This window comes from Haematobia irritans, chromosome 2 (genome assembly GCF_050003625.1).
Source record: "Haematobia irritans isolate KBUSLIRL chromosome 2, ASM5000362v1, whole genome shotgun sequence".
Lineage (NCBI taxonomy): Eukaryota > Metazoa > Arthropoda > Insecta > Diptera > Muscidae > Haematobia > Haematobia irritans.
This window is the reverse complement of record NC_134398.1, coordinates 176120197-176242092: the sequence shown is the minus strand read 5'-3', so window position 1 is coordinate 176242092 and position 121896 is coordinate 176120197. Positions and strand designations below refer to the sequence as shown.

Genomic DNA, 121896 nt, shown 5'->3' with positions numbered 1-121896 from the left:
GATGATAATGATGATATTTGGAAATTCGCAACATTTCTACTGATTAGATGAGGACTGACCAAAAAGTGATCGAGATAAGAGGGGCCATTCGGATAAGATGGAGCAGAATCACATAATCTGGTAATATCCAAAGTATGATTTTCCAGCCAATTGGATAGTATCTTACCATTCGAATTTTCGATGACATCTCCCCATGCGGAATTTTTGGAATTGAGATCTCCACCCAGCACAAAAGCATCAAAACTTTGACAAAGACGGAGTAGTTTATCCAGATCATTTCCAAGTTGCTGAGCAGGATGATTACATGGAATGTAAATAGACCCAAACAAATATCGTTTTATGTTATTATTAAATGAGGATTCGACTTTTATCAGGCATGTTTTGATGCCGACATCATTTAATAAAACTTTGTCGTAAAGGAATGTGTTTTTTAGAACTACAGCAACCCCCAATGGTGAGTTGTCATACACAAAGTTGTATCCATCTAGTTTAACTTTCCTTTTTCCTTTCAGGTGGCATTCCTGAATGAAACCAATGTCTATTTTATTGAGAAATAGAGTGTTTTTGAGGTCAATTTGTCTGCTGGAGTCCACCAGAGATCTTATATTGAAAGTTAAAAAATTTATGACTCTATGGTCCATATTTAGTTTTAATCTTGTTTAAAATACGAATAAATTCTGTTTTGGCCTCAGATTTTTTCATCTTTGAATATTCAGACAGGAATATGTTTATTTCCTGCTCAATTGACAGCTCTTCTGGCTCAAGGAAAAGGGAGCTTAACTTCATAAATTGTTCAATAATGGATGGTTTTTGTCCTGTATGACTTGATACAGGACGCGCATTAAAGAGACTGGCAAAACTTTGCTCAGGGACAATACGAGAAACACCAATAGCATTTTGGACATTATTCCTTGCAATGGAACGTTCTTCTGCCGCTTTGGCAATTCTTTGTTTTCTGGCTGCTGCATATTTTTTGTAAGTGGGACAGCCTCGCCAGTTTGCAGGATGTCCAGGTTCTTTAATATTTATTCAAACGGCTATAGGAATGGAACACCCTATGAAGTTATCCAAAGAATATTACAATAGCTTACGTTAGTGGAAACATTAATATATTAATATTAATTTCATAGCATAGCAAAAATAGGTAAAATAAGTCCCAAGGAGCAAAACTACTAAAAAATACATTTAAATTTAATACTTATTAATTACATTAGTTATTTTATTTATTTATTCATTCAAATCTGTCTTGACTGCTTGCAAAGCGTAACACATACAAGTAGAGTTGATCCATCGCCATCTATTGCTCCAGAAATCATATGTACTTCCGTTCACCAAAACAGTATGACAGCCCACTATAAAGATAAATAATCTAAAATAATTTCAGTCGTATTATATAAACGTAGTATATATTACTTGTATCCAATATCCGTTGAACATCTAAAGGCGATATCATTTTCTTAAAGTGATGTGTACCCTTAGGGGCTATATTGAATACATACTCCCCAATTAAAACGCCACCAACCCACATTGGTATGGTTTGATTTATAGTAGTAATGAAAATCGATCCTCCAGGCTGAAAAATAAGTCTTGGTAAAATGTTGAACATCTTAAAAGTATGTGATTTTTTACCTTTAAACATTGTGTACTTGCTGTAAGGAAACTAACTTTATCCTCAACATGTTCCAAAACTTCGGATATTACAATAGCATCATAATAATTTAAATTACGACTATCTTTAGCATGTAGTTCCATAGATTCTAATTTGTATTTGATGAGATCGCATAGCTGGGGATTTGCCTCTTGCGACAAATGGTTTCTTGCTGCTTCAATAAGATCTTCTCCCAAATCAAGAGCTGTTATTGAGGCCCCCAATCGGGCTAACTGTTCTGTAAGTATGCCTCCACCACAACCAACTTCTAATATCTTTTGGTTTTGCAAAACATTTGTTGTGCCAATCAAATCTTTGGAGACATTTCCTCGTGAAATTAAGCCATCTCGAATGAATGGAACTCTATGTGAGAAATTGGAAACAAAATATGAAGGCATACAAATTCACCATAGAATTTGTTTATACCTGAGAGAATTTAAAGCATGTAAAGCTTTCATAGGTCCATTTCGATCCCACCAGTCAAAAGCTAATTTCGAGTGATGTTGAACTTCGCGTTGTGTATCCTCGCTGTAGTTTGTCGCTCCTGACTTACTTTCCGTTTGCAAGTACCGTAACGAATTTCGAAAATGATTTGTGGCACAGAAAGACGTAGGCTTCCTGGTGGGAATAGTTTTTTAGATAATAGATTATATAAATATATATTTATTTAACATACCTGGTATGTCTAAAAGCCAATGGAAGTACCCTTAATAACCTCGACATAATTATCTGTTCAACTAAAACTATACAGATGTTTTTTATTTACATTCTGTGAAAGTCGTTATTACACCGTATTTATATATGTCAATGGAGGTATGTCGAACAAATTGATTTGGCAACTCTGTTATCTTGTTGCACGTGTGATTGAAGGCAGGAGAGTAAGCAAAACTGTTTTGTTTAGTTTTTTTTTAATAAAGTATAAAAATAATATAAAATGAAGGTTTTAGCTAAAAAGCCGGGCAAACCTAAGTCTCTGGCTAAAATTCAGAAAAATAAAAAAGTAGAAAAGTCCAAGAAAGTTAAAGTAGAAAAAGCTAAGAGCATTATTGACGATCAAGTTGTGGAGAAAAAGAAATCTGGGAAGGCAATAACTGACAAGAAAATAAAACCCCTGGATAAAGTTGTAAAGAAAAAATCCAAGGATTCACTTAAAAACAATAAGAATACAAAACAGAATGAGAAAAAGAAATCTAAGACCCACAAAGAAGATCTAGAGGGATTAAAAGATATTGATCCAGAGTTCTATGAATTCTTGAAGGAAAATGACAAACAGTTACTGGAGTTTAACATGTTTGATAGTGATGACGACGATGATGATGATGGTAATGAAAAAGAAAAATCTAATTCGAAGGACAAAAAATCAAAAAAATCACAAGGGTCGGACGATGATGATAATGATGATGAAGACATGTCCGATGATGATGCTGATATGGATGACGAAGATGATGAAGAAAAGTTTCATAAACCTGATGCTGAATTGGAAGTTGCAAGTGATGAAAGTGATTTTGAAGGCGATGAAGAACCAGAATTGGCTCCTGATGGTACTCAGAAAATAACTTTAAACCTTCTACGCCAATGGCAAATACAATTAGAAAAACCCCACGTGCCCATTGATACTATTAGGAAAGTGACACAGGCTTTTAGTTCTGCTTTAGCTAGTATCACTCCTGATGCAGAGCAAGCCATATATAAAGTTGTTGGTTCAGCTTCATTTAATGGCGTCATTCAGCTGTGCGTTTTACATCTACAACCAGCCATTTTGAGTTTCTTGGGTATTAAGGAGAAGTCTTCAATGCCTTTACATAAAGCCAAAAAATGGAACAAAGTTCGTGGTTGCTTGAGATACTACTTGACAGATTTGATACGTTTGATCGAACAGGTGTCGAGTACGAACATCCTTTCAGTTTTACTCAAACATTTGCATCAAATGGCCAATATGGTAGCTCCATTCACTGCTCTTGGTAAGACTATACTAAAGCGTCTAATTGTATTATGGTCTACAGGAGACGAAACCATAAGAGTTGTAGCATTCTTGTGTATTTTAAAGATTACACGTAACCAACAGGTGAGATGCTTTTAACATTTCTCGCAGAACTTTATAATCTTTATTTTTTTTGTATTTTTCAGTTTACTATGTTGAATCATGTCCTGAAAGCCATGTATCTTTCATATGTACGCAATTCCAAATTCGTTTCTCCAAATACTTTGCCCTCGATTAATTTTATGCGCCGTTCCCTGATCGAGATGTTCGCTTTGGATTTAAATGCCACATACCAACATGCCTTCCTGTATATACGCCAACTGGCCATCCATCTTCGCAATGCTGTCATATTGAAGAAAAAAGATAGTTTCCAAGCGGTTTATAACTGGCAATACATCAATTCCTTACGTTTGTGGTGTGATCTTTTAGGTCTTACATCGGATAAGCCTCAATTACAACCTCTCGTGTATCCTTTGGTTACCATTGCTATGGGAGTCATCCGTTTAATACCAACAGCCCAATACTTCCCCTTAAGATTCCATTGCTTGCAATCTCTTATAGAGTTGGCCAAAGCTTCACATACCTTTATACCCGTATTGCCTCTAATTCTTGAGGTCTTGCGCAGTAATACCTTCAACAAGAAACACACAACGGTGTCTATGAAGCCCATGCAATTTACTTGCATATTGCGTTTGAATAAAGCACAGTTGGGAGAAAATGGTTTTAGGGATGAAGTTGTTGAGCAATTGTGTGGTCTAGCACTGGAATATTTAGCTCATGAATCGAACAGTTTGGCTTTTAGCGATTTGTCCGTTCACACTGTGACTGCCTTAAAGTCATATCTTAAAGAATGTCGCAATGCTAACTACTCACGAAAAATTAAGCAGTTGTTGGACAAAATTGCCGAAAATGCTAAATTCATTGAACAGGAAAGGCGAAAAATAACATTTGGACTTAAAGATATTGATCAAATAAGGGCTTGGGAGACAAAGGTTCGTAACAAGGGTACTCCCTTGGATATCTACTATAAGGCTTGGGTTAAAACACATGAAACTAAAAAGAGGCGCCAAGCTGCCCAGGCCGATAGAGTTAATGATGACTATGACCTACCTACCATTAAGAAACAGTCCAAGAAGGTTGTTTCCGTTAAGAATGAAAATGGGGAAGTTGAACTTTTCCCCTCTGATTCAGAAGACGACGAAGAGGATGGTGCCAAATTGCCTGGACTTGAAAATAGTGACGAGGAGGATATGGAGGAAGAAGAGAAACCTAAGAAGAAATCAAAGAAAGACAAGAAAAAGAAGGAAAAGAAACCAAAGGAAGATATGGAATACGATATACCAATTGAAGATCCAGAAGAAGAGTGTGTTGATATCGTTAAAGACTTGGATATGGATGATTGGTAACATTATATTTTTTTCTTTTGATTTTTGTTCTGTACAGTTTCTAAAATATTCCCATAAAATAAAGAAAGTGGATTGTAGAGTGTTGAATATGTGAATAAGAAAAGGGTGTGATCGAAATATGTCTAAGCCATATTTTTGATGTTTTCAGAGATTATCACATAGTTAATTTCGATTTGCTTATCTTCCAAAATCAACTGTGATCTAATTTGCTTAAGATTAATTTTTCTCCATAACATTTACGTTGACCGACTCCGAAGTCTTCATATTTCAATTTAATACAAAGTAAGAAAGAACTATCCATATTTTCATCAAGCAACAAACAATTCTTTATTAATAATACATTTACTCATATTAAAACTACTCGCATTGCAAATTCTGATATCACAGAAAAAATCCACTACTTCTTTTCGGGATCCTTACTAGGTATGATTTCATATTCTTTATATTTTGGAAATGTGCCAATTGTTTCCTGTTGTGGTATAAGTTTCCCCGCAGCATCTTTTTTACCATACTTCTCGTCCAACTCTGCTGCATTCCGTTTCTTCATATCCATAATTTGTAAGTTTCTAACAAGTTCCTCTTTGGTTGGTGGATCTTCTCGACGCCCTCTTAGCCATGCTTCCCATTCAGCGGTTAGTTCTTGATCAAAAGCCTCTTTATCGGCTGGCTCAAACCATCTCGAGGCCTTTCTTTTGCCAATGGAAGGATTTGGTGGTATCTCATAATATTTATTGCCAAAGTAGTCTTCTCCAACATAATTTCCACGTATTTGTCGCGGTCGAAATGATTTGAAGAAATTTTGGAAAATTATTTTAAATATATCCCTCGTTGGAGGCTTGGCCATCCTTAAAATTCTGGTCACTATGTCGTATGTGGAACTATGGTTATGTTTATGTTATGACACCTTAACCAGATGATTGCTGTCATTCAAAGTGTTGCCAACACTTTTCATCCGATAAAAGGCCTGTTCACGAATTGTAATAAAACCAGTGTAATATGTCCTTATCTCACGCTGAAAAATATTGTGTTGATTTGTTTTATTTTAAAAGTTTGTTTTCTTTCTTTCTTTATTGACAGTAATATATAAAGCAGTCAAGGCCGTTAACAATATTACAAACTTCAATATCAATAACAAATTCAAAATAATTTATTTAAATTTGTACTGGAATAATAACGATATTGGCTCTCCACCCATATATTATTTAAATTTTTAACATTAACACATAATGCTTAGTACTAAGTTCGTTTCTGCGAAAAACGAATATCTTCATATATCTTCGTAAATAGGGTCTCAATCCCAGGAATGTTAACTTATTTATGCGAAATAATATGCCTGCCTATTTTTTCGTGCTAAAAATCCAGGGTTGTATAAATATGTGTCTGAAAATGCTCAAAACAATGATTTCGCATTTATTCCTCGCTAACGTTTTTTATATGGAGTATAACAGTTTTTCGTGCGAAAACGTGATCTTACGTATACGTGTACGTTTAGTTAGAGTATATTTCAAATTAGGGGGGTAAACACTCAAAACGGACGTGTTTTTGAGGAAAACTTGTGTTTTGAACTTCATATCTTGTATGGGAAGAACGACTCGTTTTGACCTTGATTTCTTGTGTGGGAAAAAAGACTCGTTTTGAAACGTTTATAAAAGGGAAAACATTTCAAAGGCCGTATTAAGCGAATTCAATTATTTACAATAGCTCCGTTCGAGAACCCGATAATTTTTGATAATTGTTACAAATTATTACTGGAAGTCGTTCGTTTACACCAAAACGCCACCAAAAGAGAGCCGGAGAGAGACTACATTTGACAGTTATGAGATAGAGAAATTGCAAGTTTTTGCTAGAGATTTTTTTCCCAGTAAAATCTTGCAAACCATAGCATACGTTGCCAGCTGGTTATTGATAACAAACAAAGTACCAATACAATGTACATGTTCGGCAACTACGATTGGAAGTTAAATATACATGATTCGTTTTTTGTTTTCAATGTTTTAGCAGCTGAAATTTTCAATGTACAAATAGTTACTGGATACCGTTCGTCTACTTTTCAGCAATTTTAAGCAAAGAGTGTAAACTACACTCTTACTCTCTTGCTAGTTTTTACTGGATATTTTTTACTGGAAAAGTACGCGAACAAACCTAATTTTGCAACACTTCATTCCAAAAAGTTCGCAAATAAATACGTGTTGCCAAACTTTATTTGGGAATACGTCATATCCCGCGTGTTAATTTAGGCTATCCGATAAGTTTTCGTATTTGTCAGCTATGCCACAACTGAGTATCTTGAAAATATATGAGTATTCGTCAAATAGCATCACCAATTTTTTTTATTAAGATCGCGGGGCAGGCAGAAAAAAGAAAATAAATTGGGTTTTAATTAAAATGCTGGATCTTTATAAGATCTTTTAATAATTTTCGATGAAAATATAAGTAAACTGTTTATAATAATAAGTTACGATGAAATTCGCAGTGTAATTAAATTAGACGCGGAGAAGAAAATGGTGAACACGCGTTAAACAGCAGTGATAGTGTAGTGGTATAGAAGAGCAACCAAATTCGTAAGAAGCTGGTGGTAGATGGGAAGAAAAGTACATCACCGCAAATGAACAAAATCAACATGCTGCATAAATACACACGAAAAAGACAACCCTATCCCAATATAATAAAATCGGCTAATATCAATTTAATTATCTTATAATAATAAAAAGAAAAAAATCAGTGATTTCTGTGAGAGAGTGTGAGAAAAAAGTAACGACGAAGTTAGAAGGAAGGGTGGGAGAAAGGAGAGAAGAGTAGGTGGAAAAGGAGACCGCTGATAAAAAAGAAAAAGCACACAGTGGAAGAGGAAGATAGAAGAAGAATATAGGTTGCAAAATAAAGTGGAAAAGTGAAAACTGGAAATTAATAAAGAAATTAATAAAACAAACAGCAACGCAACATATTTGTCATTTTGCTTGTAAATACTTTTGTATACACTTCTATCCAAATCCTTCTTTCCAAGTGTTGTGAGCCAATAGTAACAGCAGTAAGTGTCCGTTTTGTTTATAGTGAAAATCCATATTTGTTGCAATAACCAAATCACTGCGGTGCCTTTTTTGTTTACTTTCAGTGTACACTTCACCATTTCATTATTCCACAATGAGACCCCAGCCTCCTGGGGCTGGACAAACATTAGACGCAAATGCCGAAGAACTACGACAAGTTGAGTGGTATTGGGGCAAAATGACACGCGAGGAAGTGAAAAATATTCTGGCTGGTAAACCGGATGGTAGTTTTCTAGTTCGTGATGCCCTCTCCAAAGAGGGAGAATACACCTTGACCCTCATCAAAGATGGCACAGAGAAATTGATAAAAATCTGCCATCTAAATGGCAAATATGGATTTGTTGATTGTAAATTTAATTCAGTCGTAGAGTTAATCAACTATTACAAAGTCAATTCTCTAAAATTGTACAATAAAACATTGGACATTACTCTAAGTAATCCGATTATACGACCCATCGAAGATGAAGAACTCCAGCCCAATGGTGATTTACGGATATTGGCTGAACAATTTTTGGCCCTGCATCAGCGGCTAAATAAACAACAGCTAAGTTTGGAGCAAAAATTGAAAAACTTCAAATCTATTGAAACGGAATTGAACGATAAGAAATTGCATCAAGGCGTTTTCGAAAGGGCTGAGAAAATGTTTCAAAGTCAAATAAAAATATTGGAAAATTTCATTAATTCCCAACCGCCGGTCGGCTTGGGCTCGAATGTGAATTGCTCCAATACCTCATCCACAATACCAACGAACAATACCACCCGCCAACAAGAACAAGAGCAGTTACAACAAAATGCTGCCCTTATGAAGGCCCGCCTCAGTGATCTCTGCAGTGAAATGACTAAACTGAATCGTTATGTTGAATCCAAAAAGGAGGAATACAAAGGATTGGAGAGACAAATTAATGCGGCCAAACCCGAATTGCAAGCCATCAATTTAAGAAAAGAGAAATTTTTAGAGTAAGTACGAAATTTTTTTGGATTACTTTACATGGAATGGAATAACCAGAATATTATCATGTCAAGAATTCCATGGTGAAATAAGAACATATAACATGAATTTTAGAAATCAAAAGACTTGTGCAGAAATTTCATACAATAAAAAAAAACGATGGGTTTGAAATAATTTTGAAATAATTTTGAACTATAACTTAAGAAAGCACTTGTGAACTGGCAGACAGACACATTTCGTTTAGAGTTGACCCAAGAAAATCATAGCTTTAGAATTCAATGCCACCTACAACGTATATTGCCAGAATAAAAAATCTTTATTTTTGCAAAAGGTGAAATTTTACATTTTTATTCTAATAAGGCGGTTAAGAATAATTTCGGAAGCTATTTTTAAAATTAAGCAAAATAATTTGGAGTTAATACATTTCAAAGAAAAGCTACACACAAAAAAAATTCACGAAAATTTTTCCAATTAAAATTTTAATTCAGTTTTAAAAAATATTCAATTAAAAATTTAATTGATTCAATACATTTTTTAATTGAAACAAAAATCAATCACAAAAATAATAGTATCAATTAATTTTTTAATTGGATCAATTTTTTTTTTTAATTGGTACTATCATTTCTGTGATTGAAGACATTTCAATTAAAAATTAATTGGATCAATTAATTTCGTGATTGAATCAGAAACATTTTTTTGTGTACCAGAAAATTAAGCCAAGTCGACTTTGTAGATTTCAACCAAATGTCTTGACGGCATTATTAACACTCTAATATTAGGAATATCGTTATATTAGGAAGATTTTGGTAAAACACACATTAAGACAACAAAAATGGGTAAAATAAAAAGAAAAATTATTCAAAACTGTTTAAGAGGCTTTACAGCATATATTGAATTTTACCGCATAAATTTTTCTTGTCTCGTTTTCTTGCTTTCATGTCGTTAACATTGGATATTTAATCAGCTGGCAAACATATTGGGGCATTAGAGGGTTAATTCTTTAAGCCATTTTTAATTTGTTCATTACGTTATCTCAATTCGTTTAAGAAAATTTGGACATTACAAGAAATTTGACATCAATATCAAAAGTCATTTGGCCGAATTTAAAAAATTAAGAAAATTCGTTTGGCAATTTTTGAAATCCTGGAATGTTCAATAATCCCATTTGAAGGTAATGACAATTGGCAAAACCGAAGTGTCGTTTCCTCTGGATCCTTATGACAAGGATTGCACCATTATCTGTTAGAAAAATTAATATTAAAAGATTGCCCCATAATTTCCATATATTTTTATAACAAGTCTTCACATAATCTTCATAAAATCCTATTTGTGTCCTCTTTAGTGACCATAGACATTTTTTGTTTTTATTTTCGATACATGTTTATTTAATGACTAATGGAACGAAATGCAATGTTGTTATGCATATATTTCATTCATTGCATTTTCTAAAATTGTTATGGCTACTACATTACATAGTGTCAGCGATTTTTGTTTCCATTATACACAAAGAACGTACAATACTTATACATTATTGTGCTAGTTGTAGTTGCAGACGGTTCCAAATGAAATGCATAATATTCCATGCCAAATTATGCGTCGTAACTTGATAAAATGTTGCAAAAGCGATAAAAGAGAATAATCTAGATGTGGAAATAAATGAGAGGTAGGACCGTGGTTTACTAACTGATTGGTCATTGTAAAAAGTTCATTGAATGGGCTGACTTGTTATTATATTTAAAAAAAATGTATAACTATAAAGCGAAAACTATATAGGGCAAAAATCCATAGCATCAGTGTTACCGTTGGAAATTTTGAAAAAAGTAGCATATTCAAAAAAAGGTCGCACAAAAAGTCGCCTACATATTTGAGTTCTTTTTATTACAAAAAATGTTCTATAAAGCAACACAAAAACAATAAAGGAACAATCTTTTTATCATAAAAAGATATTTTACCAACTTATTGTAACATAAAATCTAGTAAAACGTAAACTTTCAAGAGAGTAAACATACTGCACTTCTAATTGACTCTGTGAAATATATTGCACATATGATTTCTTTATGACAAACTCTTGCAAGTTTTTACTGGCAAAAACTGCTCTATTTCTCATTTGATCTATCTCTGGCTCTCTTTTGCTGGCTTTTTGGAGTAATTTGGTACTAGTTGTGTAGTTGTTGAAATGGTATGCAATAAAACAACGGCTGAACCAACCAGAAACACCGTATAGGTTAGGTATCGTAGGTTAGTTGTCCATTGTGATACTATACGTGATTATTAATGAGTGCTTCTATGGGTAGCTCAATGATAAGCAAATTCCTTTTTATAGCCGAGTTCAAACGGCGTTTCATACTTAGAGAAGCTTTGAAACACTCAGCATCCACCGCTGAAATACATTTAGCTGTTTGGTCGAAACTTTGGTCCATGACCAAGGTGGCTCCCACGTAAGTCGATGAATTGCTATTTATACAATTTTGCTTCAAATTGAAGCACTTCCCTTTTGTGCGCACTTTTTGTACATGACGTCAGAAAGGTTGCAAAATGCGACTAAAGTCGCACAACGGTAACACTGCATAGCATGTTGGCTTTCTAAATTACCATATATTTTATAGGGGATCAGGGTTAACAAGGGCCATAAGATAGTTTCTTGCCTTTCAATAAGTCTTTAGTTCAAACGAAATATCACAGTATTTCGGGCAGATTGCAAAATAATTTCAGTCTAATTTTTGTTGCCGTTTTCAATGTGCCAATAATTGAGTACACAACTATGAGTGCAAATATTTACATTCTTAACGTATAGTTGTTATATCCGTTATAAGAATGTCAAAAAAAAAAAAATAAATAAATAAATAAACAAGTATATACGGCCGTAAGTTCTATCAGGGTGAAGCTTATGTACCCTCCACCATGGATTGCTTAGAAACTTCTACTGAAGACTGTCATCCAACATCGAATTACTTGGGTTGCGGTGACACTTGCCGATGACAAGGTATCTTAAAACTTCCTAACACCATCTTCTACATTGCAAGGTAGTCCATACGGAAAATATATAAAATTTTGACAAAATAAAATCTTATTTTCTATAGAAGTAAAATTTGGACAAAATTTTCTATAGAAATAAAATTTTGACAAAATTTTCTATAGAAATCAAATTTTAACCAAATTTTCTATAGAAATTAAATTTTTACAAATTTTTTTTATAGAAATAAAACTTTTACAAATTTTTTTTTATAGAAATAAAATTTTGACAAAATTTTCTATAGAAATAAAATTTTGACAAAATTTTCTATAAAAATAAAATTTTGATAAAATTTTCTATAGAAATAAAATTGTGACAAAATTTTCAATAGAATTAATATGTTGACAACATTCTCTATAGAATTAAAATTTTGACATCATTTCCTACAGAAATAAAATTTTGGCAAAATTTTCTATAGAAATAAAATTTGACAAAATTGTCTGTAGGAATAAAATTTTGATAGATTATTTTTGGCTCGAGTGGCAACCATAATTATGAATCGATATGGACCAATTTTTGTGTGATTGGGGATCGGCTATATATAACTATAGACCGATATGGACCAATTTTGGCATGGTTATTAGCGGCCATATACTAACACCACGTTCCAACTTCCAACCGGATTGGATGAATTTTGCTCCTCTAAGAGGCTCCGGAGATCAAATCTGGGAAACGGTTTATATGGAGGCTATATATAATTATGGACCGATATGGACCAATTTTTGCATGGTTGTTAGAGATCATTCTAACACCACGTACCAAATTTCAACCGAATTGGACGAATTTTGATTCTCCAAGAGGTTCCGCAGGTCAAATCTGGGGATCGATTTATATGGGGTCTATATATAATTGTGGACCGATATGGACCAATTTGTGCATGATTGTTAGAGACCATTTACTAATACCACGTACCAAATTTCAACCGGATCGGATGAATTTTGCTCTTCTAAGAGGCTCCGGAGGACAAATCTGGGGATCGGTTTAAAAAATGTTTCTTTTAAACGTATATAGGGATATAAGAACATTTTTGTCACAGTAACATATGACCCATGGAGGCTCAGAGTAATTAATAAATAAAAAATAAAATAAAAAAATAAACCAAATATATTTTATAAAAATATTGGAAAGAAAATTACAAAAAAATAGCTTTATAAATAATTGAAATGTTGCAGATTTTATTATCAGATTTTATTTTTTAAAAACTGCCTTTAGCTTGTTTTCTGTTTGAGTTATTTTTAGTCTCATATGATAAACAAAATTTCTTAAAGGGGTTATGTTTTTAATAGGATTTCCATCTTGCTGATTTTCATTTGAAGTTTGCTATGTATATGACATTTTCATAGAATCGCATTTACTTCCTTCAATAAAGGTGAATATCCACTTTTTTAAGTAGAAACTCAAGGTCAAGGTAACTCCTTTAACACAACGTTGGAAATCAGCAAAGGTAACAAAAATAGAATATAGTTCGAGAGCTTAATTAATTTCAGTAACATACGAGTATGAATTAAATCTTAATTTTTTTTCGTGAGCGTGATTTTGCAGAAATTTTATTCACGCACATTCACGAACCGATTTTATTTCTCACGCACGACATATTTATTTATTATAGTCCCATTCACGCACATTCACGAGAGTTGCCTTGGATTTTGTTCACGACTCACGTGATTCACGCGTCTCACGAGAATATCGTGTCACTCGCACACCTCTAGTTACAAGTCAAAATTCTTTCAGAAAAATGGAGTTATAAGTAATGAGTATATGGATTTCATTGTAAGTCATATTGAGTTAAAGGTGTTGAGTTTCAAAAGTAGTTGAAACTATAACCTAGGCAACAAGAAATACAAATATGGGGCAAATTTAGGGGTTTTTGTTTAAAAATAAACATTCTAGTTTTAGTTATGGACCGATAAATACCAATTTCTGCTTATGTATTTCAAGCAAACAGGATGAAAAGTAAGGTCTCAAGTTCGATCATGAAGCAACATATTATAGCAGATTTATATAGGGGACCTCTATCAAATTAGGGGTCGAAACGAACCAATTGTCGTTGTTGAAGGGTAGTTACTAACATCACGTAATGAATTACACAGTCTTACAAAATTTTATAAATTTTAAAGAATTTGTATTTTTATACTCTACACCACTACTGTTGTACAGGGTATAATAACGCCAAGAAGGAAAAGTCTGAGACCCATCGTTTAGTTTGCCGATCGTTTTAGAATTAAATTCAGAGTCGATTTAGCGATGTCCGTCTGTCTGTCTCTCTGTCTGTATATGTAATTTTGTGTGCAAATAACAGGTCGCAGTTTAAGTCCGATCGTCCTAAAATTTGGCACAGAGTTTTAATTTGGCTCAAAGACAATCGCTATTGATTTTAAAAAAATCGGTTCAGATTTAGATATAAACTGCCATATAATTATTACCAATCTGATCGTAATTGACGTATTTATCAACTTATTTTCTTAAAATTTCGTACAGCCAAATGGTTTGCGGCTCTCGTAAAATATGCAAGATATCAGCCAATTCGGTTCAGATTTAGATATAGCTATATCTTTCGTCCGATTTGCACTTACATGGCCGCACAAACCAGAGTTTTGTCCTGATTTGCTTCAAATTTTGCAAAAGGAGTGCCTTTAATAGTATAGTTAAGTGTGCCAAATTTGATATATGGCCCCAGAAGCCATAGTTTTACCCTTATTTACTTGAAATGTTGCATTAGGAATATAATTAGTAGTGTGGTCAAATGTGGTAAATTTTATTGAAACCGGTTCAGATTTAGATATAACTCCCATATAGAACAGGTTGGCTGTAAGTCCCTGGTCTAACAAAGAAAAACACATTTTTTTGTCAAAATTCGTTTTTATTATTCATCATAGTTCCCTTCAAGAGCGATACAACGATTATAACGACCTTCCAATTTTTTGATACCATTTTGGTAGTACTCCTTCGATTTTGCCTCAAAATATGCCTCAGTTTCGGCGATTACCTCTTCATTGCAGCCAAATTTTTTCCCTGCGAGCATCCTTTTGAGGTCTGAGAACAAGAAAAAGTCGCTGGGGGCCTGATCTGGAGAATACGGTGGGTGGGGAAGCAATTCGAAGCCCAATTCATGAATTTTTGCCATCGTTCTCAATGACTTGTGGCACGGTGCGTTGCCTTGTTGGACCAACACTTTTTTCTTCATATGGGGCCGTTTTGCCGCGATTTCAACCTTCAAACGCTCCAATAACGCCACGCTTCGGAGACGGTTCACCGGTCGCTGTCCACTCAACCGACTGTCGATTGGACTCAGGAGTGTAGTGATGGAGCCATGTTTCATCCATTGTCACATATCGACGGAAAAACTCAGGTGTATTACGAGTTAACAGCTGCAAACACCGCTCAGAATTATCAACACGTTGTTGTTTTGGTCAAATGTGAGCTCGCGCGGCACCCATTTTGCACAGAGCTTCCGCATATCCAAATATTGATGAATGATATGACCAAACACGTTCCTTTGATATCAATCACTAAAATCAATTAAAAGAATAATTGATCCAATTAAAAAATAATTGATACAACTATTTTTTGCGATTGATTTTTGTTTCAAATGATTTTTGTTTAAAACTCAAGTAAAATTTTAATTGGAAAAATGTTCGCGATATTGTTTCTGTGTGCAACATATACGAAAAAGAATGAAATGTACCAGCTATGGCCAAATTAAAATAATGGGCATTCATATTTATATATGAAAGATAGATCTTTTCGTCCTCTATCCGGATAATGCACAATGTGTTTGGGATTCTCTATATATGTCACACTTCTCGCCTGATTGTATTAAAAAATTTCCACTTTTATCATAATATATTTTTCATATTTTCGAGTTTTAAGTTGGTAGTTATACAAAGAATTTATGTAAAACATTAAAAAAAAAAATTAAGTCAGCCAGATTATATTTTTATGGTCTGAGTTTGAAGCTAATTAAAAAAACACAAATTTTGTGTTGCAATATGCAATTTAATAGAAAGTTATATGGGGCGAAGAATATGGTAGATGAGACTTCACTTCGTAGCCCAACATAGCCAATTCGACCCTTGTATATCGTGGGGGACAACTTCTCTGAAACCGTTTCATGGTTGAATTTTATGTACGGACGGAGTTAGCGGACCATCTCGATGTTAATATCTGTATCAAAAACAAAATTCAGTGTACGATGTGACGCACGCGATGATGTGTAATACCCACTCTGCTATCTCGTGCAAAATCTGCTAATTTGTTGAAACTCATTAAACCAGTGTTTGACGCTAGACAAGCGAAGATTTACAGTACATATACAGCTTCAAAAGGCAATATAGAATACAATGTTTTAGAGCAGCCTATAAGTAATATTTTATCACAGAAATTGAATCAATTCGTTACAAGCTTATTTAACTTCCAACCAATTTTATCAAATGAATAATCACTTTGCCAACAACCAATAAATTTCGCTTACGTACTAGACCAGAGCTGATAACAAAATTTTTTGTGTATTTTTTTAAATTAAAATTAAACAAAATGTGTTTCCGAGGCGTTGAGTTTCCTTTTAAACCTACATATTGTACATAAACTTCCTATATATTTGGAAATTGTATGGTTAATATTAACAAAATATAGGCAAGTCGGTTGATGGAGTAATAAAAATGTGCCCAATTTCCTTATAGAAATAAAATTTTGCAAAAAAAATTCTAAGAAAAAAATGTTGCAAAAATGTTCTATATAGAAAAAAATTTTTGGAAAAATTTTCTATATAGAAATAAAATTCTGCACAAATTTCTAAGAAAAATAATTTTTAAAAAATTTTCTATTTTTCTGAGGCCATCAGATTGAGTATCAAAAAAAATAAAAAAAAATTAAATTATGAAATTCAATTCGGAGATAAATATGTTCATATTTTTGATATTTTTGATATTTAAGATGTGAGCAGGAATTTAATATGTGTTCCACAGTTTTGCAATTGCCGCAATACTGACATTTGTTGTCGAAGGAATCATCAAGTAAGTGTTGATGGATTGAGGTAGTGTGGCCCATTCGAAGCCGTGAAAATACACGAATTTTGTATTTGTCAGTGACAGTGGGATATATCGGGGCTATGCAGTTTGGCTTTACTTTGTTGTAATGTCTGCGTACAAAGCATAATTGATTATTTAGATGGGAACGATTTCGAAGTTCTGAGATAATACTTTCTGACTGGCAGAAAATTAGAGGAGATGAGTTAGCGTTTTTTGCTTCTAAATCCGCATGTATATTACCAGCGATATTGGCATGCCCTGGTACCAATAAAATTTAGTAAAAAAAATCTATACAAATAAAATTTTGAAAAATTTTTTTAAAGAAATAAAAAAAAAATTACAAAAATATTTTTGGCAAAATTTTCCATAGAAATTAAATTTTGCAAAAATTTTCTATAAAATAAAATGTTGATGAAAATTTTACCAAAAATTCAAAATAATATTTTTAAATTTTGTATTTTTTTTGGTAAATTTGCCATCAAATTTTGGTAAATTTTTTTTTGGCCCAATAGGGAACCCAATGATCCAAACTCATATCAGAACCGAAGATTTTTAAAAATGTTTGTTTAATGTTTTTTTTTTTTGCAATTTTGTTATTTTCTATTGACTTATACCATTCATATAAACAGCAACCCATTAAGTATACATAGTAGTATATTGGTCCCATTAATACCACTTTTTTTCAAATACTGATTAATGCCATTGGCAATTAAATGATGCTACTCTACTGATAATTAAAGAGACATGTATTATTTTATAATGGAATGAATCATTGCTAGACATTAACTACCTTATTCAATTCCCATAAATGATATCAGATGAATAATCAGTTTGCCAATTATCAATGTATATTTCACTGGTGTAGTCGACTATCAGTGATAACAAAAAAAAAATGGTGTGTAATTTTATTGATTGAAATTTCAATATTTGAAATATATGCTTTCATGTTTTGCATTCCTTTTTCGAATCAAAATTTAGGCAATAGGTCGAGAAGAAATACAGATCGACATCTGTGATTATCTGAAGTCGCCCTTTTCGTCACTTTTAGTTTGTAGCCAAGATAATTCGAATTTGAAATTTGCAGCAAAAAAACTTAGTCGACACACAAACCAAAAGTCTTAAATAAGAATTTCGTTTTTCAAATTCGAATTTGAATTTTTACTATTTTTTCCTTGATTCCTTCTATTATAAAATAATGTTAGTAAATATGGGCATTGTGGCCAAATTTGAAAAAATCGGGCGATACATATATATGAGAGCTATATCTAAATTTGAACCGATTTAGATATTTTACATGTTTGGTTAATATTACAAAAGATTACCTTGTATATATATGGAAGCTATATCTAAATTTAAACCTATTTGAATGATATTTTGCTGGTTTGGTTTATACCACAGAAGGTTACCTTGTGCGAAATTTGGAAAAATCGGGTGATACAAATATATGGGAGCTATACCTAAATCTGAACCGATTTAGATGATTCTTTGCACATATAGTAAGTACTATAGAAAATTGAATTCAGATCGGTTTATAAATAAGGATTTTATGGTCACATTTGGGTAAATCGGTCGATACATATAGAGTGGGGAGCAAAACCGAGTGAATGTTTTCACTGTTTGCAATGTTAAGCCGCCAAAGATTGGAAATAAGTTATATTGTCAGATGTAACAAAAAAAACCGCTTTCCATCCGATACAAAAGAGCATTACTGGTAACAACCTCAGTGATCTGATAACGACTCCAAAGTCTCCAAACCTTTAAACATATACTGGGAAGACGCATGGTAAGGGGATGGTGGCACACTTGGCCGCTGATTAATAATGAGGAATCATGAAAAAAGGAGACGATTACCTCGATATTTTGCAATCAAATTCACTTAACTTTTTTGAGGTTTGTACCTACCTACCTTGAAGAGCAAGTTATTTTCCAATAAAACAGCAAACTTAAGTACACTTACCAATCCCACGGCGACGGCGGGTTCTTCGTACCGGATTGACCGGATGGATCCCACTCATTGACCAGAGGCTGACACATCAGCGTACGTGTTGCCCAAATAGTAAAGAAATGGTTGTCGCAGCAAAGTTTTTAAATTTTCAAATGGCCACCACAAAGCCCCCGAATTCAATTATATAATTTTTGATCTGTGGTTAAAAGCGCTTGAGATTACACCATAAAATAGCAATTGAAGAAAATTTATTAAAAATAATATTTTTTTCTGTTGTTTAAGAAAATTTCATATGTTGAAGGAAAAAATTGGATTTAAAAATTGTTAAATGTCTTAAGCGCTGTACGAAGTTGATGACTGGTACAATTTTAGTAAAATTTACTCATTTGAGAGACTTATGAACTCGATTTAAGCAAACGTCTCCCATTTTAGGAAAATATGAACTATTTTATTATACCCTGCGCCCCACTGTGGAACAGGGTATTATAAGTTAGTGCATATGTTTGCAACACCCAGAAGGAGACGAGATAGGCACATGGTGTCTTTGGCAAAAATGCTCAGGGTGGGCTCCTGAGTCGATATAGCCATGTCCGTCTGTCCGTGAACACATTTTTGTAATCAAAGTCTAGGTCGCAGTTTTAGTCCAATCGACTTCAAATTTGGCACAAGTATGTGTTTTGGCTCAGAATAGAACTCTATTGATTTTGGAAGAAATCGGTTCAGATTTAGATCTAGCTCCCATATATATATTTCGCGCGATATGGACTTATATGGCCCCAGAAGCCAGAGTTTTACCCTAATTTGCTTAAAAATTTGCACAAGAAGAACAATTAGTACTATAGTCAAGTGTGCCAAATTTTATTGAAATCGGTTCAGATTTAGATATAGCTCCCATATATATCTTTCGCCCGATATGGACTAATACGGTTCCAGTAGCCAGAGTTTTACCCCAATTTGGTTGAAATTTTGCACTAGGAGTACAATTAGTAGTGTAGTCAAGTGTGCCAAATTTTATATAAATCGGTTCAGATTTATATATAGCTCCCATATATAGCTTTCGTCCGATGTACACTCATATGACCACAGAGGCCAATTTTTTGCTCCGATTTAGTTGAAATTTTGCACAGGGAGTAGAATTATCATTGTAGCTATGTGTGCCAAATTTGGTTGAAATCGGTTCAGATTTAGATATATCTCCCATATATAGCTTTCGCCCGATTTACACTCATATGACCACAGAGACCAATTTTTAACTCCGATTTAGTTGAAATTTTGCACAGGGAGTAGAATTAGCATTGTTACTATGCGTGCCAAATTTGGTTGAAATCGGTTCAGATTTAGATATAGCTCCCATATATATGTTTTTCCGATTTCGACAAAAATGGTCAAAATACCAACATTTTCCTTTTAAAATCGCCACAGCTTAGTCGAAAAGTTATAAAAATGACTCTAATTTTCCTAAACTTCTAATACATATATATCGAGCGATAAATCATAAACTTTTGCGAAGTTTCCTTAAAATTGCTTCAGATTTAAATGTTTCCCATATTTTTTTACTAACATTGTGTTCCACCCTAGTGCATTAGCCGACTTAAATTTTGAGTCTATAGATTTTGTAGAAGTGTATCAAATTCTGTCCAGATCGAGTGATATTTAAATGTATGTATTTGGGACAAACCTTTATATATAGCCCCAACACATTTAACGGATGTGAAATGGTATCGAAAATTTAGATCTACAAAGTGGTGCAGGGTATAATATAGTCGGCCCCGCCCAACTTTAGACTTTCCTCACTTGTTTTTATACCCTTCACCACTACTGTGGTACAGGGTATAATAAGTTTGTGCATTTGTATGTAACGCCAAGAAGGAGTAATCATAGACCAACCTTTTAGTATACGGATCGGCTTAGAATTAAATTCTGAGTCGATTTAGCGATGTCCGTCTGTCTGTCTGCCTGTCTGTTGATGTATTTTTGTGTGCAAAGTACAGCTCGCATTTTTAGTCCGATTGTCCTAAAATTTGGTATAGGGTCCTGTTTCGGCTCAAAGACGATCCCTATTGATTTTGGAAAAAATCGGTTCAGATTTAGATATAGCTGCCATATATATTTTTCACCGATCTGGTCATAATTGGCGTGTATATCAACCGATCTTCCTCAAATTCCGTACATCCGAATATTTTATGAGTCTCGAAAAACTTGCAAAATATCAGCAAAATCGGTTCAGATTTAGATATAGCTCCCATATATAGCTTTCGCCCGATTTACACTCAATTGCCCACAGAGGCCAAGTTTTTGCTCCGATTTAGTTGAAATTTTGCATAGGGAGTAGAATTAGTGTTGTAGCTATGCGTGCCAAATTTGGTTGAAATCGGTTCAGATTTGGATATCTTCCATATAAAGCTTTCGCCCGATTTACACTCATATGACCACAGAGGCCAATTTTTAACTCCGATTTAGTTGAAATTTTGCACAGGGAGTAGAATTAGCATTGTAGCTATGCGTGCCAAATTTGGTTGAAATCGGTTCAGATTTAGATATAGCTCCCATATATATGTTTTTCTGATTTCGACAAAAATGGTCAAAATACCAACATTTTCCTTGTAAAATCGCCACTGCTTAGTCGAAAAGTTGTAAAAATGACTCTAATTTTCCTAAACTTCTAATACATATATATCGAGCGATAAATCATAAATAAACTTTTTCGAAGTTTCCTTAAAATTGCTTCAGATTTAAACGTTTCCCATATTTTTTTACTAACATTGTGTTCCACCCTAGTGCATTAGCTGACTTAAATTTTGAGTCTATAGATTTTGTAGAAGTCTATCAAATTCTTCCAGATCGAGTGATATTTAAATGTATGTATTTGGGACAAAACTTTATATATAGCACCCAACACATTTGACGGATGTGATATGGTATCGAAAATTTAGATCTACAAAGTTGTGCAGGGTATAATATAGTCGGCCCCGCCCGACTTTAGACTTTCCTTACTGGTTTTTAGTAAAATTGTGCACTATATTTATATACAACTTTTTATACCCACCAACATAGAATGGTGACGGGGGTATAATAAGTTTGTCATTCCGTTTGTAACACATCGAAATATCGATTTCCGACTATATAAAGTATATATATGATCAGGGAGAAATTCTAAGACGATATAACCATGTCCGTTTGGCTGTCTGTCTGTTGTAATCACGCTGCAGTCTTCAATAATGAAGCAATCGTGCTGAAACTTTGCACAAACTCGTCTTTTGTCTGCAGGAAGGTCAAGTTCGAAGATGGGCAATATCGGTCCAGGTTTTGATATAGTCCCCATATAAACCGATTTCCCGATTTGGGGTCTTGGGCTTATAGAAACCGTAGTTTTTATCCAATTCTCCTGAAATTGGTAATCTAAGGGTATTTTAGGACCATAGAAAAGCGTGCCAAAAATCGTGAGTATCGGTCCATGTTTTCGTATGGCCCCCATATAGACCGATCTCCCGATTTCACTACTTGGCCTTATAGAAACCGTAGTTTTATCCAATTTACCTGAAATTGGAAATCTATAGGTACTTTAGGACCATAAAGAGGTATGCCAAAAATGGTGAGTATCGGTCCATGTTTTGCTATAACCCTCATATAGACCGATCTCCAGATTTTACTTCTTGGGCTTCTAGAATACGAAGTTGTTATCCAATTTGCCTGAAATTGGAAATCTGGAGGTATTTTGGAACCATAAGGAGGTGTGTCAAAAATGGTGAGTATCGGTCCATGGTTTGGTATAGGCCCCATATAGACCGATTTCCCGATTTTACTTCATGGGCTTATAAAATTCGTAATTTTTATCAAATTTTCCTGAAATTGGAACTATAGAGGTATTTTAGAACCATAAAGAGGTGTGTCAAAAATAGTGAGTATCGGTCCATGGTTTGGTATAGGCCCCATATAGACCGATTTACCGATTTTACTTTTTGATAATAATATTTGATTCATTGTAGTGGGTATTTAAGATTCGGACCGGCCGAACTTACTGCTGTATAAACTTGTTTTGCTTATTTGTAGTCCTCATCGTTAAAGTTAACAAAAAAATTATTAAAACAAAGGAACATTTGCTCACATTGGGCAAAATTTAACTTGAATCAACTAATCTTCATGAACTAAAATAAAGTTCATTTGGCATTTTTGAGTGTTTTCTTCATGACTTTGAATGTTCTTAGGGTCGAAGATTCTGGGATTTGTTGCACTCCTTGTATATGCACATACGTCTATGTCTACGTTAAATTAAATTATTTTTTATATATCGATTGTGAATTGCATCAGAAACAAAAAAATAAAAAAATACTCGTAAATGAATATTCTGATTGTGTTCTAGTGATGTAGGCTATTAATTACCGAATATTGATTGTATTTGGTATACAAAGTAGTCGACTTTGCCACCGTCGCCTCTGTTCAGGAATATCAAATTTAATGTCGATGCAATGGACCAACGACAAAAAGCGACAGACGTTAAAAAGCTATGAAGAAAGCGACAATGACAACAGGAACAAAAGTGATCGGCAATAATAGTAGATACAATGAGTATTGCTTGTGATAACTCTATATAAAAAAATTTAACATATGGAATGAAATAAAAGAATAATTATTGTCTGTTATTTTCATAAAGCCTGGTTTATTTGTGGAAGTTAATAAAATGTATATATATATCTAAATTTAATGCCATTTTTCAGAATCTATTGATTTCAAAAACACGCACACACACACACACTCAAACAGAGTGTGATTAAAAATACTTTAATTATTTTCAAGTGAAAGTAACGAAATTATATTACCACTTGGAAACAAGCGATGATTGTAGCAAAATATTTTAAAATCTTAAACAGGTTTAATTTTTGATAAATTGCTTGTATTGATGAAAAATATTGATATAGCTTGCATTGCATCGTTTTTTAATGAATCTTTAAAAGAGATATACGATTGTGTATATTTTTGTATTTTTCACACCCCAATTTGTTGTGATTGATAGGAGTTTATTTTTTGTTTCTTGTTGCATTAATTTGTTATAGGTGAGATTTTAATTATTTATGCAGTGTTTGCACCACTTCAGAGTAGCGTATTATAAGTAAGTTCATGGATTTGTAATACTCTGAAGGAATGGAGTTGCAACTAGAACTGTGGAGTAGAGTGATAAAAAAACGGGTTTTTTTGAAAGTCGGGTTTTCTCGGTTCTAAAAAACCGTATCATTTTTTAAACCCTGTGGGCGGTGTTTTAAAAATAACCGGCATAACCGGTCCAATCGGTTTTTCTCAAAAGGAGCAAAAACAGTTCTACCGGTCCACCGAAAATGGGATTTTATACAAAACCGACAATCGGTGCAAAACGCAAAAACCACTCCACCGGTTTTCACCGACCAGTTTTGATCACTCTACTGTGAAGTCGAGCCAATTTTGCTCGACTACTACTTCAGCATTTTTCATCAGCCTCGACTCTGACTCCGACTCCGGGTAATATCCCATTTTAATACAACTAATTTGTAATTCTATGGTGGAAGGATATACATTATCTTATTTATTTATGTGTGCAAAATAGCTATGAATTTCACATTTAACGGCAATGGCCAAATTTTGACCAAATTTGGCAATTGCCAAATGTCGATTCTTCTATCTTTGAAAATCTACACAGGGGCCGGTTTGGAGGCTATTGTCAAAGACACCATGCATTTATCTCGTCTCATTCTGTGTGTTGCAAACATATGCACCAAGGATATGTCGCACTAGGCAAATATGAATGAAAAATTTTGCAAAATTTCTATAGGAAATTTGGTCAAAATTTTATTTCTATAGAAAATTTTGTCAAAATTTGATTTCTATAAAAAAATTTTGTCAAAATTTGATTTCTATAGAAAATTTTGTAAAAATTTTATTTCTATAGTCAATTTTATTTCTATAGAAAATTTTGTAAAAATTTTATTTCTATAGAAAATTTTGTAAAAATTTTATTTCTATAGAAAATTTTGTCAAAATTTTATTTCTATAGAAAATTTTGTCAAAATTTTATTTCTATAGAAATTTTTGTCAAAATTTTATTTCTATAGAAAATTTTTTAAAAATTTTATTTCTATAGAAAATTTTTTAAAAATTTTATTTCTATATAAAATGTTATCAATTTTTTTTATAGAGAATTTTGCCAACATTTTATTTCAATAGAAAATTTTTTCAAAATTTTATTTCTATAGAAAATTTTGTAAAATTTTTATTTCTATAGACAATTTTGTCAAAATTTTATTTCTATAGAAAATTTTGTAAAAATATTATTTCTATAGACAATTTTGTCAAAATTTTATTTCTATAGAAAATTTTGTCAAAATTTTATTTCTACACACAAAAAAATTTTTTTCTGATTCAATCACGAAATTAATTGATCCAATTAATTTTTAATTGAAATGTCTTCAATCACAGGAATGATAGTATCAATTAAAAAATTAATTGAAGGTCAATTAAAAAGTTAATTGTTCCAATTAAAAAATTAATTGATACTATTATTTTTGTGATTGATTTTTGTTTCAATTAAAAAATTTGTTGAATCAATTAAATTTTTAATTGAATATTTTTTAAAACTCAATTAAAATTTTAATTGGAAAAATTTTCGTGAAATTTTTTTGTGTGTATAGAAAATTTTGTCAAAATGTTATTTCTAAAGAAAATTTTGTCAAAATGTTATTTCTATAGAAAATTTTGTCAAAATTTTATTTCTATAGAAAATTTTGTCAAAATATTATTTCTATATAAAATGTTGTCAATTTTTTTTTCTATAGAGAATTTTGCCAACATTTTATTTCAATAGAAAATTTTGTCAACATTTTATTTCTACAGAACATATTTGTCAATATTTTATTTCTATAGAACATATTTGTCAAAATGGTATTTCTATAGAAAATTTTGTCAAAATTGTATTTTTGTCATTTTTTTTTTCTATAGAGAATTTTGCCAACATTTTATTTCAATAGAAAATGTTGTCAAAATTTTATTTCTACAGAACATATTTGTCAAAATTGTATTTCTATAGAACATATTTGTCAAAATTTTATTTCTATAGAAAATTTTGTCAAAATTTTAGTACTATAGAAAATTTTGTCAAAATTTTAGTACTATAGGAAAGTTTGTCAAAATTTTATCTCTATAGAAAATTTTGTCAAAATTTTATTTCTATAGACAATTTTGTTAAAATTTTACGTCTATAGAAAATTTTGTCAACAATTTTATTTCTATAGAAATTTTTGTCAAAATTTTATTTCTATAGAAAATTTTGTCAAAATGTTATTTCTATAGAAAATTTTGTCAAAATGTTATTTATATAGAAAATTTTGTCAAAATTTTATTTCTATAGAAATTTTTGTCAAAATTTTATTTATATAGAACATTTTTATCAAAATTTTATTTCTATAGAAAATTTTGTCAAAATTTTATTTCTATATAAAATGTTGTCAATTTTTTTTTCTATAGAGAATTTGCCAACATTTTATTTCAATAGAAAATTTTGTCAATATTTTATTTCTACAGAACATATTTGTCAAAATGTTATTTCTATAGAAAATTTTGTCAAAATTGTATTTCTTTTTGTCAATTGTTGTTTCTATAGAGAATTTTTCCAATATTTTATTTCAATAGAAAATTTTGTCAAAATTTTATTCTTATAGAAAATTTTGTTAAAATTTTATTTCTATAGAAAATTTTGTCAAAATTTTATTTCTATAGAAAATTTTGTCAAAATTTTATTTCTATAGAAAATTTTGTCAAAATTTTATTTCTATAGAAAATTTTGTCAAAATTTTATTTCTATAGAAAATTTTGTCAAAATTTTATTTCTATAGAAAATTTTGTCAAATTTTATTTCTATAGATAATTTTGTCAAAATTTTATTTCTATAGAAAATTTTGTCAAAATTGTATTTCTATAGAAAATTTTGTCAAAATTTTATTTCTATAGAAAATTTTGTCAAAATTTTATTTCTATAGAAAATTTTTTCAAAATTTTATTTATATAGAAATTTTTTTTTCAAAATTTATTTTATTTTTTTTATTTTGAGCGAGCTTCCTCTTCTTTCTTTCATTCGTTTTGTTTTGTTATTGGTGGTTTTTGTACATTAATATAGGGGGGCTTTGCCCAAATAAATTTGACAAACATTATTTTCCTCTGTTGGTTAAGCTACACTTGTAGTTTAGTCAATGTATGGTTTTAAGCTGAAATCAAAAAACAACAACAATGATTAAAGAACAAAAACCAACAATAACAAAATAAAACGAATGAAAAAAAATTTATTTCTACACTCAAAAAAAAGTGAACTCTCTATTTCACTAAAGCCAATTTAACTTTATTTTAGTTCATAGAAGTATTATGTTTGGAGAAAGTTTTCTTTACTCTAGTACTTTTTTGTGTACGTTGGTGAAATTAACTAAACCCGAGGAAAAAATATACTCAAATGAAGCATAAAGATTCACTAAATTCGTGTCTTCCACAAAATAGTTCAGAATTTCTTTAAATTCGTAAATTTTACCAAAAATGCGTCCATCGTGAACTTCGTATGTCACTAAAGACATTCTTGCAATTTTTAACTCCAAGTTTTTTCTTCAAACTACAAAATTTTCTTTAACAAGTGAAAAAACTTAGTTATGTCTAATAAATTTTCTTGTATTTGTCGAAAAATATTTACTTATTGTTATGACATCGGCGTGATGCCAACGTTTGTAATACTGTTTAGTTAAAATTTTCTACAAATATTTAAAATTTTCTAAAATTAACCGAAAGTTTTCTTCCTGGTTGGTTCACTGTTTTTTCAGTGTATAGAAAATTTTGTCGAAATTTTATTTCTATAAAGAATTTTGTCAAGATATTATTTCTATAGAAAATTTTGTCAAAATTGTATTCCTATAGAAAATTTTGTCAAAATTTTATTCCTATAGAAAATTTTGTCAAAATTTTATTTCTATAGAAAATTTTTTCAAAATTTTATTTCTATAGAAAATTTCGTCAAAATTTTATTTCTATAGAAAATTTTGTCAAAATTTTATTTCTATAAAAATGTTGTCAAAATGTTATTTCTTTAAAGTAATACCATACGAACTAGTAAAATATTTTTTATTATAATTAAAAACTAGTTGTAATATAGTGTAGTTAAGAAGAAATTAACATGAAACCTTATTTGTTTATGTGTGCTACAAACTGACAACAACAAAGGGTTTTTGACCCACACTTCAACTGATAATTGCATATCTCTACAGAATTTCAAATATCGGTCAAATTCCGACTAAGACATTATTGCTCTATTCAGTCAGAGTGTATTATGTGGTTATTCTTTTCATGAGACGACAATGGATACAGGGAAAATTCATGAGAAGTTCATTTTAAATTGTGCCAAGAATTATTCAATGGATTTTAATAGGATATTCCAAAACATAATCTCATAAGGGTAAACAATACGGCTAGCTTCGTATTTCACATTTACCCAAAATAATAATAATAATTGTTGGCTGTTGTCATCTTTTGCTTAAAATTCATTTTTCTCCTCCTTCATTCTACATAGCCTTTGAATGTTTATATTAATGTCGCAAGTTTTATATGGAGTAGTAGGACTGAATGGCTGGATGGTCGATCATTGGATGGGGCTAATGAATTTTGTAGTAAAAATTACAAACGTAGTATTTTATATTTCATTTGGGCGTTATTCGAGGTGATTTTTGTTTTTTATTGTGGCTATCGTCCGTCGTCACATATTTTGTACGTGCTTTTTTTGAATTTCAGCACAAACGATGAGTTCAAAAGATTTTTTTTTGTTAATTTTCGTTGCATTGTCGTCTTTATTTTGCTATATCCCTATATCAGATATGTGTATACATAGTATTTACTTTATTATTTAATATAGTATTTTTTTCAATATGATTCATTCGTTGGTAATTTTTTTACTTCTTTTTGTTGGATGTTATCTGAAATACATAGAAATGAGAGTTTATTATAGTTGTGATTTTTTCCCTCGGTTTTATCGTATTGAAGTTGGATTTGAGTATTTAGAAACAAAAATTCCAAATTTTGAAACTAATACATAAAGAAACTTATCGAAAATATATCAGCAATATCTAGATCAAATAAATTGTTTGCAAATAGCAAACATTACTCTACGATTATTTATAGCACAATGTAGGCTATTGTTTTGTAAACCACAAAAAAATGGTTTTGAGGGTTCTTCCATATAACGATCACGGTTACCACTCGAGCCAAAAGAAATCTACCAAAATTTCAAGAAAATTGTACCAAAAACCTACCAAACAAAAATTTTATTTCTATAGAACATATTTGTCAAAATTGTATTTCTGTAGAACATTTTTGTCAAAATTTTATTTCTATAGGAAATTTTGTCAAAATTTTATTTCTATAGAAAATGTTGTCAAAATCTTATTTCTATAGAACATATTTGTCAAAATTTTATTTCTTTAGAACATATTTTTCAAAATTTTATTTCTATAGAACATATTTGTCAAAATTTTATTTCTATAGAAAATGTTGTCAAAATTTTATTTCTATAGAAAATTTTGTCAAAAATTTATTTCTATAGAAAATTTTGTCAAAATTTTATTTCTATAGAAAATTTTGTCAAAATTTTATTTCTATAGAAAATGTTGTCAAAATTTTAATTCTAGTGAAAATTTTGTCAAAATTTTATTTAAATAGAGCATATTTGTCAAAATTTTATTTGTATATAATATATTTGTCAAAATTTTATTTCTATAGAAAATTTTTGTCAACATTTTATTGCTATAGAAAATTTTTGTCAACATTTTATTTCTATAGAAAATTTTGTCAACATTTTATTTCCATAGAAAATTTTGTCAATATTTTAATTCTAGAGAAAATAGAAAACTTTATCAAAATATTATTTCTACAGAAAATTTTATTTCTATATAAAATTTTGTCAATTTTTTTTTTCTATAGAGAATTTTGCCAAAATTGTATTTCTATAGAAAATGTTGTCAAAATTTTATTTCTATGGAACATACATATTTGTCAAAAATTTATTTCTATAGAACATATTTGTCAATATTTTAATTCTAGGGCTGTTTTCTTTTAGCACTGGATACACTAAGCCGCGAAGGACTAAAAGAAAACAGAGTACTCGTTCATCCAGGACATCCCCAAAAAAATGCAATGCTGTTTAAAAACATTCGCATAAAAGAAGAGAAATTTTGCATTTTTATACCCTGCGCCACACTGTGGAACAGGGTATTATAAGTTAGTGCATATGTTTGTAACACCCAGAAGGAGACGAGATAGACATATGGTGTCTTTTGCAATAATGCTCAGGGTGGGTCCCTGAGTCGATATAACCATGTCCGTCTGTCCGTCCGTCCGTCCGTCCGTCTGTCTGTGAACACATTTTTGTGATCAAAGTCTAGGTCGCAATTTAAGTCCAATCGCCTTCAAATTTGGCACATGTTCCTAATTTGGGTCAGAATAGAACCCTATTGATTTTGGAAGAAATCGGTTCAGATTTAGATATAGCTCCCATATATATCTTTCGCCCGATGTGCACTAATATGGACCCAGCTGCCAGAGTTTTATACCGATTTGCTTGAAATTTTGTACAAACATAACACTTAGTCGTATGGTCAAGTGTGCAAAATATATGGCCCCAGATATGGACTTATATGGCCCCAGTAGCCAGATTTTTGGCCGAATTGGGTTGGAATTTTGCACAAGGAGTACAATTAGTAGTATACTCAAGTGTGCAAAATTTGATTGAAATCGGTTCAGATTTAGATATAGCTCCCATATATATCTTTCGCCCGATATGCACTTATATGGATCCAGAAGCCAGAGTTTTATCCCGATTAGCTTGAAATTTTGCACAAGGAGTACAATTGGTAGTATAGTAATGTGTGCCAAATTTGATTGAAATCGGTTCAAATTTAGATATAGCTTCCATATATATTTTTCGCCCGATATGGACTTATATGGCCCCAGAAGCCAAAGTTTTGGCCCAATTTGGTTGAAATTTTGCACTAGGAGTACAATTAGTAATATAGTCATGTGTACCAAACTTGATTGAAATCGATTCAGATTTAGATATAGCTCCCATATATATGTTTTTCTGATTTCGACAAAAATGGTCAAAATACCAACATTTTCCTTGTTAAATCGCCACTGCTTAGTCGAACAGTTATAAAAATGACTCTAATTTTCCTAAAGTTCTATTGTGAATCGAAGAAGAGTCACTTTATCAAAATACAATCTGGCAACATCGGCTCGACTTGCACTGATGGGATGTTCTGGATAGAACACCAGTGCAACGATGTTCTGGATAGTCCATACAAATGTTGCATCCAGTGCTAATAGAAAACAGCCCTTCTATAGAAAAATTTGTCAAAATTTTATTTCTATAGAAAATTTTGTAAAAATTTTATTTCTATAGAAAATTTTGTCAAAATTCTATTTCTATAGAAAAATTTGTTAAAATTTTATTTCTATAGGAAATTTTGTCAAAATGTTATCTCTATAGAAAATTTTGTCAACATTTTATTTCTATAGAAAATTTTGTCAAAATTTTATTTCTATAGAAAATTTTGTCAAAATTTTATTTCTATAGAAAATTTTGTCAACATTTTATTTTTATACAAAATTTTGTCAATATTTTAATTCTATAGAAAATTTTGTAAAAATTTTATTTCTATAGAAAATTTTGTCAAAATATTATTTCTATAGAAATAAAATTTTGTCCAAATTTTATTTCTATAGAAAATTTTGTCAAAATGTTATTTCTATAGAAAATTTTGTCAAAATTTTATTTCTATAGAACATATTTGTCAATATTTTAATTCTATAGAAAATTTTGTAAAAAAAAAAATTAATTTAGAACATTTTGTCAAAATTTTATTTCTATAGAAACTTTTGTCAAAATTTTATTTCTATAGAAAATTTTGTCAAAATTTTATTTCTATAGAAAATTGTGTCAAAATTTTATTTCTATAAAAAATTTTTTCAAAATTTTATTACTATAGAACATATTTGTCAATATATTAATTCTATAGAAAATTTTGTCAAAATTTTATTTTTATAGAAAACTTTTTTCAAAATATTATTTCTATAGAAAATTTTGTGAACATTTTATTTCTATAGAAAATTTTGTCAAAATTTTATTACTATAGAAAATTCTACCAATCTACCAAACAGTAAACAATCTAGATTTTTGGCAGAATTCTACCAAGTGTGGCAACCGTGGTTGTGATTACTAATGTGAACATAGTTTAGTGGCTTTTTAAATTTCGGTAATTATTAATAATTATTGTTTTCTATTTGTGCATCTTCTAACTGGATAAAAGTTGATAGGAACCTTATCACCCACTGGAGTGTTGTTAAAATATCCGATATTTTATTCCAAATTTATTAATGATTTACTCCAAAAGAGCCTGATAATTTATATCCATAAACGCTGATCTAAGTTCCTCTTATTTTTTTTTCTTCTAGCCAACAATTGTTATTTACCCTTCATAATATTTTTTTCTCCAATTTGTTATAGTAGCTTAAATATTTGCAATAAATTTTCAATTGAGACATAACTTGATAAAGGGACACGTTTCATGACACTGCAGTGTAATAGTCTTTGTTCTGTAGCTAAGTGAAATCTTGAAAATATTTTAACACAAAACTTGTGTCCATTAATTTTCACATTTTTTTTCTTATTTCAGTTCAATAGTAATTAATTTATAACTCATTGCTTTACCATTAATGGGCGAAAAGATAAGGACCTGCAATTGCATTATATACCTATTTCGAAAACAAAGGAGTTCTTTATACAAAAAACCGTAATTATTGTTGACACATTACTTTAGTTTATGATAGCAACAGTAACTCAAAAACGATATAACCCTGGATATAAATATATTAGGGTTGGGTTCAAATATATTGAATTATTCAAGGTATTCTCTGAGAAGATTGGTATAGCATGTGTATGTACATAAATCATTGTTTGAAGTAATTCTTTCATACTAATTGAGTTATCTTAAAAACAAGTAAAGAAAGTCTAAAGTCGGGCGGGGCCGACTATATTATACCCTGCACCACTTTGTAGATCTAAATTTTCGATACCATATCACATCCGTCAAATGTATTGGGGGCTATATATAAAGGTTTGCCCTAAATACATACATTTAAATATCACTCGATCTGGACAGAATTTGATAGACTTCTACAAAATCTATAGACTCAAAATTTAAGTCGGCTAACGCTCTAGGGTGGAACACAATGTTAGTAAACAAAAATATGGGAAATATTTAAATCTGAAGCAATTTTAAGGAAACTTCGCAAATGTTTATTTATGATTTATCGCTCGATATATATGTATTAGAAGTTTAGGAAAATTAGAGTCATTTTTACAACTTTTCGACACAGCAGTGGCGATTTTACAAGGAAAATGTTGGTCTTTTGACCATTTTTGTCGAAATCAGAAAAACATATATAAGGGAGTTATATCTAACTCTGAACCGATTTCAACCAAATTTGGCACGGATAGCTACAATGCTAATTATACTCCCTATGCAAAATTTCAACTAAATCGGAGTTAAAAATTGGCCTCGGTGGTCATATGAGTGTAAATCGGACGAAAGCTATATATGGGAGCTATATATAAATCTGAACCGATTTCAATCAAATTTGGCACGCATAGCTACAATGCTAAATCTACTCCTGTGCAAATTTTCAACCAAATTGGGCCAAAACTCTGGCTTTTAGGACCATATTAGTCCATATCGGGCGAAAGATTTATATGGGAGCTATATCTAAATCTGAATCGATTTCAACCAGATTTGGCACGCATAGCTACAATGCTAAATCTACTCCCTGTGCAAATTTTCAACAAAATTGGGCCAAAACTCTGGCTTTTAGGACCATATTAGTCCATATCGTGCGAAAGATATATATGGGAGCTATATCTAAATCTGAACCGATTTCAATCAAATTTTGCGCACTTGACTATACGACTAAGTGTTAAGTTTGTACAAAATTTCAAGCAGACTTGATCACAAAAATGTGTTCACAGACGGACGGACGGACAGACGGACATTGTTATATCGACTCAGGGAACCATCCTGAGCATTATTGCCAAAGACACCATGTGTCTATCTCGTCTCCTTCTGGGTGTTACAAACATATGCACTAACTTATAATACCCTGTTCCACAGTATGGCGCAGGGTATAAACATTGATTTCAAGCTTAACAAAACTATTGTGTTTTATTTGAAAGAGAAAAGATAAAAAAATCAAAAAAATAAAAATTAACTAGAAATAAAAAATATAATAAAATAACTTTACATTTAATCAGATAAAAATTGAGGTCTCTGTACACTCAAGAAGTCAAATCGGGTTTATAAGGATGTTATACCAAAAATGGGCGGATACATATCATGTTCAGTACACCTCTTTGTGGATCTAACCTAGGTCTATGTTTAGAATTTCTGGCAAATCGGATAAAAATTGCGGTGTTCTGAAGCCCAAGAAGTCAAATCTGGAGATCGATCTATATGGGTGCTATACTAAAACGTGAACCGCTACACATCATATTCGCCACAGCTCTAAAAATACCTTTACATTTTGAATTTCAGCCAAATCGGAAAAAATCGGGGTCTCTAGACGTTCAAGAAATCAAATCGGGAGATCGGTCTATAACGGGGTTATTCCAAAAAATAGACCAATGTACACCATATTCGGCACACCACTTTGTGATGTAACCTAGGTCTATGTTTAGAATTTCTGGCAAATCGGATAAAAATTGCGGTGTTCAGAAGCCCAAGAAGTCAAATCTGGAGATCGGTCTATATGGGGGCTATACTAAAACGTGGACCGTTACACATCATATTCGCCACAGCTCTTTGTGGACCTAAAATACCTTTACATTTTGAATTTCAGATGAAAATGGGGGTCAAAATTGGGGTCTCTAGACGCTCAAGAAATCAAATCGGGAGATCGGTTTATAACTCCTCCTTGGGGAGTGCCTCTGTTCACATACCTTTGGATGTTTGCTTGTCCTAGTGTGACCGAAATACGTCCCCTCATTAGCAGTTCGTCTAGCAGCCTAAGTATACCTGGATCAACATTCAGAGTTGTCAGTCCATTTAATATCGAGCTCGGATGGACGTTATTGAATGCCCCCTCGATGTATAGAAGCGCCGCGATTGTGCATTCTTTGACAGATAGTGAACTTCCAATAAAGCTGACTAGTTCATGCAAAGCGGTCTCAGCAGACCTGCCCTTCGAGTATGCATGCTGTCGTTTCGAGAGCAAACTTGAATCAACGCTCGTTTTAAGATAAATACCTCTCCAGAGTCTTAAGTAGGAATGAGGATAAACTGATTGGTCGGAAATCCTTCGCACTGGAGTGAGCTTTTCCCGCTTTAGGTATGAAAACGACTTTTGTTTCCCTCCACTTTCCTGTGATATATAGGCGAAGTTGATACATCCTATATATATCGCCGACAACCAGGGGATGATTCTTTCAGTCACTGCTTGTAACTCCGCCTAAGTAATTCCATCAGGTCCGGGGGATTTGAATGGTCCAAAACTATTTTACGCCCATCTTGTTCTAGATTCCAATACAATTTCCTCGATAGGAAACGATCGCTGAGCCCCTGTGGCACCGCCAGAACATGGTTCCACCGTCTGATATCCTGGAAAATGTGTGTCCAATAGGCTTCAAAACTAAATCTGCGGATCGGCTTATATGGGGGCTATATATGATTATGGACCAATTTTGGCATGGTTGTTAAAGACCATATACTAACATCACGTACAAAATTTCAACCAGATCGGATGAATTTTGCTTCTCCAAAAGGCTCCGTAGGGCAAATCAGGAGATCAGCTTATATGGGGGCTATATATAATTATGGAGCGATATGAACCAATTTTTGCATAGTTGTTAGAGACCATATACTAACACCCTGTACCAAATTTCAGCCAGATCGGATGAAATATGCTTCTCTTAGAGGCTCCGCAAGCCAAATCTGGGGGTCCGTTTATATGGGGGCTATACGTAAAAGTGGGCCGATATGGCCCATTTGCAATACCATCCGACCTACATCGATGGCAACTACTTGTGCCAAGTTTCAAGTCGATAGCTTGTTTCGTTCGTGATTTCAACAGACTGACATGCTTAGATCGACTCGGAATTTCACCACGACCCAGAATATAAAGGTTGGTTAAAATTTCAAGGGCCGATGTTGATTTTGAATAAAACACAAACTATTTTGGAAATGATTGTAATTTTATTTTATTATGATATATTTGTATTACTCAATTATGTATGGAACAAAATATCGGCCAAATGGGCGCCGCGATCTCGGTGGCACACCTTCATCCGATGGTCCAAATTTTCGATGACGCTGAGGCATAATGGTGGTTCTATGCCGTTAACGTGCCGAATTATCTCATCCTTTCGCTCTTGAATTGTTGCTGGCTTATCGACGTACACCTTTTCTTTCAAATAACCCCAAATAAAAAAGTCCAACGGTGTCAAATCACATGATCTTGGCGGCCAATTGACATCGCCATTACGTGAGATAACACGGCCATTGAATTTGTTGCGCAAAAGAGCCATTGTTTCGTTAGCTGTGTGGCAGGTGGCACCGTCCTGCTAAAACCACATATCTTCCACATCCATATCTTCCAATTCGGGCCATAAAAAGTTCGTTATCATCTCACGATAGCGAACACCATTCACAGTAACTGCCTGACCGGTCTCATTTTGGAAAAAATACGGACCGATGATGCCGCCAGCCCATAAACCGCACCAAACAGTCACTCTTTGTGGGTGCATTGGTTATTCGACAATCACTCTTGGATTCTCATTCGCCCAAATGCGGCAATTCTGTTTATTGACGAATCCACTGAGGTGAAAATGTGCCTCATCACTGAAGATGAATTTCTTCGAAAATTGATCATCCACTGTTGCCATTTCAAATAAAATTCGGAAAAAACTTGGCGTTAGGTGTGGTTCACATTCAACATCGGCCCTTACAATTTAACCACCCTTTATATGGCCGTTAACAACCATGCCTAACTAGGTCCATATCGGTCAATAGTTATATATAGCCCTCAGATAAATCGATCCCCAATCACACAAAAATTGGGCCATATCAAGTTCATAATTGTATATAGCCCACATACACAGAAAAAAATTTCAAGAAAATTTTTCCAATTAAAATCTTAATTGAGTTTTAAAAAATATTCAATTAAAAATTTAATTGAATCAACAAAATTTTTAATTGAAATAAAAATCAATCACACAAATTAATAGTATCAATTAATTTTTTAATTGGATCAATTAATTTTTTAATTGACTGTCAATTAATTTTTTAATTGATACTATCATTTCTGTGATTGAAGACATTTCAATTAAAAAATTAATTGGATCAATTAATTTCGTGATTGATTCAGAAAAAAATTTTTTTGTGTGTATAAGCGACTCCCATATTTCAATTCTGGCTCTCTACGTACCGTACAAAAGTCCATATCGATTCGTAAATATTTGTAAACTTACCTATACATACCTTGTTTGTGTAATATATACCACGTATGGACTAACTAACAATTTAGAAAACGATGTTAAGAAGTTTTAAGATACGACAACCCAATTAATTCGATTGTGGATGACAGTTTTTCGTAGAAGTTTCTACGCAATCCATGGTGGAGGGTACATAAGATTCGGCCTGGCCGAACTTACTGCCGTATATACTTGTTTTAATTTAAAATTATTGCCATTACGTTTAACTAAGCTTAACTCTTTTTTCTAAATTCTTTCCTTCTCTAATAATTCCTTCCAAAAGAACCAATTTTTATGTAAAATGTTTAATAAATATAGAAAGAACTTTTATAATGAAAATGTTCAACTACATTTTTTTTCGATCATCTTGGGAATCCCCATTCCATTGGAAAATATATAGCGTTCTTTATAAATTTTCAAACTGAGATTGACAGTCTCTAAACAATGTTCTATTGGCGGTTGTTTTATAAAGCATAGAGTATATATCAATGTCATTACCTAAAATACAGCTAACATGATAACGTACATTAGGTGGGAAGTTATCTATATTGAAAATTATTCACAGATATGTCCTACTTTTTACCAATAATCCATAATATTATAAAAAAAGTATCTGACGTATGACCGATAAGACTGATGATAAGATTCGTAATAGTATTTCTTAATAGCATTAAACTTTTTTTTGCATTAATTTTTTGTTTTGTTTTTGATTTTGCATAAACATTGTCCATTGTACTTGTTTGTTGGTTAAATAATGCATTTTAATTTTATTTATAAAATATATTTTTACAATTAATTATTGTCTCTACATGTGCTTTTCGCATATGGTGATAGAAGCTTTTTTCGTTTAATTTAATGTTAATTATGCCGGTGGCTAAATATAAATTGTTAAAAATGTGTTTGTGCAATTGTTATACAAAATCATCTACATATTGTTCACTGAGACATATATAAAACTCTATCTAGGGGGCTTGGTATTAATTCCCCGTTGTTTGTCAAACAACGATATGTGTGTGTGTGTATGTGAGTTTATAGATACACTGCTGATCATGTAAATACAACTAGCTGTTTGTTACTGCATGCACTCACTGAGTGCTGCCCGATTCCATGTTAAGCTCAATGACAAGGGATGTTCTTTTTATAGCCGAGTCCGAACGGCTTTCCACATTGCAGTGAAACCACTTAGAGAAGCTTTGAAACCCTCAGAAATGTCACCAGCATTACTGAGGTGGGATAATCCACCGCTGAAAAAACTTTTTGGTTTTCGGTCGAAGCAGCAATCGAATCCACGACCTTGTGTATGCAAGGCGGGCATGCTAATCATTGCACCACGGTGGTTCCCTCGCGGTATATTAATAAAGATATTCACGTACAAACAAATACCAGTCCAAATTATAGCGGATACCTCAAAGTAAAAAATGTTTTCTTAATTCAAAAAAAAACTTTAAACCAAAGATGCTAAATCCTCAAAATAAGTCTTAGCCAATATTTGTAGCTTTTTATCTTAAATCTAAAGATTCAATATTTCAGTTAAGGGCGATTTCTTTAAATCAAAAATGTGTTTCTTTATTTTAAGAAGAATTTTCCTTAGTTCAAAGACATGCGACTTTAACGGAGGGACGCAAATTTACAATATTTGTGTCCTAAATTTAATGAAAAAAAATTTTGAAGTAATGAATAAATTTAGTTTTAATTAAAATTTCATTAGTTTAAAAAAATTTATCCTTAATATTTTGTAAATTGCGCATCCTAAAATTTAGGTTGCATAATCTTTAATATCACGTAAATATTTTTTTCAGTGTGGTTGAATAATAGTACATAATTTAAAATAAATGGTGAGTAGATCTCTGTTTCTATCTACTTCCATTCCACGTTTGATGATGACACGGACAGCCTATATATTTATTTCTATTTAGAAGTAATTTGGAGTTTTCTCTCCAGAATGTGTGGTCAGTAACACCAAATGAACAATATATCGACTTCTCAACGGATCAGAAATTGATTGTGGTTTTAATTAGATTTAGGTAGCTAAACAGATTTCTACTTTATTTTTATACCCCAAACCAAAAAATTTGCCAACCAGAAATATTGATTTTAGACCCCATATAATATATACCGATCGACTTAGAATCACCTCCTGAGTCGATCTAGCGCTTGGTGTCCGTCCGTCCGTCCGTCTGTCCATGTATTTGTTGTTCGCAGGATTCCGGTCGCAATTATTAACAGATTTTGATGAAATTTGGTTCAGAGTGTTGTTTGGCCACAAGGACGAACGCTATTGAATTTGGAAGAAATCGGATCAAATTTAGATATAGCTTCTATATATATTTATTGCCCGATTTCGACAAATGGGGTCAGATTTTGTTCATTTACTAACCGATCGGCGTCAAAATTGCCACAAAGTAATCCGATGGACCACTCTTTAAGTGTATTAAATTTCATCGAAATCGGTTCAGATTTAGATATAGCTCCCATATATATGTATCGCCCGATTTTCCCAAATTTGGCCAAAGGTCCCTTATTTATAAACTGATCTGACTCAAAGTTTACCGAATTTAATTTTCTATAGCACTCACTATATGTGCACAAAATCATCGAAATCGGTTCAGATTTGGCTATAGCTCCCATATAAAGGGTGATTCTTTTGAGGTTAGGATTTTCATGCATTAGTATTTGACAGATCACGTGGGATTTCAGACATGGTGTCAAAGAGAAAGATGCTCAGTATGCTTTGACATTTCATCATGAATAGACTTACTAACGAGCCACAACGTCGAATTTTCAGTGAATGGGCCCTAGAAAAGTTGGCAGAAAATCCGCTTTTTTATCGACAAATTTTGTTCAGCGATGAGGCTCATTTCTGGTTGAATGGCTACGTAAATAAGCAAAATTGTCGCATTTGGAGTGAAGAGCAACCAGAAGCCGTTCAAGAACTGCCCATGCATCCCGAAAAATGCACTGTTTGGTGTGGTTTGTACGCTGGTGGAATCATTGGACCGTATTTTTTCAAAGATGCTGTTGGACGCAACGTTACGGTGAATGGCGATCGCTATCGTTCGATGCTAACAAACTTTTTGTTGCCAAAAATGGAAGAACTGAACTTGGTTGACATGTGGTTTCAACAAGATGGCGCTACATGCCACACAGCTCGCGATTCTATGGCCATTTTGAGGGAAAACTTCGGAGAACAATTTATCTCAAGAAATGGACCGGTAAGTTGGCCACCAAGATCATGCGATTTGACGCCTTTAGACTATTTTTTGTGGGGCTACGTCAAGTCTAAAGTCTACAGAAATAAGCCAGCAACTATTCCAGCTTTGGAAGACAACATTTCCGAAGAAATTCGGGCTATTCCGGCCGAAATGCTCGAAAAAGTTGCCCAAAATTGGACTTTCCGAATGGACCACCTAAGACGCAGCCGCGGTCAACATTTAAATGAAATTATCTTCAAAAAGTAAATGTCATGGACCAATCTAACGTTTAAAATAAAGAACCGATGAGATTTTGCAAATTTTATGCGTTTTTTAAAAAAAAAAAGTTATCAAGCTCTTAACAAATCACCCGTTATATGTATCGCCCGATTTTCACAAATTTTGCCATAAAATCCTTATTTATAAACCGATCTTACTCAAATTTGGCTTACTCTAATGTTCTACAGAACTGACTATATGTGCAAAATATCATCAATATCGCTTCAGATTTGGCTATAGCTCCCATATATATGTGCCACCCGATTTTCCCAAATTTGGCCAAAGGTCCCTTATTTATAAACCTATCTTACTCAAAGTTGGCCGAATTTAATTTTCTATAGCACTCACTATATGTGAACAAAATCATCGAAATCGGTTCAGATTTGGCTATAGCTCCCATATATATGTATCGCCCGATTTTCACAAATTTTGCTATAGAACCCTTATTTATAAACCGATCTTACTCAAATTTGGCTTACTCTAATGTTCTACAGTACCGACTATATGTGCAAAATAACATCAATATCGCTTCAGATTTGGCTATAGCTCCCATATATATGTGTCGCCCGATTTTCCCAAATTTGGCCAAAGATCCCTTATTTATAAACCTATCTTACTCAAAGTTGGCCGAATATAATTTTCTTTAGCACTCACTATATGTGCACAAAATCATCGAAATCGGTTCAGATTTGGCTATAGCTCCCATATATATGTATCGCCCGATTTTCACAAATTTTGCTATAAAACCCTTATTTATAAACCGATCTTACTCAAATTTGGCTTACTCTAATGTTCTACAGTACCGACTATATGTGCAAAATATCATCCATATCGGTTCAGATTTAGATATAGCTCCCATATATATGTAGCGCCTGATTTTCACAAATTTGGCCAATTTTCCCAAATTTGGCTCAAACATCAAATTTTGATGTACTAGCCGATCGTATATAGACTTGCATGTAGCTCTTACAAAATAATATTGCCCGATTTTTACAAATTTGAATTTGTTACCCACAACTAATTGAGCGATTCCCTCTTTTTTAATAATGGACTCAATATTAGTAGCAAACTTACTCTGTAGGTGCAAAATCAACTACAGCTCCTAATATCGGACATTTCTACTCAGCTTGTGACAAGAGATCCATAAACATGCATTCCTTTATGTTCTTAAATATGAAAATGCAGTTTATCAACCAAACCTATACCATTGATACCCCACAACAATGTCTACTAATTCAGTAGGGATGGTTTAGGGTATGATATAGTCGGCCCCGCCCGACTTTCTACAATAATTTCTGGCTAATTGCATTTTCCCTCACATATTTCTCACTTTCACGAGGTTTTTTTTTAGCTCTTAGCACCTTTTTCTGTAATACAAACAAGAAAGAATAAATTATTTTATTTTATAATTTTTTTAAATTTTACCTTTCGCCTGCACGAAGAATCGAACCGCGGACCATACAATTTGTAAGGCAACACACTTTCGACTGGACTACGTAGCTGTTATTGTCATCAACAGACAGTTATATTTATATATTCATGATCGGGGAAAAATTCTAAGACGATATAATCATGTCCATCTGTCTGTCTGTCGTAATCACGCTACAGTCTTCAATAACGAAGCTATCGTGCTGAAATTTTGCATAAACTCGTCTTTTGTCTGCAGGCTGGTCAAATTCGAAGATGGGCTATATCGGTCCAGAGTTTGATATAGGTCCCAGGTCTAGATATCATAACATAGGCTATATCGGTTCAGATTTTGATATAGCCCCTATACTAACCGACCCCCGATTTGCGGTCTTGAGCATCTAGACATCCCAATTTTTATTCGATTTGCCTGAATTTGAAAATCTAGAAGTATTTTAGGTGCATAAATAAGTGTGCCGAATATGCTGTGGTATTGCCCCCATATAGCCCAATCTCCCGACATCCGATTTTTTATCCGATTTGCGTGAAATTCAAAATCTAACGGTATTTTGTATGTGTGTGAAGATGAATTCGTATTTAAAATAGCGGCAGAGGCCTTAGCCGAGACACAAACCAGCACCTTCAATGTAATTTTAAATTCGAATTTAATTTTACAAATTTATATTTTTTTTCTTGAAAACGGTAAGAATTTTTAATTTTAAACCTGCAAAATTAAAATTTAGTTTAACAAAAAAGGGAGCACTGTGCGAAACCGTTCGGGGGTTCCAAAACGAATCTACCACCATTGGATAGGTTTTAATGCGTACTATTCAAATTCGAAATAACTTCATTAGAAAAGTATTTCAGAAAGAGGAAATTGAAAATATTTTCCGATTGAATTTACATCAACGGGGCCACTGAGCAAAAACCCTTCGGGGTTCCAAAACGAAACTACCACCATTGGATGGGGGTTAGTGCGTACTATTCAAATTCGAACGGTTTTGTCATAGTGGTCACAGTTGTGCAAAATCACCGGGAAAATAATTTTCAAATTGACGCTTCCTGAAATACTTTTCTAATGAAATTATTATATTATGAATTTGAATAGTACGCATTAAAACCTATCCAATGGTGGTAAACAGAAAACAATTTCACGAAAATTTTTCCAATTAAAATCTTAATTGAGCTTTAAAAAATATTCTATTAAAAATTTAATTGATTCAACAAAATTTGTAATTGAAAAAAAAATCAACCACACAAATTAATAGTATCAATTAATTTTTTAATTGACTGCCAATTAATTTTTTAATTGATACTATCATTTCTGTGATTGAAGACATTTCAATTAAAAAATTAATTGGATCAATTAATTTCGTGATTTTTTGTGTGTAGTTTCGTTTTGGAACCCTGAAAGGTTTAGAAATGAGGCCTGCTGGACCCCACGTCAGTTATATTGTTACAATGAGAGGGTTAATTTTTGAATTGAAATGTCTTCAATCACAGAAATGATAGTATCAATTAAAAAATTAATTGAAAGTTAATTGATCCAATTAAAAAATTAATTGATACTATTAATTTTTGTTTCAATTAAAAAATTTTTTGAATCAATTAAATTTTTAATTGAATATTTTTAAGACTCAATTAAGACTTTAATTGGAAAAATTTTTGTGAATTTTTTTTTCAGAGTATTACCGAGATTTTTTTTTTGGTTTTATGGACATTCTTATTACTGTTTTAAATTGATAATTTATTTTAATTATTATTTTATGGTTAGATATTTATCATATTTACGTGCGTATTCAAAAGTACCACAGTGTATATCTTTAGACAACAAGACGCGAATTCAACATTAATTCTTGGCGCATGTTATAGAAACAAATATTGATATAGTGCTAAATTAAATAAATAACCTTGATTATTTTCCCTTATTATATTCGGAATAACTATATTTATTATAAATGTTTTTGCATAAATTTAAGCTATGAAATAGAACTCTTGTTTTTTGCAAAAAATGACTTGCAGATAAAACATAATACGTTTTATTTATGTATATTGTTAGTTTAAAATTCTCGGAAGACTAAATGCTGGGAAATCCCAATTTGCAAACAATTATTAAAGTAGAATAGAAAATAAAAATAATTTAAGTAAATAATTAAAAAAAAAAAATTGAGTCAAATTCTAGCCAAATATTTATGGATGTTTCTTAGTTTAACAGTAAATTTTTAGTTTAACAAATAAAATTTTCACTGAATTTTCTATAGAAATACAATTTTGATAGAATTTTCTATAGAGACAAAATTTTGAGAAAATTTTCTATAAAAATAAAATTTTGACAAAATGTTCTATAAAAACGAAATTTTGACAAAATGTTCTATAGAAATAACATTTTGACAAAATTTTCTGTAGAAATAAATTTATGACAAAATTTTTTATAGAAATACAATTTTGACAAAATTTTCTATAGAAATAAAATTTGGACACAATTTTCTTTAGAAATAAAATTTTGACAAAATTTTCTATAAAAACAAAATTTTGACAAAATTTTCTATAGAAATAAAATGTTGACAAAACTTTCTATAGAGACAAATTTTTGACAAAATTTTCTATAGAAATAAAATGTTAACAATAAAATCATTTTGCTCGCTTGGAGTATTCAAGTTTATATAAAACTACATTTTTATTACAGTTATTCAACTCTGGTAAAATTATAATATTCCAAAATATCTTGATTCTTTTGCTTTTAAACATGAACATTCTAAAACACTATATGTTTACTTTTTTAATTTAATTTGCCTATTTAAATATTTTTTTAAGTGTAGATAAATAAGCAATATTTCTATTTACTTAATATTATTTATAATGTGTATAAGCATTTACATCATATTTTGCTATTGTCAGTGCCAGACCATTTTCATTTCTTCACATGTTCACATGTTTGCTAACAATAAATATATGATAGACAGTCAAGCGATATATAGTTAGTACTTATCTACTTGTATGTATATGGTAAACGAAATCTAGGACCCCGATAAAGAAATAGCATTATTGCAAATTTTAAACCTAGCTATTCTTGTCAACCCACACCCATATAGTGTGTCGCCATGCTGTCTAGTAGAACGTTTGTAAAAAATGAACAAAATCGAAAATTTCTTGTGAAATAAGACATAAGAAACAAATTTTATTTATAATCTTTTTTTAAATACGATAGATAATGTTGTGTGTAAACTATAAATGAATATACACTGAAAAAGTACACATTCAGGTTAAGATCTATACTTTTGCAAGCATTTGAACGAAGTTTCGTAGCATTTTATATAAAAATAAAATTTTGACAAAATTTTCTATAGAAATAAAATGTTGACAAAATTTTCTATAGAAATAAAATTTTGACAAAATTTTCTATAGAAATAAAATTTTGACAAAATTTTCTATACAAATAATAAAATTTTGACAAAATTTTCTATAGAAATAAAATTTTGGGAAAATTTTCTATAGAAATAAAAGGTTGGCAAAATTTTCTATAGAAATAAAATTTTGAAAAATTTTTAATAGAAATAAAATTTTAATAAAATTTTCTATTGAAATAAAATTTTGACAAAATTTTCTATAAAAATAAAATGTTGACAGAATTTTCTATAGAAATAAAATTTTGACAAAATTTTCTATAGAAATAAAATTTTGACAAAGATTTCTATTGAAATAAAATTTTGACAAAAGTTTCTATAGAAATAAAATTTTGACAAAATTTTCTATAGAAATAAAATGTTGACAAAATTTTTTATAGAAATAAAATTTTAACAAAATTTTCTATAGAAATAAAATTTTAACAAAATTTTCTATAGAAATACAATTTTAACAAAATTTTCTATAGAAATAACATTTTGATAAAATTTTCTATGGAAATAACATTTTGACAAAATTTTCTATAGAAATAAAACTGTGATAAAATTTTCTATAAAAATAAAATGTTGAAAAATTTTCTATAGAAACAAAATTTTTTATAAAAATTTTCTATAATTTTCTATAGAAATAAAATGTTGACAAAATTTTCTATAGAAATAAAATTTTGACTAAATTTTCTATAGAAATAAAATTTTGACAAAATTTTCTATAGAAATAAATTTTTGACAAAATTTTCTATAGAAATAAAATTTTGACAAAATTTTCTATAGAAATAAAATTTTGATAAAATTTTCTGTAGAAATAAAATTTGGACAAAATTTTCTATAGAAATAAAAGTTTGACAAAATCTTCTATAGAAATAAAATTTTGACAAAATTATCTATAGAAATAAAATGTTGACAAAAATTTCTATAGAAATAAAATTTTGACAAAATTTTCTATAGAAATAAAATTTGATAAAATTTTCTATAGAAATAAAATTTTGACAAAATTTTTTATAGAAATAAAATTTTGACAAAATTTTCTATAGAAATAAAATTTTGACAAAATTTTCTATAGAAATAAAATTTTAACAAAATTTTCTATAGAAATAAATTTTTGACAAAATTTTCTATAGAAATAAAATTTTGACAAAATTTTCTATAAAAATAAAATTTTGACAAAATTTTCTATAGAAATAAAATTTTGACAAAATTTTCTTTAGAAATAAAATTTTGACAACATTTTCTATAGAAATACAATTTTAACAAAATTTTCTATAGAAATAAAATGTTCACAAAATTTTCTATAGAAAAAATATTTTGACAAAATTTTCTATAGAAATAAAAAGTTGGCAAAATTTTCTATAGAAATAAAATTTTAACAAAATTTTCTATAGAAATAAAAATTTGACAAAATTTTCTATAGAAATAAAATGTTGACAAGATTTTCTGTAGAAATAAAATTTTGACAAAATTTTGAAAAAATTTTCTATAGAAATAAAATTTTGATAAAATTTTCTATAGAAATAAAATTTTGACAAAATTTTCTAAAAATAAAATTAAAAAAAAAAATTCTATAGAAATATAATTTTGACAAAATTTTCTATAGAAATATAATTTTGACAAAATTTTCTATAGAAATAAAATTTTAACTAAATTTTCTATAGAAATACAATTTTGACAAAATGTTCTATAGAAATAAAATTTTGACAAAATTTTCTATAGAAATAAAATTTTGACAAAATTTTCTATAGAAATAAAAGTTTGACAAAATTTTCTATAGAAACAAGTATATACGGCCGCAAGTTCGGCCAGGCCGAATCTTATGTACCCACCACCATGGATTGCGTAGAAACTTCTACGAAAGACTGTCATCCACAATCGAATTACTTGGGTTGTGGTATCTTAAAACTTCTTATTCCTGCATGGTTGTTGGATACCATATACTAACATCACGTACCAAATTTCAACCGAATGGGAAGTATTTTGCTCTTCCAAGGGGCTCTGGAGGTCAAATCTGGGGATCGGTTTATATGGGGCCTATATATAATTATGGACCGATATCGACCAATTTTTGCATGGGAGTTTGAGGCCATATATTAACACCACGTACCAAATTTCAACTGAATAAGATGAATTTTGGTATTCCAAGAGGTTCCGGAGGTCAAATCTGGTGATCGGTTTATATGGGGGCTATATATAATTATGAGCCGATGTGGACCAATTTTTGCATGGTTGTTAGAGACCATATACTAACATCACGTACCAAATTTCAGCCATATCGGATGAAATTTGCTTCTCTTAGAGGCCTCGCAAGCCAAATCGGGGGATCGGTTTATATGGGGGCTATATATAATTATGGACCGATGTGGACCAATTTTTGCATGGTTGTTCGAGACTATATACTAACACCATGTACCAAATTTCAGCCGGATCGGATGAAATTTGCTTCTCTTAGAGGCCTCGCAAGCCAAATCGGGGGATCGGTTTATATGGGGGCTATATATAATTATGGACCGATGTGGACCAATTTTTGCATGGTTGTTAGAGACCATATACTGACACCATGTACCAAATTTCAGCCGGATCGGATGAAATTTGCTTCTCTTAGGGGCCTCGCAAGCCAAATCGGGGGATCGGTTTATATGGGGGCTATATATAATTATGGACCGATGTGGACCAATTTTTGCATGGTTGTTAGAGACCATATACTAACACCATGTACCAAATTTCAGCCGGATCGGATGAAATTTGCTTCTCTTAGGGGCCTCGTAAGCCAAATCGGGGGATCGGTTTATATGGGGGCTATATATAATTATGGACCGATGTGGACCAATTTTTGCATGGTTGTTAGAGACCATACACTAACACCATGTACCAAATTTCAGCCGGATCGGATGAAATTTGCTTCTCTTAGAGGCCTCGCAAGCCAAATTTTGGGGTCCGTTTATATGGGGGCTATACGTAAAAATGGACCGATATGGCCCATTTGCAATACCATCCGACCTACATCAATAACAACTACTTGTGCCAAGTTTCAAGTCGATAGCTTGTTTCGTTCGGAAGTTAGCGTGATTTCAACAGACGGACGGACGGACGGACGGACGGACGGACGGACGGACGGACGGACGGACGGACGGACGGACGGACGGACGGACATGCTCAGATCGACTCAGAATTTCACCACGACCCAGAATATATATACTTTATGGGGTCTTAGAGCAATATTTCGATGTGTTACAAACGGAATGACAAAGTTAATATACCCCCCATCCTATGGTGGTGGGTATAATAAAATTTTGACAAAATTATCTATAGAAATAAAATGTTGACAAAAATTTCTATAGAAATAAAATTTTGACAAAATTTTCTATAGAAATAAAATTTTTACAAAATTTTCTATAGAAATAAAATTTTGACAAAATTTTTTATAGAAATAAAATTTTGACAAAATTTTCTATAGAAATAAAATTTTGACAAAATTTTCTATAGAAATAAAATTTTGATAAAATACGATTTTAAACGCTGTGCCAAACAATTGTTCACAGTAAATACCATAACGTTTTTATGCAAAAAACGGAATGATTGAATCGATATTTCGTTGCAATACGACGAACCTGTTGCGAACTGTGTTTGATAAGGTAAATAGGGGGAGATGTTTAATTTATTCCTTTTTTCGTTTATTGTTGCTGTTGTGGTATTTGCTTTGTTCCCGTTTTGTTTGTTTTTTTTTTTCTTTGCGGAATAAATCAACTATATGTCCATTGCGATCGATGAGTCACATATAATATCCTAAAGTAGCAAAAGAATACAAAAATAAGGGGCAAAGGGAGATTGAAAAACGTGCTGAAAAAAATCATGTCTAAAATATAGTATAAAATCAATTGAATTTGTAATCAGTCTGGTTCGGTTAAATCAAATTATATATTGCCTTAACTGCAGAACCTAAAATAAAAACTGAAATATGGCCAAACAATGTAATGCTAATAAGGCTTTGCCCACCCCCAGGAAATATGAGAAAAAGTTGGTGTCATTAATAAAATTAGAGGTAATTAATTGTTGGAAATAATGTGTGAATAATTTAAAGAAAAACTATTCAAAAATTGTACTTAGATGAGATAAGGCAAGAATCTTTTTGGAAGTTGAACCCCGCGACCGAGACACAGTAGTTTTTCCTAAAGGAAGGTACCAAGTTCGAGTTTAGCCCCTAAAATCAAAAATGAACCAATGAAAGCAGACATAATTATATATTTTGGCATGTATCATTGAAAGGGGAATGATCCACAGTACCACTTCAAAATGTTTATTTTCTTTAAAATTATTTATTAAGGCAAATTAATCACAAAAAAAAGTTTGTCATTCCGTTCGTAACACATCAAAATATCGATTTTTCGACTATATAAATAAAATTTTGACAAAATTTTCTATAAAAATGAAATTTTGACAAAATTTTCTATAGAAATAAAATATTGACAAAATTTTCTATAAAAATAAAATTTTGACAAAATTTTCTATAGAAATAAATTTTTGATAAAATTTTCTATAGAAATAAAATTTTGACAAAATTTTCTATAGAAATAAAATTTTGACAAAATTTTCTATAGAAATAAAATTTTGACAAAATTTTCTATAGAAATAAAATTTTGACAAAATTTTCTATAGAAATAAAATGTTGACAAAATTTTCTATAGAAATAAAATTTTGATAAAATTTTCTATAGAAATAAAATTTTGACAAAATTTTCTATAGAAATAACATTTTGACAAAATTTTCTATAGAAATGAAATTTTGACAAAATTTTCTATAGAAATAAAATTTTGACAAAATTTTCTATAGAAATAAAATTTTGAAAAAATTTTCTATTGAAAAAAAATGTTGACAAAATTTTCTACAGAAATAAAATTTTGACAAAATTTTCTATAGAAATAAAATTTTGACAAAATTTTCTATAGAAATAAAATTTTGACACAATTTTCTATAGAAATAAAATTTTGACAAAATTTTCTATAGAAATAAAATTTTGACAAAATTTTCTATAGAAATAAAATGTTGATAAAATTTTCTATAGAAATAAAATGTTGATAAAATTTTCTATAGAAATAAAATTTTGACAAAATTTTCTATAGAAATGAAATTTTGACAAAATTTTCTATAGAAATAAAATTTTGACGAAATTTTCTATAAAAATAAAATTTTGACGAAATTTTCTATAAAAATAAAATTTTGACGAAATTTTCTATAGAAATAAAATTTTGACGAAATTTTCTATAAAAATAAAATTTTGACAAAATTTTCTATAAAAATAAAATTTTGACAAAATTTTCTATAGAAATAAAATTTTGTCAAAATTTTCTATAGAAATAAAATTTTGACAAAATTTTCTATAGAAATAAAATTTTGACACAATTTTCTATAGAAATAAAATTTTGACAAAATTTTTTATAGAAATAAAATGTTGATAAAATTTTCTATAGAAATAAAATTTTGATAAAATTTTCTATAGAAATAAAATGTTGATAAAATTTTCTATAGAAATAAAATTTTGACAAAATTTTCTATAGAAATGAAATTTTGACAAAATTTTCTATAGAAATAAAATTTTGACGAAATTTTCTATAGAAATAAAATTTTGACAAAATTTTCTATAGAAATAAAATTTTGACGAAATTTTCTATAGAAATAAAATTTTGACAAAATTTTCTATAAAAATAAAATTTTGACAAAATTTTCTATAAAAATAAAATTTTGACAAAATTTTCTATAGAAATGAAATTTTGACAAAATTTTCTATAGAAATGAAATTTTGACAAAATTTTCTATTGAAATAAAATTTTGGCAAAATTTTCTACTGAAATAAAATGTTGACAACATTTTCTATAGAAATAAAATTTTGACAAAATTTTCTATAGAAATAAAATTTTGACAAAATTTTCTATAGAAATAAAATTTTGACAAAATTTTCTATAGAAATAAAATTTTGACAAAATTTTCTATAGAAATAAAATTTTGACAAAATTTTCTATAGAAATAAAATTTTGACAAAATTTTCTATAGAAAAAAAATGTTGACAAAATTTTCTATAGAAATAAAATTTTGATAAAATTTTCTATAGAAATAAAATTTTGACAAAATTTTCTATAGAAATGAAATTTTGACAAAATTTTCTAAAGAAATAAAATTTTGACAAAATTTTCTATAAAAATAAAATTTTGACAATTTTCTATAGAAATAAAATTTTGACAAAATTTTCTATAGAAATAAAATTTTGACGAAATTTTCTATAGAAATGAAATTTTGACAAAATTTTCTATTGAAATAGAATTTTGGCAAAATTTTCTACTGAAATAAAATTTTGATAACATTTTCTATAGAGATAAAATTTTGACATTTTCTATATTTTTTGTTTGCTTCCTGCAAACATAAAGTCCCCATATAAACCGACCTCCCGATTTGGGGTCTTGGACTTACAGAAACCGTAGTTTTTAAATTTGTCCGAAAGTAGAAATCTAGAGATATTTTAAAAAGGTATTTTAGGACCTAAAAAGTTGTGCCGAAAATGGAGTGCATCGGTCCATGTTTTTGTCATAGCCCCCATATAGACTGATCTCCCGATTTACTTTAGTTTTCAAAAATTTGCGTCCTAAATTTATTAAAACAAAATTAAAGTAAAGTAAAGAAATTTATCCATAATATTGTATAAATTGTCTGTCCTAAAATGTAGGTTGTATAATCTTTCATCAGTTTATATTTTTTTATTCAGTGTACATAGTTTGTATTACATCTACATACATTTACAACCACCATTGTACATTTGATTTGCGAAATATATTATATGGTAATCGATTTATATATTTCTCAAATACTTTATACTCTATATTGAATACTAACAATACAAAAAATTTGTATTTAAATACTAAAAATATATTTTGTTTGAAATTAGGTACAGTATACAATATTCATATTTGTATAAAACAGAAAAATAAGGATTTTATCAATAATATGTATACCGCGCCATCTATCGACTATATCATGAGTTAATTATATAAAATTCGCTTAAAATAAAAGAAATGTATATGAAATTTAGAATAATGTGTTTAGTGAATTGTGTTCAATTCATGAATTGTCAGATTTAGTATGGAAAATCTGTATTCGTATATCGCTACAGCCAAAAGATGTTGGGTGAGTCAAGCATCATACAGAAAACTGCATACACCAGACTATTCGTCGTCGTTTGAGTTTTTTGTGTTTGAGATTTTTATTCCCCCAACCACCTCGCCAGAATATTTCACTCCCTCCAATATTTGAAAACGGGGCTCGTTTTTCTGTAATACCCTTACCGCTCTACGGATTACAATAGGATGAAAGGGGGCGAAATAAGTTTGTTATCAAGTCGTTTGGTGGTTTTCCGATGGCTATAATGACCGATGTCTATCAATCTAAATAAACTCTGTCGGTCAATACATTAGCGAACTTTTAAACAGCTGGTTGTGACGACGATGTAGTTTTTTTTTGTCGAATTTTCAAATACAGAGTAATGCAGCAGTTGTGTGTTTAATTTCCGGCACGTTTCGGAATAGCAGTCTTTGAGGAAAATTGAAAAAGAAAACTTACACGGAATGTTTGTCATACCATAGTGATAGCAGCGATGATTTATACATTTTGTTATTTTTAAATAGCAACCAACAACCAATAGCCAACAACTAAATCACCAGACAAAAGGAAAAAACTCAAATATTAGTGGTAAATCAGCTGCCGTTTTGCAAATTGTGTGTGATCGATTCTATAAAATTCTATATTAAGTTCAGAAAAAAAAACACAACAAGAAAAGAACGATAGTATTATTATAAGGCTTTTATAATTTTGAAAAAAAAGAAAAGAAAAAAAAAACAATACTTTTCTATAATCTATTGAAAGTCATTTGATGAGAGTATATGAAGTGGTGGCCATTGTTTGAAGTGACTCGGAAATTGTTAGTTGTTGGCATCTGGCATATTGGTGGTAAATAATCTATATAGGTCCTAGTGTATATACCTTAATGGGTCTACACTGGGACAGTTTGTAAGAGGTTTCAGTTGTTGGTTCATCTTCATTGATAATAGTCAAGTGTAATTAAATGTTTAAAAAAACCCGGTTGTCAATTTAATCACCACCACATATAGCAGTGAGTTGCAACTATATATTAAACTTTTTAATGTTTAAATAATTCTTTGTGATCATCAAAAAATTGTTGTTGCAAATATATTTTCATTTTTGGTTTTATTGCATATTCATCGGATGGTGAAATTCATTTGTTCATGTATGCACCCATCTAGCGTGCAACAGCTCTGGAAAACTTGCTCTAATATATTTCAATTCTTGCGAAAAGACAATGTTATAATATTAATTGAAGTTAAAAGCTATGTAAATCAATTTTAGAAATTGTCCAAAATATTTATTGCTGGAAATATATATAAATCATACCATGAAGGTCAACTACAGTTTCTCTTATATCAATGAGCCCAATATGGTGCGATGCGACTTATGGAGAAGTAATTTTTATATTTTTGAATTTATGTTTTGTTCAAAAGCAAAAACTGTCGGAAACATCAAATTATAGAATCTGTTTAGATTTGTTCGAATTGACTATCTTTGGCACAAATTATGGCCTTAAACACGGTTGTCATTGTTGGTAGAATTCTACCAAAAATGGTAGCTTTTTTACTGTTTGGTAGATTGGTAGAATTCTTGACATTTTCTATAGAAATAAAGTTTTGATAAAATTTTCTATACAAATGGAATTTTGATAAAATTTTCTATAGAAATAAAATTTTAATAAAATTTCCTATAGAAATAAAATTTTGACATAATTTTCTATAGAAATCAGTTTTGACAAAATTTTCTATAGAAATAAAATTTTGACAATATTTTCTATACCAAAAAAATTTTGACAAAATTTTCTATGGCAAAAAATGTTGACAAAATTTTCTATAGAAATAAAATATTGACAAAATTTTCTATAGAAATAAATTTTTGACAAAATTTTCTATATAAATAAAATGTTGACATAATTTTCTATAGAAATCAGTTTTGACAAAATTTTCTATAGAAATAAAATTTTGACAAAATTTTCTATAGAAATAAAATTTTGACAAAATTTTCTATAGAAATAAAATTTTGACAAAATTTTCTATAGCAAAAAATTTTGACAAAATTTTCTATAGAAATAAAATATTGACAAAATTTTCTATAGAAATAAATTTTTGACAAAATTTTCTATAAAAATAAAATTTTGACATAATTTTCTATAGAAATCAGTTTTTAAAAAATTTTATTTCTATAGAAATAAAATTTTCTATAGAAATAAAATATTGACAAAATTTTTTATAAAAATAAAATATTGACAAAATTTTCTAAAGAGATAAAATTCTGACAAATATATTTCTATAGAATTGAAATTTTGACAAAATTTTCTATAGAAATAAAATTTTCTACAGAAATAAAATTTTGGCAAACTTTTCTATAGAAATAAAATTTTGACAAAATTTTCTATAGCAAAAAAATTTTGACAAAATTTTTTATAGCAAAAAAAAATTTTGACAAAATTTTTTATAGCAAAAAAAAATTGTGACAAAATTTTCTATAACAAAAAAATTTTGACAAAAATTTTTATAGCAAAAAAATTTGACAAAATTTTCTATAGCAACAAATTTTGACAAAATTTTCTATAGAAATAAAATATTGACAAAATTTTCTATAGAAATAAATTTTTGACAAAATTTTCTACAAAAATAAAATTTTGACAAAATTTTCTATAGAAATAAATTTTTGACAAAATTTTCTACAAAAATAAAATTTTGACAAAATTTTCTATAGAAATAAAATTTTGACAAAATTTTCTATAGCATTTTGACAAAATTTTCTATAGCAAAAAAATTTTGAAAAAATTTTCTATAGCAAAAAAATTTTGACAAAATTTTCTATAGCAAAAAAATTTTGACAACATTTTCTATAGAAATAAAATATTGACCAAATTTTCTGTAGAAATAGAATTTTACAAAATGTTCTATAGAAATAAAATTTTGACAAAATTTTCTATAGAAATAAAATATTGACAACATTTTCTATAGAAATAGAATTTTGACAAAATTTTCTATAGCAACAAAATTTTGACAAAATTTTCTACAAAAAAATTTTGACAAAATTTTCTAGCAAAAAATTTTGACAAAATTTTCTATAGCAAAAAAAAATTTGACAAAATCTTCTATAGAAATAAAACTTTGACAAAATTTTCTATAAACATAAAATTTTAACAAAATTTTCTATAAAATTAAAATTTTGACACAATTTTCTATAGAAATAAAATGTTGACAAAATTTGCTATAGAAATAAAATGTTGACAAAATTTACTATAGAAATAAAATAAATTTTCTATAGAAATAAAATTTTGACAAAATTTTTAAAGAAATAAAATATTGACAAAATTTTCTATAGACATAAAGTATTGACAAAATTTTCTAAAAAAATAAAATTTTGACAAATATTTCTATAGAAATAAAATTTTGACAAAATTTTCTATAGAAATAAAATTTTGACAAAATTTTCTACAGAAATAAAATTTTGACAAAATTTTCTATAGAAAAAAATTTTTACAAAATTTTCTATAGCAAAAAAAATTTGACAAAATTTTCTATAGCAAAAAAATTTTACAAAATTTTCTATAGAAAAAAAAATGACAAAATTTTCTATAGCAAAAAAATTTTGACAAAATTTTCTATAGCAAAGAAAATTTTGACAAAATCTGGTTAAGGCAGATTTTTGGTTATATCACGGTAACAAACAAGAGCGCACTATAACGCTTGAATTTCATCACAAATAAATTTATTTCTGAATAAAATAAAAGGAAACTCTTTTTTGGCGTCCAGTGACAATGTCGTCAGCGAATTTATTTTGCTCCAACTCTATTATTGTTTTCTTCAAAAACCCATTGTTTATCAATATTTGCAATTCATTTCAACTATAAACATTTGCATATTATTACAATCTTAATACGAGCTTATTGGACATGAAGATTATGGAATTGGTATTATTAAGTTATTGAAAAGAAAATGCCAGATACCAATCTCCACAAGCCTAACTAGACATAGGTTAAATTACTGGCTAAGGCAAATTTCCATAGTCTTTAGTATAGCGGGGAGAGATGATTCAATTTGGGTCTTATATGTTAATTTATTTATTTGATGTTAACATATTCTCTTTGTTCTATTCCAGACGTCTCAAGGAATTTGGTATATCAGAGGAGAACATAAAGCAACTTATCGAAATGGGTTTTGAAGCCTGGCAAGAACGTTACGAAATCGAATCCAATCAACCTCATAACGATGAATCTATGTGGTTTCTTAAGCATGTTTCACGTCAAAAATCTGAAGAGCTACTGAGCGGGGCTCCAACTGGCACATTTTTAATACGTGCCCGTTCCGCTGGACATTATGCCCTATCGATTGTTTGTAAAAATTGTATCAATCATTGTATTATATATGAAACTGAAAGTGGTTTTGGTTTTGCCGCACCATACAACATCTATCATTCTCTCAAGAAATTGGTAGAACATTATGCCACCAATTCACTGGAAGAACACAACGATACGTTGACAACAACACTTAGTATACCGGTGATGTATTGGCATCAAAATAAGGAGATGATAACGCAACAATTGAAGGAACAAATGGAATTGGAGAGACAACAACAGGAAGTGGAACAACAATTGCAAGAGCATATGATGTTGCCACCATCGGGAACAACAGCATCGGCACCCATAGCTGTGACTGGGGCTGCGGCATTAATGTATTACAATAATGATATGGCAGCTAGTCAAACACCACCCACAGCTACGCCACCCCAAGCACATTCCTACGGCAGCAGTAGTGGTGGCGATAATGGTGGAGGAGCTAGTAGTTATCCTGGCAGTAATCTGTAGTCTCAAAATGCCCGCGTTACATATATACATATATATAAGAGCTTTGAGATGCCCCACTAAATCACCACTTTCGGAACTCCCACGAACTCAAAATTAAAAAGAAACTTTTTTGGAGTAGAGAATGTGCTGCTGGTAAGTAAGTAGTACTGGGAATGATGACTTATGTGCTGAAAATCAATATCAAATATTTGGAAAATCTATCTAATATTGTAAATGTATATATATATGCCTATGTAATTAAGAAAGCAAGTGGTGCTTTGATACGTACATACTTACACACATATATATATATAGAGAGAAAGAACACCCCCCCACTTCAGGTCTAAATAGAGTGCTACAGCTGGCTGTTGATTTTGTACAATTTTTTTCTCCTTTTGCACATTTTGGTTTTTTTCGTTTTTTATTTGGGAGAAAGTCAAAGCTTTACTCCAAATGATTTACATATATATGTAGTATATTTATATAAAAACAAACAAACAAAAGCAAAAGATATCCCTATATGGGTAGAAACATAAAAATTGTTATTATAAGTACTCCCAAGAGTGATTTTCTTCTAATGTCCAAAACAAAAATTGTCAAAAACAAAGAAAGAACGAACGAAAGAAAAAAAATCTCCTGGCATAAATGATAAAGGCATAATTAAGAAAACAGATCTTGGCATTTTTGCGTGATATTTTAAGTGACCATGATGATGTTTAAGTGTAATAATATCGTATAAAATAACAGATATATAAGATATGAATAAATTCCCGAGCTTCCTTTTCCGTTTTCATAGAATTATCCAATTGTCCTCCCTTCTTCCTCCTTTGGAAAACAAAAATCTTAAAACACTCACATATGTAGTAATTCTCTCAACCTCCCTATCCTCTCGATAATTGTTTCGTTTTTTTTTACATTATAATTTAATTTGTATTATAAAAACACACACACACACACCTAAACTATATATTATTTTTTTGTAAATTATTTTTCTTTGTTTTTAATTTGTTCTAAATATTTAATTTATTTAATAAATGATAAAGTTCTTTATAATAATACAACAATACAAATTTTTCTATGCCGGCTATTTTTGTTGTCTCTTCACTTTCCTGCCATATGCTTAGCTTAACCATATATATTTTGTTTTTGTTTCAAGATTTACAATTCTTTTCAAGAAGATTTATAAGGTTTTTGTAGTGTATGTAAAGGTAAATTAATTTAGATTTTCCAAAACAAAAATTATAAATTTGTAAAATTTGTTTCTTCAAATATACGAAATATATAATAAAATAGGAAATTGTCAGAAAAATAGAGAACATAAAACATCCGAAAAATGGATTTTTTATAAATGTTCACAAAAAAGATCACGAAAATGTTACCAATTAAAATCTTAATTGAATTAAAAAAAAAATCAATTAAAATTTTAATTGATTCAACAAATTTTTTAATTGAAACAAAAATCAATTACACAAATTATTGGTATCAATTAAAATTTTTAATTGGATCATTTCTGCGATTGACGACAGAAAAAAATTTCACGAACATCTTTCCAATTAAAAAATATTCAATTAAAATTTTAATTGATTCAACAAATTGTTTAATTGAAACAGAAATCAATTACACAAATTGATGGTATCAATTAATTTTTTAATTGGATCATTTCTGCAATTGAGGACAGAAAAAAAAAATTCAAGAAAAATTTTCCAATTAAAATCTTAATTGAGTTTAAAAAAATATTCAATTAAAATTTTAATTGATTCAACAAATTTTTTAATCGAAACAAAAATCAATTACACAAATTAATAATATAAATTATTTTTTTAATTGGATCATATCGGTGATTGAAGACAGAAAAAAATTTCACGAAATTTTTCCAATTAAAATCTTAATTGAGTTTAAAAAATATTCAATTAAAAATGTAATTGATTCAAAAAAAAAATTTAATTGAAACAAAAATTAATTACACAAATTAATAGTATCAATTAATTTTTTAATTGGATCATATCCGTGATTGAAGACAGAAAAAAATTTCACGAAAATTTTTCCAATTAAAATCTTAATTGCATTAAAAAAATATTCAATCAAATATTGAAGTAATTCAACAAATTTTTTAATCGAAACAAAACACAATTACACAAATTAATAGTATCAATTAGTTTTTTTATTTTTTATTTATTTCTGTGATCAATTAACTTCGTGATTGAATCAGTTTTTTTTTTGTATGTTGAACAAGTTAACATTTCCAATACTTCATTCCATGAATTTTGAGAGTAAAATTTGAAAACTTCTAAAACGATGAAAACTTTCGTTTGTTTTATATTTTTGAAAATTTCAACATTGGTAATCAAGTACTTGCAAAACGATATTTTTTAAATAACAATAAAATAATTAGGTTCTGCTCTCACAGGCCCACTTTGGCTAACAAGTCCTTTGTAATAAATAGAAAAAAGTATCACCAAAATTTTTGCAATTAAAATTTTAATTGAATTTGCATAAATATTCAATAAAAATTTAATTGATTCAAATAATATGTTTTATTGAAACAAAAATCAATCACAAAAATTTATTGTATTAATTTTTTTTTATTGAATAAATTAATTTTTTTATTGAATAAATTAATTTTTTTATTGACTTTGGTGATTGATACCATAGCATTTTAATAAAAAATTAATTGGATCAATTAATTCCATGATTGAATCCAAAAAACAATATTTTTCTGTACATCACAAACGGCGAACTTCTCTTTATGATCAATGCTACCTTACCAATTCTATGCAAATCATAATGAGGAACCTCCATTTCATAGCCGATACCAAATCAAATGGAAGTAAAATGGAGCTACAATTTGTCAGAAATAATATTTGTGATTTATTCGAAACATGCTAACAGATTCCGATTTTTTCTAAAAAGTACATTTTGTTTAAATTAAAAAACAAAAAATTAGACATTTCGAATTTTGTTCATAAATTTTGCGAAAACAAAAACTAAAAAGTTCTAAAAAAATGTGGAATCAATTCAAATAATTTTATTTGGGAAAATGCCACATAATCAATGTAATCCCACTAATTGATACCGGTCATAAGTGTGAATATAGTTGTCTTCAATAACGAAGGTAATTGATTCAATTAATTTTTAATTGAAATTAATCCAAAATTAATAAAAAAAATTAATAGATTATAAATTAAGTCAATTATTTATCTTTGAAAATGTTTAGTGATTTTAATCAAACGTTTTTTTTGTTACCATTTGACAATATAAATATAAAATAATTAAATTATACACAGAAAAAAATTTCACGAAATTTTTTCCAATTAAAATCTTAATTGAGTTTTAAAAAATATTCAATTAAATAATTTAATTGAATCAGCAAATTTTTTAATTGAACAAAAAATCAATCACACAAATTAATAGTATCAATTAATTTTTTAATTGACTGTCAATTAATTTTTTAATTGATACTATCATTTCTGTGATTGAAGACATTTCAATTAAAAAATTAATTGGATCAATTAATTTCGTGATTGAATCAGAATTTTTTTTGTGTGTAGTGTTTGAAAAAACATTGTTGAAATAAATTTCCAAACAAAATTTCTAATATTTGTTGTAATTTTTCCATCGCCATATCTAGAATATTATTTAATTAATTAACCTTATAAACAAAACAAAAACCTTATAACTTCAAATTAGACAACCACAAAAAAATCCTGCTTTGTTTCCAAACAAAATTTGTAATATTTGTTGTAATTTTTCCATCGCCATATCTAGAATATTATTTAATTAATTAACCTTATAAACAAAACAAAAACCTTATAACTTCAAATTAGACAACCACAAAAAATCCTGCTTTGTTTCATTTTAAATATTTTCCTCACATTAAATTATTTATCTTTAAAATTTTGTAAATATTTGTTATAGGCTACTACTACTACTATTTAGTTAACAAATTATTCATAATAATACCCTGCCCCCAAAATAACCATAATGCAATAAAGGAAAAGAAAATATATTTTATATTACTCCTATTTTAAACCAAACCCAAAAACAAAACATATAACAAAACATTGTTTCTATTTATCTAAAAGAAAGAAAAACTTTAAATAAATAAAAACTGTAATCAGAAAACATCAAATGTAATAATTTTTTGTTTCCAAATGATAAGAAAAACTTTAAATTCATATAATTAGCTATTAATATTTAAGATTTATATCTATTATATATTTTTTTTATGCATAAAATAGAAACTATTAAGAAAAGAACAAATTATGTTTTTATGTGTTATATTTTTTTAAAATATATTTTGTAAAGTGAAACCATAAAAATACGAAAAATTTAAACTATAATTTATAGTTAATCCCTTAAAATTGGGATTAATTAAAATCATATTTAACAAGATACGATAAACGATAATATTTGGATAAATTATGAACCAATTTTCCTTTTTTAAATGAAAATTTATAATATTAGCTCTATAGGTACACAGACCATATGTGAAGAAAAATTAAATTTGTATTTTGTATAAACAAAAAAAAAAAAAAAACAAAATAATAATAATATTTTTCACTACACAGTGTGCAAAATTTAAATTTTGATTTTTTTGTTATAATGAATGACAAATGTTTTGAAGAGTTTATTTTTTAGGGATTGTAGTCAACATTTCACTCTTTATTCTTCGTTTTCGACAGTCATATTCACCCCAGCCTACTGCTGCCTCTATTAAATTTTGGCAATATTTCCTCTCGAATAACCAAGGGCCCAATTTAACTTATCTATTTTCAATTTGCATATCCACCATGGACTTATTTTCCTTTATTCTTCATAAATCACCAATAAATCAAAATTAAAAATTAATGGCCAAAAATTCAGGGAAGCCACAAAACTCGAAATACGCAACATTACAAATTATAAATTCTATAGTGTAAAGTTGAAAAGGATAGAGGACATTTCCAAAAAAAGTTTATTTCGAAGTTTTGGTATTTAAAAATTTTTGAAACTTAACCAATAACGAAAAGTTTATTTCGAAGTTTTGGTATTTAAAAAATTTTGAAACTTAACCAATAACGAATCCATAATGTTGATTTAAGTAACTGTATAAGGCCTTTGTAAGGCTTAGTTACATATGAAAATAAATAAATTAAATTAAATTAAACTTTAATTTTAATAAAAAATTTTTGAGGTCGTTAAAATGGACTATTCGGTTTTTTTGAAAATCTCAAAAAAAAAAATAAAAAATCAATAACCTTATTTAGTTTTTTTTTCTGGATATGATATTATTCGACTTTTGAATTATTGTTACTCACAGACTTTGAATTTTGAGATATTACTCCATTAAAATTCAACTAATCGATTTTATATTTCATTGAGTCAATCAATTTAAAAGCATGAAGAAACAATTTTTTGTTGTTGAAAATTTCTTCACATAAATTAACTAATAGCTCCAGAAGCCACTGATATATATATAGATCCTCCACACATATATATCCCTAATTTTTGAAATAAAATCAGAATCTGAAGATGATCGTTAATGTGAGAGAAGTTGTCTAGAACCATTTGAATTCTCATAATCAAAATTTAAATAAATTCCCTGAATTGTACAAAATTTATGAAAATATTGCCCTTAAAGACGTTGGTTGATTAAATAAATTAATAAATAAAAACAATACCCGAGAAAAAATTGAGAGATCTAATTTGATACAATTAGATATTAGTAGATCCGAAAAATGGTAAGATCTAATCATATCTAATTACTATGGAATTAGATCTGATCAGATCTCAAAATTGGCCTAGATCTAATGTCTTAGATGTAATTATATCTGTCCCTATATATTATTGGATCTGATGTTAGATCTGGTCATATATGAAATGATATACATTTATATCTAATTCTATCTCATCATATGTTGGTATATCTGCTTATATCTAAAGGGGCCAATTTTGAGATCTAATCATATCTGATTAGATCCCTCAATTTTTACACGGGTATATAAATAAATTGAAAAGTACATTGTAGGATTTGATTGTAATGTTACATTTCGTAGTTCGTAGTTCGAAATTTCAAATTTTTAAAGATGAAAAAAAAATTAAAAAAAATGACATGCAAATTTACAATCTGTTTATTTTGATAAAGGGATAAAAACTTTTTTATTACGAATGTTTCGTTTAAATTAATTTAATAATAAAAATAATCAAATAAATTGCCCGGCTTAATTCAGGAAATTAAGTGATTTTAATCATGGCTTCATTTTTCCTTCAAATTCCCTGAATTGTACAAAATTTATCAAAATATTGTCCTTAAAGTCGTTGGTTGATCAAATAAATTAATAAATAAAAACAATATATAAATAAATTGAAAAGTACATTGCAGGATTTGATTGTAATGTTACATTTTGTAGTTCGAAATTTCAAATTTTTAAAAATTTAAAAAAAAAATAAAAAAAAATCACATGCAAAGTTACAATCTGTTTATTTTGATAAAGGGGTAAAAACTTTTTTATTACGAATGTTTCGTTTAAATTAATTTAATAATAAAAATAATCAAATAAATTGCCCCGCTTAATTCAAGAAATTAAGTGATTTTAATCATGGCTTCAATTTTTTTGTTGTGAATAAAAAATTATTCAATCAATTACTTGGTTTTAATTTAAAATGTTGTAAAATTTTTAAATGTTTAAAGAAATTTTCTTTGTTTCATTGCAAAATATCCTTTCATTTTGTATTTGATTTGTTCAATCGTTAGGGACAACGTACAAGTTGAGTAACTCAATTAATTCCGGTATTTAAGTTTTGTTTTGATGATTTTTTAATATTTCATGTTTTCCAAAAAAAAAAAAAATTGTTAAATTACTCATACTTGACTACGACTGTTACAATTTTTGTAAAGTAAAGTAATAAGAGGTCAAAAAATGTCCACACCAAAAATATTTTTAATTAAACCTAATAATTTCATTCTAACGGCCATTTTCATGTAGTTCCGTTAGACTTTAACTGGCAGTTAACAGAAAGAAAAATGGAAATATCTTTTCTCCGGTTAACTTTAACTGAAACATTTGCAGCAAAAAATGTCCACACCAAAAACATTTTTAATTAAACCTAATAATTTCATTCTAACGGCCATTTTCATGTAGCTCCGTTAGGCTTTAACTGGCAGTTAACAGAAAGAAAAATGGAAATATCTTTTCTCCGGTTAACTTTAACTGAAACATTTTCAGCAGTTAAGTTTCTAACTGACATATGGAATATATACGCAAGATGACAGATATGTAGATATTACGGTTTAAAAGTTCGTTAGCTAACATAGTACTAACGGAGCTTCATGAATATGGGTGTAAATGTTAGAACTTTCCTCAAACTCTTCCTTTTCCGTTATACACACACACATATTTTAAAGCACACTTGTAGTGATAACTATAATAACCTATAAAACATATAAAAGAAAAAAACTTAACAAATAATGTTGGCTTATTACTGTGAAATTTATTACAAATAATAATTAGTATATCTATACTTCTATATATCTAAGAAAGCAAAAAAACAAAACTAATTGTTGTTACCTAAAATCTTAACCCAAAATTTATTCAACGAATATTGTCATTCGTTAGCATTGAAATGCAATTGAAAATAAATATCGGATTTTTTTTTGTAAGTGACGTCATTGGAATGGGCAATGAAATTCTCCCATGAATACGAACCAAACAATACACCTTTCCTCTATATAGAATATCATATTTCTATCATTTTGAAAACTGATCTATTAATGTAAATTGTTTGACGTCACCAGTAAGTGAAATTTCTGAAAAAAAATATATAGTGTGTAGTAATATTTAAGTAATTAACTATTACGTTTTTTTATATGAAAAAAAATTGGAAAATATATCATAACAATACAAAAAAATTTACAAAATACTTTTGGATAAAATACATATTTTGTATATGTCACCGTTTTTTAAACTAACCAATCAATAAAAATTGGTCCATAAAAATTATTTTGCTTAGTAAAGAGTTGTAGTCTATTATCATGTAATGATGATACCTAACAATCAATTGGTTTTGTATGCCTAATGTTTGTCATTGCAATATCTCAATGACGTAGTATATTTAGCCTGTAGTTATATTTATAAATAATTTCGGCTTGCTTATCAAATTGGAAAAAAACCAAGAAAATTTAATATTGAACATTGAATTGAATGAATTGTTCTGTTTTGTTTTTTTTGTTATTAAATTTAAGTGATCTCTTAATTTAACAAATTAATTAAATTAAAAAAAAAAGTTATCTCATTGGAAAAAGTCTATATATACATATAACTTTAAATATTTGATCTCTTAGCGAAATGGCTAAAAAAAGTGTTTCAAGTGTTCCCTATATATTTCCTACTCATGTAAATATAAAAAAATACTACGTTTAGAGCATATGTAAGACATCTAAGGCCAACACTGGTCAATATAAAAATGTTTTAAATAGCTTTTTTTTGAGGGAGCAAATGACGTCATAAATTCCAAATATCTATATGGTATATATAGATATTTGGAATTTATGACGCCATTTGCTCCCTCAAAAAAAAAAGCTATTTAAAACATTTTTATATTGACCAGTGTTGGTACGAAAAGATCATTAAAAACAAAAATAATTTAAAGCATACTTTAAGGAGGATTTGAAAAACCTACAATATAAGGGCTAGAGGCTCGTCGTCGTATGCTATAAATGTCACAAATATTTAATTAAAAATATTCAAAAAAAAAAATTTACATGTTCCCAGCTACAACTCTTTACTAAGAAATTTATCATATTGTAGAATATTATGAAATTCAACGAAAATTAATTATTAACATATTTCGATGATGCATTGAAAATAATGTATGGACAAATTCAATTCATAAACAAATAACAAAAAATAACAGTTTTTTTTTTTACAATATCCAATAAGCAAAAACTAACAAGAAACAAATATCTATAATGAAAAAAGACAAAGTCTTGCAAAATGGTAAACCATAAAAAAAAACATATTTGTAAAACATTACTATTATAGCTATTAATATTATTGGCAAAAGTGATATTAAAAATAAACAACAACAATGATTTTTTTTGTAGAGTGACCTAATTTTTTTTTAAATCCAAATCTAATTTATAATAAAAATTAAGAAAAAATAAACATTTATTTGTTAGAGTTTTTTTTTATATATGATTTATAATAAAGAAAGAAACCACAATCATACTAATAATAACAATGTTTTAGTTAAGAATTGTAAGCAAATGTGTGCTAAAAAATTATCAACAAACTTATGAAGAATAAAAACAAAATAAAAAAAATCACTATACAGTTTTTCTATTACAAAATTCAAACAAAATAAAAAATAAAATATATATATATGTTTTAAAAGTGCTTCCGTAACCTTAGATCCAAAACTACAGATAAAGCATATTTTAGCTGGCTTTATTTTTGTTTAAAATTTTCAATAGAATTGAAATAGTAAAAAACAGAGATTTAACAATTTCAACAAATAAATAGAATGAAATCATTGCCATATTATTTACATGCAATATTATACACCAATTATATACACACAAAATCCCATTTATTTTGTTGACTTTCCATTACGAAATTAATTCATTTCAATAATTTGTATATGAATTCCATACACGCCGAAAATATTGATATATCTATGCTGAGGGTCAATTAAAAAATTTAATTGAATCACCACTAGTTTGATGTTCTGTATAATACTTTTTTTTTTTTAATTGGCTCTTTGCGTTTTTAAATTACAAATAAAATGTATATTTAAATATTGTATTTTTTTTAGAGTCAATAAATTAAATAAATTTAATTTAAATTTTCTGTTGATAAAATTTTTGATTAATTTGTAATCGATTGTTTCATAATTTGATTTCCGCAATAATTGTTGTATAAAAACCAACTGCAAGATTGCAAATGACATTAAATGAAAAAGGAAGGAAGGACAAGAAATAAACAAAACATAAATTAATGGCTGTTTAATTGTACATGTATTTAACAATAACCTTTATATGACTAAATAAAAAACAAAATAAGAAACACATACAATTAAAGTAAAGGTAACGAACGAATTAAATAAGAATGAATGAAGAGAAAGTTACAAAAACAATCCTACAAAGTTCTGTGAGAATAGCAATTGAAAAATGGAAAATTATGTGCAAGAAATATATTTAATAACATTCAACCCAAGCCCCCTTTTTCTCCCTGCGCCACCCTCCCCAAAAGGTCTTCAAATTCATCTCGTTATTGTTTGTTTAAGCATAATGTATTTATTAAATTTGTCTCGTAATATTAATCCTATTAGTTGTATTTTTTTACATTTGTCCAAAAATTAAGATTTTTTGTATATGAGTTTTTTACAAAAAAAAAAAAAAAAAAAAAAAAAAAAACAAAATGTGTGCCACACACTTCAAGCGCATGTGTTATATGTTTATACATTTTTTTACATGTCCTATTGTGTTTGTTGAAAAACATTTATATTGTAAAAATTTTATAATATTTTGTCATGTTTAACTATAATGCATACTTTAAATACATAAAAAATATTTAAGTTACTAATATTTAAAAGAGCAACAACAACAATATAGTATATATATAATGAGTGTAATATTTGTTTTTATTTGTTTTTCTTATTTTTCAAAATACCATTTGATTTTAGTATATAAGACATGAAACCGAAAAAAAAACAAATATAATTGTCATATGAAAAAAAAAACAAAGAAAAAAATAAAGAAAAGAAAATGTAATAAACAAAAACATAAATTTTTTTTATTCATACTACCTTTGATTACAATTGAAAATGTTTTCAGCAGTTAAGTTCCTAACTGGAAAATGGGGGTAAGAGGTACTTCACAAATTATCTATAGAAATAAAATTTTTAAAAAATTTTCTACAGAAATAAAATTTTGACAAAATTTTCTATAGAAATAAAATTTTGACAAAATTTTCTATAGAAATAAAATTTTGACAAAATTTTCTATAGAAATGAAATTTTGATAAAATCTATATATATAAAATTCAATCTATGTTTGTTTATTTGTTTGTTTGTATGTTCCGAGTTGGCTCCGAAACGGCTGAACCGATTTACTTGAACCTTTCAGAGATCGTAGGGGGCGTTCATGTGGTGAAAATAGGGTACCTCATTTTTTGACACCTGGTCGCGGAGGGGGACCTCCCCTTCGTCGGACTTTTTGAAAATTGGGCCAAAGTTGACCGATTTGCTTGAAATTTTCATTGAAGATTGGGGTTGGCATCTAGACAAAGATCCGCTACTTTTTATTTCGATATTTGGTAGCGGAGGGGGGCCTCCCCTTTGTTCGACTTTTTTTAAGTACAGTGAAAAAACTAAAATTCTCTAAATTATCTGTGATTTACAGAGAACATGTGGTGAGGTTATGGAATTAATATGGGGTACCCGATGATTTCATATGTGGATGGGGAGGTGGACCTCCCCCTTGCCCTACTTTTTGAAACTTGGAACAAAATTATGCGATTTGCTTGAAATTTTCATTGAATGTTGGGGTTGGCATCTAGACAAAAATTCGCTACATTATTTTTCGATATTTGGTCGGGGAGGGGGACCACCCCTTTGCCCGAATTTTTTTGTTCGAAAGTACAAACAAAACTAAACTCCCCCGATTGAAATTTTACGGAAAAAATGGGTTATGAAATTTATATCAGGTTCTTGATTTTTTAATAAAAATCAAAGGGCATAGGGAGACATCCGCTTCTCTTAAGTACATACAGAGAAACAATTAAACTTTTACCGAGTTACTTGAAATTTACAGATGACTGGGGAGAGGTTACGATATTAATAGTTGATACCTGATTTTGTGATATTTGGACGGAAGAGAGGCCGCCCTTTTAGGCTTATAATTTGCTTGACATTTTCTGGGACGTTTACAAAAGATACGCTACATCACTTTTCGATATTTGGTCTCCTCCCCGACCTCCTCTAAAACTGCAAAAAAAAATCTTAAGTTTTCTTGAAATTTACAAAGGCAGTGGGTTATGAACGAAGAGGCTACCTTCCTTGCCCCACACTTGAAGCAAAGTTTCAAGAATTTTCAGGGAAGTGACGTCCCTTTAAAACAATAGAGCAACATTTAAACATCGCCGATCTACTTGAAATTTACAGGGAACGTGGGAGGAGGTGATTAAATTTATACATGATTTTTCGATATCTGGTTGGGGAAGGGGAAAATTGAAATAAACTTTGTCGATTTACTTCGATAGAATTTATAGGGACCATTGAGTAGTTGCGAAATTAATATAGGGTACGTGATAGTCCGATATCAGGTCGGAGTGGAGCGAAGGTGGGGAGAGGGTTCCCTTTTGTCCGTTTTTTGTTTTTTTTAATTGAAAGTAGAGTGTTGTCCGTAAATGGGAACTGAGTACATAATTGTATGATTTTTGCACAGGCTGAAATTTACATGAAATTGGCAGCCAACGTAGAGGGTGCATCATTTTCCAACATTTTAGCAAATGTTAATGTGGTAAAATTTTTTACTACTTTTGGATGGGATACAGTAATTCTTTGTATGTTTTATGTATAATATAGTGCTTAATTTTCAGATATGTTAAGGAGAAGGATACCTTTCCTTGACAAACCACACTTAAAATTCACAAGAAATATAGGAGATTGCTAAACTACTTGAATACAGAACATTATTAAAAAAATTTGGAGGAAAGGCTACACCCTCTTCCGCCGTATATGTACCTATAAACGAAAAATCAAGTAGACCTATTTGTTTAAAAGAATTCAAATCTTTTCGAATGTGTTTTCAGCACGAAGGATATAGTTGACCAAGTTAACGCAAAATGTTAATCCAAATACGCTTCGGAAGGCGCAGCGAAGCGAGCCGGTTTACGCTAGTTTTCTATATAAAATAAAATTTTGACAAAATTTTCTATATAAAATAAAATTTTGACAAAATGTTCTATAGAAATAAAATTTTGATAAAATTTTCTAAATAAAATCAAAATGTGACAATTTTCTGTATAAAATACAATTTCGACAAAATTTTCTATATAAAATAAAATGTGACAAAATTTTCTATATAAAATAAAATTCTGACAAAATTTTCTATAGAATTAAAATTTTGACAAAATTTGTTATAGAAATAAAATTTTGGCAAAATTTTGTGTAGAAATAAAATTTTGACAAAATTTTCTATAGAAATAAAATTTTGATAAAATGTTCTGTAGAAATAAAATTTTTAAAAAATTTTCTATAGAATTAAAATTTTTACAAAATTTACTATATAAAATAAAATTTTGACAAAGTTTTCTATAGAATTAAAATTTTGACAAAATTTGTTATAGAAATAAAATGTTGATAAAATTTTCTATAGAATTAAAATTTTGGCAAAATTTACTACAGAATTAAAATTTTGACAAAATTTTCTATAGAAATACAATTTTGACCAAATTTTCTGTAGAAATAACATTTTAATAAAATTTTCCATAGAATTAAAATTTTGACAAAATTTTCTATAGAAATAAAATTTTGACAAAATTTTCTATAGAAATAAAATTTTGACAAAATTTTCTATAGAAATACAATTTGGACCAAATTTTCTATAGAAATACAATTTTGACCAAACTTTTTTTTGAGATATAATATTTTGGCAAAATTTTCTGTAGAAATAAAATTTTGACAAAATTTTCTATAGAAATACAATTTTGATAAAATTTTCTATAGAAATAAAGTTTCGACAAAAATTTCTATAGAAATAAAATTTTCATAAAATTTTCTATAGAAATAAAATTTTGTCAAACTTTTCTATAGAAATAAATTTTTGAGAAAATTTTCTATAGAAATAAAATTTTGAGAGAATTTTCGATCGAAATACAATTTTGAGAAAAAGAAATAAAATTCTACAAAAATTGTGTATAGAAATAAAATTTTGACAATATTTTCTATAGAAATAAAATTTTGATACAATTTTCTATAGAAATAAACTTTTGATAAAATTTTCTATAGAAATACAATTTCGACAAAATTTTCTATATAAAATAAAATTTTGACAAAATGTTCTATAGAAATAAAATTTTGATAAAATTTTCTATTGAAATAAAATTTCGACAAAATTTTCTATAGAAATAAAATTTTGACAAAATCTTCTATAGAAATAAAATTTTGACGAAAGTTTTCATAGAAATAAAATTTTGACAAAACTTTCTATAGAAATAAAATTTTGATAAAATTTTCTATAAAAATATAATTTAGAAAAAAATTTTCAATAGAAATAAAATTTTGACAAAACTTTCTATAGAAATAAAATGGTGACAAAAATTTTTCATTGCTAGTCTATTATTCTAGGAAACATAAAATGATCTCCATAATTGGAAGTTGCGTTTCATTTACGGTCATACCGAACATGGAAGAGATTTAAAGTTGTGCGTTTAGAATAAATTCCAATTTTTGCTGGGCACTATTGACCCTTGAACCTTTATAGTTTCACCAACAATTCGTTTATTCGTTTCTCTATGCAAATCACTTTTAATTAAAAATAATTAGATATTTTTCTTTTCTACAAATTATATATTAATTACTACTTGTGAAAAAATATATTGACCAATGTGTGTCACAAAGGGTTAAGATTATATATAGTTGATAGCACCATCACGTTTGTCGCGCGACTTTCGTACAAGAATACGAGTATCGACATTCGTTTGACATACATATGTGTGTATGTAGATATAAACTCTTGTCATTCGATTTGCTTGGACTCATAAAAATCCAACTTTAACTCGAAACACTATGGCAAGCAACAACTGAATAATAAAATGCCATTTTTGTTGTTGGCTAGTGAAACAAAAAACTACGCAGTAGTTTTTTAAAAGTTCTTTCCTCTATCATATATGAATGTATGCGAAAAAATAGGTAGAAATGTTTGTATGCATAATAGTTTTGCAAATGTATGTATGGGAGTGTGTCGGTCTTGCGCCGCATTTATGGTTTTATCGCCGGATTTGTTTACATTTTCAATTTGCTTTGCAGCCGGCAAAATGAAGTTTATGCAAATATGAGTGAGTACAATTTTTCTACTGATTACCACCTTATTAGAGAGAATGGTGTATGAGGTGAGATAAATCGTACACCAACAACAAAAAACTAAAGCCAAAAAGGATAGAAAGCATTTATTTAACAAGTAATTGCAATTCTATGGTTTTGATAGGTAATTAGGAACCTCTTCATATGTTATAGATAATAATTATCAAATTATATTGAATGTAATTAGCATTAGCTAATAACAATCGTCTCGCATGTGGTGAAAATAGATCACATTATTATTATTATTATCATCCAACTAAATCGTGCTAGTTATTAGAGTTTAAATTGTCTTTTTCAAAGTCAGAAAACGATGAAGGACAAAATGTATCGGAAAAAGAAATAAAATTTTGTTAAAATGTTGACAAAATGTTATTTCTATAGAAAATTTTGTTAAAATTGTTTTTTCAATAAAAAATTTTCTCAAAATTTTATTTCTATTGGAAATTTTGTCAAAATTTTATTTCTATGGAAAATTTTCCCAAATTTTTATTTCTATGGAAAATTTTCCCAAATTTTTATTTCTATAGAAAATTCTGTCAAAATTTTATTTCTGTAGGAATTTTTGTGAAAACTAATTAATCAGATTATCTTAAATGGCGTGACCTAATCAAAATAAAATTATTTTCCTATTTCAGCTGAAAACCATGCATTGTCTAAACTACAAGTGTAAGCTACACTTGTAGTTTAGTCAATGCATGGTTTTCAGCTGAAATAAAAAACAACTACAATGCTTAAAGAACAAAACCAACAATAACAAAACAAAACGAAGGAAAATTATTATCCGAAACATTTTTCTTGATTCACTCATTTTGTCCTTCATCGTTTTCTGACTTTAAAAACGATAATTTAAACTCGAATAACTAGCACAATTTAGTTGGATGATAATTATAGTTATTTGATCTATTTTCACCACATGCAAATTTTATTAAATTTTCTATAGAAATAAAACTTTGACAAAATTTTCTATAGAAATAAAATTTTGACAAAATTTTCTATAGAAATAAAATTTTGACAAAATTTTCTATAGAAATAAAACTTCGACAAAATTTTCTATAGAAATAACATTTTGACAACAATTTCTATAGAAATACAATTTTGACAACATTTTCTATAGAAATAAGATTTTGAAAAAATTTTCTATAGAAATAAAATTTTGACAAAATTTTCTATAGAAATAAAACTTCGACAAAATTTTCTATAGAAATAAAACTTTGACAAAATTTTCTATAGAAATAAAATTTTGACAACAATTTCTATAGAAATAAAATTTTGAAAAAATTTTCTATAGACAAAATTTTGACAAAATTTTCTATAGAAATAAAATTTTGACAAAATTTTCTATAGAAATTAAATTTTGACAAAATTTTCTATAGAAATAAAATTTGACAAAACTTTCTATAGAAATAAATTTTGACAACATTTCCATAGAAATAAAATTTTGACAAAAGTTTCTATAGAAATAAACTTTTCTATAAAAATAAAATTTTAATAAAATTTTTGTATAGAAATAAAATTTTGACAACATTTTCTATAGAAATAAGATTTCGACAAAATTTTCTATAGAAATAAAATTTTGACAACATTTCCATAGAAACAAAATTTTGAAAAAAATTTCTATAGAAATAAATTGTTAACAACATTTTCAATAGAAACAAATTGTTGACAAAATTTTCTATAGAAATAAAATTTTGACAAAATGTTCTATAGAAATAAAATTTTGATAAAATGTTCTATAGAAATAAAAAGTTGACAAAATTTTCTGTAGAAATAAAATTTTGACAAAATTTCCTGTAGAAATAAAATTTGACAAAACTTTCCATAGAAATAAATTTTGACAACATTTCCATAGAAACAAAATTTTGAAAAAGTTTTCTATAGAAATAAAATTTTGACAAAAGTTTCTATAGAAATAAACTTTTCTATAAAAATAAAATTTTAATAAAATATTTATATAGAAATAAAATTTTGACAAAATTTTCTATAGAAATGAAATTTTGACAAAATTTTTTATAGAAATAAATTTTGACAACATTTCCATAGAAATAGAATATTGAAAAAAATTTCTATAGAAATAAATTGTTGACAAAATTTTCTATAGAAATATAATTTTGACAAAATTTTCTATAGATATAAAATTTTAACAAAATTTTCCATAAAAAATGAAATTTTTGAGAAAATTATCTATAGAAATAAAATTTTGACAAAATTTTCTATACAAATAAATTTTTGACAAAATTTTCTATACAATAAATTTTCTATACAAATAATTTTTGACAAAATTTTCTATAGACATAAAATTTTGACAAAATTTTCTATAGCAATAGAATTTTGATAAAATGTTCTATATAAATAAATTGTTTACAATATTTTCTATAGAAATAAACTGTTTACAATATTTTCTATAGAAATAAATTGTTGACAACATTTCCATAGAAATAGAATTTTGAAAAAATGTTCTGTAGAAATAAATTGTTTACAACATTTTCTATAGAAATAAATTGTTGACAAAATTTTCTATAGAAATGAAATTTTGATAAAATTTTCTATAGAAATAAAATTTTGATAAAATTTTCTATAGAAATAAAATTTTAACAAAATTTTTGTATAGAAATAAAATTTTGTCAAAATTTTCTATAGAAATGAAATTTTGCAAATTTTTTTATAGAAATAAATTTTGACAACATTTCCATAGAAATAGAATTTTGAAAAAATTTTCTATAAAAATAAATTGTTTACAACATTTTCTATAGAAATAAGTTGTTGACAAAATTTTCTATAGAAATAAAATTTTGATAAAATTTTCTATAGAAATAAAATTTTAATAAAATTTTTGCATAGAAATAAAATTTTGACAGCATTTCCATAGAAATAAAATTTTGAAAAATGTTCTATAGAAATAAATTGTTTACAATATTTTTTATAGAAATACAATTTTGACAAAATTTTCTATAGAAATAAAGTTTGTTGTTGTTTTTTTATTGCAGCTTAAAGCCATACATTGACTAAACTACAAGTGTAGCTTAACCAACAGAGGAAAAGAATGTTTGTCAAATTTATTTGGGCAAAGCCCTATAGACTGCAAGATGGTTGGATGGACGCACGATTCGGAATTACCACATTCCTCATCAGCATCCCCTACTTGCAGCAAAACTATCAACCAATTATCAGAATAAATTCAGGCAGTTTATTAAACCCAACAAAAACCACACTTGAACCCTCCGAAAAAAGGTTTTACATTGATAGCCGGCTTATGCCGAAATAAATTCGAAACAAACATATCTCTCTTCCTATAAAGTTTTGACAAAATTTTCTATAGACATAACATTTTGACGAAATTTTCTATAGAAATAAAGTTTTGACAAAATTTTTTATAGACATAAAATTTTGACAAAATTTTCTATGAGACTACATTTTTTACACAATTTTCTATAGAAATAACATTTTGTTAAAAATTTCTATAGAAATTAAATTTTTTACAAAATTTTCTATAGAAATAAAATTTTGACAAAATTTTCTATAGAAATGAAATTTTGACAAAATTTTTTATAGAAATAAAATGTTCACAAAATTTTTTATAGAAATAAAATTTTGGTAGATTATTTTAGGCTCGAGTGGGCAACCGTGGTAAGGAAACTCGGTTTCAAATTACAATACTGGTGGCGTATGATTTATTTCTTGAACCCCTATTATAACGTATACTCTAGGGAGTATACGCCGTCGCTTTTTGTCGCTTTTCGTCAATCGCCACTAATTGGTATTCCGTTCGTCGATATATTCTGCTATCGAAGAAAATCGGTGTTCCTGGTGTCGCTTTTTGTCGGCAACATCGTCGCTTTTTGTCGCCTTTAAATTTACCAGCGACGAGTTTAGTGTTTAATTTTTGAAGAAGTTTTTTTAGACTTTAGGTAAAGTTACTAATCTTCAACAATTACAAAAAAATGGGGGAAAAATCAATATATATAGCAGTTATGGTCATCACATTCAAATCATAGAAAAGAACACTGTACAATTACAAATAAACGTGTTGATTTTCCATTTATTTTTAATAGAAATCCTTCAAGGCCAATGTATTTTATTTAGTACCAAACTTCGGTAACAATTGTGTCGAACTTTGAATGATCCTTGGGCACATAATGTCAACGTCGTTCCAATTGTATATGCCTGATGTTGTTATAGGGAGCCACCGCGGTGCAATGGTTAGCATGCCCGCCTTGCATACACAAGGTCGTGGGTTCGATTCCTGCTACGACCGAACACCAAAAAGTTTTTTAGCGGTGGATTATCCCACCTCAGTAATGCTGGTGGCATTTCTGAGGGTTTCAAAGCTTCTCTAAGTGGTTTCACTGGAATGTGGAACGCCGTTCGGACTCGGCTATAAAAAGGAGGTCCCTTGTCATTGAGCTTAGTATGGAATCGGGCAGCACTCAGTGATAAGAGAGAAGTTCACCACTGTGGTATCACAATGGACTGAATTGTCTAAGTAAGCCTGATACATCGGGCGGCCACATAACCTAACCTAACCTAACCTAGATATCTAAATTATTTCCCGAGTCAAATTTATCATTTATTTTGATTTTACAAATCAACATTGGATTACAAACAAACAGCATTTCAAATGCAAATAATTAAAATTCAGTTTTGCACATCAGCTGATTGTTTTCTTTCACGATGGTCTTTGAGCCATTGATCTCAGCATCGTCGCCATTTTTGTAGTTTTGGAAGCTTTAACTGTCCTCGAATATATATCCACATGTTTTCCGCGTCAAATTAAATATTTTTTCTTGATTGTTCGACTTAGAATTGCGTTAGAAATAAAAATATTTTAAACCGAAAAAATTAAAATTCTTCACATCAGTTGATTGTTTTCTAGTGATATCGGCCTTTTATTACCGAGTATTGTAATTGGTACAAAAAGTAATCGTCGTCGTCGTCGCCACTTCGCAGGAATACCAAATGAATGACGAGACGACTTAAAAGCGCCAGACGACAAAAAGCGACGGCGCACATTGGGGTTTTTGATACCAAAAATGGGAATTAATTGAAAAATGAAATTTAGGAGAACCGAAAAAATTTTTATAGTCGGTAAAAGTACACAAAATTCCACATCACTAGCGCAAAAATTGTGTCTTTGACAAGTACCGTTGTGTCACTATATATGTTTGAAGTTGGAGTTATTTTACGTTTTCCTTGCGTGCGATATAAATGTAAATTATTGGTGTCTTAAAAATTAGTTTTGAGTGTTTTCTAAAGCGATAATTAAAAAAATAATAATGGAACCTTCATCCTCAGGTTAATAAGATTATTTTTGTGTTTTTTATTTTTATATTTGACTTGTGTTATTATATGAAATTTAGTTTTGCTCGTAAGTCTTTAAATTAGAGGATTTCGAGAAATATGTCGACAAATAGTTGTGAATAAAGCCAAATTAAGTAAAAAAGTTTATTTTTTCTGAAACAATAAACTCTTTTGAAAGCATAGATGAAAAAGTTGTCTGCACTTTTTTGCACATTTTGAAATTAAATGGAAATACATTTTTCAACCCCTGGTACTATATGTCCCCAACTGTTCACAAATATTTATTACTTGGAGCAGAAATAATTAACCACGCTTTACTTCCAATTGGACAGTTGTCGGAAGAAGCGCAAGAAGCTAGAAACAAAGATTTTAAAAATTTTAGAGAGCATTTTTTGCGAAAATGTTCTATGGAAAAGTCAAATGAAGAGATATTTAAAAGACTGTTAATTAACATACTTCGGATCCAGTTATATCAGAAATGAGAAATTAAAAGAGAAGAAACCCCACAATTTGCCTATGGAAGCAATTCAAATGTTGATATTTGAGTCAAATCTTGATGGTGATCAAAATGCCAGTGTTGATGATAATGATACATATAGTAATTTTACTGACGATGATGATAATAATTGTTAAGAATCAGATCAAAAAGCAGATATTCATTCTCTTTTTTTGTTGCAAATTAACTAATGGAAAACAAATAAAATGTGGACTAAAAAATATTTAAAATTTGATTGGTTTTATGTCTTTTAGTGAATTTGGCCGAAAAAAGTTAAAACTATAAACAGGGAAAGCTACTTCGAATTAATTCCCACTTTTGACATCAAAAACCCCACTGTGCGGCGAGAGCGAGGGCGACTTCAGGAATAAGGGTGAATATTTTTCGACAAAGACCAAGAACAATTATTAGACATAATTAATTTTTTTCACTTATTTTAAGGAAAATTTCGTAGTTTGTAGGATATAAATAAATATGATATAAATCTGTTCGCATACAATCAAATGCCTGTACTGTAAATTATAGGACCTTGAGTCTTGTCGTGCAGGAACCAAACTCAATAAATACAAATACAAAAATACAAAAAATTGAAGTTCAAATTTGCAAAAATGTTGTGTACACACAAAACAAATTTCATTAAAACTCAGCCAACGAAAAATTTTCATTGATATAACGAAACATTTTCATTAATACAATGAAAATATTCGTCAATAGTACGCAACGTTACGTTAATTAATAGAAAATTCGTTATAATAACGAAATATTTCCTTGTATTAACGAATTTGTTTCGTTGGCTGACTTTTAACGACACATTTCGTTAATATAACGAAACTTTTTCTATTAGTGTACGGATTTAGTAAATCTTTATTCTTCATTTGTGTATAATTGTTTCTCTTTTTTCATTTCATTTCTGAATTACAAAAAAAATATTAAAGTTAATGTAACTTTTTTATATTGGAGAAATGTTAATTTAAACATAATACATTCTCCGCACTAATATTAAATAAAATTGGCTTTAATGCCCTGGTGGATTCACTTTTTTTGAGTGTATGTATAGCAATAATCATACAAGACACCAAATTTGAAATGCAGGAAAATCAAATGAAAACTCTTCTACATTGAGTCAGTATCAAAAATGTGGCACATGAATACCTGGGTTCAAGTCGATGAACCCAGAACAGAATACCTTTTTTTTTCGCTCAAATAAGGAAATGGTGTGACATGGTAAAGACTCCAAATAAAATTTAGTTTGTTCGACGTGTAATAAAGAAAACATCGACATCTGATATTCAGGCAGACCTATACAAAAATGGAATTCTTATCATATTGTTTTTTTCTTTTGTTTTTGTATAAGGTGGTTGCGCTTTTGTACGATTGAGGGGAAGTAGATGGTAATATTACAGTACCAACCCACAAGTGATAAAGAGTACTCAAGGTCGATGACAACCTCGCTAGCTAGGAGTTACAAAGAAAAGCTATTGTGTCAAATATTAAATGGGAACATAATGAAATGAATTTGTGAACTTTTTACCATTTATCTTTTTTTATTTAAATGAAATGGAAATGAATAATTGGTATTAATGTCTATAACTTCATTTTAAATTGAGGGGGCCAATAAACCCTGAAGTTAAAAAAACTGTCTTAAAAATTATTTAAAGCCTTTTCTATGAAATTGGTTTTGTTAAAATAAAGAAAGATAATAAATAAAATCATATTATAAGAGTATATTAGAATGTTCCATACTTGCGGGAGATATTTTTGACATTGGAATATATGACACAAATCATTAGATAAGATTACATGGGAAATCTATCAAGGTTATATTAGTATTTGTAACATATTATTGTCATAATTTACTTGTCTTTGCAAGGCTTTTTCTAGAATGCAAGAAATAAAATTTTGACAAATTTTTCTATGGAAACAAAATTTTGAGCAATTTTTCTGTAGAAACAAAATTTTGAGAAAATGTTCTATAGAAATAAAATGTTGAGAAAATTCTTGTGTAGAAATAAAATTTTGACAAAATTTTCTATAGAAATAAAATTTTGAAAAAAAAATTGTATAGAAATAAAATTTTGAAAAAAAAAAAATGTGTAGAAATAAAGGGCGATACGGTCAAAATTTGGTCAATATAAACTTGACGTATTTCTTTCAATTTTGTATTTAAAAAACCTGAACACCCCTCATTTTGAAGGTGTGTGTGTGTAGAATGTTGCTCCTATTTTGATTTTGGAATTCACTCTTCAGTTGTCAAAATGCCGTCCAAGCGCATCGCGAAAATCCGAGCTACTCGCACGCAAAGCTGGCAAAATCGCTAAAAGTTGCCAAATCAACCGTTACAAATGTAATTAAAGTGTTTGGGGAACGTTTGTCGACAGCCAGGAAGTCTGGATCGGGAGGAAATCGAAAACCGGAAGCCGCTGAGACGACAAAGAGAGTTGCCGGTAGTTTCAAGCGAAACCCAAACCTCTCTCTCCGAGATGCCGCAAATAAGCTGGTTGTATCGTCTACAACCGTGCATCGAGCCAAAAAACGAGCCGGACTATCGACTTACAAGAAGGTAGTGACTCCAAATCGCGATGATAAACAAAATACGACGGCCAAAGCGTGATCCCGGAGGCTGTACACGACGATGCTGACGAAGTTTGACTGCGTGGTAATGGACGACGAAACCTACGTCAAAGCCGACTACAAGCAGCTTCCGGGACAGCAGTTTTATACGGCAAAAGGAAGGGGAAAGGTAGCAGATATTTTCAAGCACATAAAACTGTCAAAGTTCGCAAAGACATATCTGGTTTGGCAAGCCATCTGTACCTGTGGCTTGAAAAGCAGCATTTTCATAGCTTCCGGGACTGTCAACCAAGAAATTTACGTGAAGGAGTGTTTGAATAAACGTCTGCTGCCTTTCCTGTTTTGCTGCCGTCTGCTGCCGTACTGTTTTGGCCGGATTTGGCATATTGCCATTACGGTAAAAAGGCCATGGAGTGGTACGCCGCCAACAACGTGCAGGTGGTTCCCAAAGACAAGAACCCTCCCAACACGCCAGAGCTCCGCCCAATTCAGAAATACTGGGCTATTGTTAAGCGGAACCTAAAGAAGACCAAAAAACTGCTAAGGACGAGCAGCAGTTCAAGGCAAACTGGCTTTCTGCGGCGAAGAAGGTGGCTGTACAAAATCTGATGGCAGGTGTCAAGCGTGAGGCCCGGCAATTCGGATTTGGAAAAGCGAAAGCCTAACTGAATATTTTTTCTGAATTTTATACTAATTGAACTTGAAAAAGAAATTTAATTTGATTTTTTAAATAAACGATTTCACCGATTTACACGCGTTTTCCCTTGACCAAATTTTGACCGTATCACCCTTTAATTGAATTTACTTACTTTTTATTATATCGGCATTTGTAATTAAGTTTAGTTAAAATGTTTTAAAATTAACCTAAATTTTATTTCCTCACTTCACTTTTTTTGAATGCACAGTATTGTATTTCTATAGAAAATTTTGTCAAAATGTTATTTCTATATAAAAGACTGTCAAAATGTTATTTCTATAGAAAATTTTGTCAAAATTTAATTTCTATAGAAAATTTTGTCAAAAATTAATTTCTATAGAAAATTTTGTCAGAATTTTTTCAATGTTATAAAATTATATTCGAATAAGATAACTTGAATTCTATAGAAAATACAAAATTTTGTCAAAATTGTATTTCTATAGATAATTTTGTCAAAATGTTATTTCTATAGAAAAGACTGTCAAAATTTCATTTCTATAGAAAATTTTGTTAAAATTTAATTTCTATAGAAAATTTTGTTAAAATTTAATTTCTATAGAAAATTTTGTCAAAATGTTATTTATTTCTATAGAAAATTTTGTCAAAATTGTATTTCTATAGAAAATTTTGTCAAAATGTTATTTCTATATAAAAAACTGTCAAAATGTTATTTCTATAGAAAATTTTGTCAAAATTTAATTTCTATAGAAAATTTTGTCAAAAATTAATTTCTATAGAAAATTTTGTCAGAATTTAATTTATATAGAAAATTTTGTCAAAATTTAAATTATATATAAAATTTTATCAAAATTTAAATTATATATAAAATTTTATCAAAATTTAATTTATATAGAAAATTTTGTCAACATTTTATTTCTATAGAAACTTTTGTCAAAATTTTATTTCTATAGAAAATTTTGTCAAGATTTAATTTCTATGGAAATTTTTGTCAAAAATTGTATTTCTATAGAAAATTCTGTAAAAATTTCCAATAAGCTCGTATTAAACATCCCAGCAAAAAAGCGTCGCCAAAAAAGTTGTGAAAATGTTCTTTTTGGATCCGGAAGTGGTGCAAAATTGGCGCAGAAGCGATGAATTTAATATGGGCTTGTCATATGACGGATGTCCACCATTTTCACAGCCGTTGCACTGGATTTGCATCACTTCTTGAGGTGTGATGCGAATTCAGTGTTTTGGATATGAATTAAGAAATTGTGTGATATTTTGACAAATAATTATTTTTAAAAATTTTTTTATGAGTTTTAATGCATTTTTACGCTTGTGTGAAACGTTTGGCATCAAATATTTTCGAAAAGTCGCAAGTTTTCTACAATGGATTTGGCATTTTTTCAGAAAAATTTAAATAATTTTTACCATTTTATTAATTCTTAATCTATTTTTAACATATTTGAAATAAAAAATTTTAAATTTTCCATTAAAAATATGGAAAAAAGCGAGTTATAAAAAATTGAATTAAAAGAACTTCCTGTGCAGCTAAAATAAAGAACTTCTTTGGGAGGACATTTTTGGAAGTGCTTTTAAAGTTGTGCTAACATAAGTTGGCTTACATAAAATAAATCAAGTATATACGGCCGTAAGTTCGGCCAGGCCGAATCTTATGTACCCTCCACCATGGATTGCGTAGAAACTTCTACAATAGACTGTCATCCACAATCGAATTACGTGGGTTGCGGTAACACTTGCTGATGGCAACGTATCCGAAAACTTCTTAACACCGTCTTCTAAATTGTATGTTAGTCCATACGAGGTATATATTAAACAAAACAAGTATATACGGCCGTAAGTTCGGCCAGGCCGAATCTTATGTACCCTCCATCATGGATTGCGTAGAAACTTCATCTAAACACTGCCATCCACAATCGAATTACTTAAGTTGCGGTAACGCTTGCCGATGGCAAGGTAACTTAAAACCTCCTAACACCATCTTCTAAATTGTATGTAAGTCCATACGTGGTATATATTAAATCAAAAAAGATCGATACGTATATAATTCAATTTAACAAAATTTTCTACAGAAATAAAATTTTAACAAAATTTTTTATAGAAATAAAATTTTCACAAAATTTTCTATAGAAATAAAAATTTTGACAAAATTTTCTATAGAAAGAAAATGTTGACAAAAAATTCTACAGAATTAAAATGTTAACAAAATTTTCTATAGAAATAAACTTTTGACAAAATTTTCTATAGAAATAAAATCTTGGTAGATTAGTTTTGTCTCGAGTGGCAACCATGATTATGAACCGAATAAAATTTGAACAAAATTGTCTATAGAAATAAAATTTTGACAATGATGAAAATTTTATTATGAACCGAATAAAATTTTAACAAAATTTTCTCTAGAAATAAAATAAAATTTTGGTAGATTATTTTTGGCTCTAGTGGCAACCATGATTATGAACCGATATGGACCAATTTTTGTGTGATTGGACCAATTTTGGTATGGTTGTTAGCGACCATATACTAACACCACGTGCATAATTTGAACCGGATCGGATGAATTTTGCTCCTCCAAGAGGCTCCGGAGATCAAATCTGGAGAATGTTTTATATGGGGGCTATATATGATTATGGACCGATATGGACCAATTCTGGCACGGTTGTTAAAGATCATATACTAACACCATGTTCCAAATTACAACCGGATTGGATGAAATTTGCTTCTATTGGAGACTTCGCAAGCCAAATCTGGGGATCGGTTTATATGGGGGCTATATATAATTATGAATCGATGTGGACCAATTTTTGCATGGTTGTTAGAGACCACATACCAATATCATGTACCAAATTTCAGGCGGATCGGATGAAATTTGCTTCTCTTTGAGGCTCCGCAACCCAAATCTGGGGATCGGTTTATATGGGCGCCATATATAATTATAGACTGATGTGGACCAATTTTTGCACGGTTGTTAGAGATCATATACTAACACCATGTACCCAATTTCAGCCGGATCGGATGAAATTTTCTTCTCTTTGAGGCTCCGCAAGCCAAATCTGGGGATCGGTTTATATGGGGGCTATATATAATTATGGACCGATGTGAACCAATTGTTGCATGGTTGTTAGAGACCATATACCAACCCCATGTACCAAATTTCAGCCCGATCGGATGAAATAGGCTTCTCTTAGAGGCTCCGCAAGCCAAATCTGGGGATCGGTTTATATGGGGGCTATATATAATTAAGGACCGATATGGACCAATTTTTGCATGGTTGTTAGAGACCATATACCAACATCATGTACCAAATTTCAGCCGGATCGGATGAAATTTTCTTCTCTTTGAGGCTCCGCAAGCCAAATCTGGGGATCGGTTTATATGGGGGCTATATGTAAAAATGGACCGATGTGGACCAATTTATGCATGGTTGTTAGAGACCATATACCAACACCATATACCAAATTTCAGCCGGATCGGATGAAATATGCTTCTTTTAGAGGCTCCACAAGCCAAATCTGAGGGTCCCTTTATATGGGGGCTATACGTAAAAGTGGACCGATATGGCCCATTTTCAATACCATCTGACCTACATCGATAACAACTACTTGTGCCAAGTTTCAAGTCGATAGCTTGTTTCGTTCGGAAGGTAGCGTGATTTCAACAGACGGACGGACGGACGGACGGACGGACGGACGGACATGCTTAGATCGACTCAGAATTTCACCACGACCCAGAATATATATACTTTATGGGGTCTTAGAGCAATATTTCGATGTGTTACAAACGGAATGACAAAGTTAATATACCCCCATCCTATGATGGAGGGTATAAAAAGGCCGATTAAATACGTATATAATTCAGTTTGACAAAATTTTCTAAAGAAATACAATTTTGACAATATTTTCTATAGAAATAAAATTTTGATAGATTATTTTTGGCGATATGGACCAACTTTTGTGTGATTGGCGATAACTATAGAACGATATAGACCAATTCTTGCACGGCTGTCAGAGGCCATATACTAACTCCACGTACCAAATTTCAACCGGATGGGGTGAATTTAGCTCCTCCAAGAGTCTCCGGAGGTCAAATCTGGGGATCCATTTATATGAGGGCTATATATAATTATGGACCGATATTTCGATGTGTTACAAACGGAATGACAAATTTAATATACCACCATCCTATGGTGGAGGGTATAAAAATATAGGTTTACGTTTTTCCTTATTTTTTCAAAAAGAAATCCGAAAAACTGAAACAGTATCACATCTGAAGAATCTATGCGAAATAAATGATACGGATGCTTAAAAAGACCACTTCTGCCATGTAAAATTCATTGCTTCTTGCCCTTTTTTTGTCTCGGAATCAATGCCAAAATCTTTACGTGAAGTCTAAGTCTTTGAATCGAGGTAGATTAGGTATCGTGGCAGCCCGATATTGCCAGGCTCACTTAAACTATTCAGTCCATTGTGATACCACAGTGGTGAAAAGTTGCAGCATTATTTCCAAAAAAAATTAAATTAAATTAAATTAAATTAAATTAAATTAAATTAAAGGCCCCGATTTAAGGCCCTAAAAATTTATTTATTTTAAAGAAGCGACATCTTTGGATCGGAATCATTAAGGGAGAGATATTCAAATTTATACAGCCCATATTATAGGCCCAGATTTAAGGCCCTATAATTGTATTTATTTTAAAGAAGCGACGTCTTTGGATCGGAATCATTAAGGGAGAGATATTCAAATTTATACAGCCCATATTATAGGCCCAGATTTAAGGCCCTAAAAATGTATTTTTTTTAAAGAAGCGGCATCTTTGGATCGGAATCATTAAGGGAGAGATATTCAAATTTATACAACCCATATTAAAGGCCCAGATTTAAGGCCCTAAAAATGTATTTATTTTAAAGAATCATTAAGGGAATGGATAGGAATCATTAAGGGAGAGATATTCAAATTTATACAGCCCATATTATAGATCCTGATTTAAGGCCCTAAAAATGTATTTATTTTAAAGAATCATTAAGGGAATGGATCGGAATCATTAAGAGAATGTCAAAATCATTGAATTCAAGTAAACTTTTTTTGAGTGTATGAAGAACAGGAACTAATGGATCTTTTAAACTGCCGGACAAAATTGTGGCTGATATACAGTGCCCATGTTTTGAATCTCATTCTATTAGCTTTGTCTTTTTTTTAGAATAGCATCCGCTATTTAAAAATTTAAAAAAAAAAAACTGTAGAATGCAAAATATATAACCCAAAATAATCTTTGACCCCCGACCAAAATCATGAGATTCCTACTCCTTTGATATATAGTTTAATACATAAAAAACCAATTGTAATTTTTTTTAATAAATATTAAGTTTTTATTTTTCTATATTTTCTTGATTTTTTTTTTTGTAGTTTTATAATTTTTGTCTGTTTTTTTTGATAATTTTTTTTAATTTTATACAAAAAGTTTACTTAAACACTATATCATGGCATTATATTAAGGATGATGTTTAAACAAACAATACAAAATATATTAGAAATTAAAAAAATTTTTACAACAAAATTTTAATACAAAAAAATTCATAGTTAAAAGAAAAAATAAAAATATAATTTTTATTCGATGGTTCCTTATACAAATGGAGTCCAGTCAATATGACTGAAAATAACAAATTATAGTTGTTTTTTTTTTTGATGTTGCAAAAAAAAGAAAAGAATATCGAAAGCAAAAATGTTTGAAAAACAAATAATAATATAATAAAAAAAAATCTTATACTAAATGCGTTTTGTTTTCTTCATTAGGATGGTATTTTAGGAAGGCGCAAACTTATTAACTACGATGATGACTAATAAAAGGAAGCATACAAAGTTTTGAAAACTTTTCGAGTGTATGTGTATTTTTGTATTCTTTTCAAATGAAATTGAAATCTCTTTTAAGGTTATATGATTTAAGAACCTTTTGAAAATATGCTTAGGAAACCCCTAAAATGTGGTTTTAGGCGAGTTTTTTTCGGCATATCTTTTTGAGAAAATCAATTATTTTTGGAATTTTTAGCGAAGTACAAAGTTTTGCGATTTGGATGATAATTAGATAGATTTTTCATAGTTAAATATGTTTCTATACTCTTACAGCTTCTGGGCTTAATTGATTAATTAATTAATTAATTGGGAAGGGTTGGTCTTCCTATTTCCTGGTTAGAGGAAAAACTGAAGAAACCTTCTACTCTCTTTTGATGACAAGTGCTGTGATGATCTTAGGTTTTCCTTTTCTTTCCTAATTGGCAGGGTTGTTTTTAATGAGTTTTAGGTGAATTGTATGCTTAGGATGGACCTTTTTATTTGGTGAAATTCCCTCTTACAATTCCAATTGGAATTGTTCTTGATCTTCGATTTTCATCGACTCGGTCTTTTTCACCAAATCCGATGGTGGTGGTACACATTTGCGGAATGGTGTTCTTGGTGTACCCTTCAACAGGCAAGTGGGAATATTGGCTGGTGGTGATTGACTCAAAGGAGATTGACGGAGAGTTTTGAGGAAAGTACGCTCATAAATCAATTTGGTTCCTGGAAGAAAGAGAAAAAAGAAGGGAATTAGTATATTTTTAAAGAAAAAAAAACAAAAATAGAAATAAATAAAATATTTATATGTTTATAAAAGAGGTCAGTTTTATGTAATTTTATATTGTCTACGAACAATATATGAATTATTATAAATTTTAATAATAAAATTTGCATTCTATAAAATATGTTAATATTTTTGTAAAGTAAAGTAAAATATTTTCGAAATTAAATTTAATTGTTGTTAATTTTAAAAATTATTAAATTAAAAAATTTCCATAAATTTTAGGATTTGCTTATTTTTCACTTAATAACTTTTTATTAAAAAAACCGTTTTTCTTTTTAACACTTCAATATTAAAAAATACATATAAATTATATTTATTGCAATATTTTTTAATTAAAGACTTTTTATTATGATATTTTTAAATTTAACTTTATTTTAATTTGATTTTTCTCATGAATGTTAATTAAAAAAAAAATTCAAATAAAAAAATAAATCATATTTTTCCAATATTTATTTATTTTTTTGTTATAATTAACAACTTCGTATTAAAGCCTATTAAAACTTTATTGATTGTTTAAATCCTATGTTCGTAATATTTTTTTAATAAGCTACTTTGTATTATGGTAATTTTAAAATTTAATTTTATTTTTTATAATTTTTAAATTGAGTTTTCCCATAAATTTTAGAATTTTATGAAAAGTATGTAAATAAAAAAATTTTATTCAAAAAAAGTTCGTTTAATTGTTAACCCTTGAATATTCAATTAAAAAAATAAATCATATTTTTCCAATATTTATTTTTTTTTTAATTAACAACTTCGTCTTTTAAAACTTTATTGTTAGTTTATTTGTATGGCCTTTACATAAAAAACACTTGATAATGAAATTTAATACCTCTAATAAACAAAACTAATGATCTTACTTAACAAAGTCAAGTGTTATTCTTTTCCAAGTATGATAATTTTTCAATATCTTATCGGTACGGAAATGTTACGATTATATAAAATGACTCATATCTTGACTAAGGTTATGGCTGCAATAACTAATCGAATGATTGAAGATATTAATGTTTTAAATTATTTTCTCTGATTAATTTGAATGTTAAAAAATAAAAGAAATACCGGAAATTTCTGGAATTATTTAGTCAGCAAAACAAACAAACAATTAATTTTTATAAAAATAAAAATTTTCCAAAAAAAAAAAACTGAATTTAATAATTTATTGGTTTTTTATGACGTCAATTTCCTGATAATATAGAATTTTTATTGTTCTAAATTATTGCATAATTTTCACTAAATATTTCACAAGGTCATCGAAGATTTGATAAGACAATGAGACAAAAACGAATTTCAATGAAACGAATTGATAGGTAGATTTTAATAACCAATTAGGAAGGTAATAATCATATAAAAAAAAAAAAATAATAAAAATAAAAAATATATTTACCTAATAAATTAATTTAAATATGTTTTTACTATTTCCTAAGAATTTAACTACATTTGATGGAATTATAAACTAATATAATATTTTTTTCTTACTATTTTATAAAATTTAAATTTTTTCCTGTTATTTTTTTTGTACACATTTTCCTTCCAATCCCAAATTTCACTTATTTCATTTTCTTTCTTTCTCACCAAAAAACCAAAACTGACCTCTCACAAATAGAAAAACCTTCAATTTCACATAGTGTAAAATTTCTATAAAATGTAACACTACTTTTACAGATATTTTACAAGGCTGCAATTCTTTATCAATACTTACCACCAGGTGTTGTTGAGTACAAGGTGCCACCGGGTGTTGAAGAATACACTTCCGGCATTTGAATAGGATCGGAAATCATAATTCTCTTAGTTTTCTGGGGTACATTCATGGCTTGACGAGCAGTAGGTGAAGCAGACATGTTTGGTTTTTGTTGTTGTTGTTTGTTTAAATAATTTATAAATTTGTTTAATTTTCACTTGATTTAATTATATTTTCACTTGGTGAATTATTGGCTAATATTTTTTGGTATATCACTTATAGAGTTCTTTTTAAAAAAGAAACAATTTTCTATTTGTTTGTTTTGAAACACTTTTTTTCTTCACTTCAAATTCTTTAAGAATTGAAATACGCTTTTGAATTTCCTTCTGTATAGAACTGACTGACACAAAATATCAGAGGGTTTTATGCTTTTTAGATAATCTCTTGGCGTTTTACAACTGACTGTTTTGAAAGTCGTTGGTGAAATGTTGTTCTATGGGTTGTTTCATGCCGGTATTTATATGGCTGGCGAACGTGCCAAAATACACCGGCAAAATATAGTGAGTAACATAAAATTGTTGGTGTGTATGTGTAGCATCTCAGCAGCAGCCATGGTAAGCAAACAAACAAACAATCCCTTATTATAAGCAAAGGCAGAGACGAGGACATTGGCGCGCAACGAGTACTTTCTTTTTTATTCTCCTTATATTATTTAATAAGAGAGCTGTCTCTCTATAAGCACTCACACACATAGTCTCTCTCATTCTTTCTCCCCCATCCCATTATAACTGTGTTACATTTTCAATGGCGTGTTTTCTATACGGTTTGGGGGTATACTTGGTTGTCAATGATGTGTGTGTGTGTGTGTGCATGTGTATTCTTTGGTCTATTGTTGTTTTCAAAGAGTTGTTTTTGTTGATATGGCTTGTTTATATTTTCATTTGTTGTTGCTCTTCCCCAAACCTCCGCAGTTAGCGTTATTCGTTATGAAGAGTACAGAGAATTTCTTTAATGATAAAAAGAAACCTCAACGTCAACGTCAACGTTCAACGTGTATAGCCAGACCGCAATACATATTAAATCTATTGCGCACTCTTTTTCATAGAGAACAAAAAAAAAACAATCTGAAAAAATTCCTACAAACAAATTCAACAACAAATTTAGTGAGGTTTTTAATATTTGTTTGTTCTGGGGTATCGTGGGCATTTAGATTTCTCTCAAATTAGAAAACAAAATATGCACTTCAATATAAGTTTGAAGCAATGTAGAAAAACATGTTTTTCACATTTCTATGTATAATCTAAAGTTCAATAAAAATAATAATTACTCACAGTTATTGAAATTGTGGCATCGAAATCGGTTGTGGAAAAATACATTAAATGGTGTTTCTAGTGGAGAAAAAAATAATAATATTTAAAATGATTAATTTAATACCAAAAATTAATTTTTTATAAATATTTTAAATTATTATTGTTACATTAATAAATACATATATTAAAAATTATACAAATTCAAATGAAAGTTTACAATAAAATACAAAATAATAAAATTTAATTAATATTGTTTTATTATTAAATTCCTCCTTTAATTCCTCTTTTTTTTGTTTTGGACCGGCATTTCTTGTGTATATTTCACCCAATTTCGTTTTGAAAATGTCACTGCCCCTTTTTTTCTATCGCTCAATTTGTTGTTGATGATATTTGGCCCCAAGGTCATCATTATTCCATTCATTGACTCTTTTGTCAAATAAGAAATGAATTGCAAATGATCCGAATGTGTGTATTTTTATACGATGGCCTGTTATAGAATTAAAAAAAAAATATATGGATTATTGTTTGTAAACAATTTGTTTTTCTCATTATTAGCTTTATCGTCCATTAATATTGCAAATAATGAAAACAATTTTTTTTTGTGTTTTTCTAAAATTTTAAAATAAAATTTATGCAATATATTTGTGTGTGGTTTTGTTTATCAATAACAACATTTTGTAAAACGTAATACTTTTATGACATTTTTAATTTACAAATTGTTGCAACATTTTCCAAACTACACAGTCGTAGTGAATGCATATAAATTTTTAATAGACAATTTAAGTTTTTTTTTGCCGGAATAATTTTGTTTGCACAAGTAAATCGTTTCTTAAGAATAGACCAGTATCTAATGATTTACTTTGTTACAATCACAGTCTACTTAGACATTATTTTATTAAATTTCGTCAAAATTTTCTTTCAGTTACAATTTTTATGGTCTTACGGCCATTTTCATGTAGCTCCGTTAGGCTTTAACTCCCAGTTAACAGAAAGTAAATTGCAAATATCTTCTCTTCGGTTAACTTTAACTGAAAAATTGTCGGCAGTTAAGTTGCTAACTGGCATATGAAATTTATAGGAAAGATGACAGCTATGTCCATAATACGGTTTAAAAGTTCGTTAGTTAACGGAGCACTAACGAAGCTTCATGAAAATGGGGGTTAGAAGAATTTCTACTGCTACGAAATTTTTCAAAATTGTTCCAAATTAAATTGTTTGAGTATTTTATTCTCATACCATTATATCCAAAGAATTCTTTTTGACTGTAATTTCTATTAAAAAAAATTGTCTAAATTTTATTCCTATAATAAATTGTTAATTTTTTCTGTTTCTATTTTCGAAGAAAATTTTATTATGTCCAAACTTTACTTCGATCTGGATTTTTTAAAATTATTTTATAAAGTATTTACAACAATAACAATTTTTAGAAATTTTCATTTCTAAATAAATTGCTATGAAATTTTTTAAAATGATTCAAAATTTTACTATCTATTTTTTTTAAATATTATTTATAATGTTTTTAATTTTTAATTGCATAAAAAAAATTTGTCAAAATTTTCTTTCTATTCTTTCCTCAAAAATTGGTTTGTAAAATTATTTTATAAAATATTTAACAATTTTTTGTTCAGTATCAATTTTTAAAAATTTTCATTTCTACGAACTTTTTTAAAATCGTTTCAAATTTTAGAATTTAGTATTTTTTTTTCAAAGTATTATTTCCTTTTTTAATTTTTCTTTCTATACAAAAAAATTTTCATTCTATAGAAAATAATTGCATAAAATGTTTTTTTTTGTAATATAAAATATTTACATTCTTCTAAAGAAAATTGTTTCAAAAATGTTTTTCTGTTTCAATTTCCACAGAAAATTGTAGTTTTGTCCAAACTTTATTTCTATCAAGATTTTTTTAATAGAAAAAAATGTATATATATATATATATATATATATATATATATATATATATATATATATATATATATATATATATATATATATATATATATATATATATATATATATATATATATATATATATATATATATATATATATATATATATATATATATATATATATATATATATATATATATATATATTTTAAAGAGTATTCCAACGAATTCTCTTTAACTTTAATTTAAAAACAAAAAATTGTCCAAATTTTATTTCTACAGAAAATTGTTTCATCATTTCTATAGAAAATTTTTGTTAAAGAGTATTCCAACGAATTCTCTTTAACTTTAATTTAAAAACAAAAAATTGTCTAAATTTTATTTCTATAGAAAATTGTTTCATCATTTCTATAGAAAATTTTTGTTTCTATTTTGAGAGAAAATTTTATCATGTTTTTTTTCAAAATATTATTTCTAATGTTTTTAACTTTTAATTGCATGAAAAAATTTTGTCAAAATTTTCTTTCTATTCTTTTTTAACTTTATTGCCCCCAAAAAATTGTTTGTAAAATTATTTTATAAAATATTAAAAATTTTTTGTTCATTAAAAATTTTTAGAAATTTTCATTTCTACGATTTTTGTTTTTTAAATCGTTTAAAAGTTTAGTATTTGGTATTTTTTTTAAGTATTATTTCCTTTTTTAATTTTCCTTTCCATACAAAAAATTTATAAAAATTTTCATTGTACAGAAAATTTTTGCAAAAAATTGTTTTTTTTTATATCAAATATTTACATTTTTCTAAAGAAATTTGTTTTAAAAACGTTTTTCTGTTTCTATTGAAAAAATTTTAGTTTTGTCCAACATTTTTATTTGTATAGAAAGTTAGTTCAAAAATTTTTTTCGCAGAAAAAATTAAATTAATTTTGATTTCATCAAGATTTATTTTTGGTAACAATTTTTATGGCTTTAAAAGATTTTTTAATTTCTAAAGAAAATGCTATAAAACTTTTAGAATAGACCAACTTTTAGTTTTTGAGTTGTTTTTAATATTATTTCCTTTTTCTTTTTTGAATCTATAATTCTATAGAAAATTTGGTCATATTTGTATATCTACAAAAAATTGCTCCAAATGCTTGTTTCTATTTCGATAGAAAATTTTATTTTACTCCAAACTCTATTTCGATGAAGAAAATTTTAGTTTTGTCCAAACTTTATTTCGATCAAGATTTTTTTTTGTTTTTTGTAATAAAAAAAAATTATAGAATATTTAAAATTTTGTATTCTTAAAAATGTATTAGTTTTGGTCAATGTTTTTTTTTTTTATAGTTAAAAATTTTCTTTTCTTTGGTTAAAAATTTTCTTATAGAAAATTTTGTGAACATTTTTATGTGTATAGAAAATTTAGTTCAAAAATTTTTTGTCGCAGAAAAAATTAAATAAATTTTCTTTAAAATCTATCACAATTTCTTGTTTTCATTAAGATTTAATTTCAGTAACAATTTTTATGTCTTTAAAAGAATTTTTAATTTCTAAACAAAATGCTATGAAATTTTTAGAATGGGCCCAAATTTTATTTTTTGAGTTTTTTTTGTTAATATTATTTCTTTTTTTTGAATTTTTAATTCTATACAAAAATTTATCAAATTTATATACATACAAAAATTTGTTCCAAAAGTTTGTTTCTATTTCGATAGAAAAGTTTATTTTACTTCAAACTTTATTTCGATGAAGAAAATTTTAGTTTTGTCCAAACTTTATTTCGATCAAGATTTTTGTTTTTGTAATAGAAAAAAAATTATATAATATTAAAAAAATATTAGTTTTGGTCAATGTTTTTTTTTATAGTAAAATTTGTTTAAAAATTTATTTTTATAGAAAATTTTGTCAACATTTGTATTTGTATAGAAAATTTAGTTCAAAACATTTTTTTCGCATAAAAAATTAAATTAATTTTGATTTCATCAAGATTTATTTTTGGTAACAATTTTTATGGCTTTAAAAGATTAATTTAATTTCTAAAGGAAATGCTATAAAATTTTTAGAATGGACTAAATTTTAGTTTTTGAGTTGTTTTTTATATTATTACCTTTTTCTTTTTTGAATCTATAATTCTATAGAAAATTTGGTCATATTTTTATATCTACAAAAAAATTGCTCCAAATGTTTGTTTCTATTTCGATAGAAAATTTTATTTTAACTCCAAACTTTATTTCAATGGAGAAATTGTTTGCAAAAAAATCTTTATTAAATATTTTATAAAATTTATTTTGTTCTCAAAAAAAAAAAAAAATGATTTATAAAATATTTAAAATTTTTTAGTTTTTAAAAATTTATTAGTTTTACTTCAAAAACAAAACAAATACATTTTTTATGTAAATTTTTTATAGTCAATTTGATACAAAAAATCTTTATTAAATGGGTCAACATTTTCATTTGTATAGAAAATTTAGTTTTTTTTTTGTTTTGCCAGAACGTTATTTTGATGGAAAAAATTCAAATTATTTTCTTAAAAAAATGATTCAATTTTGTAATTGTAAGTACGGTTGCACTTAGTTGATTTTAATTTGCAAGTCAATTACTTTAATTGCATAGACAATAAAAAAATACACCCACTGACGTCCAAAGAACTAAATTGGGACAAACAATTTAAATATATCACTATGACGAAATAGTAAAAAAAAAATAATAGTTTTTTTGTGTTTTTCAATTTATTTATATTTTCTTTATATAATATTGTTTATTTTCGCAAAAGAAAAGAAATGCTTAGAACGCAAATATTTAATTGATTTTAGCTAACATTGAATTAATTTCCTTTTGATTACATCGACCATGAACTAATGGATTAATTGTGGTTATTTCCATTGTATTTTATTTAAAGAAACTTTTTCACTATGGTAACCCAGTGAGATATATAATATATTTTTTTATACCCTCCATCATAGGATGGGGGTATATTAACTTTGTCATTCCGTTTGTAACACATCGAAATATTGCTCTAAGACCCCATAAAGTATATATATTCTGGGTCGTGGTGAAATTCTGAGTCGATCTAAGCATGTCCGTCCGTCCGTCCGTCCGTCCGTCCGTCTGTTGAAATCACGCTAACTTCCGAACGAAACAAGCTATCGACTTGAAACTTGGCACAAGTAGTTGTTATCGATGTAGGTCGGATGGTATTGAAAATGGGCCATATCGGTCCACTTTTACGTATAGCCCCCATATAAAGGGACCCTCAGATTTGGCTTGTGGAGCCTCTTACAGAACCATATTTCATCCGATCCGGCTGAAATTTGGTATATGGTGTTGGCATATGGTCTCTAATAATCATGCAAAAATTGGTCCACATCGGTCCATAATTATATATAGCCCCCATATAAACCGATCCCCAGATTTGGCTTGTGGAGCCTCTAAGAGAAGCATATTTCATCCGATCCGGCTGAAATTTGGTACATGGTGTTGGTATGTGGTCTCTAACAATCGTGCAAAAATTGGTCCACATCGGTCCATAATTATATATAGCCCCCATATAAACCGATCCCCAGATTTGGCTTGCGGAGCCTCAAAGAGAAGCAAATTTCATCCGATCCGGCTGAAATTTGGTACATGATGTTGGTATATGGTCTCTAACAACCATGCAAAGATTGGTCCATATCGGTCCTTAATTATATATAGCCCCCATATAAACCGATCCCCAGATTTGGCTTGTGGAGCCTCTAAGAGAAGCATATTTCATCCGATCCGGCTGAAATTTGGTACATGGTGTTAGTATATGGTCTCTAACAATCATTCAAAAATTGGTCCACATCGGTCCTAAATTATATATAGCCCCCATATAAACCGATCCCCAGATTTGGCTTGCGGAGCCTCAAAGAGAAGCAAATTTCATCCGATCTGGCTGAAATTTGGTACATGATGTTGGTATATGGTCTCTAACAACCATGCAAAAATTGGTCAATATCGGTCCTTAATTATATATAGCCCCCATATAAACCGATCCTCAGATTTGGCTTGCGGAGCCTCAAAGAGAAGCAAATTTCATCCGATCCGGCTGAAATTTGGTACATGATGTTGGTATATGGTCTCTAACAACCGTGCAAAAATTGGTCCACATCGGTCCATAATTATATATAGCCCCCATATAAACCGATCCCCAGATTTGGCTTGCGGAGCTTCAAAGAGAAGCAAATTGCATCCGATCCGCCTGAAATTTGGTACATGATATTGTTATATGGTCTCTAACAACCATGCAAAAATTGGTCCACATCGGATCATAATTATATACCGCCCCCATATAAGCCGATCCCCAGATTTGGCTTGCGAAGTCTCCAAGAGAAGCAAATTTCATCCAATCCGGTTGTAATTTGGAACATGGTGTTAGTATATGATCTTTAACAACCGTGCCAGAATTGGTCCATATCGGTCCATAATTATATATAGCCCCCATATAAAACGTTCTCCAGATTTGACCTCCGGAGCCTCTTGGAGGAGCAAAATTCATCCGATCCGGTTCAAATTAGGAACGTGGTGTTAGTATATGGTTGCTAATAACCATACCAAAATTGGTCCAATCACACAAAAATTGGTCCATATCGGTTCATAATCATGGTTGCCACTAGAGCCAAAAATAATCAACCAAAATTTTATTTCTATAGAAAATTTTGTCAAAATTTTGAGAAAGATTTTCAAAATTTTATATCTATAGAAAATTTTGTTCAAATTTTATTCGGTTCATAATCATGGTTGCCACTCGAGCCAAAAATAATCTACCAAGATTTTATTTCTATACAATATTTTTTTTCAAAAGTTTATTTTTATAGAAAATTTTGTGAAAATTTTTATTTCTATAGAAAATTTTGTTAAAATTTTATTTCTGTAGAAAATTTGGTCAAAATGTTATGTCTACTTTGTCAAACTGAATTTTATACGTATTGGATCGATCTTTTTTGATTTAATATATACCACGTATGGACTTACATACAATTTAGAAGGTGGTGTTAGGAGGTTTTAAGATACCTTGGCATCGGCAAGCGTTACCGCAACTTAAGTAATTCGATTGTGGATGACAGTGTTTAGAAGAAGTTTCTACGCAATCCATGATGGAGGGTACATAAGCTTCGGCCTGGCCGAACTTACGGCCGTATATACTTGTTTAATATTATGACCCATTTTAATGTATAAGCCTCATATGTAAATATTGACCCACATATGTATATCGAACACTTAAAACTTCAAGTGGTGAGTTTTTTGTAAATAAGAGTCAATCCAATAAAATCCTCATCAGAAGGTTGTATGTAAGTAAGGTTTTTGTAGTACAAGAAAAAAAAAACATAGAAAAATTCAAGGTCAACCCATTTGAATGTCTAGATTTTATGGCTAAATCTTTGTACCACTCCCGCATTTTCAGAGTCAAATTCATAGGGGATTATAATAAAAAAAAAAGAAAAATTTGTTTAGTGTTACTTAAAATGTTTTCAATATGGATGCCTTGATATTCATTGTAAAGTAGAATCAATCGTAATAGCATACACCTCAAGCTGGAAAACGTTGACTGTATAGCAATTAAGTTTTTTGTTTATCATGGTAATCCTATCAAATCGTATAGGACACTACATCGATGTGGGTATCGTTGAGGTGTATTAATGGGGATTTACTTTTTAAGAAAGAGAAATAAAGAAAAGTTAAAAAAGTATTTAAAAAACATAACATTTTTATTTATTTATAATTCTATGAAAATACAATATTCATTACAGACTACTAAAACTAAAATTAAAATTATATTAAATCTCGAATATTTACAAATTTAGAAAATTCATTGGATATATATTTGAATTCATCCAATATACGACTGACTGGTTCTTTGGAACCATAATTAGTCCTATGCTGTCGTTTCTATTTGATATTAATTCTCTTATTATTAATCTTTCACCGATTTCGAAGAAAAAATTATTACTAAGAGAAACTGTATTTAATTTATTTAATAACCGGCACATTAAGACAAAGTCTTATAGTTAAAGTATAAGGTATTTAACTATAAAGAAAATAGTATAATTAATTTTAATATTTAAAAAAATCTTCTTTGATAAAAAATTACATGCGCGTAAGATAAAAGCACGAAATAGAGTAGGTGAGAGAGAGTAGTAGTTGTAGAAAGAGAAATGCTCTAACACCAAGTTCTTCTACAATCCGAAATGCACGAATAATATCATAGACCCTATATTATATAGATGGTTCATCCGTGTCAAACGATGCTTGACAGTTCCGTAGATTAAGAATAAACGAAGAAAATAAGAACACGCTTACATTCTCTTTCGTTTTCCTTTTTGTAGTTTGCCAATTTTACACAAAATTAGAACATTTATGATGCGAAATGTCCGAAAATTAATTTTTGGAACTGACACATTTTTTCCCGGGGACAAGTAGATCATCTATATAATATAGGGTATATGAATAATATCAGTAGTAAAATTTGATATTGAAAGGAAAATTCTCTTAGATGATGGTCTTTTAAAATCCGAATTGCACAAGTAAAATCAATCTCGAAATTAGGAGGAAACCCAAAAAAAAATCAATCGCAACACGGTGGCTCAATTAGACAAGATAGCTAATGAACCTGACTTTTATTAACACATTCTCTTTACTCCTGAACAATGCGAATAAGTTCCTAAGAGAGTTGCAGAAAGATAAATGCTCTTAGATGAAGTTCTTCTACAATCCGAACTACACGAGTAAGATCAATGGTAAAATCTTTTCGGTGTTCGAGAGATACTGGGATTGATTGCACCACGTTCAGCGTTGCCACAACGAGATTTTATTTTGGACCAAAATTTTTTTTCAAAATTGAACCAAAATTCGTACCAGCGGACCATTTTTCCAAATTAAAAGAATAACATTTAAAAGTTTAAAATTTTCTAAAATTGTACTTCGGTAGAAAATTTTGTAAAATTTTTATTTCTATTAAAAATTTTTTTTTTCTATTTTTTTTTCTATAGAAAATTTTGTCAGAATTTTATTTCTCTAGAAAATTTTGTCAAAATTCCATTTTTATAGGAAATATTGTCAAAATTTTATTTCTGTAGGAAACTTTATCAAAATTTTCATTTCTATAGAAAAATTTGTCAAAATTTTATTTTTATAGAAAATTTTGTCAATTTTTTTCTATAGAAAATTTTGCCAAAATTTTATTTCTATAGAAAATTTTCCAAAATTTTATTTCGATAGACAATTTTTACAACATTTTGTATCAATACAAAGATTTTTTAAAGTTTAATTTTGTAAAAAATTTTGGAAATTTTTTTTTTTTCTATAAAAATTTTTCCAAAATTTTATTTTTTTATAAAATTTTGTCAAAATTCCTTTTTATAGAAAATTGTGTCAAAATTGCATTTCTATAGAAAATGTTGTCAAAATTCCATTTCTATAGGAAATATTTTCAAAATTTTTTTCTATAGAAAATGTTGCCAAAATGTTATTTCTGTAAAAAATTTTACCGAAATTTTATTTTTATAGAAAGTTTTGCTAAATTTTATGTGTATAGAAAATTTTCCAAAATTTTATTTTATTGGTTTCATGGAAAATAGATAGAAAATTTTTACAAAATTTTTTATCTATACTCCTGAACAATGCGAATAAGTTCCTAAGAGAATTGCAGAAAGAGAAATGCTCTTAATTGAAGTTCTTCTACTATCCGAACTACACGAGTAAGATCAATGGTAAAATTTATTAGTGTTCGAGAGATACGGGGATTGATCGCACCACGATCAGCGTTGCCATAACGAGATTTTATTTTTAACCTACATTTTTTCAAAATTGGACCAAAATTCGTACCAGCGGACCATTTTCCCAAATTAAAAAAAAGCATTTAAAAGTTTAAAATTTTACTTCGGTAGAAGTAAAACTTTTATATATCTTTATAAAATTTTGTCAAAATTACTTTTTATAGAAAATTGTGTCAAAATTGCATTTCTATAGAAAATGTTGTCAAAATTCGATTTCTATAGAAAATGTTGTCAAAATTCCATTTCTATAGGAAATATTTTCAAAATTTTATTTTTGTATAAAACTTTTTTAATGAATGTTTTGCCAAATTTTATGTCTTTAGAAAATTTTCCAAAATTTTATTTTATTGGTTTCATGGGAAATCGATAGAAAATTTTACTCCTGAACAATGCGAATAAGTTCCTAAGAGAGTTGCAGAAAGAGAAATTCTCTTAGATGAAGTTGTTCTACAATCCGAACTACACGAGTAAGATCAATGGTAAAATTTTTTGGTGTCGGAGAGATACTGGGATTGATTGCACCACGATCAGCGTTGCCATAACGAGATTTTATTTTGGATCAACATTTGTTCAAAATTGGACCAAAATTCGTACCAGCGGACCATTTTCCAAATTAAAAAAATAGCATTTAAAAGTTTAAAGTTTTCTAAAATTTTACTTCGGTAGAAAATTTTGACAAATTTTTATTTCTATTTTTTTTTCTATAGAAAATTTTGTCAGAATTTTATTTCTCTAGAAAATGATGTCAAAATTCCATTTCTAAAGAAACTTTCGTCAAAATTTCATTTCTATAGAAAATTTTGTCAAAATTCCATTTTTATAGGAAATTTTGTCAATTTTTTCTATAGAAAGTTTTGCCAAAATTTTATTTTTATAGAAAATTTATCCAATTTTTTTTGTATAGAAAATTTTCCTAAATTTTATTTCGATAGGCAATTTTTACAATATTTGGTATCTATACAAAATTTTTTTAAATTTTTTTTTGTAAAAAATGTTGGCAAAATTTTATTTCTATAGAAAAATTTGTCTAAATTTAGGTCTATAGAAAATTTTGTCAATTTTTTTCTATAGAAAAATTTCCCAACATTTTTTTATAGAATGTTTTGCCAAAATTTAATTTTTATAGAAAATTTTGTCAAAATTTTATTTCTATAGAAAATTTTGTCCAAAATTTATTTCTGTAGAAAATTTTATTTTTATAGAAAATTTTGTCAATATTTCATTTCTATAGAAAAATTTGTCAATTTTTTTCTATAAAAAATTTTGCCAACATTTTTTTATAGAATGTTTTGCCAAGATTTAATTTTTATAGAAAATTTTGCCAAAATTTTATTTCTATAGAAAAATTTCAAAAATTTTATTTCGATAGACAATTTTTACAACATTTTGTATCATTACAAAGTTTTTTTAAAGTTTATTTTTGTAATAAATTTTGGAAAACTTTTATTTCTTTATAAAATTTTCCAAAATTGTATATCTTTATAAAATTTTGTCAAAATTACTTTTTATAGAAAATTGTGTCAAAATTGCATTTCTATAGAAAATGTTGTCAAAATTCGATTTCTATAGAAAATGTTGTCAAAATTCCATTTCTATAGGAAATATTTTCAAAATTTTATTTTTGTTGAAAACTTTGTCAAAATTTCATTTCTATAGAAAAATTTGTTAAAATTGTATTTGTGTAGAAAATTTTGTCAATTTTTTTTCTATAGAAAATGTTGGCAAAATTTTATTTCTGTAGAAAATTTTATTTTTAATGAAAGTTTTGCCAAATTTTATGTCTTTAGAAAATTTTCCAAAATTTTATTTTATTGGTTTCATGGAAAATCGATAGAAAATTTTTACAAAATTTTGTATCTATACTCCTGAACAATGCGAATAAGTTCCTAAGAGAGTTGCAGAAAGAGAAATTCTCTTAGATGAAGTTCTTCTACAATCCGAACTACACGAGTAAGATCAATGGTAAAATTTTTTGGTGTTCGAGAGATACTGGGATTGATTGCACCACGATCAGCGTTGCCACAACGAGATTTTACTTTGGACCAACATTTTTTCAAAATTGGACCAAAATTCGTACTAGCTGCCCATTTTCCCAAATTAAAAAAATAACATTTAAAAGTTTAAAATTTTCCAAAATTTTACTTCTGTAGAAAATTTTGTCAAATTTTTATTTCTATTAAAAATTTTTATTTCTATTTTTTTTTCTATAGAAAATTTTGTCAGAATTTTATTTCTCTAGAAAATTTTGTCAAAATTCCATTTCTAAAGAAACTTTTGTCAAAATTTCATTTCTATAGAAAATTTTGTCAAAATTCAATTTTTTAGGAAATATTGTCAAAATTTTATTTCTGTAGGAAACTTTGTCAAAATTTTCATTTCTATAGAAAAATTTGTCAACATTTAATTTTTATAGAAAATTTTGTCAATTTTTTTCTATAGAAAATTTTGCCAAATTTTTATTTCTATAAAAAATTTTGCCGTAATTTTATTTTTATAGCACATTTTGTCGAAATTTTATTTTTATGGAAAGTGTTGCCTTTATTTTTTTTTATAGAACATTTTTCCAAATTTTTTTTATAGAAAATTTTCCAAAATTTTATTTCGATAGATAATTTTTACAACATTTTGTATCTATACAAAATTTTTTTAAAGTTTATGTTTGTAAAAAATGTTGGCAAAATTTTATTTCTCTAAAAAAAATTGTCTAAATTTCATTTCTATAGAAAAATTTGTCAAAATTTTAGTTCTATAGAAAATTTTGTCAATTTTTTTCTATAGAAAATTTTGCCAACATTTTTTTATAAAATGTTTTGCCAAAATTTAATTTTTATAGAAAATTTTGTCAATATTTTATTTCTATAGAAAATTTTGTCCAAAATTTATTTCTGTAGAAAATTTTATTTTTATAGAAAATTTTGTCAAAAATTCATTTCTATAGAAAAATTTGCCAACATTTTTTTTATAGAATGTTTTGCCAAAATTTAATTTTTATAGAAAATTTTGCCAAAATTTTATTTCTATAGACAATTTTTACAACATTTTGTATCAACACAAAGTTTTTTTAAAAGTTTATTTTTGTAATAAATTTTGGAAAAATTTTATTTCTATAAAAATTTTTCCAAAATTTTATTTCTTTATAAAATTTTCCAAAATTTTATATCTTTATAAAATTTTCCAAAATTTTATATCTTTATAAAATTTTGTCAAAATTTTATATCTTTATAAAATTTTGTCAAAATTACTTTTTATAGAAAATTGTGTCAAAATGCATTTCTATAGAAAATGTTGTCAAAATTCGATTTCTATAGAAAATGTTGTCAAAATTCCATTTCTATAGGAAATATTTTCAAAATTTTATTTTTGTAGAAAACTTTGTTAAAATTTTATTTCTATAGAAAAATTTGTTGAAATTGTATTTGTATAGGAAATTTTGTCAATTTTTTTTTCTATAGAAAATGTTGCCAAAATTTTATTTCTGTAGAAAATTTTACCGAAATTTTATTTTTATAGAAAGTTTTGCCAAATTTTATTTTATTTTCCAAAATTTTATTTTATTGAAAATCGATAGAAAATTTTTACAAAATTTTGTATCTATAGAAACTATTTTAAAGTTTTTTTTTGTAAAAAATATTGGCAAAATTTTATAGAAAATATTGGCAAAATTTTATAGAAAATTTTGTTACAATTTTATTTCTTTAGAAATGTTTGTTAAAATTTTATTTTTATACAAAAATTTTGTTAAAATTTTATTTCTTTGAAAATGTTTGTTAAAATTTTATTTCTGTTGAAAATTTTGAAACAATACAAATTTGAGGAAAATGGGCCAAATCAACCAAATTCCATCGGTCCAAAATCTAAAATTAATAATTTTTGGGAACAATTTTGGTCCGATCAGACCAAAAAGGCAACCCTGACCACGATGGCTCAAGTCCTGTTGTGCTACGACTGCTATCACTTAATCATCCCTTTTGGGTGGAAGGAACTGACTAAATAGAAATTTTGCGAAGATCAAATGAGCCCTCAGTCTAGCATTACAATGATCCTATTATATATACACTCACCCACCAATTACATATAGTGCTTAATCCGTTACCCCTCTAGTGTCTATAAAAATTGACTTTTTCTGCTCAAGAATCAAAAATATGAAATCTACTCTCTTTAAGTTGGGTATTAAGTTCGAGTTTAGCCGCTAAAATCGTCATTTTTTCACGATTACTTTTAATTAATAATCCATTTTAAAGAATACAAACTTTGTGAAAATTTGCTTTGGGCTATTCCCCATCAAGTTATAATGAAATCTGCAACAAATATGTATAATTTTATGCCTTCTTTTACTGATTTAGTTTTCACTTTAGTTAAAAAATGGTGATTTTAGCAGCTAAACTCGAACTTAATACCCACCTTTCAATTCAATTCAATTCAATATTTATTCATAATCTATAAGCCCTAAAAGGGCCAAATCGATTACAGAGTAATGAATTATGGCACTAAGATACACTTCTATATAATGGAAGGTAAAAAGATCTTAACACTAAAATCTTAATACTAAAAAAAAAAAAAAATAGAATGTTCATGGATATGAAACCTTTCCCCCAAAAAATAAAAAAAAAAGTTTACCCACTATCAACCTTTTATTCGATATGCAGGGTTTACAAATTAGACAGCATCTTGTCGGCAAACTTCTGAACTGAATGGGCAAAATGTCTATCCTCATATGGAAGATATACATTCCAGATACGACATACTCTTACCTCGAAGGAATTCGGCATTATTAGGTTATTAATGTGAGATAATATGGCTAAATCTATGATTTTGCATCTAGAACACAAACGCCCTAATAGAAATGGACTATGGTTTTGTTATTCTTCAATCATGGGGATTATATTTTGTCAACAACAAAAGCTACGTAAATTGTCTAACATGTTTTCGCTTTTTTGCAATATTGCATCATCCACAATAGCCCCCAAACAAAAACAAAAATAGCTAGTGGTCGACGTGTTGATGTTGATGGGAATTAGTAGTAGTTCAAGAATTTTGTTTTCTTTTCATTTTGTTTTTGTCGTTTTTTTTTTGCCGGTACTAGTTGGTGTGAGCGTACGAAATTTGGGCTAATTAATGTCAACCTGGGCTATAAAGAGCGTGAATGTGAGTAGAAGAGCGAGAGAGCGAATGATGGGTGTAAGTATATTATTTAGGAGATCCAGAGTGATCATTGTGTTGACATTTACGCCTTATCGCATAGAAAATAAACGAATAATCGATCCAACCACCAAATGGTACAACGGCTGACGTCCGTTTACTCTTCACTCTATGACGCACCACATTTTTTTTTTTGATTCTGATTTATTAATCTTAGGCAGGTTAACGTTTCTACCTTGGCCTTCGATCTTTATTTTAATGCTGTATACATTTTCTCTGGGGGGGGGGACTTGATTAAAACGTGGACCTAGGTATAAAAGAATAGCATTTGCGTGCGTGTTTTATGATAAAATAATAAATTTTTTCTTAGAAGGCAAGGTGATAAAAATATTCGATGGACCATTTTTTTTGAAGAACTTGTATTCTTTTACCATGGGATGTGGGGAAATTTTTTTTTTTGAGATGGAAGTGTATATTGACGGGATAATCGTTTGTAATGTTGATGCATTATAATTATTTGTTTTTGGTTGTTTATACGTGGGTAATCCAATAAGTACTTAGTCTCACCGCAAAAATAATCGGAAGATTTGTTTATATGAGGGCTTTACCAAAACCTGGATAAGTAAAAACCAAATACAACACAGGCCTTTGTACCTCCATATTTCGAATTTGAGGCCAATGGGTGCAAAATGCGGTTTCGAGAAGCCCAAAAAGTCTAATCGGGAAATCGGTCTATATGGGGTCTATACCAAGACATCGACCGGTACACACCATATTGGGTTGATCTCTACACATTTGAATTTCAGCCAAATCGGATAAAAAATGGGATGTTTAGACAACCTTGAAATTCAACCGGAAAATCGGCCTATATCGGGGCTATACTCGCATATGGCCCTATACACATATTGGTTATCACAATGGACTGAATAGTCTAAGTGAGCCTGATACATCGGGCTGCCACCTAACCTAACCTATTTGGCACACCTCGTTATGGACCTTAATTATTTCTATATTTTTAATTTCAGCCAAATTGTATAAAAATTGGGGGATCTAGAGTCCAGGAATTCGGTCTAGATAGGGGCCAAATCAAGACATAGACCAATACACTCCATATACGGCAAACCTCTTTGTGGACCTAAAATAGTTAAAGATTTCCAATATCAGGTAAATCGGATTAACAATTGCGTTGTTAATAGATGTTCAAGGCGCTAAATCGGGGGATCGATTTATATGGGGGTTATATCAAAACCTGTACCCATATAGTCCGTTTTTTAACTTGGCCTGCGTGCAGACAAAATACGAATCACTTCCAAATTTCAGGACGATAAAGCCATTATTGAAGACTGTAGCGTGATTACAACAAACAGATAGATGGATCTGGTTATGTCGTTTTAGAATTTCTCCCTGATCATACACACTTTATATAGTTCGATGTGTTACAAACGGAATGGCAAACGTTTTATACCCACTCCATTCAATGATCGTGGATATAAAAAGGTCACAACCACGGTTGCCACACCCAGAGAAGGAATATGATCACCTCAAACATGTTTTAAGAGCAAAATGTCATTTTTGGGTGGTGACCATGTAACATGGTTTTCGAAACCATGTTATTTTCTCGGAAATCATGTATATGATTTCGGCAAGCAGGTTATATTTGACGAGAAAATAACATTTTAGTGACAAACATGTTACATGGTCACCATACAAAAATAATATTTTGCTCTTGAAACATGTTTGAGGTGATCATATTCCTTCTCTGCGTGCACAGTTGGCAAAATTGTACCAGTAATGATAGTTTTCTTACTGTTTGGTAAATTGGCAGAATTCTTGATATTTTGGTGTATTTTGAAAACATTCCTCTCTAACAACAATTTTCTATTGAACTAAAATTTTGGCAAAATTCTCTATGAAGATAAAAGTGTGACAAAATTTTCTATAGAAATAAAATTTTTAAAAATTTTTCTATAGAAATAAATATTTGACAAAATTTTCTTTAGAAATAAAATTTTGACAAAATTTTCTATAGAAATAAAATTTTGACACAATTATCTATAGAAATAATATTTTGGCAAAATTGTCTATAGAAATAAAATTTTGACAAATTTTCTATAGAAATAAAAATTTAAAAAATTTTTCTATAGAAATAAAAATTTAACAAACTTTTCTATAGAAATAAAATGTTTACAAAATTTTGTATAGAAACAAAATTTGACTAAATTTTCCATGGAAATAAAATTTTGACAAAATTTTCTATAGAAATAATATTTTTAAAAAGTTTTCCATAGAAATAAAATTTTGTCAAAATTTTCTATAGAAATAAAATTTTGAAAAAATTTTCTATAGAAATAAAATTTTGACAAAATTTTCTATAGAAATAAAATTTTGAAAAAATTTTCTACAGAAATAAAATTTTGAAAAAAATTCCATAGAAATAAAATTTTGACAAAATTTTCTATAGAAATAAAATTTTTAAAAAATTTTCCATAGAAATAAAATTTTAACAACATTTTCTATAGAAATAAAAATATAACAAACTTCTCTATAGAAATAAAATTTTGACAAAATTTTCTATAGAAATAAAATTTTGACAAAATTTTCTATAGAAATAAAATTTTGACAAAATTTTTTATAGAAATAAAATTTTGACAAAATTTTCTATAGAAATAAAATTTTGACAAAATGTTCTATAGAAATAACATTTTGACAAAATTGTCTATAGAAATAAAATTTTGACAAAATTTTCTATAGAAATAAAAATTTGACAAAATTTTCTATAGAAATAAAAATTTGAAAAAAAAATTTCCATAGAAATAAAAATTTGAAAAAAAATTCTATAGAAATAACATTTTGAAAAAAATTTCCATAGAAATGAAATTTTGACAAAATTTTCTATAGAAATAAAATTTTTAAAAAACTTTCCATAGAAATAAAAATTTAACAAACTTTTCTATAGAAATAAAATGTTTACAAAATTTTCTATAGAAACAAAATTTTGACTAAATTTTCTATGGAAATATAATTTTGACAACATTTTCTATAGAAATAAAATTTAGACAAAATTTTCTATAGAAATAAAATTTTGACAAAATTTTCTATAGAAAATAAATTTTGACAAAATTTGCTATAGAAATAAAATTTTGACAAAATTTTGTATAGAAATAACATTTTGACAACATTTTCTATAGAAATAAAATTTTGACAAAATATTGTATAGAAATAAAATTTTGACAAGATATTGTATAGAAATAAAATATTCTATAGAAATAAAATTTTGACAAAATTTTCTATAGAAATAAAATTTTTTAAAAAATTTTCCATAGAAATAAAATTTTTAAAAAAATTTTCCATAGAAATAAAATTTTGACAAAATTTTCCATAGAAATAAAATTTTGACAAAATTTTCTATAGAAATAAAATTTTGACAACATTTTCTATAGAAATAAAATTTTGGAAAAAAATTTCCATAGAAATAAAATTTTGACAAAATTTTCTATAGAAATTAAAATTTTTAAAAAACTTTCCATAGAAATAAAATGTTGACAAAATTTTCTATAGAAATAAAAATTTAACAAACTTTTTTATAGAAATAAAATGTTTACAAAATTTTCTATAGAAACAAACTTTTGACTAAATTTTCCATGGAAATTTAATTTTGACAACATTTTCTATAGAAATAAAATTTAGACAAAAGTTTCTATAGAAGTAAAATTTGACAAAATTTTCTATAGAAATAAAATTTAGACAAAATTTTCTATAGAAACTAAATTGACAAAATTTGCTATAGAAATAAAATTTTGACAACATTTTATATAGAAATAAAATTTTGACAAAATATTGTATAGAAGTAAAATATTCTATAGAAATAAAAAGTTGACGAGATTTTCTATAGAAATAAAATTTTGACAAAATTTTCTATAGAAACTAAATTTTGACAAAATCTTCTATAGAAATAAAATTTTGACAAAATTTTCCATAGAAATAAAATTTTGACAAAATTTTCTATAGCAATAAAATTTTGAAAAAATTTTCTATAGACATAAAATTTTGACAAAATCTTCTATAGAAATAAAATTGTGAAAAACATTTTCCATAGAAATAAAATTTTGACAAAACTGTCTATAGAAATAAAATTTTAACAAAATTTTCTATAGATATAAAAATTTAACAAACGTTTTTATAGAAATAAAATGTTTACAAAATTTTCTACAGGAACAAAATTTTGACAAAATTTTCTATAGAAATAAAATTTAGACTAAATTTTCCATGGAAATAAAATTTAGATAAAATTTTCTATAGAATTAAAATTTGACAACATTTTCTATAGAAATAAAATTTTGACAAAATTTTCTATAGAATCTAAATTTTGACAAAATTTTCTATAGAAATAAAATGTTGACAAAATATTTTTATAGAAATAAAATATTCTAACGAAATAAAAATTGACGAAGTTTTCTATAGAAATAACATTTTGACAAAATTTTCCATAGAAATAACATTTTTACAAAATATTGTATAGAAATAAATATTCTATAGAAATAAAAAGTTGACGAAATTTTCTATAGAAATAAAATGTTGACAAAATGTTTAATAGAAACTGAATATTGACAAAATTTTTTATAGAAACTAAACTTTGACAAAATTTTCTATAGAAATAATATTTTGACAAAATTTTCCATAGAAATAAAATTTTAAGAAAAATTTTCATAGAAATAACATTTGAACAAATCTTTCTATAGAAAAAAAAAAATTGACAAAAATTTCTATAGAAATAAAATTTTGGCAAAAAATTCTATAGAAATTAGATTTTGACAAAATTTTCCATAGAAATTAAATTTTGAAAAAATATTCTATAGAAATAAAATTTTGGCAAAAAAATTCTATAGAAATAAAATTTTGGCAAAATATTCTATAGAAATAAAATTTTGACAAACTTTTCTATAAAAAAAAATGACAAAAGAAAATTTAAAATAACAAAAAAAATATGATCAAAAAGTCAGAAAAAAATTTTTTTATTTTGGTAAATTTGTGGTAAAATTTTGGTAGGTTATTATAGCAAAAATGGCAACCGTTGTCAAAACATCAGAAATTATCCGAAATGTGAAGGGCATTTAAGTTCCTAAAAGTGCAAGGGCTCACCAATGCACAAAACAAGTTAGACTGGAAGGAGCCAAGGAGTTTTTTGGCTTGCCCGATAGTGGCCAGTTACTGTATTTGATTTTCTCCATTGAGAAACAAAATTACCAGGTTTACTTGTCACTTATTTATATTTACTTTATTCCCTAACCCTGAGTCCTGTGCGATTCCATATTTAGTTCAACGACAAGCCGAGTCCGGACGGCGATTCAATCTTTATATGCAAGGCGAGCACGCTAACCATTGCACCACCATGACTCCCTTAGAGAAGTAATGACGTTCCGGAGGTAAAAATGGGTTAATCAATTTGATAGGAACTTTTTCCATCTTGGTTGGCCCCTTTTCTTAAATGATTTAATTGAATTTACTTGAATTATACCTCGAAATGAATCTATTGCGCTTTTGATTTTTCAAATGCTCAGTCTGTATTATTCTATCATATAACCGTACTACTGCTGCCACCACTCCTTCCGTTTGAGGCATACAATACAGGAAACCTTGAAATACATCATAGCCCGCATCATATGCAGATACTTTCCTGCACAAAAGTGAAGGCGTGTTGTTTTTGTTTTTAATATTGCATATTTTTGAATATTGCGCTGCAATTCATCTCTTTGGTTAAAGCGAACTTGAAACCCATAAAATCTAGTCTCCGAACCTTCATCATGAGCTGAGAGGATAGGTGAAGAAAGAGAATGTCCACGATGTATTTGTGTTTTTTTTTTTTCATTTAAGATTGAGTATGTTAACCATAGCAAATTGGAAATTACGAATGACAGTGGTTTTGATAGCATTTAAGAGCACATGTGATTTGAGTGAATTGTTATTCTCACGAAATAGAATCTTTGTTTTTTGTACTGGTTGCATCTCTACGACTATCGGTTTATTAATAGTCGCCATTAGAGGGTTAATCTTTCATTGAAGTAACTTAAGAGGTCTCCCGATAATTACTTCTACTCGAGGATCACACGTTTTCTCAATCCAGCCTCTCCATTTCGAATATTATAATTGAAAGTCATGTTTTATTAAATATTGCAACAACTTCACAGAATTAGGTCGTGTTTTTGAGGCTGGCAATTGATTTTAAAATTAAAATAAATTATTACAATTTAAGTTAAATAATATTTTTATGTTAAATTATATTATCGGTGCCGTTAGCTAACGGAAAGTATATTGGAGACGAAGTTTATCGATTTCACAATTTTGTCGAAAAAATTTCCTATTGGCCTTATCATCTTTAAAAACAATGTTAACATTTTGATTTTTTTTACAAAAAAAAAAAAAAAATAAATTTCCTGAATTCGCAACTGTCTTTATTCAATTGATACGTTCATTTAGCTCATGTTTTCGATATTTTCTCTTTTTTTCTCTCTCGATATATCTGTGATATGAAAACACAACAGTTTATTCTAAACAAATGATTGTACAAAAATATGTGAAAGAAAGAAGAAATTTGTGCTGGAATTACCGAAATATACAAAAAAAACTTATAAATTAAAAAACAAAAAATTAATTAAAGCCCCAAACCACTGTGCCATTTGCTGCGTCTGACTCATTTAGACCGCCGACTTAGAAATTGCAACCCACTGCACTCTCACTTGTCTTTTGTATAATTCCAATGAACAAATAATCGCATAAAAAATTTGCATATTTACTATCGACCATACGAAATAAACAAAAACAAACAATTGAGACGTGTTTTCTGGTATGAAGCCATATAAAAACATTGTTTATTTATTCAAAGATAATTTTTTTAATTATGCCGATTTAGAATAGTTTTGAAAAAAAATAGATTGCCGTTATAGAAAACAAACAAGAATGGAAGTCGGCTAGAGTCACAATATATAATACCCCTATACCAATAAAACTAAATTATTATTGAAATTGGCAGTTGGTATAAAAAATAAGAAATATGCTATTAAGTTCAATTATTATGCCTCCACCATGGACCTAAACCTATTGAATAGACGTAAATGTATTTCAACCAACTTCAGGTTGCTACACGCAAAAAAATAATTCTTTCCTCCCAAACGAAATTTTAGACAAACAAAGTTCGTTTTTCAGTTGCTTTTGCTGTAAGGAAGTGTATTTGGAAGAAAACTATATACTTTTTGTGATAAACGTTTATTCTTTTCCAGGATGTAAAAACAATTTCATAAAGAAGAACTCAAAAAAAAATTGTTTTCTTACTAATTGCATTTTCCCTCACATCTTTCTCACATCCACGAGGTTTTTTAGTTCTTAACACTTTTTCCTGTTATACCAACAGTGTAGAAGAAATTATACGATTTTATAAATTTTTAAATTTTTTTACCTTTCGCCTGGACGGAGAATCGAACCGCGGACCATGCACTTTGTAAGCCAACACACTGACCACTGAGCTATGTACCTGTTATGGTCATCAATAGATAAATATCCATATAAGTTATATTTATATAGCATAGCTTGCGGCGCCCACGAACCGAATAAACAAAGTTTATTTAACAGAAACAAATATTTAGTTTAACACCGTGGAGCAGTGGTTGCTACGTCCGACTTGCATGCCAAGGGTCGTGGGTTCGATCCCTGCTTCGACCAAAGTTTTTTTTTTATTTTTTTTTGTTTGTTTTTTTTTTACATATATTCCAGATATGTTCGGAAGATTCCGAAAAAATGTTCAACATTACATTGTAGTATATAAAATTTTGAACTGTAAAATGTGTCTTATTAAAGACCTAAAGTCAGAAAAAAACAGTGTTTGATATAAACGAAATGGACTGTGTTGTTGTTTCAAAAATAACTTTTTTTATTGATAAAATAAAAATTTTGTAACAAACGAATTTTTTTGGTGATACAAGATTAAAATTTTCGAAGCAATTCAAAAAACTTTAACAAAAGAAAAACGTTTTCGGTACACGTTTTTCAAACGTTTTTTTTTCTTTGCGTGTACCATTTCTAAATCTCTATACTGACAGATTTATTCCAGTGAAAGTTCATTTTATTGTTTACATGCTTAGGAAAGCATTTTAATCTATTGCACTCGGACATAGAGTTGTTCGTGATGGAAATCAAGGGTGATATAAATGTGAATAAATCTTTTGTTTCTCGTGCCATTGCTCGTTATTGTGACACTGACAGGGTTGCATCCATGGTTGTCACTCGTGCCAAAAATAAACTAACAAAATTTGAAGAACATTTTCTATAAATCTACCAAATTTTTATTTTGAAGGTCTTGATCAAATTTTTGTGATTAGTATGAAAAACTAATTTTTCTTCGAAAGAAATGTTATTAATTAATTTTGGAAGTTTATTTATTATATATTTTGTTTTCTCCTACTAGAGAAAATTTTTTAGGTGTATAAATATTCCTTGAATTGTAAATGTGGCGATCGATTTTAAATGTTATAAGGATTTTAGGTTGCTCCATCAAGGGAAAGTTACTACATCTATTGAAAATTCTTTCAAAAATTTTACTTCCATAGAAAATTTTATTTTCTTTTCTATAGAAAATTTTGTCAAAATTTTATTTCTATAGAAAATTTTGTCAACATATTATTTCTATAGAACATTTTGTCAAAATTTTATTTCTATAGAAAATTTTGTCAAAATTTGATTTCTATACAAAATTTTGTCAAAATTTTATTTCTATAGAAAATTTTGTCACCATATTATTTCATAGAAATTTTTGTCAACATATTATTTCTATAGAAAATTTTGTCAACATATTACTTCTATAGAAAATTTTGTCAAAATTTTATTTCTATAGAAAATTTTGTCAAAATTTTATTTCTATAGAAAATTTTGTCAAAATTTTATTTCTATAGAAAATTTTGTCAACATTTTATTTCTATGGAAAATTTTGTCAACATTTTATTTCTAAAGAAAATGTTGTCTAAATTTGATTTCCATACAAAATTTTGTCAAAATTGTATTTCTATAGAAAATCTTGTCTTGTTATTTTTTATAGAACATTATTACATAATACATAATTAAAATATATTTAAATCATTTAAATTAAATTATATTATTTCAATATAAATATAAATAAAATAAATGTTAATTATATTTAATAAACATTTTTTGTATTTTTGTATTCCAAGCAAATTCATTCATAATGAAAAAACTGCACTCGGTGAAAGTATGATTAAATCGGTCTACTCGTCTTATATGTGCCTATGTTTATTAAAATATTACCTTTTTCTCATTATAAAATATTTAAAAATTATTTACTTCAAAACGATATCATTCAATATTAATTAACATTTTTTTCGTGTTATTTCGTGTGTTTACGATAGTTATTTAATTATTCACGTACATTTTTATGCCTCTGTCGTGAAACATTCGAAAATATACCGGCATTTAAATGACGTCAAATATGCACAAATATGAGAAAAACAAACTGTCAACAAGGCTGTGCATTATATGCACTTAAATCTGAGTACATATGTTTGTATGTGTATATGTGAATTCATTCAGACGGTTGATGCATGATGCATGAGTGCACTTAAATTTTTATTGCCAATACATTGTTCATTATGATCATCATTATTTTCGAACATTTTGATATATATTAGCCTCCCCCACGATGTTGTTATCACGACCGCGTGGTTTATATGCATGTTTTTGTTTTTATGATTCTATATTATTGCAAAGCATATATATCACCAATTCGCTCTCCCAGTCAGTTTTATGAAATACTAACAACCACGTTCGATTACTTGCGAGATTTGTGATTTCTCTCACAATTTCTCTCTTTATCTCGATATGCAAATGTATGTGATCAGGGCTGCCAATTCTGCCGATTTATCGGCATTTTGACGATTTTTTACTCACAAAATGGACAATTCCGATTTTTTTCCGATTTTAACGATATTATCTCCGTTCATTAGACAAATAGTTTAGGGAGTTAAAGTTTTTATATTTTGAATAAATTTTTGAAAATATTAAGTAAATTTGAAAAATTTTGGGAAAAAATTCGGAAACAAAACATGGAGTACTTTGGCTTTTCGATTTTTGTCAAAATTCGTACAAATAATCATGATTCTTCCACACTCCACAGCAAACATAGACATTTTTAAGCAAAAAACTAAAGTAGGATGATAGCTGGAGAATAATTCATTGGAAGGAATATTCTGTTCCAAAAATAACCTAAAATAAAATAACTCAAATTGTTTTAATACCAAAATTGATAATGATTTACTCAGAATGTGCAAAAGAAACTTTTACTAATTATGATAAAATTCTAATACAGTATCAAAAATAACCACATATAGACATACATATCTATCGGAAAGGCCATAAAAAATCACCTGTTTTTGAAAACACGGGGCTTTTTCTTGAGTTTCAAAATATTTAATTTTTAAATAAAAATGTTACTCAATTAATAAATAATTCTATTCAAAAATTATGAAATATTAGTTAATGTTATTTGCATGCAAAACTGATTTCTTTATAGATTATTTTATTGAAATGCATAGTTGTGTACATTAATTTTCTGTTTTGTATTTGAAATAAATACTTTTGTTTTGTGTTTAGATAAAAAAATTAATAATATCTATATTGCAGATTTTTTGACGATTTTTAAAATGCAAGTGCCGATTATGACGATTTTTATCGAAAAAAGTGACGATTTTTCTTGAAATTTTATTGGCAGCCCTGTATGTGATTGATTAGAAGAGCTACCGCAGAAGAGGCAAATCAAGAGAGTGAGAATAGATTCGATAGCAACCAAACAGAAAGAATACACCTACACATTGCAATTTTTGTGTTGCTGTTGTTTTTTTTTAAGCTAAACACAAATAATGAAGCACGCCGTCAACATATTAGATTTTAATTTCTACAACGCCATTCGCCAATATCATTGCGGGTGGGTATATTTCACACATTGATGAAGCATGTTGGGCATGATGTAAAAAAATTATTGACGCGTGTGCGGAATATTTTCGTATTGACGATCACACTTACCAAATAATTCGCGTACAAACATACATATATTTCAGTTCATTGTATATGTAATTTTATACGGACAATATTAGTTTATCGTTGGTACGTGTTTTTTGGCTAATGCATATTCAATTTCCGAAAAGAAAAACAAAACATTTAAATTCCTGTCGCATTTTTGTGTATGTGATATTTTATTTTCCTGATAAAACATGCTAAAATAACGTTATATTTAACCATGCCAGTTTTTCCTTAACTCTTATAGCAGGAAATAATGTTTCTCTGTTGTTAAATAGATAATAGTTATCTAGGAAACGGAAATGTTTATTTTAATTAAAAATGAAACTAAATTGTTTTCCAATCAGAGGTACCTTATATAAGCTATAGGATGAAAATTCCCCATTTTAAATAGAAATGTCCAAGTGAATAAAATTGGTATTAAGATCACGATGGAGAATTGCAGCTGAGGTCAAAAATAATTTAGACAACAAGATATGGCCTTGTGCTCTTAGATAAAGAGAACAAATATCAAAGTGTAGAGGGCTATGAGAGGAAATAGAGGACTATGATCAGTGCTGCCGCTACTACTTCAATCGAAGTATTTTGCTTCATTTTCACAAAATTTACTTCGTCACTCCTTCTTCCAAAAATCTGCTTCACTTTTTGTTCTGCTTAAAATTTTTAAATTTTTCCCCATATTACCTAATTGTTTTTCCTATTCCTTTAATTACGATGAACATAGCGGTTTTAATCATTGAATTATTAACCGATGTGGACCAATTTTTGCATAGTTGTTAGAGACCATATACTTACACCATGTACCAAATTTCAGCCGGATCGGATGAAATTTGGTTCTCTTGTGGACCAATTTTTCATGGTTGTCATATGCTGAAGCCATGTACCAAATTTCAGCTGGATCGGATGAAATTTGCTTCTCTTAGAGTCCCCGAAAGCCAAATTTGGGGGTCCGTTTATATGGGGGCTATACGTAAAAGTGGACCGATATGGCCCATATGCAATACCATCAGACCTACATCAATAACAACTACTTGTGCCAAGTTTCAAGTCGATAGCTTGTTTCGTTCGGAAGTTAGCGTGATTTTAACAGACGGACGGACATGCTTAGATCGACTCAGAATTTCACCACGACCCAGAATATATATACTTTATGGGGTCTTAGAGCAATATTTCGATGTGTTACAAACGGAATGACAAAGGTTATATACCCCCTTCCTATGGTGGAGGGTATAATAAAATGAATTCTATTGTTTTGTTTTCAAAAATGTATGCTACTTCAATTTTATTCAATCTACTCCACTTTTTTCCAAAATCTACTTCACTCAATTTTTCACTAGCGGCAGCACTGCCCAGCAAAAAAAATTGGAAGTTCTTCCAAAGGCACAACTTTAAAAGCACTTCCAGAAGATGCACTCCCAAAGATGTTCTTTATTTTAACTACCCAGGAAGTTCTTTTAATTCAATTTTTTATAACTTGGTTTTTTCATACTTTTAATGAGTAATTTTAAATTTTTTTGCTTCAAATATGTTAAAAACAGGGTAAGAATTCATAAAATGGTACAAATCATTTAAATTTTGTCGAAAAAAATACTAAATTCAATCTGAAAATATTATGAATTTTTCAAAATATTTGAAATTTTTAATTTACATCCAAAACATTGAATTCGGATCACACCTAAAGAAGTGATGCAAATTCAGTGCAGCGGCTGTTGAAATGGAGGACTTCCGTCCTATGACAAGCCCATGTTAAATTCATCGCTTCTGCGTCAATTTTGCACCACTTCCGGATCCAAAAAGAACATTTTCATTACTTTTATGGCAACGCTTTTTTTGCTGGGTGACTATGATGATATGGCCTTGTGCTCTGAGAGAAAAAGAACAAATGTCAAGGTGTAGAGGGCTATGAGAGGAATTGAATGAGAGACAGTTGGACACAAATTTCGTGATATTATGTTGACCTCTGGTGGGTGTTGTCTAGATTATCTTTGACCCTGCGTTATCCGCAATTCTTCTTGTCTTGACAAGGGTTGCCATCTATTGACATTTATTAGTTTAATACTGCAAAATTTACGATTTTAACATCAAAAGCCCTAACAGGAGTGATATGTTCTTCTGGAAACTACGGATTACTTAATAACTATGCTGGTAGGTGTGAGCTTCTGTCTGTAGAACTTGTCCCAAATAAGTTATCCAGGCCTAATGTTATATTTCAATCGATTCTGTTAAAACTTCTGAAAGAAATTAAAATTTTTTAATTAATCTTAAAAAAAAAAACCTGATTAAACTTGTACGTTTTATTGCACTCTTCAAACAACCTTTATTAGTTCTAAGAAAATGCGATTTTCAAACTTCTAAATTCTGATACTATGTGTTCACATGGGGTCAAGGTGAGAAGTGGCAAAAAATCCACGTCAGCCAATATTAAATCACTTAATTAAAATTCAATAGAGCATCGCATTATATGGCTAACGAAATAAACAACAAAATAGAATAAAAAAAAAATCATGATAAAAAATTGCAAATTTCAGAATTTCACTTAGAGAGACAAAATATGAAACAAACACATATTTTTTCTGATTCCAAAAACAACAATGCGACTTCAAAAAAGGGGGTGTGTTTCACAAATATCTGTGGCGATTTCTGAACATACATTCTCATATATCTAACGCATGTATGGTGATGTTTTATGTTTTTTTTCCATATTGTTGTATTATATCGTTATAAAGAATTAAAAGCTAATTTAAAACAATAAAATATTAACATACTATTTTGAATATGTTATGTGTCTGCTTTGTAGGCATATTAAAATAGTCTGCCATACAAAGCCACAAATACGCAGTCCATAATAAAATACGTAAATTGTGAAAATAGTCTATACCCATTAAAGTAAAAATTATATTCTCTATATTTATCACCGTGGTCAGTTTCAATTTTTTCAATCATTGTTAAGTTGACTTCTGATGACGTGACTTTTGACTTATTAATGAATTCTCAGTCTAAAAATCACATCATATTCTACATTCGACTTCTCGAGTTTTTTTTTCGGAAGATTTTCGGAAGAGACGATTTGACCACTATCAAAAGTGGTTTATTTCATTTAACTAGATTTGCAATAATATCAAAAAAAAAAGTGGAATTTTAATATTGTTCAAAGTCGACTCTGATTTTTTTTGTGACAGAACGCCAAAAAGTCGATTTTTGACTTGCAATACCGCAAGCATAAGAATAATGACTCTCCCTCTCCTGATGGCTTCGCTATAGAATATTTTATCAAAATTATATTTCTATAGAAAATTTTGTCAAAATTTTATTTCCATAGAAAATTTTGTCAAAATTTTATTTCCATAGAAAATTTTATCAACATTTTATTTCTATAGAAAATGTTGTCAGTATTTGATTTCTATAGAAAATTTTGTCAAAATTTTACTTCTATAGAAAATTTTGTCAATATTTGATTTCTATAGAAAATTTTGTCAACATTTTATTTCAATAGAAAATGTTGTCAAAATTTTATTTCAATATAAAATTTTGTCAAAATTTTATTTCAATAGAAAATTTTATTTAAGTTTAATTCTATAGAAGATTTTGCCAAAACTTTATTTCCATAGAAAATTTTTGTAAAAATTATATTTCTATAGAAAATTTTGTCAAAACTTTATTTTTATAGAAAATTTCGTCAAAATTTTATTTTATATAGAAAATTTGTCAACATTTTATTTCAATAGAAAATGTTGTCAAAATTTTATTTCAATAGAAAATTTTATTTAAGTTTAATTTTATAGAAAATTTTGCCAAAACTTTATTTCCATAGAAAATTTTTGTAAAAATTATATTTCTATAGAAAATTTTGTCAAAACTTTATTTTTATAGAAAATTTTGTCAAAATTTTATTTTATATAGAAAATTTTGTCAACATTTTATTTCAAAAGAAAATGTTGTCAAAATTTTATTTCAATAGAAAATTTTGTCAAAATTTTATTTCAATAGAAAATTTTATTTAAGTTTAATTCTATAGAAAATTTTGCCAAAACTTTATTTCCATAGAAAATTTTTGTAAAAATTATATTTCTATAGAAAATTTTGTCAAAAATTTATTTCTATAGAAAATTTTACCAAAATTTTATTTCTATAGAAAATTGTGTCAAACTTTTATTTCTATAGAAAATTGTGACAAAATTTAATTTTTTTTTTGATTTTTTTTAGCAATTTTTTAAAAATTTTATTTCTATATATTTTTTTTGAAAATTTTATTTCTATAGAAATTTTCTTGAAAATTGTATTTCTATAGAAATTTTCTTGAAAATTTTATTTCTATAGAAATTTTCTTGAAAATTGTGTCAAAAATGTATTTCTATAGAAAATTTTGTCAAAATTTTATTTTATATAGAAAATTTTGTCAAAATTTTATTTCAATAGAAAATTTTATTTAAGTTTAATTCTATAGAAAATTTTGTCAAAACTTTATTTCCATAGAAAATTTTATCAACATTTTATTTCTATTGAAAATTTTGTCAAAATTTCACTTCTATAGAAAATTTTGTCAAAATTTTATTCCTATAGAAA

The 121896-nt window shown here is 28.4% G+C and overlaps 5 protein-coding genes and 1 long non-coding RNA gene across 6 annotated transcripts; 3 read left to right on the top strand and 3 right to left on the bottom strand.

The window, feature by feature from the left end:
• Positions 1-1014: 1014 nt before the first annotated feature.
• Positions 1015-2466, bottom strand: Coq3 (ubiquinone biosynthesis protein COQ3, mitochondrial). The gene is made up of 5 exons (XM_075296893.1): positions 2325-2466; positions 2075-2266; positions 1630-2011; positions 1414-1573; positions 1015-1352 (listed from the first exon to the last, which is right to left on the bottom strand). The coding sequence occupies exons 1-5, from the start codon at positions 2369-2371 to the stop codon at positions 1228-1230; spliced, it is 906 nt and encodes a 301-aa protein (XP_075153008.1). The 5' UTR covers positions 2372-2466; the 3' UTR covers positions 1015-1227.
• A 31-nt stretch (positions 2467-2497) lies between these two features.
• On the top strand, positions 2498-5112 carry Noc2 (Nucleolar complex protein 2). Its single transcript, XM_075296892.1, has 2 exons — positions 2498-3713; positions 3776-5112. The coding sequence occupies exons 1-2, from the start codon at positions 2583-2585 to the stop codon at positions 5033-5035; spliced, it is 2391 nt and encodes a 796-aa protein (XP_075153007.1). The 5' UTR covers positions 2498-2582; the 3' UTR covers positions 5036-5112.
• A 225-nt stretch (positions 5113-5337) lies between these two features.
• On the bottom strand, positions 5338-5930 carry LOC142226736 (NADH dehydrogenase [ubiquinone] 1 alpha subcomplex assembly factor 2). The gene has a single exon (XM_075296894.1). The coding sequence runs from the start codon at positions 5877-5879 to the stop codon at positions 5433-5435; it is 447 nt and encodes a 148-aa protein (XP_075153009.1). The 5' UTR covers positions 5880-5930; the 3' UTR covers positions 5338-5432.
• A 1424-nt stretch (positions 5931-7354) lies between these two features.
• Pi3K21B (phosphatidylinositol 3-kinase regulatory subunit alpha) lies at positions 7355-67745 on the top strand. The gene is made up of 3 exons (XM_075296891.1): positions 7355-8063; positions 8148-9039; positions 57086-67745. Coding segments are annotated over exons 1-3 (1599 nt in total). The 5' UTR covers positions 7355-8062; the 3' UTR covers positions 57792-67745.
• Positions 53608-54310, top strand: LOC142226733 (uncharacterized). The gene is made up of 2 exons (XR_012719738.1): positions 53608-53999; positions 54151-54310. It is a non-coding gene; the product is annotated as an uncharacterized LOC142226733 (long non-coding RNA).
• Positions 67746-87195: 19450 nt separating the features above from the next.
• On the bottom strand, positions 87196-90640 carry Thor (eukaryotic translation initiation factor 4E binding protein thor). The gene is made up of 2 exons (XM_075296890.1): positions 90166-90640; positions 87196-88405 (listed from the first exon to the last, which is right to left on the bottom strand). Exons 1-2 carry the CDS (start codon positions 90302-90304, stop codon positions 88197-88199), a joined length of 348 nt encoding a protein of 115 aa, XP_075153005.1. The 5' UTR covers positions 90305-90640; the 3' UTR covers positions 87196-88196.
• Positions 90641-121896: the final 31256 nt, after the last annotated feature.

What these genes read in the sequence shown, in the direction of transcription:
- Coq3 (XM_075296893.1), bottom strand. Translation starts at nt 2,371, where the DNA reads ATGTCGAGGTTATTAAGGGTACTTCCATTGGCTTTTAGACATACCAG. An exon ending in TTGGCTTTTAGACATACCAG is followed by an intron (nt 2,267 to 2,324) that starts GTATGTTAAATA and finishes TATTCCCACCAG; the next exon opens with GAAGCCTACGTCTTTCTGTG. An exon ending in CAAGTACACAATGTTTAAAG is followed by an intron (nt 1,574 to 1,629) that starts GTAAAAAATCAC and finishes CTTATTTTTCAG; the next exon opens with CCTGGAGGATCGATTTTCAT.
- Noc2 (XM_075296892.1), top strand. Translation starts at nt 2,583, where the DNA reads ATGAAGGTTTTAGCTAAAAAGCCGGGCAAACCTAAGTCTCTGGCTAAA. An exon ending in AGATTACACGTAACCAACAG is followed by an intron (nt 3,714 to 3,775) that starts GTGAGATGCTTT and finishes TGTATTTTTCAG; the next exon opens with TTTACTATGTTGAATCATGT.
- LOC142226736 (XM_075296894.1), bottom strand. Translation starts at nt 5,879, where the DNA reads ATGGCCAAGCCTCCAACGAGGGATATATTTAAAATAATTTTCCAAAAT.
- Pi3K21B (XM_075296891.1), top strand. An exon ending in AGAAAAGAGAAATTTTTAGA is followed by an intron (nt 9,040 to 57,085) that starts GTAAGTACGAAA and finishes GTTCTATTCCAG; the next exon opens with ACGTCTCAAGGAATTTGGTA.
- Thor (XM_075296890.1), bottom strand. Translation starts at nt 90,304, where the DNA reads ATGTCTGCTTCACCTACTGCTCGTCAAGCCATGAATGTACCCCAGAAA. An exon ending in GTACTCAACAACACCTGGTG is followed by an intron (nt 88,406 to 90,165) that starts GTAAGTATTGAT and finishes TCTTTCTTCCAG; the next exon opens with GAACCAAATTGATTTATGAG.